The 104,244-nt window shown below is 40.6% G+C and overlaps 10 protein-coding genes across 20 annotated transcripts; 4 read left to right on the forward strand and 6 right to left on the reverse strand.

The window, feature by feature from the left end:
• The first annotated feature begins 1,725 nt into the window (after positions 1-1,725).
• LOC115051158 (ATPase inhibitor A, mitochondrial) lies at positions 1,726-3,065 on the forward strand. Its single transcript, XM_029514484.1, has 3 exons — positions 1,726-1,918; positions 2,511-2,623; positions 2,737-3,065. The coding sequence occupies exons 1-3, from the start codon at positions 1,847-1,849 to the stop codon at positions 2,876-2,878; spliced, it is 327 nt and encodes a 108-aa protein (XP_029370344.1). The 5' UTR covers positions 1,726-1,846; the 3' UTR covers positions 2,879-3,065.
• Positions 3,066-3,573: 508 nt separating this feature from the next.
• On the forward strand, positions 3,574-10,668 carry LOC115050677 (heterogeneous nuclear ribonucleoprotein R). Of its 4 annotated transcripts, none has more exons than XR_003841224.1 (12): positions 4,648-4,784; positions 4,895-5,002; positions 5,116-5,229; positions 5,391-5,567; positions 5,708-5,843; positions 5,925-6,130; positions 6,214-6,363; positions 6,490-6,611; positions 6,712-7,250; positions 9,255-9,315; positions 10,249-10,309; positions 10,588-10,668. XR_003841224.1 is itself a non-coding variant. In XM_029513635.1 (11 exons), the coding sequence occupies exons 2-11, from the start codon at positions 4,425-4,427 to the stop codon at positions 7,316-7,318; spliced, it is 1,896 nt and encodes a 631-aa protein (XP_029369495.1). In that variant the 5' UTR covers positions 3,574-3,746; positions 4,419-4,424; the 3' UTR covers positions 7,319-7,423. The 4 variants fall into 4 exon arrangements, 2 of the variants coding, with proteins under 2 accessions (XP_029369495.1, XP_029369496.1); XR_003841225.1 differs by lacking the exon at positions 10,588-10,668 and adding an exon at positions 8,470-8,562 and having other exon boundaries at positions 4,649-4,784; positions 10,249-10,297; XM_029513635.1 differs by lacking the exons at positions 9,255-9,315; positions 10,249-10,309; positions 10,588-10,668 and adding exons at positions 3,574-3,746; positions 4,419-4,581 and having other exon boundaries at positions 4,666-4,784; positions 6,712-7,423.
• A 986-nt stretch (positions 10,669-11,654) lies between these two features.
• dnajc8 (DnaJ (Hsp40) homolog, subfamily C, member 8) lies at positions 11,655-14,445 on the forward strand. The gene is made up of 9 exons (XM_029513637.1): positions 11,655-11,776; positions 12,139-12,240; positions 12,759-12,815; positions 12,945-13,011; positions 13,098-13,192; positions 13,311-13,382; positions 13,606-13,697; positions 13,868-13,943; positions 14,039-14,445. Exons 1-9 carry the CDS (start codon positions 11,708-11,710, stop codon positions 14,156-14,158), a joined length of 750 nt encoding a protein of 249 aa, XP_029369497.1. The 5' UTR covers positions 11,655-11,707; the 3' UTR covers positions 14,159-14,445.
• Positions 14,446-17,732: 3,287 nt separating this feature from the next.
• Positions 17,733-25,877, reverse strand: clk2a (CDC-like kinase 2a). 2 transcript variants are annotated; one of them, XM_029514103.1, is made up of 13 exons: positions 25,558-25,877; positions 24,327-24,526; positions 23,935-24,190; positions 22,719-22,809; positions 21,765-21,831; positions 21,300-21,416; positions 20,886-21,052; positions 20,322-20,416; positions 20,103-20,232; positions 19,838-19,920; positions 19,654-19,733; positions 19,465-19,555; positions 17,733-19,312 (listed from the first exon to the last, which is right to left on the reverse strand). In XM_029514103.1, the coding sequence occupies exons 2-13, from the start codon at positions 24,524-24,526 to the stop codon at positions 19,124-19,126; spliced, it is 1,566 nt and encodes a 521-aa protein (XP_029369963.1). In that variant the 5' UTR covers positions 25,558-25,877; the 3' UTR covers positions 17,733-19,123. The 2 variants fall into 2 exon arrangements, with proteins under 2 accessions (XP_029369963.1, XP_029369964.1); XM_029514104.1 differs by lacking the exons at positions 22,719-22,809; positions 24,327-24,526; positions 25,558-25,877 and having other exon boundaries at positions 23,935-24,061.
• Positions 25,878-26,508: 631 nt separating this feature from the next.
• LOC115051200 (histone-lysine N-methyltransferase SETDB1-A-like) lies at positions 26,509-30,792 on the reverse strand. Of its 2 annotated transcripts, XM_029514542.1 has the most exons (9): positions 30,755-30,792; positions 29,760-29,949; positions 29,550-29,653; positions 29,030-29,449; positions 28,546-28,692; positions 27,886-28,087; positions 27,653-27,726; positions 26,964-27,154; positions 26,509-26,859 (listed from the first exon to the last, which is right to left on the reverse strand). In XM_029514542.1, the coding sequence occupies exons 2-9, from the start codon at positions 29,927-29,929 to the stop codon at positions 26,752-26,754; spliced, it is 1,416 nt and encodes a 471-aa protein (XP_029370402.1). In that variant the 5' UTR covers positions 29,930-29,949; positions 30,755-30,792; the 3' UTR covers positions 26,509-26,751. The 2 variants fall into 2 exon arrangements, with proteins under 2 accessions (XP_029370402.1, XP_029370403.1); XM_029514543.1 differs by lacking the exon at positions 30,755-30,792 and having other exon boundaries at positions 28,546-28,671; positions 29,760-30,284.
• Positions 30,793-34,121: 3,329 nt separating this feature from the next.
• Positions 34,122-45,611, reverse strand: cers2a (ceramide synthase 2a). Its single transcript, XM_029514677.1, has 11 exons — positions 45,284-45,611; positions 41,890-42,063; positions 41,652-41,769; positions 41,291-41,409; positions 40,504-40,561; positions 40,053-40,103; positions 39,804-39,896; positions 37,722-37,850; positions 37,424-37,530; positions 36,659-36,812; positions 34,122-36,489 (listed from the first exon to the last, which is right to left on the reverse strand). Exons 2-11 carry the CDS (start codon positions 42,060-42,062, stop codon positions 36,343-36,345), a joined length of 1,149 nt encoding a protein of 382 aa, XP_029370537.1. The 5' UTR covers position 42,063; positions 45,284-45,611; the 3' UTR covers positions 34,122-36,342.
• A 5,344-nt stretch (positions 45,612-50,955) lies between these two features.
• Positions 50,956-86,217, reverse strand: LOC115051542 (CUGBP Elav-like family member 3). 6 transcript variants are annotated; one of them, XM_029514995.1, is made up of 15 exons: positions 76,676-77,024; positions 73,973-74,151; positions 73,793-73,848; positions 70,145-70,297; positions 68,127-68,209; positions 59,118-59,166; positions 57,100-57,225; positions 55,857-55,936; positions 55,131-55,274; positions 53,977-54,121; positions 53,579-53,728; positions 53,276-53,335; positions 52,697-52,801; positions 51,276-51,419; positions 50,956-51,089 (listed from the first exon to the last, which is right to left on the reverse strand). In XM_029514995.1, the coding sequence occupies exons 4-15, from the start codon at positions 70,287-70,289 to the stop codon at positions 50,962-50,964; spliced, it is 1,359 nt and encodes a 452-aa protein (XP_029370855.1). In that variant the 5' UTR covers positions 70,290-70,297; positions 73,793-73,848; positions 73,973-74,151; positions 76,676-77,024; the 3' UTR covers positions 50,956-50,961. The 6 variants fall into 6 exon arrangements, 3 of the variants coding, with proteins under 3 accessions (XP_029370855.1, XP_029370854.1, XP_029370853.1); XM_029514994.1 differs by having other exon boundaries at positions 57,100-57,228; XR_003841276.1 differs by lacking the exons at positions 50,956-51,089; positions 51,276-51,419; positions 52,697-52,801; ... (8 more) ...; positions 70,145-70,297; positions 76,676-77,024 and adding exons at positions 78,627-78,680; positions 78,776-78,943; positions 79,380-79,580; ... (5 more) ...; positions 81,876-82,005; positions 85,749-86,217 and having other exon boundaries at positions 73,711-73,848.
• Positions 86,218-87,064: 847 nt separating this feature from the next.
• Positions 87,065-92,019, reverse strand: ciarta (circadian associated repressor of transcription a). Its single transcript, XM_029514363.1, has 6 exons — positions 91,805-92,019; positions 90,315-90,665; positions 90,121-90,196; positions 89,944-90,022; positions 89,688-89,841; positions 87,065-89,370 (listed from the first exon to the last, which is right to left on the reverse strand). The coding sequence occupies exons 2-6, from the start codon at positions 90,663-90,665 to the stop codon at positions 88,990-88,992; spliced, it is 1,041 nt and encodes a 346-aa protein (XP_029370223.1). The 5' UTR covers positions 91,805-92,019; the 3' UTR covers positions 87,065-88,989.
• A 2,750-nt stretch (positions 92,020-94,769) lies between these two features.
• Positions 94,770-96,283, reverse strand: mrps21 (mitochondrial ribosomal protein S21). The gene is made up of 2 exons (XM_029514544.1): positions 96,183-96,283; positions 94,770-95,311 (listed from the first exon to the last, which is right to left on the reverse strand). The coding sequence occupies exons 1-2, from the start codon at positions 96,263-96,265 to the stop codon at positions 95,131-95,133; spliced, it is 264 nt and encodes an 87-aa protein (XP_029370404.1). The 5' UTR covers positions 96,266-96,283; the 3' UTR covers positions 94,770-95,130.
• Positions 96,284-98,243: 1,960 nt separating this feature from the next.
• crabp2b (cellular retinoic acid binding protein 2, b) lies at positions 98,244-102,413 on the forward strand. The gene is made up of 4 exons (XM_029514167.1): positions 98,244-98,400; positions 100,733-100,911; positions 101,263-101,379; positions 102,035-102,413. Exons 1-4 carry the CDS (start codon positions 98,319-98,321, stop codon positions 102,083-102,085), a joined length of 429 nt encoding a protein of 142 aa, XP_029370027.1. The 5' UTR covers positions 98,244-98,318; the 3' UTR covers positions 102,086-102,413.
• The last annotated feature ends 1,831 nt before the right edge of the window (positions 102,414-104,244 follow it).

A 104,244-nucleotide genomic window follows, 5' to 3' on the forward strand; every position in this document is an offset into this window, starting at 1 on the left:
ACTTTGTTATGATTTGATTTGCTTTGATTTGATTTTGAGGACTACTCTCTTGCACATCTGAGTCCCTTGTTTTCACCTAATGAAATGACATGAAATTATATAGAAGAATAAGGAATAATCCATTTTCAGCAGAATAAAGGGAGGATGGATAATAACGAATCTGTGTGTTCAAATCTAAATTTGAAAAGCAAATAACTTTATATTCAGAGAAAAACTCCGCCAAGGTCTTGTCATTGATCATTTCTTACCCTATTGCACAACCTTCAAACCTGTGTATGTTTCATTTATGTTAGCAAAGAAAAAAAGGTTGCCTTACTGAATACAGCGAGCCAACAAGTCAAGTCAAGGCATGTTTCTCATTTTAAATTGGAATTGCTGAACATCTACAGCTCTGAGGATGCAGTACACTGTCACATACAAAACTTATTTACCGTCAGCTCTGCCGAATGAAAGGGGGACGTCAGGGTTGATGAGCTCATACCACGCTGTGCTGGGATGAGCATCATCTGTCTGGGAGGGCTCTTCATCAGTGAGGCTCTATTATGATTCATCCGTTCTAAACGCCCACCAAGCCTTTTTACTGAGCAAAACTTCCCTTTGTGCTGCCTAATACTTCTCAACAGCTGAGAGGGTAGCACCGAGTCTCATCCCTTTGAGTAATAGGTGTATAGCACAGAGATGTCAGGTTGGCATAGTCTATCGACAGCATGCGCATGAAATTAATTGGAAAGGCCAGTGCAGCTTTTGAAGAATCCATCAACAGATAAAAATGACACAAAGAAGAATGATGGTGGGCACTCTGTCTGTGTTATTACTGCAAATCTTGAGTGATTTTCTGTATCAGCAGGATCCGAGTCTGGCTGTGTGTCTGTGAAATATTAATGGAATTTGTATGTTTTCCCAATGTTTGCATGATGCTCTGCTTATCTGGCATGGACTTAAGACCTCGCCAGTTCAAATTCCTCCTGTATAGTGTGTGCCACAAGGTTCAAGTCCTCAGTGATCCTAAATAGGGACTGGTTGAAGAAGTCGATGAGTTAATTAATTAATTTCCACTCCCAAACAACTGCCGGGCTTTATAAGGCATAAACTGAAAAGAACTTGACCTCCATGCAACTTGGCTCTGTGGGAATCTGAGACCATAAAAAAACTGTCTTCACATTATTGTCTGGAGTATTCATGCTTGGTTTGGTAACATAGAGCAAAAACAAGAAAACAAATTATTTTCTAAGTCAGTGATTTCCAGATTGCTTCCTCTACATTTCCTGAAATCAACTGTGATAATTAAAAAGGGGAATTTAGACAACGCACAACTTGCACACAACAAATTAATTATGCTTTTTTTTTCATGATAACCAACAGGATCTTTTAGTCAGCACATGGCAAGTCAACTAAATATCTTAAAAAAGATTAAATGTCTCTCTGGAAAATTAACTGAATGAATTTTTCACAAAGCGGATATGAAATTGCAACGAATGTCCTTGAAATAGTATTTTTGCGTGTCTTGTAACTTATGTGCGTTCATATTTCAGTGAGTCTGTTTCTATCTTCTGGAGCCGCTGTAACTCCTGTGGGTTAGTAACATATTTCTGATCTGATGGCAGATGAACTTGCTGGTTTGTCTTTTGATTGACTGATTTGTTTGTTTATTTTGTGTGCAGGCCTGATGCTGTCCTCCCTCCCTCCCTCCCCCCCCCCCTCACCACTTGGGGGCAGCACCAGGCCTGTCTCCCTTTTTCCTCCACGCCCATATGAAACCTAGAAAATTTCCGCAATTTGAGCAAAGGCAGCAAGAAGCCCGGCTAAGATCTGCTCTCCGCTGCAAAACGCCTGACATCGGCCGGAAATGTCGAGGTTTCTGCTGAGAGCCGACCTGCGGAGGTGTGTGTCCTCCCAGATCAGGACGATGTCTGATCAGGTAAACTGCTGGACGACTGGATGTTAGCATTAGCTTCTGACTCACTGCCAGACGAAGCTAACGAGGCTAGCTCGTTTTCCCTGTTTGTTAGTTTGTTTTGGTTTTTGTTTTTTTATTTTATTTTATTTTATTTCAGGAGAACTACTGTGGTCGGACTTAAATAAAGATGTTGGCATGTAAAGCATGCAGTGTGATGAATGTTATATAAAATGTATAACAGGGGAAAAGGTAGAAAAATGAAAGTATGGCTGCTCTGCAGCTGTGAGGTAATGACGCCTATGAACGATACTTTATTGAATAATGCAGACAAAGATCTGCATGGATAACTTGTATATAAGCCAATATAATCAACAGCAGACAGTCATCTGTACTGTGTAATGGAGACACTCACCATATGTTTCACAGAGCAGCTAACAAAGATTAGAAAGTTAAGAGATCAGCAGGAGAGCATATTCACCTACTTGATTTAAAACCTGCAAATTTGCTAAGTGAACCACTGTTGTGAAATTGACTTAGAAGAACCAGAAGATATCTTCTCAAATATAATGCACATGTGTGGTATTATATAATGCATTTCCTCTGCTTCTTCCAGCTCGGTGAGTTGGGTAGTGGAGCGGGCAAAGGTGGTGGAGGGGGAGGCTCTGTGAGGCAAGCAGGCGGGGCGTTTGGAAAGAGAGAGGCAGCAGAGGAGGAGCGATACTTCAGGTAAGAAGCATGTCATTGTGTTTGTAAGATTGATGCTGAAGGCTCCTGCCTTGGTCGCCGGCTGGTCCTCAAAATGTCAACCTGGTTTCTCTTCACCTTGTGTAAACCTGCAGACAAAGAGAGATGGAGCAGTTGGAGACGCTGAGGAAGCATCACAACGAGGAGATTGAGCACCACAAGAAGGAGATTGAGCGCTTAAAGAGGGAGATTGACCGTCATAAGGGAAAAATCAGGAAGCTGAAACATGATGACTGAAGCGGCGAAGCCTGTGCCATTCCTCTTGCTGTCCGTCCATCTTATTCCCAAGTCAACAGTGATCAGATAGTAATTGAGTTACTGCTGCTTAAGGCAGGTCCTGTATCAGACTTCATACTGGCAGCAATGAATACTAAAAAAAAAACCAAAAACAAACAAACAATAAAGTGTTTAATTTTTCACATTACATGAAAGCTTTTGGATTCACTGTATATCCTGATTGTTTTCTGCCTTAAAGTCGGTTATTCTGCCTTTTTAATACCCCCCCTTGGTTTTGTTTTTTTTTTTGTATAACGGGGTTGATCCTGTGTAGGGTTTGCAGAAAGGGGGCTTTCACTGGACTGAGGTCATGCCCGTCAAGGTTCAGCCTCCCTGGTTGGTTAGTGGACTGTGGGGCGTTTGTTTTGGCTCACCGGGCAGTCCTCTGATATCCAACCCCGCCCACGTCCACCACCAAAAACCCACTTAACCGGGAGCTAGCAGTCTCTCCTAGCTTTAAACTCAAGCTACTCTTGTGTTTTGTCTGAATTAAAACATATACCCATAACCCAAATCGTAAGTATCCGCGCGCCCCCTCCCCACTTTAAAAAAAATACCCGCCTGTCCCGGTGTCTGAAAACGAACCTACCCTTCCCCATTGTGCATTATTATTATTATTTTTTTTTTTCTCTCCTCCTCCACATCTCGCGATGTTTGCTAAGCGGTGGCGTTGTTCGGGCGAGCCGACGACGAGACCGTAGCTGTCTGGAAATCAGTCTTGTGGGTTAGACTGAAACGTATTTCCTCAAAATAGGCACACTCGTTTGTCCGACAGGTTGATCGCCTCACACGTTAACACGCCGCACAGTTAGCTTCCTGAATCACACCGGTAAGTCGCGCTAACTGTCTGCTTGCAGCCGCCGCGGAGCTTTGTGTGTTTGATTTGTGAGGTGTCTCTGCACGGCGAGGCCTTCGTGTGAGCTCGTTAGCTAGCTTCCCCCCCCAACCACCACCACCACCTAACCCCCCAATCCCCCCCCCCACACACACACACACAAAAAGAAAAGGCTAACCGATATCTCTGCCTACATAACTGGGGGCTATCCTCGGATATTGTTAAATGCGTCCTGATCGGTCTGAAAAACGCGGGGCCAGCAGGGTAATGTGCAAATAAAACACATGCTAGCTAGCGAAGCTGCACATGAAGGGGGCGGGACGGTGTGGTTTCTTTAAGTGACCGGGTTGTGTTACCGCACAATAGCACAATGTTTTCACCCCGAGCTTCCAAAACACACACACACACACACACACGCATCTACTGTTTCTGACACTACAGCCAGAAATACACATGGCAGTTTTAAAGTTGTATAGGCCGTGAACACATCACAGTGTCCTGTCAGTGGAGATCCATATGATCCAGTCACAGAAACAGAAACAGCTTTGGGAAAAACATTAAGTCAGTCTGGGAGAAGGACACATCAGATTTTCACCTGATCCAAGAAAAGTAATGTCATTACATGAATTTGAGTTGAATAAGTTGTTGTTGTTGTTGTTGTGTTAGAGGAGAATGGCTGCCGCTGAGGTGAACGGTAGTTCTGCCCCAGCAAAGGAGGAAGAGGAGCCCATGGATGTGACGGCACCCCACACAGAAAACTACCAGACCCTCATCGATGCTGGGCTGCCTCAGAAAGTGGCCGAAAGTCTCGACAACATTTTCCAAACAGGTGGGTGGCAGCTGCCCTCGCACCGACAGTTTAAGGTGACAACTGTAGCTGAGGCTGAAAGTGACCATAAACTTGTAACCTTAGGCTTGGTGGCATATATTGACCTTGATGAGAGAGCTATTGATGCACTGAGGGAGTTCAATGAGGAGGGAGCACTAACTGTGCTGCAGCAATTCAGAGAGAGTGATCTGTCCCACGTACAGGTAACCATGTAGATGGATTACATCTTTCTTTGTCGTACAGTGGAGCTTTGTGTTAATGTAAATTCTGTTTTGTTTCCTTTCTAATGCACTTAAATATTTATGTTTTGTAGAATAAAAGTGCTTTCCTTTGTGGGGTCATGAAAACCTACAGACAGAGAGAAAAACAAGGAAGTAAAGTTCAAGAATCCACTAAGGGCCCAGATGAGGCAAAAATAAAGGTAAACAAAGTCATGTACTGACCTTTGCTGTGTGGGAGGTCAAAATGAAACTCACATAAGTGTGCTGCTACTGCCATAGAGGTCAGTTAATGTTTTGTTTCCATACTTTCCAGGCTTTGTTGGAGCGGACCGGATACACCCTGGATGTAACAACAGGGCAGAGAAAATATGGAGGTCCCCCACCTGAAGATATTTTCAAAGGAACACAACCAGGAATCGGAACTGAGGTAAATAAAGTGATAAATACCGAAGCATATCTGTCTGTATTTCAAGGTACTAATATTTTGGGTCTCTGCTGCTTCAAATTACAAATAAAAAAATCGTTCTCACATTCTAAACTGTGATGTACAAATTGTAATTGATCTTTGCATTGCCTCCTTTACTTCAGGTGTTTGTTGGAAAAATACCCAGAGATTTATACGAAGATGAGTTGGTGCCGCTGTTTGAGTCTGCTGGTCCAATCTGGGACCTCAGATTAATGATGGACCCTCTATCTGGTCAGAACAGAGGCTATGCCTTCATCACATACTGCAATAAGGATGATGCACAAAAGGCTGTGAAGCTTGTAAGTGGTATGGCAGGGTATTGGCAAAGGTCCACAATCTAACTGGACATTTTCTGGAAATCTTCTCCTGACTGCAAATAGTTTCATTCTTTTGTTGTCGTTCGTTCATTCAGTTGTTGGCCTGTCCATTTTATTTTCAGTGTGATAACCATGAAATTCGTCCTGGCAAGTACTTGGGAGTGTGTATATCTGTTGCAAACAATCGCCTGTTTGTCGGATCAATTCCAAAGAACAAGACAAGGGAAAGTATATTGGAAGACTTTGGCAAAGTTACAGGTCAGTTTGAAATACAATCCACGAAAACAAATGCCTTTGCTATTACAGAAAAATGACGATGGTATTGCTCTGCCTTTACAGAGGGTCTGCAAGAGGTGATATTGTACCACCAGCCAGATGACAAGAAGAAGAACCGTGGCTTCTGTTTCCTGGAGTATGAGGACCACAAGTCTGCAGCACAGGCTCGCCGCCGCCTAATGAGCGGGAAGGTCAAGGTGTGGGGCAACCCAGTCACCGTTGAGTGGGCTGACCCTGTCGCTGAGCCAGACCCGGAGGTCATGGCCAAGGTCAGCAAGTTTCGTGTTTTGCATCTTGGAAAACCTCACCCACATTCTGCAGCACTCTATATTGTAGTTTTTCGTGTACATAGGTGAAGGTGCTCTTTGTCAGGAAGCTGGCCACAGCAGTGACTGAAGAACTTCTTGAAAAGACTTTTTCTCAGTTTGGAAAGCTGGAGCGAGTAAAGAAACTTAAGGACTATGCTTTTGTCCATTTTGAAGAAAGGGATGCTGCAGTGAAGGTGGGTTTTGTTTTTTGTTTTTTTTGTTTTAGGTGTGCGTGTGTGTGGGGGGGTATGATTTAGAAAAAGTCTTAGGCCATCTCATTTGTATATTTTATTGTAAAGAGTTTGTTCTGTTTTGTGAAGGCAATGGATGAGATGAATGGGAAGGAGCTAGGGGGGGAGGAAATTGAGATTGTTCTGGCAAAGCCTCCAGACAAGAAGAGAAAAGAGCGCCAAGCAGCCCGGCAGACCACCAGGAATGCAGGGTGAGTCGGACTGATAAAACACACAACTGGTTATCTGCCTGACTTAATTTCATTCTCAAGTAAGGATTCGTTAAATGTAACACTCTCCTTTCCTCTGCAGGTATGACGACTACTACTACTACCCACCACCACGCATGCCACCACCGGGCCGAGGTAGGGGCCGTGGTGGCAGAGGGGGCTATGCCTACCCACCAGATTACTATGGATATGAAGACTACTATGATGACTACTATGGCTACGACTATCATGACTACCGCGGTGGCTATGAAGATCCTTACTACGGCTATGAGGATGTGTACAGCATGAGGGGCCGTGGTACTCGTCCCAGCAGGGGAGGGCCTCCTCCACCTAGGGCTCGTGGCGCTCCACCGGCACGAGGCCGGGGTGGCTACGCCCAAAGAGGACCACCCCTTGGCGGTCCAAGGGGTGGCCGAGGAGGGCGGGGAGCCCCTTTCCAGCCGCAGAGGGGCCGTGGTCCTCGCGGGGCCAGGGGAAATCGTGGGGGAAATGTCGGCGGAAAGAGGAAGGCAGACGTGTTTAACCAGCCTGACTCCAAGCGCCGCCAGACCAACAACCAACAGAACTGGGGGTCCCAGCCCATCGCCCAGCAGCCCCTGCAGCAAGGGGCCGACTATTCCGGTAACTATGGTTACAGTAATGACACCATGGAGTTTTCACAGGATTCTTATGGGCAGCAGTGGAAGTAGATGCACCAAAAGGTATTTGGCAAAGTCACAGCAAACAAAAAAAAAAAAGAAAAACAATAAAAAGAGGAAAAAAAAAAACAAAACAGGAGATTGGCCACAATTTTTGATTGACTTTTTATTCTTCATCCCTCATGAAAAAAAAAATCTGTATATATCTCTGAAAAAATGGACAGACCCCAGAATTGGCTCAAGATGATTGGCTGGAAAGCCTTTTGGCTGAAGAAAAGAACGTAACCGTTGTGGTGAATCATTTCTTACTTCTGCGGTTACATTGGGACACGTGTCTTTAAAAAAAACACTCAAAACACTTTTATTGTTACTTTTTGTTCCTGATTCTTTTAAAGCCAACAATGAACATTTACAAAAAAGTGGACATTCGTTCTCAAAAGTCTGAGAGGACATTAAATAATGATATTGCCTTGCAGGAAGTTTTTGTCCATGCCCTTTTCCTCCCCTCTCGTTCTTGTACTCCCTTTATTTGTGGTTTCTCATAGTTGCATAGGGACTTGCTTGTAAATAAATGCATATGGTTAGAGCTTCAAACTTCATTTTTTGCAATGGTGGAGAAAAGAATCCACAGGAAGAAAGAAATCAAAGTTTTGTAATGTGTATGCCTAGCATTTCTAGAGGTAGATAAATTGTGTTTTTTTAAAACTGATACCATAACTTCCTATGTTTTCTTTGAACTTGCCCAATAGAGTTTGGTTTGGCTTACCTTAAAAGCCTTAGCAGTTTGTTCTCTGATGTTCTTTGTATTTATAACTTTTACGTTTGTTCCATTTCAATAAAACTCAGCTGAGCATCAGTCAATTGTCAGATACTCAAATTCAGTGTTGTCATTCAGTATTTGATTTGATTTTTACCTCAATTCTCACATTTGGATGAAGATCATCTAATCATAAAAGGCTGAAATTGTACAATCAGACAATGGGATAAGAGAACTTGAAAGGTGTTTGGAGGACATATTTATTGAACAGGATTTTAACCCTTTATTTTTCCAGTGCATGTTACATCAGCCTATAGTCATTTCCTGCAAAGATTAAATAGTATTAATATTGGAGCAATGCCACTAACTGCTAAAAGAGCAAAACGTGAATTTAACTCCTTGCCATTTCCCAAGGTTGTCCCTGTCTTTCAAACTTTGTGCACAGGTAAACGGTGTATGCTTTAGTGATACCAGCCTGCCCTCAGTGAACCAGGCCCTCTGCTATTCATGAAGACAATGAAAACATCCAGTGCCTTACGTAGGTGATTGTCCTTTGTCCATTTAACTGTTGGTTATTAACCACTAGGTAAAAGAATGGTTGCTTCCTGTAGATCTACCTCAGTATTCACTTAATTTCCCAGCTGACACTTTGGCCAAAGTAATAAAGGCAAAGGAAACGCATTTCTTGTGCAGGACTCTAGAAATGAGAGCTTGTAGTTCAAGTTATGTCCAAAGTTTTTCATGCTTAGTCTTCATATGTCTCAATATACTGTGCTTTGCAGCTGTAACTCCACTAGTGGCAATTAAGTTTGACCTCTGCTGAAGCATAGTCATACTGTATACAGCTGTTAACATGAACTTGAAAGATGAGGACAATCTTGGATATTGGCGAGATGTTGCTCACACTGGTTTGGTCCTGATACTGACATCATTACCACAGTTAGACCAACAGATTTGAATGGATTTGTACCTGTATGCTGAGTTGTCTCCAATTCATTTTTTTTTTTTTTTATTTACAAAATCTGCACATCATCTCATCCTTTCTCTCCCTTTCAAGACACCAAGGATCTGACCATCCAAAGGGTTAAAATTCTAATAGCGTGCCTTAGCAAGTGATCACCTGTCAGAATGTGTTTGCCATAGAGAAGTGTTTTTAGCATCTGCCTTTTAGTACCATGGTATCATTGTATTTTGTTTCATTTGTCTGTCCTCTTATTCCAACCTGCCTAGGTGGAGAAGCATTGACAGCGGCACCGGTAGAATGAGGAACTCACCTGAACGGTACTCAAGGGTGAGCTAGCCTTGCACAGAGTACTGTCTCCTCTCCTGTAGCTAATTGTAATCACTGGAGAAACACTAGTCATAATTATACTTTGCTTTTGTTATTGTCTCTTTCCAATATACTGTGCTACGAATCAAGCTTTTTAATTTAGTTGGAGTGGCACTTTTTTTCCAGGATATGAAGAATGAAAGACACTAAAGTTGACCGGAGAGCCACTGAAAATATTAAAATTAAGAGTGTAAGCAGCATCTCACTGACATTCGCACAAAGAGTGCACATTGCCCTTAGTGTATATTTTCTCCCTAAGCCAAATGGAAAATCTGACAATTTTAAGAGCCAAATGGCTGCTGCTTTAGACTTGGAGGGCAGTCAGTCAAGGATTTGGTAAGCACTACAAACCTCAGTACCCTGCAAGCACCTGTTGCCAAACTTGGCTTACTGCACCAAAATCATCTCAGCTGGCTGCACACATTCTGTGACTGGGAAGAGGGGGGGTGGAAATTTCTTTTCCTAAGCCACTAGAGGTAGCACTTCCAACACCAGCGCTGCTCCATTGTTCCTGTATCCGATGCTGCATGTTGGCAATCAAAGCCGTACAGGCGCTAAATACCAGTTAGATATTACCACAATGAGGTGTTTTTAAAAACGTTGAATTAGTAGTGGGAATAATGAGTTAAATATTGGTCAAATTAGCTGATTTTGGAACAATGGATGTCTCAAACCTGATGTCTTTACCTTTTAACACCACAAGATGGCAGTAGGAGGGCTACATTATTTATATTGCACAGGTAAGACGGGGATGCAGGAATCACATTAGCTAATTATATAATTTGATGCAATTTTTTGGGGGGGTTTGCATTGAAGTGCCATCAGCTGCTGGAGTGTCTTGAAACAGCTTCTCATATCAGAACTGTGTCTTTATATGTTGCCTCTTGTCACCAGGCAGTAAAGGAGCTGCCCCCATCCATGTGAATGAGTTCACACAAATGGAAGGGACAAATTGGTAAGACTGTTCATTATCTGAACTAGTGCTCAGAAAGTCTCAACATTCCTCTATTATGAGATTTGTTAGAGTTAAAGCATAATGTTTGATGTCCTGCTGTTCTCCTTATCTGTTTCCTTCTCAGAGTAAGTAACTGTAATTTTTGAGCATCAAGTGACTAAACACTTTTTCTGTTAAAGAGCTGTTGCATCACAATATACAGTCTAGAGTGTGTGTAATGGCACATTGGTGCTTATAAACTGATCAACTAAGGATTAACGTGTCCTTGTCTTTTGCAGTACAGACCAGGACACAAACGTGCAAACAAGATTCATCAAAGGGATTCACATCCCTGAAAAAGATGATGTCCAGCATCCACACAAACACATGCTGGTGTCCCTGTTCACAGCTCAGCAGGCAGCAGAGGTGAGACATAATAGCGGCATAGTGGCAGCTACGCTGGTATCAGAACACTTGAGTTTGTAGTATTTGTATGGCCTGAATAAGTTCTCTGTGCCACATTGATATTTTAATTGATCTGTGTTGCAGAAGTGACCCAGCTGCATCCAGCAGACTACTGCTTCCTTACCCAGCCAAGGGATTTCCCACTGTAAAGACAGATCGTCTGTTTCTCTTAATAATTCAATACATTTTACACTTCCCAACAAAATATATGTGTGTTTGTTTGATGATATTTCATTTCCAGCTTCTTAACATCTGAGAACATTATTTCTTGTTTGGAGCCTTTGGAGAAGTCAATCTGAATTTTGTGTATTATTTTTAAGCTAAGTAAAATGCACAATAAACATAATTTTGTTGTGTACTTCAGCAGTAAAACAGATTAGATATTGGGGCTGTCAGGTGTATATTGATCCACAGTCTGTCCAGAGCTGCCCCTGAAGGTGTTGAGTTACATTTAGACCTTCAGATGGCTGAAGTGAATTTCCAAGCTGATCAACAGCCTGTAAATCTTATTGTTTGTACTTAAAATCGGGCTTTTGTTTATTTTCTCTGATAAATGTGGCAGAATAGTCAGAGTCTCTGAAAATGACTCTTCAGGTTAAAGCGGAAATGTCTAATTTTACTCACTCTTTTCTTCAGTTTAATTAAACCAAGAATCCTGTTTGGTCAAAAGAAAACAGCAAGCGGCGTTTAGAATACACATTTGATGTAGACAAAATAAAATATGACTTTTTTTTATTAAATAAATAAAATTTCTGTAATTAATTTGTTGATGTAATTCAATTGCCTTAAATCCCGTTTAAATCGTTTTATTGATTAATTCTTATATTTGGATCACTTGTTTAAAAAAAAAAAAAAAAAAAAGCTGATTATTAATCATTGGTCCCTTCTGCGTTAATTTTAGCGTGAGCGCTTGGTCACGTGACACCACTACGTCACATGTAAACCAGGGGGAAGATGGCGGCCGCCGGAGGAGAACCTTCTCAGATGGTGTCGGATGAATTATTTCAGAACTTTTACACGGAGGTAGGACGGAGTCTGGGTGGTTGTGTGTGTTTCGAAGGTGTCGGTCGCTGTCCCTCCACCCTCCAGGTCTGATACCGGCCGGTGTTTGTGTTTGTCGGCGGCGAGGCCTCGCAGACGTGAACATCAGCTAACGACAGGGAGCTAACGTGAACCGAGCAGCTCCTCTCATTTCTTATTTCTTCCTTTACTGCCGTCGACAGTCGGATAAATGTTGGCCGGTCCAGCCGCTGATGGCTTCACAGGAAGCTGTGTCCTCTTTGGTCAGCCGCACCGAATGAAAAGATGCAGATCGGCTCTGCTCTGGTTGATTTCTGAGCGTGTTCCCAGGAAAGGCTGCTGATGCTGTTTGGTGTTTTCTGCAGGTGAAGCAGATTGAGAAGCGGGACTCCGTGTTGACCTCCAAGCAGCAGATAGACAGACTGCTCAGACCTGGAGCATCCTACTTCAATCTCAATCCTTTCGAGGTGAGTGTTGACTTTTCAGCGTTACAGCTTTATGACTCTGGCTGCACAGCGGATCTGGAAACTGTTCACACCTTCCTCTGATCATCAGTCAGTAAATGTTGTAAAAAGGTACAGTGAGTCTGACCACCAGGAGCTAAACCCAAAGTATGGATTCATACTGAGATGAAATGGTGGAAAAGCACGAAAGGCTGAATGTTCAAAACATATTGCAGTTATGGTGATGTATACTGCCATTTATATTGGATTATTTTTCTATTTCAAATTCATATACTTTTTAAAAATTAATTTTAATCAGAATGTGATAATAAACGTGTCCCTCACAGCTGGGAAATATGTTGCTTATCATCTGCTGACTCATCTGAGCAATCAGCAAATTAGAGCTCCCATGACATGGAGATATTTTAGTTTCTATTATAATTTGATCAATTAGAAGTGTCCGCTGTTCCATCACACCTGGATTTCAGCGTAATGCTTATCTAAATGAAGTCGAATGAATAAAATCTCAACATGGTTTTCAGGTGTTGCAAATTGACCCAGAAGCAACAGATGATGAACTGAAGAAAAGATTTCGAGCGGTAAGCAAAATAAAAGATAAAGCCGTCTGTCCTGCGGATATAGTGATGATGTTTTGATGTGATTTTATTTATTTATTTCTTTTTCTTTTTTTTTTTTATTCCTAATCTTTGGTCTTTTTAACTGCGTAGTTGTCAATTTTGGTCCATCCAGACAAAAATCAGGATGACCCAGACAGAGCACAGAAAGCCTTTGAAGGTAAATTCCTTATAATCCTGATTGATTCATATGTGCTGTTGGTACACCCTTTAAGTTTATTACACCTGAACGTGTCACTGTTGTAGCTGTGGATAAGGCGTATAAACTCCTCCTGGACCCTGAACAGAAGAAAAGGGCCTTAGATGTGATCCATGCAGGAAAGGAATATGTGGAGCATATGGTGAGTGTTCGATACATTCCCATACTTTTTTATTTGGGGCATTTTGCTCTTGTTGCTCAGCTCTCCTGTTCAGCCTTCGTTTTGGTAACATTTCTCTGCCATTTTGTGCTTCCAACAGGTAAAGGAGAAAAGGAAACAGCTGAAGAAAGATGGGAAGTCATTGGATGTGGAGGAGGACGATCCTGAAATGGTAGGTCATAGTCATAAAAATCGACAATGTTGGAAATTAAAAATATTATGACCAAACTCAAGATTATATTGAGAGAGAAAAGTTATATTAAAATGGTTGTTGTCTTTTTAAGATGTTTTGGAAATATTTTATTTTAGAGGTCTGACATTTTCTCAGCTGTTCACAGCTAATTAGAGTTAGGATGCTTGTCATTATTTCTCATACGTAACTTGTCCTCTTCCAGTTCAAACAAGCAGTGTACAAACAGACCATGAAGCTTTTTGCAGAGCTGGAAATCAAAAGGAAGGAAAGGGAAGCAAAGGAAATGCATGAAAGGTAAACGATAAACACTTAAAATCTCATCTTTTTTATAAAATACGTGCATGCCTTCCTTTTAATTGTCCATCACATTTGCCAAAAGTTTAAATGTTATGTCAGATTTTAAAATAAACAGAGCATGCATGGGATCAGAATGTCACAGACTTGTTCTCCCTGTCCATTTAAAGGAAAAGGGCAAGAGAAGAAGAAATTGAAGCAGCAGAGAAAGCAAAGCGAGAGAGAGAATGGCAGAAAAACTTTGAGGTGTGTTCCTCACTTCACCTATTGCATACGTGATCTTGTTTTTGCTGTTTTTGACCACCACCTGTTTTTTCCAACCCCTGCATCACAAAAACAAGGAAACAAGAGATGGACGCGTGGACAGCTGGAGAAACTTCCAGGCCAAAGGCAAAAGCAAGGAGAAGAAGAACAGGTCTTTCCTCAAACCCCCGAAAGTGAAGATGGAACAGAGGGAATGATGCTGTAAAATTGGACTTGATTAGATTAAAGCCCCACTGTTTAAAAACACCCTGTTTTGTGTATCCTCACCTCGTCATCTACAGTTAGCTGTAAAGTCATCAGGATACTTGTACAACAACTTCCTCGTAGTTTTGTACTTGGTTTTCTAATGTACATATTTGTGATCTGGATCCTGAGATCAATACCTGCCTCATGTAAGAAAGAATTAATGCATCTTCCCTTTCTGTAACTGACGAGAAAAGTGTGGTTTGTCCTTGTTTTTGCTGATTTTTTTTTTTTTTTTTTTAACTAAATAAAGCTTGGTATCAACAAGCCTACATTACTGTGGTCAACAAAGCTGAGCCTAAAATTTGTCTTAAGGTAAAGTGCTGGGAAAAGCTGCGCTCACAACACCGTTCTGTGAATGTGTGTTGTTTCTAAGGATCTGGTCATTACAGGTCCTTTTAAAGGCAGAACAGGAAATGTACAGAGCAGTTTTACAATACATTGAGTCTTCAACGCAAGAGTTTACAGTGTCAGGATGCCCAAATTAGCTCTGCATGTTTAAAATCTTAAGTAAAATAAGTTTAAACAAAAAACACAATCAGTATTCTTTGCACCAAATTTTTCTGATTTGAGAAAAGTAAATAAAATGCTTTTTACCTGATTAGTCTCCACTTTGGATTTCAAATGATTCCACAAAATAAAACTAGCTGAGGTGTGAACACAATAAGCCACATATCCAGTTTATATATTAATCTTTATTAAAAATAGACCAACATAGAAATTGTGTGGTCTCATTAGATACACTGTACAATAAATTGTCAAAGAATCACAAGCTCTCGAGACTCTAGTGAAGCTACGCAATTTCTAAGGAAAATAAATAACCCCCCAAAGGAGTTAACCAGTGTGTTATTTTTAAACCCAAGTCGCCCGTGAAGGAATCACAGGGCCCTTTCTCATAAATGTCTTTGAGTACAAAGGATCATTTCTTTAGCCTGACTTCCGTTAAAATGTTTTCTCACATGACTTTGCACTGATCTCCACCTGCAGCAGGAGCAGCAGTTGTGCCTCCCATCAGTTCGTCCAGACTGAGGCCCTGAAACGCTCCGAAGAAGGAATCATCCTTTACTGCCGCTGGTTTTCTAGCTGTGGTGGTCTGCTGCAGGTGGAAGAGAAGGTGATGAATGTGGGCATAAAAAGAAATCTGGATATTTCGATTTAATTTTAGTGTCCACGTACCTTTGGGAGGGAGTGGTGGCTCCTGAAGTGGGTTCTTCTGACAGTTCTCTCTGTGTTCTTCTTGGCCAGGGTGGCCTGCTGTCGTTTCCTTTGGCAAACAGCACAAGGCAACATTAGACAGCACATGGGAAAGCAGCTTATTCATGTGACAAACAGTCTTATCCTCACTAAGTCTGTCTGACTAAGAGTCTCAGCTGGATAACAAGACAGTATCTGAAAACTTGTCATGACATTGTTAAAAAAAAAAAAAAAAAAAAAAAAAGAGGTGGCCCACAAAAAGAGTCTCACGATTGCATGTTTGGAAATTGGACAGAAAATGTCTGTACCAGACTGAACCATAATATCCCTGTTAAACTATGAATTGCGATGTTTGGGAATGTAGCCATTCGGCGGCTGTACCTCTCTCTCTGCAGTTCAGCCTGGTACACTCGGAGCCAGGAGTCGGGAACATTCTGGCTGCTGCAGGGAAGGCTTCTCCTCCGACTGACGCTCTTCCTGCATGTGAAGCTGTTTCTGCGGACTGACTCACTCCTCTTGGCCCCTCTTTTCTTAGAAGCCTTTTTTCCTGACACACAGCTGGTGAACTGCTTCAGGGGAGCACCCAGCGACATGAGGGAATCCATTTTCTGAGTTGGCCCTGTGCTGTGTTTGTTGGCTTTATCTGACAAACGTCAGTGATGTTGCTCTTCTGATTTGCACCAGGAAGGCAGCTTTTATCTGCAAAAACACAGAAAAATTATGCCCACTGAGAATAGTATTAATAGTTATGCTGGCTTCATTTACATTAAAAAAAAAAAGTGAGACATAGAATTACAGCATTTCAAGTAAACCTGAGTCCAGAGTTCTTTCTACCGCTGTCACGTTTGGACATTAAAAGTCCAAATGAAGGATGTGACTTACCTCACAGTTATCTCCTTTATGCACAATCAGCTGTTGGGCTCATTTGCCAAAGCTGTAAAGTGTGAAGTTCCTCCGTAGCATGAGTAGCATTCGTGTATGACTCCTCTGCTCTGCTGCTGTCACTGTCTTCTCTTATGAGGATTTGACCGATGACCTCGCTGGTACTCAAGAAGGATTAGCTGAAGACGCAACGCTCGTTTATCTCATTAACTACGGAGCAACTCCAAAAAACCTACTCAGGAAAACACCTGTTTGTTTACACTTGACCGATGAAATAACTCATATCAGGTTGACGCTTTAACACGTGTTTAGACCTAAAATGGGTGAGCTGTAATAAGTTCACAAGTCAAAATCTTCATTTTAATATGAAGCACCTGAATAGTTTTGACTTTCAGAGACAGCAGATGTCGTCATCTGTGATTAGGGGCCAGGAAAAGTCAGACAGATGGAGCGTTGACAGACCAGAAGCTGGAATGTGACTTTTGTGACGCAGAGGAGTTCTTCCTTTCCCCCCCTCATGACAGGAGAGCCTCATTGACTGGAGACATTAAGCACCTGAGTCACAAGAGTGAATGACTCATTTCATTCATCACTTCATTCACTCAGTGAATCAGGACTGAATCCAGCTCTGAAGAGAAATAACTCCCAGTCATCCACAAATAACGTTCCTGGCTTTGATGCTTCAGGTACTCAGTATTTGGGGCACAAAAGTAAATCACCCAACAATCTACTTGGCAAAAACAAGTGTTTCTGTTTAATACCAGTATGATATGAAGAGCTACAGCTGTTGCTGTAGCCCCTTGCAGAACCATAAATTCACTGGAATGACAAGGGAAAGAATAACCACCGAGTAATGCTAATAACCAAAGCAGGCTGCAACATTACCAACAGATGGGAAGCCTGGTTGCTGAAGCAGTGAAACACCTGTTGCAGCAGATCCTGTTTCCCTCTGTTCCTGCGTGACAGGGCAACAGCTGAGCTGAGAGTTTGGAAGGAAATCAAAGAGCAGTTAGTTTTGAATAGAAATTAACTTAACAAAATGCATAACAGGAAGCAAAAAACAACCAAGTGTAAGTGACTTACCCAGCGCCAGAAGTTGTTTTTGGAGAGGTCAACAAGCGCTCGTGTCCTCACAGCTTTGGACTGAAAATTTAAATATTCTTAAAGACACTCATAACACAAGTAACATGGCATGAAGGTCTAAAGGTTAAGTCCTGCAATCTAACTCTGTTTAAAAGAACTATCAACAATAAAAGGAAATCTTTAAAGGTGAACTTACACATCCATTTTTCAAGCAATAAATACATACAAGTGATGTATTTATTATACGGTATGTCCCTTTAGACGGGTAGCATTTCGACACATTTACCTCAGCCACCACACTGATCGTTCTACCTGTCATCCAGCAGCAGCATTAGTCAGCGAGTTAAGAGATGGACTCAGACACAGAGGTGATATTTAAAGACAGGGTGCCTCCTGTTCGCTACCAGAGGCCCAAACTGATACCAAGAGCACCATAAGCCTCTGGCATGGAGGACTTAACTTTAATTCTACGCAATCATACATATGTACAGTTTTATACGCTTTAATTTCATACAAAAAAACGAGTCATTTACAGATGGGGGTGGGGAGTGTGACCTATCGAAACTCAAAATAAATACGCCAACAGAAGTTGGGTGTGGCTCATTGGCTACCACCAGGAGCTGTGTGCTTAACCTGTATGGCGAGACTTCAGCTCTGACCATATCACACATGGAAAAAGGCAGTCTGTTGTGTATGTGAGCATAATCCCATGGCTAATGCTGAAATACTAAGAGGTCTCCAAGCAAAACATCATGGACCTGTCATCCACTCCTTCCACACCTCTATACACGCACGCAAACGCGCGCACGCACACACACACACACACACACACACACACACACACACACACACACACACACACACACACACACACACACACACACACACACACACACACACACACACACACACACACACACACACACACACACACACACACACACACACACACACACACACAGGAAGCATTGCATAACATAACCAACAGACATATCTATCAATAAGAAAGGCTACAGAGGCCTGCATGTGTGGAGTGTCTATCACCATTATCATCTCATCAGCGAATAATAAACATAATGAGCAGAGATTGAGGACAGAAGTTACTTGCAGGTTCAAAGGAAAAGTTATCCAATTTTTCTCATTTGATATAAGCATAAGAAAATGTCTTTTATGTCAGTATGTTTTGAATTGTGTGGGTGAAGACTGCATATACAGCTCCATATCCTTTTTACCCTTTCCTTAGACATTGGAGTCAGCAGACATTTATTCACCAAACCTCAGTTTTCGTGACCCACTGTAGTGATGCTTATTTCCTTAGAGAGGCCTAGTCTTTTCATCACATGCTGATGAAAGTAATAGATGAGTGGACGGAGGTAGGGGACAAATGAGGTTCCGAAGTCAAAAGGAAGACAGGAGCTGCATAGAGGGCTACTTTGGGTACAAACACTCTTCCATTTATAGTTTTTATCCTCTACTGAGGCTGTAACCACGAAAGATTCCTTTTGACTCAGTTTCAGTGTTCTGTGGGTTGTTTTGGTCTCTCTGCTGCAAAAGAAAAAAAAGAAAAAACACACCTCTTCTGGCTGCAGAGGTGGATATCAGAGGGATGGGATGGAGGAGCAAGAAGTGAGTGAAAAGTGTCCATGCTCTAATGACAAACGACAGAAAATATCTGAAGCCCCAATGAAGTCAACTGTTCACCTGTCCCACATATAAAACACTTAATCTCCTCTGCCATTTAGTCTTTTGAGGCTTGTGGGTCACCGGCTGATGTCTCGGTTACCCTCCCAGTTCTTACTACCTGCTGCCTCACCAATCCCACCGCTCTCAAAAAAAGGGTGTTTAAGGGAGTCAGCCAGCACCAGCCTCTTAGAGGGTTCATACTCCAACATGCTTTCAATGAGGTCAAACAACTGGTGGTGTTCCTCCGCCTCCGACAGCAAATACCGCTGTTGGACAGAGAGGAAAACAAAGAATTAGGGGAAATCTTGACTGATCGTCGTGGTACAGAACAGTAACGCTTTTGTACTCAGTGTAATTCAGTGTTTTCATTTCAGCCATGATAATTATCATATTCTCCTTCCACTTGAACTCCACTTACCCGCAGGGGTTTACAGTTTTCTCTGACGTATTTCCCCGCTGAAGAGCTCTCATCCCAGTCCAGACGGCCACGGTAGAAATACTTCTGCTTCCTGAGAGGTAACAGACGTCAGCATGAGCAATGTTCAGCCGTGTACATGATGCCAATATAAAGCTGGTTGACATTGGTGCAGTCTGTAGGTTCTCTCACCTTGTTTTACGAATCATCCTGGAGGGGACAGGTCCCAGGATTCTCTCCATCATGGCCAAATGCTCCCTATTGTCATGTGTCTAAAAAAGGAGTTCAATAATGAGTGAGAATTATAATGAAAAGCATTATTCAACAGAAAAGACAAAGATTCAGCATTCACATGTCACGCAACAGCTTCCTGTACCTGAAACAAAGTGAAGCCCAAGTAGTACTCAAACAGGATACAGCCAATGCTCCACACATCACAGGGATGGCTCCAGCCCAGCTCTGGGGGAGGGGGGACACATAATGAATACACACAAATACGAAGAAAATTTGTCCATCTTAGGGTTGTTGCTTCCTGTTCATCTCAAAACCAGATTTGCTGGTGAATATATAATATAAAATAATTTTAGATGCTATATTAAGAAGCTGTTTTAAATGAGCTCATGTTTAAGAGTCACTCTGACCTAGTATGACCTCAGGAGCACGGTAATGCCGTGTGGACACAATGGTGCTGTGGTGTTCATGGTCAAAAGTGGCGCTGCCAAAGTCCACTACACGTATTGCCGTGCTCTTAACTGTCCGTTCCTCTCGTTTCTGCAAAATAAAAGACAAGAGATTCTCTTAATTATTACAACAATGGATATAAACAGTGTTGTCACAGTATTGTACTGTATGACTCTTACCTTTTCTACATTGTAGGACATTGTGAAGTCTGAGTTGACGAACAAGATGTTCTCCGGTTTTAAGTCTGTATGTGTCAGTTTATTGTCATGGAGAACTATGGAGGGGAAAAAAACAAAACAAAACACTTGTGAATGCAGTCTTTCTTATCTGACAGTAAATTACAACTATTTTAAATAATTTAATAACAGCTGAGTTTGTTGATTGTTTAGCATTAATAGTCTGCTTGGAGCTGTAATGCCCTCGTGTGGTTACAGAATGTTCACCACAGCTGCTCTTAATTCATCCACTCCCTCAGGCAAGTAATAGAATGAGGTGGGTGTGAAGAATAAGGGGGTGTTTGTCTGTTCTAACTTAAACCTTCATGTTTTTGCAATGAAGCATTTTGACTTAATGTCCTAAAATGCAGTTTTCAAACAGAGTGTATTCACTGAACACGCACTAAACATATGTTGACAATATGGGATTCAATATATCCTTAATTTTATTAATCATCCAAGTTTCATATTTACTAAAAGTAAGAGAAATAATAAAAAAAAATAATAATAACAAAAACAAAAACTTACATTTCACAGCAAGGCAGATTTGGTAGGCCATGTGCCTGACCTGACCAATTGAATAGGGCAGGTAGTTGTTTTCCTTTAAAAAGTCAAATGTGCTGAGGGCGAGGAGCTCAAAGGAGATGCACATGTGACCGTGGTAGTCGAACCAGTCATACATCTGTACACACAGGCTGCAAGATAAACAGGATGCAAGACGTTTATTAGTGAATTAGTGGATCCTTACTGCAGTTGAATCCAACATTTTCAAAGAGGCCAATCTAGTAAAACATTTCTTGGTAACCCTAACCCTAACCCTAACCCTAACTCTTCTCACAGTAAAAAAAAAAAAAAAAAAAAAGACATTTTGCTAGCTAAGTATTATTAGGGGAAATGGCACTTGTTCAAACACAAAACACAAAGCACTCAGTCAAAACTCACAATTTGTTGTCAGGGTCCTTTTCATTGATCTTCTCGAGAACATTGATCTCCAGACGTGCGGCTTCCTTGTACTTCTCTACATTTTTTATAATTTTCAGAGCCACATGCGCTGCTCCTCTGTAGGCATAAGGGATAATAAAAGGCAAAAACACATTAACTACATGTTGAAAAGTCACTTTGAGGAAATGCAGAAATGGCCTTGCTGATGTAAAAACATAACAGTTAATAGGCTGGCTTTACCATCATTATTTCTTATCAACACTTTAAACTACAAAGAGAAAGGAACGGTGGTAAACTATAGCAAAAGTGGATGTTGATGATTACGATCACAATCAAACACACAAAAACACTCAAGCACAATTAACAAATATTCCCCACTGGGGATCTCGAAATGGGAGCCCTGATGTTGACAGCAGTTTTTTTTAGCTTTAATTGACACACACACACACACACACACACACACACCTGCGATGGTCAATGCACTGCATCACCCTCCCAAAGGTGCCTTCTCCCAAAGTGCTGACAATCTCATCTGTAACACAACACAGAGAGAAAAAGGAGGAGAAAGGGGAGCAGGGAAAGAAAGAACAGGAGCATTAGAAATACAGACTTAGGCAGGAATACATAATGCAAAAGTGTAGACAGGCGTATCCATGCTAGCGCCCATCCTTTTTTCCAAATGGCTGCCTATTCAATCTGGCAGACTTTAAACACTTTGAGGTAAACTATGATAATCAGATGCATTGCTCAATGATAAGGGGGCAAATGCAAAGCACTCCCTAAACTTGATGACCAATTTTCAGCCATCAAAAATGAGGGTATATGCTTTCAAGATGTGGCTCTATTTATCCACAAAGAAAAGTGTAAGGGTGTGTGTGTGTGTGTGTGTATGTGTGTGTGTGTAGAAAAACTGGAAAAATAATTTACATTTCAAATAAACAATGCATGAGCCTGAAAATAACAATGTTAGTAGAATACTGTCTATATGTGTGCTGGTTGTACGGTTATGAGACTTAATTGGTGATGTGCATGTTACATGTCTACTAAAAAAAAAAAAATCCCTGAAATCCTCATAGTGGAAAATCACTATCTTAAGTTACAGTTAAACCTGTAACTGAGTTTTAATCTAAAACACAACAGAGACAAACAGCTGCAAATAGAAATCTATGTATAGGAAAGTCAAGTAACCTGTGAAACATAGAAAATGCTCCACGATTTAAAATCCTAGAACGAAAAGGAGAAAGTATCTAAAGTCCCTCCTAAAATCTTCAACATTCTTGCAATCCACCCTGCTATTTCAGCTAGAGCGAAGAGCATTCTAGCAAGGATTCATCATCAGGCACTCCCATGTCATGTAAATGCTCTATGCTTTAATATTCATATGGAGAAGGGTTACGATAGAGTAGTGGCAGTGAGTACATCTCTCTTGCAGGACGTCCCCACTCCGACAGATCAGGTGCCCTTCCTCGTCGTCCCTCACACTCAGTGCCCGCGTCCGGCTGTCGCTCCGCTGTTTTCACACCCAAACCGCCATCAGCAGGTCACGACACGACCAAAGGGTAACGAGGGTTTTCAGGGACAGCCGCAGCCATGGCGTCAGGCGGCACAGGTAGACGAGGAGGGAAGAGGAGGGTGGTGTTGGTGGTAGTTGATGTTGTTGTGGTTGTAGGTGGGTTTGGTGGTCATGGGGCGATTCACGCATGACACCACGTGAAGGAAATATATAACGATAGGGATATAGTGCAAGGGAACAAGTCAAAGATCACATGTTGTCCTCTGCTCCTTCCCCCCCTCTACCTTTAAACCACAGCTGCTTACAAAACAGGGAAGCAACTGGCAAATCCATTCATCATCGCAGAAACCAATTAAGACAGTAAAAATAACTAAATGAAAACTTATCAGGTTGACTTTTTTCAGAATGAAAAAATAAAATGAGGACCATATGTAATCAAGCAGCAACATATAACCCCTAACACTTATGCTACATCTAACCAACACTGCCCATATTTGTCAAGTTATACAACTTTAACACAGCTGTGGCTCAGTACAGCCCACACTAAAGCTGCATTTTATTAAATGTAACTAACATCTGACAAAAATTTCTTATATTTAAATCTGAATTGAACTTATTTGGTAGAACATTTTCACTTTTTTCAGACTATCTGCACATAAGTATCCAGGTGGCCAGGCAATTGTTACTACTTGTATTTAAGCCTCTTCAAAAAACAACCAACAACTTCTAAATCCATTTTTATGGCCACAGAATTAGCTTCGCTAGAGTTACAGTTAATAAAGCAATGGTAGGTGTGTACCTGATGGGCAGCAAGAATTAATGATTGATCATTAATAAAGTGACGAAAACGTGTTTGCATAAAAATGAAAATGCTCTGCCAAAAGCAAATGCCAATTTAAGCAAAACCAGTTTAAGGAAAAAAAACAGTAGTAATTAAAAAAAATTCCTCTGACAGAACAAAAACAAAATCATAAAGATTGTACTACTTACCAATTCCAGGGGCTGCGAATAAGAAATGGTTAAAGAGAGACAGTGACAGAAAGAGCTGAATCAAAGTGACAGAGATGGACAGAAAGAGGTTGAGGAGAGTTAAGACATAATCTCGGATGTGGTTGTACTCACCGAGGAGGATGGGCTATAGGACCTGGTTCTACGCCGCCTTCGTTTGTGCTTACGCCTGCTGCCTTTCCGTCTATATGACTCATCCCGCTCGCGTTCCCTGTCGCGGCCACGTCGGTAGTCGTACATATTTGGGGAGAAGTCCCGTGGATAGTAACTTTCAGCTGCTCCATGTGGCTCCCTTTCTCTGTCACGGTCTCGATCACAGTATCTTCTGTCAAATGGCCGGTGCTCCGTTGAACGATTGTCATAACTACGACTGAAACAAAGGACATTTTTGCATTAAAATCTACCCATCAACCTACCAAACCTAAAAAGGATCTGAAAAATGTGGACCTAAAAAAATACGTTCTACAGGAAAAACCAAGCATATCTCGGCATGCACCCTAACATACCTCCTTGAGCGTGCATAACTTCCCTCTTGTCTATGTCCTCGTCCCCTTCTGTCTCTGTCACTGCTAGATGAGTATGTTGGTGATCTTCTGTGTCGGTGTCTTCGCCCTCTGTCTCGGTCTCGGTCTCTGTCACGGTAACGATCCTGGTAGCTGCTTCGACTGTCTCTGTCCGAAGACGAGTACCGTCTGGTGTGAGGCATCTGGGTAAAGACGATTGGAATTTAAAATGATGTGTCCTTTTAAGGCACTTCTTGTTGAAATATTAACTACACAGAAAGATTGAAGTGAGCTTCAGGACAGCCACGCCACACATTTTCCTGAAGTGGCAAATATTCAAATCAGTAGGTTTTAGAAGTTAGGGTGGAGGAGCAGATTGAGGAGAGAAAAATAAACATTTAAAGCTAAAGACTGCTACTGCTGTCACTATTCAACTTTGAAAATATACATGACAGATGGGTATGGGTGAGGACAACAACTTCGTAAAAGCACCGTGTTTTGCAAGAAGTGTGTCTGTGTAGGAGGCCTTAACCTATATTTGAATACAGGAAACCACAGGATCAACTTTAACGTGCAGGGTCAGTCTAAATGTGCCTAAATATAGTTGCAACTACACAGACAACTGTTGAGGCGGTCTGGTAAGATGTGAGTAACCGAACAGTGATCCAATGTGGGGAAGCATTTGTTACCATCCCTGAACCGTGATCGTGTTGAACTAGTCACAACACACCACTAACGTGTAGGGGTGCCACTGTAAATAAACAAAAAGACCCCGTAACGTAACAGCAACTCCAAGACATTAGCAGCAAAGCTTTGACTAAACTAGATTCAAAACCCAACAAAACACGGGCTGGTGTTAAACATCTACAAACGTCGCAAACGCTTTTTTTTTTTTTTTTGCATACCTTCAAAAAAAAAAAAAACCGATGCGTTGGTAGCGTTGCTAATTTCACCAAACACTTAAAGCTAGAGTACAACAACTAAGCATTTCCCCCGTTTTCCAGCGCCGACATACAAACAGCGACGATGAATTTAAACTGAAAACAGCACACGAACTGGCCAACGAGCGCCGAACTGGCAGTTAGCATGCCGCTCTAGCTGCAATAGCTAATGTAAATAATTTGACCGCCATCTTAGCTTAGCTCCGTGTTAGGCGACCAGCTAGCTGGCTAGCTAGCTAGCTGAGCTGAGCGCTAACCGTTTGGTTGGAAAGTGGCCCGTAAAGGTCGATTACCGTTTTAGCAGCGAGGCCTGTACGTTTGTCCCACAAGAAATCCGTGGTGGCGATCCAGTTTTATCTTTATCTTCTTGCTAGCCCGGTGTTTCAGAGCTTCCTTGTTAGCGGAGGAGGAGGGGGGGGGGCAGCTAGTTATTTTCTCTATCAGCTCGTTCAGACCGGCGGAGCTAACGCCTCTCTGCGCCCCGAGTCCGACTGCGCTCCTCCACAAACACGCTGACAAGTTGCTCCACTCGCTCCTATAAATACATTTTAATGTCACACTGGCGTTTTATTATTATTATTATTATTCCCGGATGAGTTATTGTTAAAATGGCCCAAAAAAAATGGGTGGAGAAAATATTAGTTCCGGTTTCACAAAGTAAAGTTAAGTGACTTCATCTGATAACATATATATATATATATATATATATATATGTGTTTTCTTTCATTTATTTGTTCAGTGGTTAGTTAACCAATCAGGCAGGAAAATTATTCTATTAACTATTTCCAAAATTACCTGAAATATATATTTATATATTTTCAAGAAATTAATCTCTACAAAATCTGAACACAAATCAGTGTTCAGTTTACTAATTTTCCTTGTCAGCAAAAATAGAAAATCTGGGGCCAAATCTCAGCATGGGCGTTGACGTCTCACTACTTTTTAAATCATTTAATAATTTAGAGAAAATAATCTGATTCACAAGGGAAATAATAGTCTTTTCAGAATAGCTGGGATGGATTGCCTAATGAAAAAAAAAAAAAATAAGCATTTCATTACACAACTACATCAACAAAGGAGATGAATATTAACTAAAGCATATGATGTACAATTATGTCTAACTTAACATCCAATCTTTTGGTCTAAACTTGACCTGGTGACAGTAGGCTTCCACAGTTTGTGCTTTTTATGTTTACGTACATTTAAATATAATAATTACCAAGTGCAAATGCTTTTGTAGAAAATTAAACAATTTATTTTCATTTAAGAACACAAAAACCATGATACAATCTCAGTTGTCAACACATTCTGGCCAGATTGAACCACTGTGCTTTTTTGTGTTTTTGTGACGTGGGAACCACAAACAGATTCTCAAATATCACATATGGCAGAGAAACACATAGGGGGCGGATAAGACATTGCAGGGATATACTGAAAAGAGTATTTTGTTTAAGAGAGAAATTGACTTTACAGTTGGCTGAAGCAGGTTAAATCTTCCTGCAGTTGGCCTTGTGCGACTCCAAATGCGTCTTCATAACAATCATGTGCTCCAAGCGTAAGGAGCCTCGGTATATCCACTCCTCATGTTGACTGTCCTGCTCATGACAACACATTAACAGTATAAGCTAAATATAACTTCATAAAGATAAACATCAAGAATCCAGTTGAATTTTAAAGATTGCCGTCTAAAGGTATTCACCTGAAAAACAACCTGGATCAAGCTGCAGTCAACCACCTTAACCTCACATTCCTGCTGGACTCCGTGAAGTTCTGCATTCAGTAGCTCACCGACCTTGTATTGCATCTGACGGACGTAAGGCCAGTTCTTCAAATACTCCTTCATGAAATTCTTGTGATTGTTGTCTAAAATGTCTTCCAAAGGATGCATCACTGTCACAGAGAAAAGAAGAAAACGTCTGTCACTTTCCTTATTGGCAGTCACGTAGTATGTGCTGCTGACTCCTGGAAATACAGGAATTAGTATAAACTCCTCCTGAATGCTTAATCAGGGTGGAGACTATATGTAAGATACAGATACCCTAACCCTGGAGACTTTTCAGCAGGCACAAGTAAAAGGTAAAACGGTGGCCACATTTATACATCTTATCTGTAATCTTGCCTGGCTGTAGACCTCTAGCTCACAGTCTAAACTTTAGTTACTCAAATACTCACACAGTATTTTATAGCCTTTTTTTTTTACATTTTTAATTTCTTTAAGGTTGAAACACTTTTAATATACCACTGCAAGTCAAGAAGCATCATCCAAAAATAAGAAATAAGAGTTGAATCTACTGTGTTACCCATCAATTTCCACGCATTTAACAACGTCAACCTTGCTGACATCAATCCTCAAAAACGGTTCTGGTATCGAAAAAGAGCTGAACTTACATGGTTTGTACACCATATGAAAACATTTTAAGTCTACATAGGCTGGTGTGTGATCATCAGTAAAGACCAGGAACCTGCAAAATGGAAAGAAAAAGAGAAAACTCAAACCATAATTAAGCTACTGCAAGTATATTTGTATTGCACTTTATCATGGGTATATGATAAAAGTGCAAGATTAAAAGATTAGATGTGCTTTGTTGAGAAGCAAGGGTCACCTGAAAGTGATTTATTACCTCATTTTGTTTTTCCTGCTGGGGAGCTCTGCCAGGATACCGGGACAGAAGTGGAACTCATCAGGTTTACACTTGACTACCACACGAGCACCAACAAACAAGTGCTCCAACTGTGGCATACAGTCAATGGCGATGTGGTGACTGGACACAAGGCTCTTCCCCCTCTCTTCAAAATGAACCTTGTACTTCACTCTGCCATCATCTAAAAAAAACAAAACAACAAACAAACCACTCGTTAATTTACAGAGCCTATTAAAAGCCCTCTCTACATGTGATCATTTCTCTGTATTTAGAATTCATGGTGAAAAAATCTGGATTTAGTGTATCTCCGTCCAACTCATACTAGATTTCTGGTGAATGAAAAAAGCGCAACAAGCTTCGGACTGGGTGTGTAAACTTTATGTTACACTGCTCTGGCAAAGTTTATGCATATGATTCGGTTTTACTCACGTTTGTATCAGAAAATGTGTGAAGAGTTTGTGTTATGATATTAACCAAATTAAATCAATTCCACAGATGAAGATTTGTTACATTAAAACTCCTGATTAGACTTTTGCTAAACGTCAGAAACAACCACTTAACAGACAAACAGCAGAAAGCAAATGTGTTTCATTGTGTTCCATGTTGTGCTGCTGTACGGATTTTTTAAAAATGTCTTACCCCTTGTTAATATGTCCACAACTTTCCCACGCTGCCAGCTCATGGCCGTCCTCCTGGCGAGGACCTTCATGTTAACACTAAGTTCTCCTTGTGGCAAGCCAGGGGGGGTCTCGGTGGATGCTGATACTACGCATGGGGGGGTAACTCCTGTCAGTGCAAAAGGTACACAACATGTCCTCTCTGAGCATATAGGCATAGACCCTTAAAATTAAAATGTAAAGAAAAGTTGAAAGAATAAAACAAGCCAGAAATTTACTGAAGTTAGCACGAAAAAAGCACTCCTAATCTCAGCAGGTAGCCAACGAGCCAGCAGTTTTAATTTATTGTCTTCATTTTAACATCAATTAGCTAATATTATCAGTAGCAATGGGGTTTTCTATGACGGAGGCAGAATGAAAGCAAAAAGAAATGTTTCATAAGATCACAATTATATTAAATGATTTAGTGTCATGTTTTTGTATGGTGCTCCTGTTATGGACATTACCGTTGCTATTAGCTGCCGACGTTGATGCTTTCATGGCCTCTGTGCTGGCTTTGGCTGTTGTGTGACGCCTAGGAGGTGTTTTATTTGGCATTTTTCTCCTCTTACTTGGCACATCAGAGTCACTTGAGGTTTCATCTGGGATCCACTGTACATCAGACCCGAAGCTGCTAGAGAGTTCATCATCAGTGAGAGACTCTGGGGATGTTGGTGGACATAGAGCGTTGAACGTAGATGCGGGCAGTCTGGTCAAGACCACCACTGGTGTCCTAAAAAGCCTCACGGGAGTGTGAGAGCTTTTTTTCTCTCGCTTTCTCTTCGGATTTTCCCTGTCCAGCAGGTTTTTTTGTAACAGAGGAGAGCAACGTTGACTATCAGGAGAGTGGCCGACTGGAGTCTGACATGGGGATGGACTTTTTTGTCCTTCACAAAGAAAAGCAAAAATAAAAAAACTGAAATAAAATGACTGAGCAATCACCAACGGACACAAGCATAGAGTACGTTCACAAATGATGTGCATTACCACAGTCACTGATATCATGGTCATCGTCAGAATCTGCATCTCTATACTGTAATCCGAGCATCGAGTATTGTTTCTTCACCATCAGCTCAAATGATGCCACAGACCTGCAACAGCAAGTCGCACAAACTAACTAATGTGTCCAACTTCTCTTACTTCTCTTAAACGTGAGCCAATTCATCATTATTATTTTCCAAAAGATACAACACTCACTCGCAGAGCTTCAGGAGTTGGGCTGCCTGTCTCTCCTTCCTTTCCAGCAGCGACTGCAGCAGGTCGCATTTCTTCAGCACATCTGCAGAGACCAGCTCGTTCTCATTAACCTTCTCCCTGATCCACTTTTGGAGCTCCTCTTTGCTCATCTCTATTTCATCCCCATCCATGATCACTGCAACACATAAGGCTATAGAGAGGGACACACATCTGTAAATTCAGTACACAAAGTGGTTGGACCAGCTCTCGGTCGATGTCACATGCCATTATGCATCTGTTCTGGCCTTGAGAGGAGCCTAAAGGTCGTGTCACCACAAAAGACGCGGACTCTGTCCACACATGTCCCACTTTGACGTGTGTTTACTGAGACCTGTCCTGGGACGGTGGGGACAACAACACCAGTGATGTGAACATCAGCAGAGGATCAGAAAGTTTGGTGTCTGTAGATAAGATTACTCCAGTGTATCGAAGTTCAAACAAATGAGACAGCTTGAAAAGCCTTCAGGTGTGCATGCAACTCTTACTTTTTTCAGTGAAGTTTAAAAAAAAAAAAGAAAAAGTAAAACTATAAGCTGTGGCGAGAGAAAGGCCTTGGCATGCTGTCATGCTTAGGAGGGGAAATATCTGCTCCAAATACATAAACAGCCAACCAAGTGTCACACAACTCTGCTGCCTGTGAACTCATCCAAACACGAGTAACATCTGTTGTTATTGTGAAGCTGCAGTGTGTCTGAGGATTGAATAAACACAAGCAGACACCCTGATGGTCGGTTTGTGTTGGATATGGAGGGGGGGGGGTTGTTTTAAGGACCTGGACCGTCCATCACCAGCCGGAGACGGACAGCTGCTCCCATCTGCTGTTTAAGAGGGATATTCAACACACTCCTCTTTCCTACCGACCCGGGACTCATCTCTGCTGTGCGTTTGTTAAACAGTTTGTTAAACAGTTTGTTAAACAGTTTGTCAGACAGTCCAGAGTGCAGCTCCGGTCTTACCTCAGAGCGGACAGCCGGGTGAGCAGCGTCTTCTTCGGCTGCTGCTGCCGCTCTGAGCCGCTGCTGCCCCCTGTGGCCGGACCAGATAAAGACAAATATCCAAATGTGTTTTTCTGTATATTTGCTTTTGCTCTTTCATATTCGTATTCTACACGACTCTTCCAGATTTTGCCAGCAGCTCTTTTGGACAGTGCAGAGAAACAGCTTCACCTTTGTTCTGGGGAATATCTATGAAGGTTCCTCTTGGTTGCATGTTTATGCTCCTGGGGATTTTTCTGCAGGCATCACTGAGAATAGCAACTCAGTTTCCACATCCTTTCTCTTTGGAGGGTGTTAATACGTCTTTCATGCATGTAAGAGGGAGCTGCAGCTCTGTTTGAATTGTAAATCAGCTAACTAAGGTAAAAAGCTGAGGTGGAGCTGTGTTTGTGAATATATGGAGCTACAATTAACCAAAATATCACTGAAATTTCAATATGGGCGAGCACAATATTCACTGAGAGGATCCTCAGCCTAAAAATAATAACCCCAGACAAAAGGGAACTTCACAATATATAATATTGCATACGGAGCAGCCCCAGTACTTATTCTCATTACTTCCTGTCCCTCTCCTCATTCAAACATTTTAGTGTGGTCTCCGTCTCATCCAGCTCTGTAACTTACCCAGTTAAATCCCAGCGGGGTTGGTGCCTGATGTCACCTGACTATCTGTCTCAAATATCAAAAGGTCTAGTCACGCTGTGATGAAAGTTTATTTGTGTGGTGAGTCATTAATTCAAGCTGTTGTTCAAGTTGACAAACTCTTAGATGACGAAAGGTTTCACACAGATTAAGTCTTGAGCTTTGTTTGTTTGTTTTTTTTTTTTATTGTGAAACAAATTATGTTGCAACCTTACTGTGCTTTAAGAGTGTGACAGAAAAAGTAACATAAATCAAAGCTTCTTCCATTTTAGACTACAGTAGCTGACTTCGTCTTGGTCTCTCGCAAAATCAGAGGTTGCATCACTTCCTGACATAACAAAAGTCAATTACTATTATTCATTCCACGAGCAAAATGTTGATCTTCAAGTGCAAACTATATGAAAGTTCTGCGTAAGAGGGGAAGAACTAGTGTATGACTAAAAAAACTGTTGCTGGACTTTGGGCCCTTGCAGGAGTAGAAAAACGGATAATTGACATCACTACTTTTGGCTGGTGGTGATAAAGACAGAGGCATTGTGAGGTCTTTTCTCTCACCATTTTTAATGTCATGCTGCATATTGAAACGGCAGAGGTTGTGCTGAAGTAATATGAATTTCTTGATTTTACAATGGCTTGTGAAATTATTAGGAACTTTTGCAGCAGAAAATAGGAAAAAAAAAAGTCAAGCTACCAACAGTGACTAGTCAAAAATATTCATATTAGCTGGTGCATGTCTTGTGACCGGTGTCCATGTGATAAATGTTTAATTCTTTTGGTTAAAAGGTGGCCTAACTCTCCTGCATGGTTAGACCAGCTGTCCGAGGGTTTAAAGTCAATCTAAATTGTCTTGTAGAGTCCTGGAACAGAGACTTCACTCAGGTGATCTGTTCCTCCTGGTAGGTGGAGGTGGAGATGGAGCCGTAAGGATCCACCACAGTCTGAGCGCATCGCACCACTGTCACCAGCAGGAAGAAACACAGGAGGAAGAGGAAGAAGAGGGCGAAACCCAGGTCCACGTCCACCTCAAACTGTGGCGCAGGGTGAGAAGAACGGTCCATGTGGGTAGCAACAACTAGCAATCCTGCTCTCAGCCGTTCAGTTCACGAGTTCAGTGACAGCTGAAGTTTGTGCACATGCGGGTTGGAGATGCTGCTGACGACATATCAGACATAAAGATAGAGTTAACCCTTCAAAAACAAAACCCTCCCCACACCCTCAAAACACAGCTTCTGGATTTTAAAGCATTTGTTTCAGTGGTAGAAGGACTTTAGAGAGACAGTTATATCAGTTCACTTCCTCATAATTTCATCTGTGGAATATTAGAAATTACCATCACAAAACCCCTCAAAGCTTACTGGTGTGGTTTGTTTTGTGTGACCAATGTTTTTTAAACTCTAGGCTGTTTTGTTTAAAATAAAAAAAGACAATTTTTTTTAAGTCCTAAATCAGAGATAATTGCTTAGAACTTCCTTAGAAAGTCAAAACATTCATGGAATAAATTTGTCAGCTAATTAAAAGTTGAACTCACCATCTCTGTTTCACTCACCCTGGTGTCTGCTGCTGCTGCTGCTGCAGAGTCTTACCGCCCATCCAAAACTTTGAATCCAGCATCTCCGTCTTGGTTCCCTCGGAGGTTCCTTGTTACTCGAGTTACATAAGACGCTCATCAAGTCTTAACTGTTCTCGTAATGATCATCACAGGAAAAATGAGCTGCCCGCAAATTAACCCTCGCACAGATACATACACACATATATACACACTTGCACCTTGCAACCTCCCCCTGGCGTGTAAAGCCTTTATTAATACTTAAGCAGGAATTGAATAACAGTCTGCACAGTTCACAAGTGAATCAAACACCCCACAGCTTTTGTTCTGCTGTCGAGGGGACCTTCATTGCTGTCACCAATTAGACTTCACACCACCATAACTCAGGCACCTTAGGCAACGCTGAGCTTACTCATTACACCGACTGAATGGGCAGGAAGGAAGCAGCAGAAAATGTAATCTGAAAGGAAAGGCAAAGATTTAAAGAGGAGGGGTAAGACGGGACACACATGAGAGTGGGGGTGGCTGACGCTGGAGCAGGAGAAACAGTAGATGCATTAGCAATTAAATTGTGGAGCCAGCTGCGAGAGCAGGGTGGAAATTGACCCTGCAGCTTTAAGATGGAGATTGTTACAGTGAAGCTGCCAGTGACAGGAACAGTGTGGAGGCTGGAGGCCAGGGCACTGAAGTAAAGTGATCCCACTCCGTATGCAATTAGCCAAGGAAGCCTTTCAGGCTGCAGCCCAAAGACTGCAGGGGAGTGTGGCAGGTTTCTCTCAAGGATGGATGAAAAAGGTCTAACTGCACAGGTGGGATCAACAACTGATGGACGGCTCATGTCGGACGTTTCGCTCAGCAACAGGTCCTCTCATGAGACAAACGTTTTAGTTTGACAGAAGACAGGACCAACAGGAAGGGGAACATTTCTCAATTCCTGAATCATGACGGTACCATTTGGCTGTTTAGTCCAAAGTCCCAAAACTACACTCGCACTCAAATGAATGAATGATTAACTCTTTGAATGAGATATTTTCATCCAACACAAAGCGTACAAGTACACAAGTTAAACAAGATACACAGACATTAAGTAGATTCAAATGATTGTAAAGGACAATGAAAACTGCAGTAGATACCTTTAGTGTTTTCCTGCTCTTTATTGTGGATGAAGGTTTCGAGCTGATGATGGAAAAAAAAACAAAAAACCTTTGAGTGGATTTTGGATTAAGAATTTGTTTTTATGTTACAGTTTTATTAAGGATTCGACTCTTGTGTGAACTCATTCCACTATATTCACACATTAAATATTTTAGTGCATTAACACATTCTCTGGACAATCATTACAGTTGTAATTATTGATTCATTTCTTAGGTCATTCTTCAAACATTTAATTCACTGTGAGGATTTTCCTGCTTTCTTTTCTATATCATCTTAATGGTTTTTGCACTGTTAGACAATAATAATGTGATGGACTCCCTCTTCTAACAATTTGTATTGTTACTTTTTATCATTTAATAAGAAAACATCCACTTTACATATTCACCATTTTAAGGAAAATTTGTACAAGTTAACGGAGAGAAAAAAAAAAAAAAAAAAAAAAAAAATCATAAAAATCTATTTTGTTAATAAACATTATTGGGTTTTCTTCTTTTCGGGTCTTTGCATGGATAGCAGTTGAATTTCCACATTTTGTTCATCATAGGATTTGACTTTAACATCAGTGATTTAAAATCAATGTGACATTCCAGATTAAAATGAAAAGAACCAGAAAAGCATGCGCAGATTAGCCATCCACAGTGCTCTTTATCATCATCATCATTATTATGATTTTACATCTCAGAGACACAGAATTCAAAATAAAAGCACTTTTGTGTCAAAGCAAGGGCACTGCAGGTGATTGGTCATCATGAGCTGAGGCAAAGAGCAAATTTAGAGGCCCAGAGCGTTACAGCTCATGGAGTGTCGAACATGTCACGGCACAAAGATGACAAATAAAGACAAAGGGACAGAAAGTGTGCTTTACAATTGAAATGATGAAGGTACTTGAAAAAGATCAAACAAAATGTAAACTATACTTTGGTGTTTTATTTTTACCTCTTCACTTAAAGTTTCAATTTTTTTCTTTCGATTTTTTTTTTCCATACAAAATGAACCAATGCCTTGAGGAAGGTCTCAGGAAGATCATAATGAGAATAAATATGAAATTAAGTTGAAAATCATACCGCCTCTAAAATAAACTAAGTCATGTTTGAATTTGAAGGAACCATTTCTACTGTTTGTTTACTAGACATTTAGTCAATGCTGATCTATAGAAGAAACCATAAAGTGCATCTTTGTATAGATGGGAAAAACAACACTGAATGGAAATGCCATTGACTCTTCCAGCTCATAAAGATTTTATAAAGTCACTGATTGGCTTGGGTTACACTCAAGCAAATTGCTCCCAAATATGAACTGTTGACTGGACCGAAAAACAAAACAAAGTAAAATCAAAGACAACTAAAAAGACATAAAGCATAACCATTTAAAACTATCTCTGTGCGTTCTGCTTCCAATAAGGCAAAGAATTTTAAGACAAACTCTAGGCAAATGCCAACACATCGGGCAGATGTAGCGCCTTCTCGCACTGTCTCAGCTGTTAAAACATTTATCACCAATTATTTCATTTTAAACATTATCTGCACAAATATATTATTAGCAACACTGACTCAAAACCATTGGAGACAAACAAACAAAAACAAAACAAAAAACAATCATGGCAGGCGTAACCATGTGCAGAATTAACACTGACACTCAGTCAGTCATTTTTCAATAGATTTAAATCAGATTATGGTCCATAGAAAGGAAGGCAAGTGCTCCTCATAATATCACTGATTTCAGTGTTGTTATTAAGAGCTAAATTCTGTCAAGTTTGAGGGGAGTAATACTTAGAGTGTTAGTGACAGGAGGGGAATGACCAACCTAACCACAACATCTCTTAAAAGACTTCCAGTAACAAAAATAAAGCTACAAGCAGGCAGATTTGGCAACTTGGTCAAAAGCAAAAAATCTCAGCAAATAGCAAAATACAATGAAGGGAGGGGCAGAAAAAGAGGAGATCGTGTGTGCAATGAGAAAAACGAATCACCACCGATTCTGTATTAAACAGATCTTTGTGGTTCCTCTGTGCTGTTTTCTCTCTCCCCATTTAATTTAATGAAATTGTTCACACTGTACTAGCAGGGGTGTAGGTGTGTGTGTGTGTGTTGCCTGCTGCCTCTTTCAAGATGCCACCATCTCTTTCTTTGGCTTTTCAGGTGAGGGCCTAATGTGAAGGCCCATCATCACTCTTCAAATGGCCTCATCTCCACCATTCACTGTCCGATCAGTGCCTCTTTCTATGGTTGTTGTTGAGGGGAGTGTGGCCGTTCTGCATGTGGCCATTCTTAGACTTTTCCCTACGCTCATGGTCGTTGTCTTCATCTTCTGACTCTGTCTCCTCCTTATCGCTCCGCTCGTCCTCAACAATGTCCTATCAGGAAAAATGAGAAATTAGTTTTTTATTTGAGGTGACTGTGTTACATGATGGAAATGGGGGGGAAAAATACCCCCCCAAAAAAACAAAAACAAAAACACACGCATTAAAAAAAATAAATAAATAAATAATAATAAAAAATATATATAAAAATGTTGGTTCATACATTTCCTGGCAAGAATTTGATGACCATTCGCAAGATTAGTGCAGCCCAGAAGATATGCAGAACTTGTAACACACACATGAGCCCATTGAAGAAGTAGAACCCGAGGAAAGGGCGATAGAGGGTCAGGGGGTACACCATAGTCGTATGTATGATCCTGGAAAACAGCACAAAGACAGAACAGAGAGTCCAGTCAGAGCCACCTACGGTCACATTCAAAAGCCCATTGACAGCAGCGAGGAGTGTAAACAATGTGTCTGTTGTTTGGGTTCCAGTGAAGTGCTCCAAAACTACATTTATGAAATTTCAGCAAAATAAAATACAAATATTCAGCAAATCTTCAGCGCATACTCTGATGTCTTGAAGAGGACATGACCAAATGGCATAATTTAACTGAGTACCGGTAACTCTGAGATACACAGAACTACATTGCTTCTGAACAATATGGACCCATGTGGTATCTTGTAAAGGGTCTGAACACACCCACACCTTCATTTTGTAATATTTTTAAATTGTGGCTGTTTAGTCTCAATGGAAGTAGGAACATTGTTACAGAATAAAGCTCTTTTGAGTCAAGCATTAAAAAAAAAAAAAAAATTATATATATATATATATATATATATATATATGTTTTTAAACACAGCAACTAAAAATGACTAAATTCAAAAGAATTTGTGATGTATGGCTGCTAATAAACCCAACTCCACATTTCCCAGAAAGCACCATCAGTGACTCATCCCAGTCACAGTCTGCTATAATGTAATTTACCAGAAAGGGAGGATGACGAGGCGGGTGATGATGAAAACGGCAGCAAACAAAGTGAAGATGAAGTTGCAGGTTTTCCTCCAACCTGCATAGTTGAACATTTTGGCTGACTGGAACGAAAAGAGAGGTCATTGGCACCTTTTCATGTGTTACCCTCTAGAGGGCAGAGAGTGAGCTGCATAGGGAGAACAGTGCTGTAATCTTACTCTTATCGTGAAGCTTATCACCAATTTAGAGGTTACGGGGAATATTAATGAACGATTAACTTAAGTCTCTTAAATTCCATAGCATAATGTCATACCTCCATTAGATAGTCAGCAGCATCGTGGATCAACATGATCAAAGTCCCTGCCCGGATGTAGTTGACCAGCCAGGAGAAACTTATTAGGAGGATTGTGGCTACATGGTGAATTATCTGCTCTTTGAAATCCTGAGGGCAAAACAAAATATAGAAATATAAAATGATGGTGTAAAAAAATCCAATTATTTGGTCACAAATTGATCAAACCATAAAGACATTGTTGCTGATTTTACACAAAACAAACCACAGTGTAAATGTAGATGATGAATTTGAGCCCTTTTATTGATGCACAACAACCCTCCCAGCATCTATCACCTGTCTCATTTGCCATACATTTTAATTAGTTCAGATTTTATTTCCCTTTAATTTATAAATGTGATTAAATTCACACCTGTTATGCCACGTGTCATTGGTTATTAAGTATTAATTCAACTTTTATTTCCATAACTAGTCATTAATACAAAATGAACAGGGATCATACAAGGTGTTTTACCATTAAATATAATATGAGGGCAAATAATTAAATGACACTACTGCACTGGCATCACAGTCCTGACCACTGACTGGGTGAAAGCACTTGTTGGTGCTACATACATACAAAGATAGACAGACAGACAGGGATGGAAACTTGACTTGGACTCAACACACATATTAGCACAAAGCCCAGGCAAGCAAAAAAAAAAAAGCATGGAAGAGAGACAACACAAAATGCATTATACAATAAACAAAAGAAGCAAAAGTACTCAGGTACACACCCTAGGCTTTCTATTCATGAGTGTTTGTAATGCCATACTCCCTCTCTATCCTCCACTCATTTCAAGTTTCTTTTTAAAACACTGCCTGGCACAAAGGAATTCTTAAACCGGTTCAGTTTGCACTGCTGAGCTCAGTAAAGCTTGCCCAAAGGTAACAGCTCACACTGTCAGTTCAGGATATGGGATGGGTGATCTGCGGCTGCAGCCACAGGTGACTGTTCCTCCACTACCTGAAGTCTTACTTTAGCCACGCGGCCTTCTTAACTCTTTCTGTTTGTGGAAACCCTAATGTCCACTGCCTCAGCCTGTTAGTTACCAACAGGTGCCACCCTCTGCCCCCTCTCTTATGCTCACACAAAATGCATGCTAAGACTTAGACAGAGGACCCAAAATGTACTTGTGTTTTTCCATCAACAATATTTTGTCATTTTTAAGGCTTGTGATTCTCAATTATAACGACTAATGAACAGACCCCCCCCTTCTTCTTCTTTCGGCTTTTGTATGTTCGTGGTTGCCACAGCAGGTCAGCTCTGGATCCGGATCACTTTCCTGTTGCAACCCTCCCCAATTATCCGGGCTTGGGACCAGCACAAGGTGTGGCTGGGGTTTCAACCCAGGGCCTCTCCCTGCAAAGCATGTGCTCTACCATATATTATGATTCTTATTTTTGCTTAAAAATGTCAGATGTGGGGTTACTCAAAAAACATCCATGGTTTTGAGTTATGCCCTTGATCATACCGCTTCACAGCCCTTAAATGATAATTGAGAAAAAAAAAAAACAAAAGAGGTAAAAAAAAAAGAAACTTAAAGCAAAAACCAAATCCTTCAGTAAGAGGCAGGTTTCGACATGCTGGTTTTCAGAAATCTATTGTTTTGGTTTAAAAGATTAGTGGTGGGACCACAATAATACAACAGGCTGAAAGTCTGCCACCTTTCACAACAACATTGTGAAAATTTAGACCTTTGGGCAAATTTATCCATCTGTTCACAGCATGACTTCACACAGCCCTCTGATCACACATTAACAGGATAAGTAACATCCCCAACCTCACAGACACAGTTCAGCTTGTTCACTCACTGTGATGTTACGAAACTCAAACAGTGGAAGAAAGGAGTGGAAATGGGCATTATTGTTAATGGCAACGTGAACTGTGATGACTCTACCTAATACAATGCATAAAGTTGAGAGAAATCAATATGCAAACCTCCAAATACACTTGTTACACATCAGATCATTCTCGTTGTTAAATGCACTCACTAAGTGTTGTTGGATGTTTTCTAGTACAGAGAGATTACAAAGTTTGGGAAGCATTGCTGTATCACTTACCTTACGTTTGATATCCGATGCTACACTAAAAAGCAGCGACACATAGAAGCCTAGTTCGATCATGTAGTACCAGTACTGAGAAGGCACCAGGGGCTGGGGGGAAAAAAAAAGACAAGAGACAGCATGATGCCAATAATTTTACCAATTAGTTCAGTAATGTGGTAGACAAATGAAATGGGAGGAGATGCTGACAATATCCATATATGAGATTATCTGAGGAGATATTACACTTCATAGCACTTGGCATACCATTTTTGGGAAGTCTTCCCAAACCTGCTTCACATCATGGAACCATGGTTTCTGAGGGGAGAGATGTTCGATATTCAATGTCCAACACATGACCACAAGCACTCAAAGAAAAACAACACAGATAAAGATGAGATCTGTGTGGCATCCAAGAGTCTGTTCACTATGGCTACAATGGTTAAATCCAAGTTCCTGCATTTCTGAGGCCTTTGTTAAGCATGAGTAACATTTAGCAAACTATTTTTATTTTCCTGATAAAGACAGAAAACCAGGAAAAAAAAAAAACAAAAAAAAAAAACAAAACAAAACACAAAAAAGACTGATTTTCTTTAAGTGAGGAAGTTATGAGGAGATGGATTTCATGCTTATATGTTGTGAAATTGCACATAAATAAAATGTTGTTTATCAATGGCAACCACTAAAATTGCTGAACAGGTTCAGATGTAATACTCACATCAATAAGAACTGCCAGGCCAGCAAAGAAAGCAAGAAGGTAAAAGGTAAATCTCCAACTGTAAAAGAATGCACAGCAACCTCAGAATTCCCCTAAAATGCTTTCAAACAGCACAAATAAAACTATCCCACCTATGGATAACAAAATGATACAAATTAATTTCAGGGTTTGTGAGAACCAAGTGTCAAGAGATTAAAGTGTACACGTCAGAAGTAGAAATTATCCACTCTGAAAGTGCTGACAGACATTTATTAAATCCACATATCATATCCTAATGAGTGATTTTAAATCACTTATACACATCACTAGAATTTAAATCTCTGATGGTTACTGTCAAATTGTTTCAAAATTTTTTTTCACCAGTGAGTAACATTTCTCCTCTTGAACATACAATGAGTTTTGGTAAATGAGTTTTGTTTTACAAAAGCTTTTGAGAAACAGTTGGTCCTATTTGTAAACTAAAATGTTATACATATGAAATATATCTGTAAGCTATAAAGATCTAACCTAACCATAACCTAGATAAATAAATAAATATACTATGTTAGGTAAACAGAAGGATTGCAGCATTTTATCATTCATTCATGACATTCAAATTCAACATTGAACCAGATTAGGTGTTTTTTCCATCTCAGGATTAGTCGACTCAAGAGTTTGAGATTGGAGTTTGTTAAAGCAGCTTTCTGGCACAAGCCCCTGTTCTTTTATTTATACATGCTGGTATAAAAGACAGAAAATGGTTTGGGGTAAATCACACATCTTGTCGATTCTCAAGATGTTCACCTACCTTGCTTCCCGAAACTTCTTGAGTTTGCTTGGCCGGTCCTGGTTTCTCCGCCGCCTGAACCACCTCTGGACCTGCCGTACTGACCAGCCTGTCTGTTTACTTAAGCTCTCTATGGAGCTCTAGCAACAAAAAGCAGCACAAGAAGGAAGCATCTTTTCATGAACGGAGCCAAAATAAGACATGTTATGTCAGTAAGACGTGGCTGTGAAGGCCTGTAACATTTCTTCTATTTCTTTTTTGTCCATTTTCACAAAAAAAACAAAACAAAATAAAAAACACTCACATCTCTATGACTTATGTCATTAAGACTATCAGTCTCTATGAAGCATTGCTTGTCTCCTTAAGTATGCAGGATGATTACCTGTGGTGGATGCTTTGATGTGCTGCAGAAATGGGATTCCAGGGTGGGATTTGGAGAAGCCTGAACACGTTGCTTGTCACTCACTCCCAGCAGAACAGCCAGAGGAATCGCAACCTTTCTGGAAAGGGCAAAAATACACCAGTGAAACACTACTTGCACATCCAACATTTGTCAGCAAGGCACATGCAAATCACACGAGTAGATAGGCAGAAGACTAGGCAAATAGCAGATGACTCACCTCTCAAAAATCTGTCGGATTACCAGGAAGCAGAGGGCAATGGGTATGGTAGCCCAGAGGTCCTTTGGTTTAGGGTAGACTTTGCCATCATGGTCTGTCAGGTCCCCCCATCCATGGCCCTCAGGAAACCAAATCCAGTCTGCCCATATCAGCTCACATAGCCTGGATATCATCCTAAAAGAAGGCACAAAGGGAGAAATTGATCTCTTGTTCCATTTATTTTACCTTCTGGAAGGAAATTAAGACAGGTATTAGAAAGATATAGCTTGTTGTCTTCTCAATGAAATATGCTCCTATTTTTTCCCCATAAGATAAATATAGAAATTCACCCAGCTGTGGCAATATCCTTAGAGGAAGGAGAAGGAACAGAGCAGCCTGAGGAGTGAGTATTGATTGAGGGTGATTAATCTCACCGGACGTCAGGCAACAGGCATCATATCTGGGCACTTCCTGCTCCAGATGAAGGCAGAATTTTAATATGGTGCACACAGTTGCCATCAAAAAACGTGCGACTTGGACTACGGTCACTAAACTGGACTTCAGTTTGGCAATACTGTTCATTTCTTTAGGGGAATTTAACTTGAAATGTGTTACACATTTTATATCGGATATCTGTATATTCAGATAGCAAAAAGGGGCTAATGTGGACATTCAGAGAACTTAAGAGACAAAATGCGTATACCCAATAAAAACTTGTAATTAAATAACAATCTGGTTTCTATATTAAGGTCTTCTTTTCACTATATATTTCAATTACTTGAACTATAATGCACAATAAACAACATGGTTTGAGAATGTCTTGAGAAAGATATACCTTCCTGTTAACTTAGTGTTAATCATTTCCACTATAACCTCTATAAAACAGAACTAATCAGCTCCTCTCACAAAACTGAAAACACGTTAAAAACAATGTAGGTGACATTGATCATGCGTTATTGAGCTGGTTGTCTTTGGACCTCAATGTAATACAACCTAAGATCAGCAGATTGAGTCCAATCATCATTTTATATTGGTGCACCTTTGTATCTGCCATCAAAGCTGTGGAGTTGCAGATTTAGCCAGTCACACACTTCCTGTAAGATCCCATATCAAGGACTGCATATGTGGACTTTAACCAATTTCAAGTCAGCTGGTAAATGTACAGCAACTCCTGTGGTGGGAATTTTACTTCAGCGAGACAGCTTCTGCAGTTTAAAGATAAATCACCTAAACTTGCAACAACTGTGAAATATCAACTATCCTATTAATCAGTGTGTAGATTTCAATCATCCTGCTTTCTCCTGTCATGCCAGGAATCCTCTCATGTTCACTCCATAAAATTGAAATTAAAAGTGTCCACTATTACGCAACTAAGACACACAGGTTATTTTAAGTCTTTCAACCTCTTCAAACAGGGAATGGAAAATGTTACAGAGAGGTCCGTCTTCACTGCTGGAATGATTCATGGGATTTTTAAGAACACAGATGGTATACAGAAAGAGGTAAGTGACCTTTGGGGCTGCAGAGGCTCTGAGGTGTCCATCCTGCTTTTTTTTTTTGAATGGAAAGCACACCTTTTTTCTGAAGCTGATCTAAAAATAACATCTTATGTTCAATGTATTGGACAACAGCTGAGGCCAACTTCCCAAACTGGCAAAATTGAAAGCAACATGAAATAAAGTGCGCAAAGCTTCCTTGCAGTTAAAATCCCTGTGTATATACTAAGACAGAAGCTGCAGCAGCACCAGCCCCTCGGTAGCAAAAGGACAGATCTGTATGGTGTATTTTCTCCTGCTGCTGTGTGATTTCCACCCAACATCCAGAAAAGGTCTGGCTCCAGCTGTTTAGGCAGGCACAAATGCTGCTAGGTAAAGCAAACTTGCATTTCATTTTGTTAGCCAACTTTTGTTGACAGATCATTGAGTCTGAAGTCTAAAAAGGTAGGCATTTATCAAAAAAAAACAAAACAACCCAAAACAAACATTTTGAGTTAAAAGGGGATAAAAGTTAAATCCAAGCTTAGATGATGTTATTTCGGTTGGAAGTAGGTCATCAAGTCATCTGCTAACTCCAGTTGTCCATTATTGAACAAGCATGACCACAACCTGTTATTGCAATGGCATCCAAGCTTGCATTATTAGCACTTACACATTTCCAGTTTAAGGAGGGTTTCTGGGGAAAAAAATACAAAATAACAGGCCAATTTGGTGTTTTGGAACAGCAGTGATACTTTAAATACTGTCCTAGAAGGACAGCGATTATCCCCACTGCTGCCTGACTTCAAGCCTGCAGATCTTACACATCCCATGATGCAACTCAAAAACATCTTTCATTCGCCCACTGCTGCCTCCTAAATGATCTCTTCTCCTCTAAAGTCCAAAGTCCGTTATAAGGTACATTGCTCTACAGAGCAGATCATGAAAGTTTCAATGTCATCAATGTATTACTACAGGGAGGGCAGAGATTCAACAAGTCTGTGGACGGACGTGGCCTTTATTTGGTGAACACCCAGGGCCACCTTTGCACACTTTAAACCCCAGGCTACAGTAACCTGACTTATGGAAGCTGTGTCCAAAGCCTTGGTGGGCTTCAAACAACAGTTCTGACATCCACCTTGAAGGATGGAGGCTGTCAAGGTGGTGCTGGCTGAGTGATGTTGACTTGCTCCGAGTGTATCCGCCTGTGTCTGTCACAGCTGTCTACGCTGTTTGCGTAAGCCCGTGCAGGGAGTGGCTGAGTGCGCACGCATGGCGAAAGCGGGGAGTCTCCCGGACGTAGCGGAACAGAGCAGCCTGACTCATTAAGATGGAGCTTTGGGCAACTCTCACATTATCAAAACTCACTTCAACTGGACGTCCATCACAGCCAGCCACGTACACACGTCGGTGTAAAAATCATCCGAGCAAAGGGAGGAAGCAGAAGGAGGAAGGGGGCTTTACGGGCGACAGGCTCCCGCTTACGTTAGAAAACTTTTTTTTTTTTTTTTTTACGCACACAGGAATTGCACCATAGGCGACATTTTTTTTAAAATAACCAACTTCTGTATTTCCTCAGGAAGAGTCGTGTTGGTTTACTAGTGAGGCCCAGATTGGTTGTTTTCTTTTTTGTTTTGTTTTTTAACCAACTTCTCTTATCTCGGTGTTTCTGAGCAAACACCGCCGACATCAGGAGGCCCGTCAACTAGCTAAACTTTTCTGTGCGGCTCCTCCAACGGCTGAAACCGGCTACAGCTTCGAGTGAGTTAGCGCGGTTGGCAGCCAACCCCCCCCCCCCCCCCCCCCGTTTCTGCGTAAATAAAATATTAAATGAAAATAAAATTAAAGGTGTGTGTTTGTGGCAGAGGAGTGATTTGACTCGAGGCGGCGAAGGGAGCTCCTAAAATGCTAACGGACGAGTAACGGTGCGGAGGACTCACCTCTGTTCGCTAAATGCGGCCGGAAAACGGGCTGTAAAAACGGTTAGCTGCCTTTTCTCCGGTCCCGGTGAAGCTGTGCAGACTTCAGCTACTTCTCGCCATCAAGACACATCAACTTGTTGAGCAGCAATCCGAGTTTTTCCTCTCTCTTCCCTCCAAAGCTCAGCTTCGCCACATTCTCGGTGGTTAAAAAAAAAAGAAGAGAGAGAAAGAAATACACTTTTTTCCCTCCAGGTCCTCGCCCGGTTTGGTGATTTTCAGTGTGATTTAAAGAGGAGACGGATGGATGTGGTGTTTGTTTCCGTCCGGTAAAGACAGCCCTACTCGGCCCAGCCGGGTTTTTTATGTGATCGGATATTGTGGATATTATGGTAGTATGTCAAAAGTGGGCGGGGCCAGTGGGAGGGGGCGGGGCGGGAGCAGGCTATTTAAAGTGACCTGACCCTCTGCCGGGTATGAGGGGTCGTTAGTACCCGGATGGTGCAAGTGAAGGGTTCAGATTTTCATTCATTCATTCATTCATTCATTCATTCACTCTTCTGTACCAGCCAATCCCAGCTCAGGGAACCGATCCTGTGTTCAGATTTTCCTCTTTTTTTTAATTTATCTGTCAAAAAATGTCTATTATTCTGTTCTGGCACTGCCATGGTGAACTAATCAACTAAAATCGTAGAAATCAGTCCATATTAAAAATAAAAAACTGCATATAAATAATAAGACTAACTTTACATAATATTTCTCCTGAGTAGTATTTTCTTTTGCTTTTGTTGGCCTTCTGTTAATGCCATGCACCACAAATCGATTATCCAGCAGAGCCCAGTATGTATATACTGTATAATATGCACTTTACGAACAAATCCTGTGCTATATGGTTGGTCAAATATGATTTTCTTCTTGGACTCTCAGGTTTTCCTTGAAGTAAAGAAGAGGATACTTTGTGAATGAAATGTGTGTATCAGTCTTTACATAGCAAAAGAAGTTGGACTGAAAAACTGATTGATAAATGATTGAAATTGTTATATAGCTCACAGCTATTTCATATATATGTAATGAGTCACTGCTTATGAAGTACAGCTCAGAGTAATGGATAATTTAATGTATGTGCTGTAATGTAGGTGATAAGACAGAATGCCGTAGCCATTAGAAAGGTGCAAAGGTTAAAGATTAGTGTGTGCTCTGCATATTTGCATCAAATATTTCAGATAGGAAGCAGTAAGAACTGTGTTGTGTGCACATATGCAGCTTCTTATTCAAAATTTCATGACAAAACTATCTTGAGCCAACTTAACAAATTGTTTTTTCTTGATTTATTTGAACACATGATTTGAGGTCTTGATAGTTACGTTGAAGAAGACTGAGATATAAGGCATTATTAAGTAACTAATACATTCCGATGTGTGGGCACCCTGATGTTCATCTTTTCACTCAACCCTCTGCCTTTTCTGCCTGATGTGCCATAATTCTGCTTCCTGTCTGAGCGTTGCTCACCTGGACTTTGGTGTGTCTTCGTTTCCAAATAATGACAAGTGACAAAAAATATATGAAATACTACACACCAATATGATTTTCTCACTTTAACACAATGAATAATTTATCAATGCATAGTTTAATATAATAAAGTGTAACACTCCCATTGTTTTCTCCTCAAATTGCAGCAGCAGCAAAAGAAAACTGTGGAGAGACGTTTCCTCACTGTCAGGTTATGAGCCATTAATCACCTCTTATACACAGAGGCATTGCCAAAGACGGTCAGGCATGTTTGGACTCATCAAACCAAACCTCAATATGCTGTGATAGACAGATTTCACTGCACACCCCAGCTGTGGCTACACACACCTTAGCCTTCCTCATCGTCCTCGTGTCCTAGATGGATATTTATGCCCGCAGAACCATAAATTCACCATTTTGGGAGCTTGCTGAAGTGGGATTGACATTTCAATGTTTAATTATCAGGGCCATTGTCGACAGTTCGGTCATTCTGCTGCATACAAACACACACACACACAAAGTGCTTTTGTTGTTTGCTTTGTGTAATTTTTGGTCAGTTTGGGTCAGTTTCACAGGTAACAGGGACTCAGGTTCAGCTATGATGTTTTTTTTTCTTCAGTACCTCTGCAGGCCCATAGAGAGCAGCAAAACCCCCTACAACGAAAAGCTCCAAACAGCCTCTGTCTGTTCGAAGGAATGAAATGCAACTCCAGATATTGTTCCATCTGACATCTGGCAAAAGAAGGAAAATTTGTCATCCAATAACACAATATTAAACAGAGACTTCTCTCCTTTTTTCTAAATTGTACTTTATTTTCTTTTAAAGACATATGTTTTAAAACAGCAATTGTAGAGAATAAATAAAGAAACATTATGTTTTGTTTTTCGTTAGTTTTTTTTTTTGTTTGTTTGTTTGTTTGGTTGTCGTTTTTTTTTTACTTCCATAGTTACATTTATGTAATTAAAAACTCTATAATAAGTGTGTTCATTGTCTTGTAGACGACAGGAATCCTCTTTTTTTCCCTCTTAAATTAAAAAAGAAATGTTCACATCTTCCTCCTCATCAAATTGATTACCAAATAAATTAAACGTAAAAAATCAAGATAGAAAAATTCCCAGCCCTTCCTCCTGCTTTGTTAATTTGAAAATGTGTGGCAGCAGAGAATCTCAACTCGAGAAGTTGTTGTTTTGTGTTTTTTTTTTTTTTTTAAGTCTTTTCAACTCCATTTTTGAACTAAGGTATCCACAGTGAGAGGAAATCCATTTCTCTTTCAGTTTAATTACCCCATGTTTTTAATTTACGTATAAATAATAAACCTAACTCTACATAACAATATTACCCATGGTAATCATACAGAGTAGTATTTTCTCTTGCCTCTGACTGTGTAACTGGCCTTCTGTTAACGCCATAGACCACAAATCACACTATACAGTAGAACCCTGTTCAGTAGAATAACATCAGTGATATGCTTTTTCTTAACATGTAGATCTTGTTGCCGACAATAGAGTATGTACATAATATAAATGAATCCAGCAGTGGAATGATACAGTAGGAACTCTGGAGCACTTCTGATATTGCGGATGCGGCCTCTGAAGATTTATTTGTCGCTGACATTACTGCTGCTGCTGCTGCTGCTGTTGTTGTTGTTGTTGGTTGTTGTTGTTGTAGTTGTTGTTTTTGTAAGCGCATACACATGATACTGCTTTTTGTGAAGTGTCGCTCCTGTGCTATATGGTTGGTCAAACAACCAAACAAGGCTGGGACATCCCAAGTGGTTTTCTTGATTGAACTCTTAGGTTTTTTTTTTTTTTTTTTCCTAAGGAGGTAAAGAAGAGAGAGACAGAGAGAGAGAGAGAAAAGAGAGCACAAAGCACTTTAAATCGAATCACTTAAATAGACTAAATAAAACACACACATAAGACTTTGGAAGTGGAGTGGTGTCTGCAATACACACTGCTTGCACTGATGCCTTACGGGGAGTCTCAGAAATCAACTAGTGTCCATGCAACTTAAATAGTCACAGTCACACTGCTGCAAGTGTATGTACGTTCTTAAGAAATAGTTGGTCATATCTTTTGGCAGGCAAATTAATTCAGAACATGCACAGTAGGAATTCTGGTTTAGGTTAACCAAATGTCAGAAAACAGGAGATAGTGTCACAATTCACAATTTCACAATTTATTCCAATGATACTCAGAACTATGGCCTTCACCAGACTGTCGTTTCTCTGAGAGGTAAGCTTTCAGATTCAACATTTCAAATCACCCACCGAATACAGCACTCAGGTTATCTGCAGGTACCAAAAACAACGGGTGAATTATCAGTCTATGTTTCTAATGCTAGTTTATCTGTATTTAATATAAGAGGTCTATTGTGTGAATCATCTACCGCATATAGATACTGACGCGACTGAATAAGAACCCCTGAACAAGAAAAAATTACTCTCAAATATATCCAATATGTCCTTGTGAATTTAGGGGAAGCCGGAATGAAAATTTGCACAAATAATCTCTGATATTTTACTTCTGGTATTCAAAAGGGAAGTTGGGGCAGAATATTGTACATTTACACTAAACATACTCAAGCTGAGATATTTAATTTTCTTAGAGATTGAACATAAGGTTTGTTTTTTTTATATATATATATAGACATGACAGGTGAGTTTTATTTGTGTTAATTACCTGCAGATCCGCTGTGCAAAGAACACACTAGGAATTTCTGGTTGTTTTTTAATATGAAACAGATCTTCTGAGTTGTTTTCTTTGAATTTCATAAATATTTTTTTTTGTTTTTGGTGTTTTCCAGAATTCCTACAGAGGAATGCAGTTCCTCAGTCAGCAGCACGTTTCACAGGAACCAAACAGCTTTCTCCAAAAACCTTGTAGAGTTAGTGTCTCAGTTGGCACAACACACACACATACACTTACACACACACACGTTCACTTACACACAAATATTTTTTTCACATCTACTCAAAACAAAACACTTGCGCAGATATAAATGTACACACCTTGTCCTTGGCTCGCACTCACACAGAGTCACGCATACACAAATACTATGTTGCCAACCATATACAGGGGCACGTTTAGTACATTTCCAGTCTCACGAAAACCAAAGTTCAGGCACAAAGTCACTTGGATTTCAGTTACAACCAAACAAAAACCCCGCATCACTGAAAAACTACCACACCAACCAACTAAACAGAGGAAATATGTAAGAATGATAATCATGACAGACAACAAAAGGGAACGTAATCAAAACCAAAAAAGTCTAAAAGGAAAAAAGAAAAATCTAATATATCCATATTTTATGGACAACAGGCTAATTTAGATCTGAGCATTGAAGCTTTTAGAGGTCGTTAAAAAAAGAAAAACAGCATGTCATGATAATCAATTACTTACAGATGCTGAGGTAAAGTGACAATTATTGATCAGTGTTTGCAAGGATTAAAAACCAGGACAAAATGATAAGAGGAAACTCACAACGCACCAAACACAGTTCATGGTCGCCACAGTAACCCGCCATGCAGTTGAGCATGGTGAATCAAGGCAACGGCCCAAAATAAAAAGTAAATAAATAAATAAATTGCTAATGGCAACCATCACAGGCAATATCGCCACAGCAACCAACACAGGCCAATTAACTTACAACGCAGTGAGAAGGAAGGGGGGTAGGTTTTAGTGGTTGCTAGGCAACCGTAGCCATAGCGACGCACGTCTCCACGATTTATGTATGGACGGGACAGTCTTGAGAGTGGTGTGATGTTTTTTTCAGGAAAAATGGCATATGGCACAGCACAAAAACAATAAATGAAAAGTAAAACAAAAAATTAATGACGAACAGTTGTTGGCATTCAACCCTGTGACAGAACACTGGTTAGACAGAACATTTGAACCGAGTAAAATACTCTGGAAAATTGTCCCTACATACTGAGCAAAAAAAAAAGAAAAAAAAAGGAGTAGCCACTTTTACACACAACAGGTATCTTCTGAAACTTGAATTGAATTTCAAGTGGGTGGTTTTTAGATTGCTGCCACCTCAGTAAAGTTAATCTGCTGTATGGTCATTGACTTCTTCAGTTCAGCCCCCAGTTACATCCACTCTGTCTCTTTCACTTGTGGACACAGTTGTAGCTGCCTATCAATCCCTGCCTGAGACAAATCCATCAATATACAGGAACTCACCTCCTTTAGTAAGGCCTGTTGGCGTCCTTGGGCCTCTTCAGCTGCACCTTCAGTCTCTTCATGCCGATCTGGAAGCCGTTCATGGCCTGGATGGCAGTCTGGGCGCTGGATGGGTTGTCAAAACTCACAAAACCTGAAGAGGAAAAAGAAAGAATGAAAGACATAAGTACAAACTTAGTACTTTCATGTTGTGTCAAAAGCAGCATCATATCTGGGAAAGCAACAGAATAAAGCTAAAATCATAAGACAGGATCTCTTTTATTACATTAGGGAGAAAGTGGCAGACATTACCGGATCTATTACCACCACAGTCACTCACCGAAGCATTTGCTCTGGTTGGTGGCGCGGTCGACAAACACCTTTGCAGAGATGACGTTTCCAAAGGGCAGGAACATCTGCAGTATCTCAGAGTCGGTGAACTCCTGTGGCAGGTGGTAGATGAAAATGTTACAGCCCTCAGGACCTGTATGCAAAGACAGTAGAGAGACAAAGGACACGAAAATGACATGACAAGAAGGGACAGGTTAGTGCTTACATTTTTAAAACATTTGAGACTCAGAGATTACTTGGGAGGTTGAGTAAATAAAGGAGAAAAGAAGAAGAGGTGTGCTTGACTTTTTTTTCTTAATGGTGCTGATGCTGGTAGGTGGATTTTATATTTTTTATTTATTTTTTTTACCTTTGAGCAGACTCAGTCTAGTGGTTCAGACCATTTCCAGCCTTATTCTGAGTTCAAATAATTGCCTCAAGCCTCAAGATACACATTCACAATAAAAACATAATGGTTATACTTCTACTTTTTTATCTAAATGTTTTATCAAGATGTCAAACTACTCCTTTAAAAAATTAAAAAATTGTACCAATTGTACCATAAATTACTTTCAACAACACCGTTGAACCTTTCTGTAATACAGCTTTATTAGCAATTTTGTTTCTACAGTTCAAGATAGCAACCTGTTAAACCTGTGTTATATGGAGCAAAGATCAGTTACCAGACTGTTGTGCAATCAAATGAACATTAAGTCTGCATTTGTTTTATGTTGCATCACCATTTAAAGTTTAAGTCTAGAAGGACATCTCTGCACTTCATCAGGCCAATGTTACCACGAAAGTAACATGGAGGGATTCATATTGTTATTCTTTCATTATTTAGTCAATTGATCAGTTAAAATTATCTGCAACTATTTTGATGACTGAATGAATAATTCAAATCATTTTTCAAGAAAAAAATATAAATATATCTCCAGTTGCAGCTTATGCAGTGTGAGGATTTGGAGTTCTTTGTTTTTGGAATATTTGTCAGACAAAAAAAGATATTTAACGATAAAGAAAGGCAGCTGTGGGAATTTTTTCCTTTCCTTTTTTTTTTTTTAAATCCATTTTCAGACATTTTATAAACTGGACAATTAACCATCCTCAAGAAATACTGACAGATCTGTAATATTATTTTAAATAATTGTTTTGACATAGTTTAATGTAGACTTAATTAAAACCACTGTGACAAATTACAGAATTTAAGAAAGTCTGTTACTTTTTTCGCTTCATGTCATACAGAAATGAACGAAAACAAATAGACTTGAATGACAGAAAAGGAAAACACAGTCAACTTTGTAAAATCACAGAGCCTTCTTCACAAAACGACCGTGAATTTTTGGCAAAAGAACTAAAACATGGCAAACCACTGAAATGTCTCTCAAAGATAAGGTTGCTCCACATGTGTGTGCAGCTCTTTGAGTTTACCTTCCCGTTGCTGCAGCTGCTGCGGCTGCTGCGGCTGCTGAGCCACCAGTGTAGGCTGGTGAGCGAACGGCTGTCCCACCAGGCCGTACGCAGCAGGGTAGGTGGCTGACGGAGAGGAGAGACAGGTGAGAAGAGAGCATCAGCGAGGCAGGCACATTTTACTCAACATCTGACAGAGCTGTGTTCTCACCTGCAGATGTGATAAAACTGGACGGTGCTCTGCATGTAGTTTCTGATGCATAAAGTTTATAGACTCGTTCTCGAGAGCTGCAGGTTATTTACGTTTTTGTAAGATATGTGCATGTTTTGACTTTGTGTGTAAATGTCTGCTTAAACATGCAGCGTTGGATGGTCAGAGAGAGCAAAGGTAATATGGCTGTATTCCATTATGTTACATAAAAGTGTTTCGCATTCAGGTTTTTTCAGTTTTTTCTAGGAGTAAAAGTTCATGTGAAAAAAGTTTCCACATCTTGTTATGAATAGCAGAAGCAAAACTGGATTTTTATTCAGTTTACCATTTATGGCTGAATGCCACCCAAAAGAACTCTAACATGATAGTACTGTGACTTTGAGGCTCACCTGTATAGTGCTGCATGCCTGTATAAGCTTGCTGTAGGGGGTCCAGGACAGTACTCTGAGCTGTGACACATTAAGCATATGGCAACTGTTACATAGCCACAAAAAAAATAAATAAAATAAAATCAATAAAACCTAAATGCTTTCCAGAGCACATCAGTATGCTCCAAATAACATTTAGAGCATTACGTTTATTTCATTTCCTCTTAATTAGAGCCTCGCTGTTGGACATCAAAGCAGGAAGCCTGTGGGGGAATATTTCATGACAGAAACAGATATTCTTTACTTCTGATGCGATGGCCGTACCTTGGTAGGCATGCACCCCGTTGGTGTACAGGGTTTCAGTTGCTGACTGGCTGTTGGTTGGAGCTGGCACAGAGGAGTAGCTGTTCACTGCAATTGGTGGAGGCAGAGCGGGAACAGGCGTGGCTGCAATGGAGGGTGGAGTGCTGGTACCTGCAGACATTTTATAGTTCAATGAGAGTCGTCCGCAAGCATAAAACTAATCCTCACTGGTTTTTATAGTTTAAAAGTTAAAGATAATATTGCTACCCTCGTGACAGTTTGAAAAAAAAAACCAAAACAAAATAGATGTTTGTTGTTTTGTCCTCTTAGGTCCACCTCTCCCTGTGTATCTGTCCTCATATTTCAGGCAGAAATCTAATCAAGGCTGGCCGGAGCCAGACATCTCTGCCTCTCATTACCTGAGGAGGGGGTGATGGATGCGATCGGCGTGGCAATGATGCTGCTGGGGTTGAAGGCGGCAAGCTGCTGCATCTGAACCGCCGCCACCGTGGCAACGGGAGAGAGGTAGGCCGACTGTGCCACCAGGGCCTGCTGCTGCATCAACTGGAGGACGGGTGGAGGAAATGGAGAGGTTTTGATTGAGGTATAGAGACAAAAAGTCAGGAGAGTTCAGAGAATGTGTGTGTTTTCAGGTTGTGGTAAAGTCAAGTAAAAAAAGACATGTAGTGTGTGGATGCAAAGACAGACACACTAGGCTCAGATCTTCATTATTAACTAGCTCAAATAACACGGTCAAGTCATAAAAATACTACATGTTGAATATAATTGCAATGGCTCCAGACTGACCCTCAATCAATCAATATATCTGTAGGCCAGATCTCTGCAGGCAAAAACAACACAGACCACTTGTCCTCGGTAACCTGCTCTGTTCTCACAAACCAGCGCTTCGTAGTGTTTATAATAAGTCATTTAGATTATAATCAGATCCAGCAGCATGTTCCTGCTTTAATCTAGAAGGCCCTGCACTTTATTGATAATTCCTTTATTTGATCAGCAATTTTACTTTATCTAATGTTTATGTTTTAGTTTTAAATTAAGTGCAGCACTTTGTGAACGCTGCAGAGTGAAAACGTAGAGAACTTCTGCTAATGAACCAAATGTGAAACCATTTGCACTAAATGGTAAATGAGGAAAGACGAGAGCGGTGATATGGTTCTACTCTGCGTTGTAAATTGCAATTTTTTCCTGTTAAAATCATCTAGAATGACATTGAAACATCAATTTGAGAAGTTTAGCTTTTCCAAAAAATGCGTTTTGCATCTTTTGAAATCTATATTTCGACTTGCTTTCATTAAAATCAGTCCACATAAAGAAAACAAGTCATGCTTTTGTTAATCTTTTTTTTCCACCACCAGCCAGGCCTGATATAGTTCAGGCCAGATTGCTGTCTAATTATTTAAATGAGATTAGAGGCTAATTTAGAGTAACATTAGACATAGCGGAATAGAGGGAAAGGAGAACAGACATTTAAGAGAAGATGATAAGGATAAAAACAAAACTGAATATAAGGTTATTTGCTCTCTAAAGAAATGTGTCATTTTGTGTTGCTCACGGCCTGTGTATAGGCGTTGTATGCCCCGAGGTGCAGGGTCATGGGACTGATGACGCCCAGCTGAGAGGCCACCTGCTGCATCCGCCTGAGCCCTCGCTCTTTCTCCGAATCGGCAAACTTAACCACCAGGCTGGACGAGGCGCCCTGAGGAGACAGAGAATAAGAACTCCCATTTCTCTGACGCTTCCTACATCAATGCAAGTCTCGACTCAGTCTCGTTAAAACAGGTGTAATGCTTGAGATGTCCTGCAGGCCGAGGGGATTAAGAAGCTGATTGTGTTATCATCGGGTCCCTGGTTCAAGGGACCTTTTATTCCATCTCAAGCCTCTATTTCTTCTCATCTCTGTTCTAGTTCAACACACACAGACACACACAAAAAAAATTCTAAAGCAATTTGTTGCATCAATAATAATCTTTTAATTTAGTGAAGCTTCCCCAAAGCACCACAGTACAAATCACCTCCAGCAGAAAAAAAAGAGCAAAGCACATTTTTGACAAAGAATCTGCCCTCTGTTATATTCTGTTTCTGTGTGTGTGTGTGTGTGTGTGTGTGTGTGTGTGTGTGGAGGAGGGGACAGATAGAAGAAGTGGTTACTATTAGCTGAGTCACCATGTTGAGTGTCTAAACGACTGGATTTGAAGCATTTGAGTGTGTCTATTTGAGTTCCCATGTAACCATGTGAATGTGTTACTAGGTGTATTTGTGCGTGTGGAGGGTGACTCACAGGTAAAGTGCGACTCCCATGCAGAGCGTTGATGGCAGCCTGGGCCTCTGCGTTGCTCTGGAACTTTACAAATGCACAACCTACATGAAATGACACACCGTTAAAACGGAGCCTCACAGAAACACACACACACACACTAGAAGAAAACTACTTCCTTTAAAAATACATTAGTAGCTGTCTTACATCTAGCGCTTCATCAGCTACTAAGGCATCATTAAACATGGTCCACAAAACATTCATTGCTTCATCAATCACAGCCCGTAAACCACCAAACGCATCATTAGCTCTGACCCATAAAACCTATTGCACCATTAGTCATGCCTCATGCAACAAACGCAGAAAAATCTAGCATCTGTATTTGAACTGTCGACGGACTTTGATTTACATGGCAAATATCATTAGCGTTGTTGTTGGTGAGAGTTGTGATTTACATTCACGTGGTGATAATGTGCTACAGGTTTAATTCTCAGGGATGGATGAAAATAAAAACAGTTAAACAAAGTCAATGTCACATTTACTGTCATAATTTGGACTCCAGATATAATCGTTTCATACTAAACTGCTTTAAAAGCTGAAGGACTCCTGAAATGCAGGCTTTGGGAATGATGGAGGCTGGTGATGTTATCCAAAAACATCTCCATCATTTTAAGAACTGGGAAAAACTGCCTTGTTATTTAAAAAAGATGCGGTGTTACATTTTGTTTCGTCCTCTTATGTGTGGGGAATTTCAAATTCCAAATATGTTTGAGCATTGCTCACAGGCTTCAGATCTTAACAGCAGGTCATATGTCTACGTGCCTACACACTGGATTTGCGTACATGCATGGGTATACTACTAATTATAGCCAAAATTCAACGATATTATGAATCTACAACTTGTCAGTGTGCGTGGGCAAAAATTTGGAGTAAATCACCAGATGATGAGAGATTCTGTCTCAGTTTTTACAAGCTATTTAAATCTATTTATTTAAAAGAACGGACAGAAGACGGAAGTATCATTATTTTAGAGAAAATATACAATTTGCATTGTGAGTAACACTGTATGTGCTATGATTAAATCAGCATGCCACAATTTCTTATTTAGGTCTGCAGTGTAAGGGGGACACAGCAACATTTGTTGTTGTCATGATTTGGGGCAACTTGTTCTAACTTTTAGTGTTTTTATCCAGCGCTGTGTTTGGATATTGTGTGTAACCATCGCTCATACAGTGTTTTCTTTGTTATCTTCTGCTCGTGACAGTACCTTTGCTGGTGCCGTCAGGCCCACGGAGCACCGTGCACTCCTCTATGCTGCCAAACGGCTCAAACATCTTTCTCACGTCTGCGTCCGTCTGCTGCTTTCCCAGCATACCCACAAACAGCTTCCTGTCTTCTAAGGGGAAGGAGAACGCCAAGATGGGAGAGGAGAAAATAGGATAACGTGTGGATGACATGAGTGAGATTAGAGAGGGAGAAATGTGGGAGTGGGTGATGCAGACAGTGAAAATGGGGAGTAAAAAAAGGGAGAAGTGCCAAGTCACCATACATGCATGAATAATAGAGAGACAACAGTGTGATAAGCGGTTACAAAGCAGGGTGGACGTCAGGATGCCGTACTTTGGAGCGCCACCAGAGTGCAGTAACATGAACATCACAACAAACAAACAGCATCTGGCAGCGACTCAAATGTTTGTCACCCTCTCTGTTGTCAGAGAAGCTGCTCCGTCTGTCCCCGTCTGTGAGGGATCAGGACAGCATTTCGGCATGTTTTAACCTGTTCACTACAAATGTTACAATTTTGCAGACTATTCTCCAACATGCACCACAACACACCAAAAACCATTCATTAGAGAGTGGAGGCACAATAAGGATGTCACTCTCTGTATTGTTTTTGTTACATTTATACCGATATTACACAGGATTATATTCAAAGATGTGGCTTCCAACAAAAATGAAACGAGGAACAATAGAATTTGGTGATTCTTTTGAATAAAAAGTTGTCTATGTGCACTCTCAGAGCTTTTCCACCCAACACAGTAACAGATGGACATCTTTCAGCTGCTTTGACTGTGATTAATTATCCATTTCTAGTACGTTCAAAGTGTTGACACGTTCATTGTCATACAATCGAGATATAGATGAGAACCAATACACTGATGGCAAGATGGCCACTGATTATTAATGCACGTGTAGTGTAGTACACGATCACTCAATGACAACAAAAGTAAAATAGAATGTGTACTCAAAATGTTAATATTGGGAAGGTAAGAGGTCACAAATAGCTGCTGGATGAGCCTTTTTCACAGTAGACATTTTGACATGTTATAGTATAGAAAGTGCAGGTGTCACTCAAAACATTAACAATAGCTCCATTTGATTCAAGTGCCCGGGTTAGCTGTGACAGTGTGGCAGCAAGTCGACATGTACAATAACAGGAAAGCAAGGGAAATAGAGCCACCATTAGTTTTATTATTTGCACCCGTGCTTTTCCTACTGTGGTATGTCAAAATGTCCCCTGTTTAAAAAGACCCATTTGTAAATCAAAGATACAGTGAAAAGTAGAATTTCTAACTAGTATCAGAGCTTTTCTACTCACAAAAAAAAAAAAAAAAAAAAAAAAAAGCTGCACTGCATTTCGAAAGAAATAATGCTGGTGATTGTGTGATGGAGTGTCGACTGGATCACAAGTTTTCAGTGATTCCTGTGGCTGCAAAATCTGCCATGAAGGCTATGCTACTGATTGTAACTTGCTACCCATATGTGTGTAGAATTTATATGAACTGTAGTAAATGAACAAAGAGAGGACTGAATTGCATAATAATTAATCAAATCATTGATCGTTTATCATTAATTGTTGATTGGGTTGGAAAAAGGCACACAGCTCCAAAGATGTTGAGAAAGCGTAACGTGCAAAGTGTGTGACATTCAGGTGTAGACTGTCAGCCATGAAGCAGCCATTTGACGGGTAATTGAATCTGATAATCCCTTATGAAATTAGAAATTTGTTAAAATAGTAATGTGCAGGAGGAAAGATAAAGTATTGTTGTTTTCTATGCACGATGTAGTTTATAGTTTTGAGAAATGTCCTTCATATCAGCAGATATTGCTTTGATTCTGGCGTTATCACTGTCATTATGACAAATTGCACATTTTTAAAGGCTGAAAAATGTTCTTCTTTCATTCACTGGAGGGAAACTGTTAATGTGATAATAAAAGACTGGTTGAAGATGTATATTTCTGATTGTGTGTTTTGTATGTGGGTGGGGGACAGGCGTCTCTTACCCCCTCTGCTCTCGCTGTCTGCTGGCTTCACTTGGATTGGGCGGTTCATCTGGAAAAGTCAGAGGCCACGGGTTAAAAATAGGACACAAGAAAAACGGCAAACATAATAGATTATGGCACATGTAGCCACTATTCCTCAGTAAATGATATAAATGTTGTCATATAGCCCTTCCATTAGTGCCGTAATATGATTTAATAGTGACACATGTATAAACATATGGATGTTTGTGAATTTGATGTCTTTCCTTCCGCCCATAATGCCAACTCTTCTCCACAGCTGTGAAACTGATATGTATGGTATTACATTCACAGTGTGGTACGGTGTCTCTCTGTACCTCCTCTGTCCAAGTCTGTCTCAGAATCTGCTCAAATCCCGCCATCTATCATTCCTTCTCCCTCTATCACACAAAACCAGGAAAAGCACACACCCACGCGGGATTGTGGAAGTGATAAGATTGAGAACACTCGCCGGCTAATCTGGATTACAGGAGCACACAGCATCAGAATGGCTAGAGATTCTGTGTGTGACGGAGAGGCAGAGACAGACGAGGCCACACAGAGTTAGCGAGGCGGAAAAAACAAACACAGAAAAGGTAGAGCACACATGAAACAGAGAGGGATTAAACAAATTTTTCATAATTCATCAAAAGACATGCTGCTGAAATTGTTCTTTTTTTTTTCAGTACTTCTTCACAGGTGTCCTCGCTATTACTCGCTAAACCCCTATATAAGAATGAGCACACATCCGTTCTTCGGTCTTTGTAATGTATAGATGAGTGAGAATAAAGGGAAGAGTGAACAAGAGGCAGCTAAAAGGAATGAGGATTGAAAGGAAGGAAATGAGCATATGGAAGAAAGGATGAAGGTGGGGGATGTGTGTGAGGAGTCGAGGTGAGAGCAACACAGCGACACTCTGTTAACTGTGGCTTAATGAAGGTCTTAATTATGGAGCTGGTGACATTTTGGCCAGTCACTGATCCTGTGCCACTGATTGATCTGCTGCGATCGGTCACCAGGAGAGACACTATTGATCGGCCCCGCGGCCTTGCCCCTGCCAACAGGACCACATGCACAAACGCTGCTGTCTCCACACCACCGTGCTGAACCGACTGCTGAAATACCAACACCACCTGCTGCAGAGGGCCCCTGTGTCTCCTCAACCGGAGCATCCAATTGATCGCACCAATTAATCTGACGATGGAGTAGACGGAGAGGCAAAGTCTCGAAACCATTTTAATGTCAATCAACTAAATGGAGGTCTGCACCTGCAGTCATACTGGTTTAAATTATGATATGGCTATGTAAGTTTTGTTCTCACATTAAACTAGAAGTACTTTTTTTTTTTGACAGTGGAGAAAGCATCACCCCGACTGGAACCCACATGATGAAATTCGGGTACTTTGCATGAAAGCTCTCAGCAAATATCACTCGGGACAGAACAAAAGGGTCCATTCATTGTCCTTTGTCCAGCGTTCAGCACTATACTAAACACTACTCTATCTCTATCTCCACTTTAACACCTACAGTACATGCCGTATCAACCACAGCACGTGTTGATTTATCACAGTACTCTATATTCAACTGTGCATATATTTTTGGATTTTATTAGTTTTGAATATAAAACTGCATGTAAGTTTAACTGTCACGGTTCAGCCAGACTCTTATCTAATTACGTACATTGAATCCTGCAGGGGCAGCCCCCTTCTATTTATTTATTTATTTATTTATTTTAAGGTCTGTGGTTACTATCTGATTTCATTTCACTCTTGTTTCTCTTTGTATATAAATCATGATGCATCTTCAGCTTATAAACTTACATTACACATTTTATTAAAAAAAATGGTTTAAGCACTACATTTTTTTTATGCAAATGTTTCGTTGAGGTTTGCAGTTGGAGGCAAAGAAAGCAGCTTTAAAGAAACGTAATATGTTTTTTCTTTTAATGATAAAATATCATCAGGGGATGTGACATAGATCTAAATTTAAATAAGTGTGAGTAAATGTTTTCGCATATACCCCTCCCTGTGGGGTTTTCATAACCAGAATGGTTTGGGGAAAAAAAAAAAAGGGGGGGGAGAGATGCTAAAAAGAAAGACAAATACTGAGGACACGATATGTTTTCACCCTGTATACTGCCTGCAATATAACAGTATGTACATCTTCAATCCAGATCTAATTTAAAACCAGACTCTGATTAGATCAGGGACTTTTCTGATCCAAAGATAAAGCATAATTCATATCTGATGTTACAGCCTGATGGTGGTGTTTTAATGTGACATCTTCGACTGTTCGGATGTTTGAATGACACCTGTAAAAAATCCCATGGCCCATATTTTAGTGCAGAAAGACAAACAGAGAAGGCTGCGGTGGCGGCGGTGATAAGGAAAGGCGCAGCAGATGGCTCAGGAGATTGGAATTAGAATATACAAGAGGGAAAACAGTGAGAAGTGGAGGCATCAAGGCTGTGCCACTTCAGATCGGCACGGCAACAGGCCTTGCTGCTTTGACGAAGACCGTGCTCACATGGCCATCGTCATGACAACCCCGGTGATGAGAACCCCACCATCAGGTAAACAAGGTTGCCCTGAGCGACGTGCGGAAGAGATGGCTGAAAAACAAATGAGGAGGACAAAGGGTGCTTCTAGGTCGCAAGATAGAGGGATTAGATGGGTGGGAGGGCGAGGTGTGTGTGTAGGGAAGGTGGGGGTGCAAGGAGAGGAAGGAACAATGAGAGACAGAACAAAAAAAAGAGGATGGAGGGAGCGGTTGTGCCTGTTGCATGTTGGCGCTGCCTCGAGAGCAGATGCAGAAGCAGGGAGAAAAATATCTCCCTCTAAGCCGAAACCACTAACACACACTTTACAGTAATTTGCTCTCTTCACTCCTCCTCCTGTTGCTCCCCTCCCCTCCCCTTTCTCTCTTAGGCTTGTTTACAAAAACAGTCCCATACTGTGCAGAGACAGCACAACAGGAAAAGGGGTCTGATGAACAGCTCATTTTAGTAGTGTGTTCTTACTATTTGATTTCTTCCTCCCCCTGCCCTGAATCTCCAAGCACTGCGCAGATATTATATACAGTCAGACAACCAACCCCCCCAACACACACACACACACACACACACACACACACTCTGTCTGCTCTCGTCAGCCACAGCTACATGAGCACACATCTACACATACTTAATCTTTTAGCTCTGTGATGCCACTGGGGATTTTGCAAGGATTATGAGATATTAAATCCATAGATTATCCAATCAAATTACAGCTCGACCCCTTCGCCATTATGCATGACCCTCCCTCCCTTTTGCCATCAGCATCCATATGCACCGAGGAGTGGCATTTGCTGCGGTGCAAATGCATTTTCAATAACTAGGGGAACATAAATGTGTTTTAGAAAGACAATCGTTTACAGTCAGAGTGGGTGAAGCGTATTGATTATGATATTTTTCCCGCCTTTCTGTAGTGACCCATAGAGCAGATCTCTCAGTTCAGCTCATTGGGTGTTGTTGCGTCCATACAGCAGACTGCTGCTGCCGCTGTTGCTGCTGCTGTGTGAGGGTGACACATTTCTGTCGCCCGTTTTCTTTCCCAATTTCAAATCTATTCTGCTTGTCTTCTCAGAGAAGCAGCCACTGTGAATGGTAAGTATATCAGCAGAGACCATCTCCTCTGCTCTTTCAACAACATTTAGAGCAGGGAGGCAGAGTTGGAGGTGATGGTGCTGCTGGTGGTGTGGGTGTGGGGGTGTAGCTGGGTGGGGTGTGGGGATTGGGGGGGGGGGCACAAAGACAATTTGCCGTCTTTTCCTCCCCTCCGCTCCATCACACAGGGTTGGTCATTGCATTGTGCCGGTTGCCAAGCAACCTGGCATCCCTCGTCCCCGCCGTCTCCAGGCAACGAGACCTGCGACCGTAATCAACCTGCCACCTCCCGCCCCTCCCTCCTCCTCTTCTCTCCCTCCCTCGTCTCTCTGTTCTGTTCCTCTACCAGTGTCTGATGATTTCGCTCCCTCGCCTCCCCATCCACCTCCTTGCCGCAAGTACTTACGCAGGGACGCACTTGTGAATTCACCCAGGGGAAAGAAGGAGCACAGGTGGAAATTGGTATACACAAGCCCCCCCATAAAAAAAGACAGAAAAAAGGGAGATTAATAGAAGCAGATGATTGGGAACTCACATAAAGTGTGGAACAAAGCATCACAGGCACAGACAAAAAAACAAAACAAAACAAAAAGAAAAGCAGATATGCACAACTACGATTTGTTAATGTTCCACACATGGATGCACACACACAGATGCATGCACACACACGGGTGGGTGAGCACACAAAGCAGGACAGAAACTCTACCTTCTCCTGAATTTAACCAGTCACTAAATCAATCAAACACGAAGAGACTGACAGTACAACGCTTGTACAGCTCAATAATATTTAATCAATGATCCAGTCTTCAGTGTCAAAGCTGCTTCCCAGTGCTGTCTCCTCCTCCTACAGGGTTCACTGGTCTGTCCACTATCAGCCTTTCTGTCGCACAGTCAACAAAAAGCCCTCAAAGTGAGGAAACTCAATATCAGAGTAAATTTCTTACAACACCGGAGTTCAATTGTTTTGTCTCCTCAGACTCTTACATATTCATGTCAAATGTTTGACTCAACTCAGTGGAGCACAATGGGAAAAAACTGAATCATGGACAGATGTGTGTGTGTGTGCGTGTGTGTACTTTTTTTCTGCCTTTTTTAATTTGTTACACACCTTAACTCCACTGTGTGAATTCATGCTATGACCAGTCCTGCAGGAAGAGTTCAAAGAGCCGAATGATTTTTTGTGAAACAGCCCCTTCCCACTTTTGTGTGTGTTCAACTCTGATGTGCCTGCACACACACACACACACACTCCTGCACCCACACATCCCAACCCCCAAAAAACACACTATTACTCAGTAACAGATGTCTGTATTTAAGCTGATAAACACACTGCCTCAATGCACCACCTACCCCCTCCACCCTCACTGCCACCCACTGTTCATTATGTCAAACTTTCATTCATTTCTTCCTTCCCTCCCCCCACCCTCACTTATTGCCCCACTCCTCCTTCATTTATCCAGTGTCTCTCTAATTCAGAGCCATTTACCACCTCTGTAAATCCAATCTGCATTCATCATTACAGTTGGCTCAGAGTGACGTATAGAGAGCGGGCCCTTTCTGTGCCGTTGGTCGTCCCCACAGCGCATTGATATGCATGCACATGTAAATGAATCGATGCCAGATACGTTCATCCCGTGAGCACTTTTGCTCTGGGGCGCGCTAATTGCACTCATCATCATCCCTCTGACTCACGGAAATCAAATACAGGCTACATATGGAGGCACTGTTTTATCTGCTCATTGTCAGATACTCAAAATAGCATGTTCCCTGTGCCCCAGTGGACCAAATCTGAGCATCTACTTTGTTTTTGTCATTTTTCTCCCTCATCACACTGAAGATTCTATGTATTTATTTGTATTTATGTCAACAAAGTCCTCGATGCTAACAGGTATATAAGAGAACACCCTGTAACTGGTCACGGCCCAGAGTGTTTGCTCAGGTATTGAGGGCATAGATCACAACATTCTGGCTGTACAACTTCCCATCTCATATCCTGTGTAAAAAGCCGGGGCTATATTTAGCATATGCATTTATTTCAGACTATTGATAAAACCCCTCTGTCTGCTCCTTCTGAGTCCTTATGGCTGAGTAAATGTCAGGCTTAGTCAGATGTTCCACTCAAAGAAGGCTCTTTGCTCTCGTATGGGCAGCTTAAACACAGAAGGCCTTGCAGCACAGATTTCACACACACACGCACACACACACACACACAAACACAATGCAGATAGTGAAGAAACCTGAGCAGAACTCATAATAAACACAAGAACTTCCATCCATCCATGCATTCATCCATATCTTCGGATGTGTACTCTCCACGGAAACACATGCACACAAAAGCAAACAGACTTAACACACACACACACAAACGTGCATGAACACGCGCACAAAAGCACACACCCTTCATTAAACCCAGTTAATGTGAACACCTGCCCTCCCTTCCCCCGCTGCACATGCAAATACACACCATACACACACACACACACACAGCTACTTTCTTACTTGGCCACAGTCGCACTATTAAACAGTTATTGAATTTTAAAAACGGCGAGGCGTTGTTGCAAATATTAATTCAAGTAAGTGACTTTTGATGATGAACAATATATTATATCTCTACTGAACCAGATATGAGCTTCAGGGCTGCAGCTAAACTGTTCTCGTCCTCATTGATTACAGCAAAAGATATGACATTTTACGTACATGCATTACAACTGAAAAGTAGATGATAAAATTGACACTGCTCTCATGTCTGAACGTAGAATGTGGAGCAAATAGCTAATTTTTTAATTAGCTTAATTAGCTTTTAATTAGCTTAGCAAATGAAACAGCCGGTCTCGTCCTTAAATAAACATGTTATAGCACGTTAATCAGTGGGCTTCAGAAGTGCTGGTACCTTTGGACAATCCAATGACTGGCTCTTTCTTGCTATTCCCAGTGTTTATGCTAAGCTAATTAAGCCAGCTGCTACATACACCTTTATATTCACCTTACAGACATGACTATCACAACGAAAACCATAAGATATGTACAAAGTCAGTGCTGGACTCAGTGGATGTTGGCCACTTGTTCTTACAAAGAATTGCTTCAATGGATGGTGAAAACAGTTGAAGCTTAACTTTTTTTGCGTCAAAGTGTTTCAGCTCCGCGTGAAATCAAACTGCAAACAGCTCCAGTTTGGCTCGTTCGATGGGTATTTATTTTGAATAGCTGAAATCTCAGCTTACTTTTTGAGGTTGCTGTGTAAAATGGCTTCTATTAATGTGACATAACTGGCTGTTATTGTCTCTGTGGGCCTCACAACAGCTGACTAGGCCAGACAAACTGCCCTGAGATTGCACAGAGATAAAGTGATAAGAACAGAGGGGACAAGAGTACGAGATGTTCGCACAGGACAGAATGAGTCTATAGTTTGCTGGGTTTTTTTCCTCTCCCCAACCTCAGTTTCTGCACTCACAGTGAATGTTTTCACTGATCCTGCCTTTTTTTAGTCTGCCGTCATTCTCTCACTTTCTTTCTCCCCTTTGGGCTGAATGTGCTTTTGACACTCTTCCTCCCCCTCCGTCTAAGAGATGGACTCTCTCACCTGAAATTAAACACAGGGCCAGGTGCCACTCCAATGCAACCATCTGTTCGCCCCTGCCTGACTTCTTTCTTTTTCCCCCTCTTTCTTCTTTTCCATTGTTAGCTGAGAAATAAACATCAGTAAAATAGCAAGGAGAAAAAAAAGGCAGTAAGTCCAACTCCTGCTTCCCAAAGAGGAGAGATGCTAGAAAAAAGGGGGGTAAAAAGCAGCCCTGAGTGTTAATGACATCCTTCAGCTTTCTCTACTTTCAGGTGTGCTTTCATTTTAGCTCTCTCTTTCAGTCTTATAATTGCTTCCATGTTATTTCTTTTGTATTGCTCTGACCATGAGATGCCAAAGTTAATTATTCTTTGGCAGTGCAGGTGCAATTAGATGACAATTACACCACAGCTGGTAGCAGGGGTGGGAAACAGTTCTTGTCCATGTGGGCGTGTATGGAGCTAATAAGATGGTTTTCGTCTTTTTTTTCCCTTCCCTTTTGGCACAGGAGGGGGAGGGCAAGTAAGGATTGAGAGAACACAGGAGGGTTTAGCTTGTTCCATACGGCTTAGAGGTAAGAGGTGGTGAGGAGGAGAACCGCTGGGGTAGAAACACAGGGGGAAGAGGGCTTTAGACATGGGGCATTGGATCCTGCTGATCCCCTACGTGAGGTCAGGAAGGTCACGCTACTGTCAAGCTAGCAATAGGATTTCTTTTGTTGCCACCCTAATAACAGTCTGCTCCTTCAGACTGCCTCTGCCTCCCTCAGTAAACCCCTGCCTGCCATTACAACACCACCCTGCTACCGAAATAATTAGTCGATTGACAAAAGATTAAGCATCAATGATTTAAATAATCAAGCAAGCAGTTTTCCTGGTCTTATGTGATGTTAAATTAAAAACCTTTGTGGTCTGGACTCTTGCAAGGACAACAAAAGAATCACGATGACAACATTGTCTTTGGTTCTGAGAACTTATGAGCTTATTTTTTAAATTATACAACTAGGAAAAAAAGATTGATTGATAGTTTTTTCCAGCCATATGTTGTTTACCTGTTTCCTCAATCTTCTCCTAAAAACTATGGCCAACTTCTTCAGGAGAGGGGAAAAAAAAAAAGAAGTGAATGATGTAGATTTCAACAAAAATAACCAAAAGGAAACAGGGTTACAGCCTTGTTAGTAAAAGAGGAAGCACTAGCAAGTCTGGGAGCACACTCTGTCTCAGTAATTCCTTGCCTTGTCGCCTTGTCTCTCATATAGCCGGTTATTATAGAGACGCGGCTGTCATGTCATATTTAGCTCTGGAAATGTCATTTGGCAGCACACCTGCTGCCTGGCTATGCTAATAAAGCTAGGTTTAACTTTGATTAGAATTCAGAGAGAGAGATGGATAGACAGAGAGGAGAGGAGAGGGGGTGTGAGCGAGGGAGACAGACAGAAACAGAAAGACAGACAGAAAGAGAAACATCAGAGAGAATAAGAACTGGCAAAGTCACTCCAGCAGCGAGCCTCATAGCTGTCTCTTTCGACCCATGACATGTAGCAAGATGACTCATTCCTTGACTGGATGGATATGTCTGGATGCATCACATATGAAACATAAGAGGGAGTGCAGCCTCTGACCTTTATTGGAGCATATCAGCTGAAGGGGGAAGTCGGACCAACACGTCAAACTTGGTTAATTTTCCTGTGTCACCGTGTGTCCATGTGTGTCTGTGTGGTGGGTTCAGATAGCCAAGCATGCCAGTTATTCTGCCCCTTTTTATGTACATGCAGGCTGCCAAGGACCCAAAAAGACAGCGCCACACTCACCCCTGGTAGTGTCTTCTGCTCGTGCAGTGCATTCTGGGCTTTGACGGCGGACTCACGTGCACAGTATGTCAGGAAGGCACATCCTGGAGACAAAGATAAATGGTAGAAGATCAGCAAACTATTAGCATATGTATTTTTAATGTCAGGCTCACACGCTATATATAACATCATTGTTAGCGGAGCCATGTTATTGTGACTTAATCTCAATTGGCTGTTTTCCCTGAAGGGCTGTAGGCAGAAACATTACTGTGACTGATCATGCCATTTGATATATGTGCTCAGTTTTTTTTTTTTTTTTTTAGCTTTGGGTCAGCATGTGTCTAAATGTTCTAAAAATGCTTTACCCTTGAACTGGGCCATCATTATTAATGTGTATTTAAAGCTGCTTGAATAAACGGTCCAAAAAAAAAAAAGAGATAAAAACAACGAACAACTGTCATTTAGAGCGATTGGATTATTAAATCATAATACCTGGAGACGATTCAGAGACAAGCAGTCTGAATGAGTATTTAATATCACGCTGTTAAAGCAAAATGTATGCAGTCCCACATAATAGAAAAGGGCCTTCATTAACCTTTAGGGCTTCCACAAATCATGAATATGTAAATATATGCAGAATAGGTGTTATAGGTGTTAGAAGACTGATACCACCTGGCCCTATACGTCTCCCAAATGACTGAGGGTTGATGTGGATTTCTAAAAGCCTTTGTTTTCTGGGCTTACATTTGCATTAGAAATGACAGTTAGGATCATTGTTTTGCTTAGATCACCTTGCCACCTTAAGTCCGTCAGTCAAAAGGGATTTTATCTGCGGAGAGTTTTGCTTTGCTTTTTTCCCAAAACATGACAAGCCTGTTCACCATGAGATGTAAAATTACGACTGACACCAACACTTTCAAACTGACTGATATCCCCACGTGAAACCAATTACTGACTGACAAAATACATTTTCTTAGATTGACCCTAGACAACTACATCTCTGGTAATTAACTCTCTGGAGAGCACTGTGCAACACTGTACACTGTAAAAACCATAGAAGTACTGATCATTCTGGATATTTCCTCAATGCTAAAAGGCCAATAAAGGTTTAATCGTTTTTGTGGTCTATGATTTTTCATTTTAGAGACTCAATGTTGGCTGTTCGATTTAATCAAATTGTGTGTGATTGGTGGTGAAGAACAGCTATTGTAAAATTTTAGAAAAGACAAACTAAAAACAGGGTTAGGGTAGGATTAAGGTTAGTGTGTCTCTAACCCTAACCCTCTATTGAGGCATCAGAAGGTGGATGTCAAGGAAAACATCTCAGCGTGCACTGTGACGCACCAATTGAAGTCATTGTGCGTGTGTTCATTTGTGTTTTACACAACTGCACTATCTCCACATCTCCATTGCTATAATATAGTTAGTTAGTTCCCTTGTGGCAGTCTTCCTGCTGTCCAAAGTCACCACACTAAACTAAACTACACTCTACTTGCTCTTAATGAGTAGACCATATCTTGTAAAGCATGAGAGCGTAAAAATACACTGCACTTATGTATATAGCCATAGCTAAACAAAAGAAAGGGAAAAAAACTTTAATCTGTTGTTGCCTTCCTTAACTTTTTCATGGAGATTAATGGGATTTTGTTGATTCAACTTAAAAATAGTATGATTCATTACCTCAATTTTTTTAAAGATGAGTCAATGCTATTTTTTCTGTGTAATCAAAAACAGAAACCATGACTAAAATATTTTGAGGATACAAACTTTCCACCAACTGTGCATTAAACGCCGAGGTCTCACGGGGACCCTTAAAGAGGCTCCAGGAGGACATGGCTAAATTAAGAAATAACTCAACAATACTGAACAGGAAGTTATAACGCGATGGTATATGAAAGCAACTACTATTACTGCATGTTTTGCACTTTTAAAAATCTTGCCGCAACACAAAATACTACATTGGCACAATTTAGCCCCCATACTGGCCTCTCTGAGACAAAATATATATATTTTTTTAAATGGGAGTTCTTGGTCCTTACCTTTATGCATCCCTGTATATTTGTCCTTTATCACCGTCAACTCGTAGATCTTGCCAAACTGCTCGAAGATGGGCTTTAGGTCCTTCTCCTCCAGGTTTCGGGGTATCTGCCCGATGAAGAGCTTGATTGCGTCAGGCTCCTTCATTGGGAAGTCTGGGGAGGAATAATAACAAACACGCACATAGACAGAGTGGAGGCGGTCAGGAGGAGCAGACAGGAGCCTGCAGGCTTAAATTCACACTGCACAGGAGGTGCAAACAGGAGGTCTGGGATGGAGGTGCAGATGGGAGCATTCAGTGGGAATTGGAAGCTGAAATAATAGTTTCTATTCCCTCAGAGACAGGGCGGACTTGATCCTCTGCTAGATTTTAGGAGTAAATAACAGATACCTCACTAGAATGCAAATGTAATCCCAGTAAAGCACATACATTCTACTACTATACGGAATATTAAAGGGATATATTAGGACATGAAACTATGAATTCATTATTGCCTGTCACAGAATGAAAGAGCTTCCATTGTAAGTGCCAAATGAACTATACAGACTATACTATAGGAGTAGTGATGTAATTTTATCTTAGAATGGTTTAAAAACAATTATATTCATATTTGTTGCACCATTTTCAGCAATTTATGCCACTGCTGGGAAATGATTGCATTAAAATCTTTCTGAAATAAAGATTAATAGCAATAAATGACATTATGCTCTCATAACTTTCATATTCCTGGTTTTATATTAACATGTGTAATTAATATTCATGATGCTCAGCTACAGAGCTAAGATATATTCTCTTTGCTGAAAAAAAAAAAGATAATAATGTAGCGACATCATAGTAAATGGTAGTAAACACAATGTTTCAGGCACTTCATTTGGTTTAGGCCGCCCCCAACAGAAACATGCCAGTGTCTGTCAACACAGCTGGAGATCTGCGCTCTCTTTGTCAAGACGTGGATGACAACAACAATGACCTGCACATAATGTTACACATCTCACCCAAAACACAAACCCATGCAGTTTATTCTTTCCTACGGGGAAAAACCAAAGGATCATACCTGTGGTGCCGCTCGTGGCAAAGAATCGGCGGAATCAGTGGATGTCTTTCTTCGTCCCCCCGCTGTTTTGTAGTTACTGAGGCTCAATTATTCAGTTCATTTGTCTCTGAGAGCGTCTTTGAATCCTGTAACAAGTTAGGCCTTCACCCCCACTATAATAACACAACTAACATCCAGCGACGGTCCTTTCTTCGGCATGAGAGTCTTTTTTTTTTTCTGGATCAGCTTGTTGTTTTTTTTTTTTTTTTTTTCCTCGCGCTCTTTCCTGACAGATGCTTCGTTTGTTTTTGTTTTTTTTCCCCTCTCCAAATAAATATGATATATATATGTATATAAAAAAATAAAATAAAGAAATCTCTCAGTGGCTTGTCTAAAAGGAGTGTGGAGATAAACGGATATGTCGGTTTCCTTTCAGCGGACCGTGGGGAATTGGCAGTCTGGTTGGCTGTCCTCTCCCTCTCCTCCTGTGTGTGTGTCTGCGCTCCTTTGACGTCGTAAGCCGGTGTCTCCCTCCCTGTCCATCTCCTCTCCATCCCTCCCCTGGGCTGTACGAGCCGTGATGTCTGTCGCCGGGGACCGTCGCGAAACTACCGGCCATGTGGCGGCCGAGGGAAGAGATGGAGGAAATACGGTGGCAGTGTTTAAAAAAAAAAAAGAGTCATGGTTGTGAGGCGTGATGATAAAGGGTGGAATATGCATTATTTTTAAACTTTTGTGTACACCCCCCCCTCCACCCACACACATTGGACCTGGAGATTGTTTTATTTATATTCTAATCAGACAAATGTTCTCCAATTGAAATGGGCAGTTATTAATCTACTGCACGACTCTTACACAGACTGCCTTCCTTTTTCTTTCATTATTAGTTAGTCCGCTGATAAATCAGCTCTTCTATGAAAAAATGATTGAAATGTCTGTCCTAAGATCCCAAAGTGCCGCAAATCTCCAAATGCAAAACCCAAAGGTACAGACAGCAAGTACTGACTACTTGTTATTAAGCTTGTAGCAAAAAAAAAAAAAAAAAGATTAATAAGTAAAAATCTTTAACCTTAATATCTGGATGGACTGCTGAATACACTAAATGTCAGGGGCAGGTAGGGGTGATATTTTTCGTTTGATGTGTGGCCGTTAAGTTGCAGACGGTCCCTGACATCAACAGACGTAAATCCGCCTTTTGTTCTCGCCGTGGAGCTGGCCGTGGTCCTGAAATGGCTTTAGTCAAGCCGTGACTCGGTGACGGTAACGGACGGCAGGTCCTGAATGACGGGGCCGTGATTTTTAGCCTGCCACACAGACACGTACACACCCTCTGTGAAAACCTCGGCAGCATGTAAACAATGAGCCCACATGACAGCGGGCTGCACACACCCGACATGCGCACCACGGCGACGCTTCAAAGGAGTCACGATCTGGACCCTGCTCGGCGTGAGCAATGACAGCAGCATTATTAACCCAGGGCACAGATCCCACTAAGGCCACCACTCTAATTCCTTTATTTCCACCAGCAGAGTATCTCATCAGCTTGTCTCCTACGTTAAGACTGCCATCTGCCATCAGTCGCTAATTCCTATCTGCCATCCTCTCTCCTGGCCTCGGTATAAGCCTGTACACTCTGCAGGCGTGGCAGACGCTGACTTCTGATCAGGGAGAAATAGATGATGTACGTCACTGAGCTCAGAAAACGTGATGTGTGTCATTTTCACAATGGATGGCATTTTGATTTCAACTCTGAGTGGAACCAACAACGACATCTGGTGACAATCTGCAAAAACATATGTTGCCAGCAATGATGTGTGGCTATGATGCAGCTTTGCAAAAGACACTGTGTCTGGGGAATTAAATTTGATGATACAACAATGGTAAAATACTTCAAACTTAATCATTGACTTTTTTTGTAGTTTATCTCGGGTCGCTCAGTCTCTAGTTTTGCAAAAACACCAGTCCTGTCTTTACGTGGGTGCTAAAAGTCAGGATAATACGGTATGTCTGGGTAACAAAAGTATTTCAACCTGCATCTAAAAATAAGGGAGAATAAAGTGTCTTTGGTGTACATGAATAATGAAAACTGTGAACTACATTTTAAGAAATACTTCAGAAAAATTGGTGAGCAACAAAAACTGCTGAGCTATGATATTCCCTCCATATGCTTAAAACAAGGGCTGAGTTATTGACTAAACAGGTTGGAGTTTTCAAAGGAATAAATGAAGCATAATTTAAAAAGTGGTCATAAGTTCTGGCAATTTTGAATTTTTCATATAAACTGAGGGAAAAATATTTATGAGTAATAGTCCTCAAACCAAAAGGGCTTTCCATTTATGTGCGAGGAAAATTCCCTGAATTTTTAGAACAAGAAATTTTTTTTTTTAAATCCTGCTACTATAGAGCAAATATTTCTTAGCTTCATGAAAAACTGACCTCCAGGTTTTTACAAGTTAGCGTAAATAATCAGGCAACACCACCTTGCTTTGATTTTAGATGAACAATAATACTTTATTTCACTTTATTGGGCATTTTCACATCTAGTATTGACCTAAGTAATTGTATGCGTGAGTGAGTGAACATATTTAAGTATTTAATTCTCTTGGCTGTACTTACTTCACACAGGCCTCAGTCCAACCCCTTTGTTCTCCAGTGACTCCTCGCAAACACAACTAAACAAAGACAAAGACAGAAACAGAAACAACTTCAGCATTTTACTTCATCCCTGCCTGTACGGCTTGTTTGGATTTCCTGCTGGTGACAGTCAACATCTGATGTAGTAAACTATAGCCTTACTCTACTGACTGCACTCATGTCAGACCAGAGGAGCCATCACTGGAGGCGGCTCAGGACTCAAGCAGGAGAGCCACCGCAGCATCAAGCACCGGCTCAGCCCCCCTCCACCCCCTCCCACTTCCAGGCCTCCATCCGTTAACATGTGGGGAAGGCTTGCCTTCACATCTGGCTCTGTATCCCTGAGGAAGAAAACAGAGGGAAGGGGATGAAACAAGAAATAAATTAAAATTCAAAAGATAGTGCATGAGGGAGCATGTGCAACATTCAAGAACACTACAACCCAGATAGCTTTGTTTTATTTTTTTGTTGGGGGGGGGGGGGTGTCATTTAATAATGCAAAGTCAGTAGATCTAGAAAGATCTACTGACATCTGCTTTCCCTAGTTTCCCTAGTTGAGTTTTTTTTTTCTTTTCTTTTTTAAAAAGACTGACTTTCTGCCTCCTTCACCTGTCCATCCGTAATCAGCAAAAAACGCCAACAATGAACTTTTTGTTCATGTAATCATGTTTTTTAAAGTGTAACATGAGCCAGAAGGTTCCACGCGTGTTAAAAATCGATTCCTATTTCCTGAAACGAAAGCTTTACAAAATAAAAGCAGGTCTCAATTAACCCCCGAGGCATTCATTGGCAGCTCGTTTGGATCGACGTGTCGATCGTTTAAATAATAAAGAAAATTCAAAGAAGGAATCAATAGTTTATTGTTTGTTTCTTTACTATATTTGCTAATCAATTAAAATTCGGAAGTTTAATTTTCGGGTCGTATAAAGGACTTAATTTGTCGCTTTAATTCATATGATGACTAACAGTGACCTAACTTTTAGTGACTTAACAACAAAAAGTAACTATAATTAATTATACTTTATTTTTATAATTAATCACGTTGGAGCTTTCTTCCTTGTTTAGTAATATCCTCATCAATCTTACTGATTATCACTTTGGCAAACTTTCCCATTGAAACTGAGTGTGGAGACAGTCTGGCCTAAAAATAAAAAGCCTCTGACATTCTCGCCTCACACTGATGAAGCAGCAAAATTTGTGGAGCCACAGGGGAACCAAGCTGTTTTTCTCTAAGGGGAGACATATCAACCCACTACTGGAAATATGGAGGGGTGAAAATAAAAGGCATCAACGTTCAATGTTTGCTGAGGCGGTACCGCTTCACATAAACAAGTCTGGATTTGCTGATGCAGAGCTTAAAGAAGTTAAACTACGGTAAATATTTCCACAGCTCTACAGGTTCAGATAGAACACGATTACTTCATTTGCTTACTTGAATTTTACAGATTTCACTGAAAATATCAGCGTTGGGCAAACTGAACAATACTGATGTTCTCTCAAGGCCCATTTCAGATCTGGTGTTGGACAGTAACAACAAAAGACTACTCAGTCTGATAGTTACCAACGCTGAGAAATGTAAACCGACTTGAAAATTCTTAAACTTGAAAAGTATAAGCTTATTATTTCATTACGTGATCGTAGTTAGAAGATAAAGTTACAGTTAATGTCTGATTTGAAACATTTCACAGAATGGACATTTGACCATGTAGACACAATTGCAATTATTTAAAATCCAAGGACATACAGTCTGAGACTTTGAGACATCATTCTTCTTTTTAGAAGTTGATGCATCAATAGCAGCTAACTAAAAACTCAGATTTTGAGTGAAATATTATTTTAATTTCTCCTTCTACAGTTTTACTTTGTAAGAGCAGTCTAACGTCAGAAAACTGAACCTTTGACTTTCTACAAAGCTATTATTTGCATTATCAAAATAATGAATGCATCTAACATTAACAAGTATAATCCTGTAAATTAATTTGAAATAATGGTCTCAGAAACATTAAGATGATTTCTTTGGTGATCACCTAAATGAGAGTGCTCCAGCTGAGGCAGCTCACGTTAGATATAGATGGTGGGTAGGAGTTTCGGGCAGTTGTCCAACAGTCAGAGGGAACAAAGAAACAACACATTGTTTTAAACTCAGATTTTTATTAGTCAGTACAAGTAAAACGAAAATGAAGACGAGGATCTTCACTCCACCCAAAAATGTACTTCTTCTGCGTCGATGTTGGAGGGTGAAAAAAAATAACACAGCTCTCTGCCATTTGGACAAGACCTGTGTCGCTCTCCTGCCATTTGGACAAGACCTGTGTCGCTCTCCTTCACGGGATTCTACGAAACGTGAAACTATCGCCGAAAAGATCTTTCGCACTAGTCAAGAAAGCATGATTTCACAAATATGACATTTGGAGTCGAAACAATGAGGAATCAGTTTACCCCAATATGCAAGAGTTAACAGGAATTCTATAGCATACACTGAGGTTACAATACCCAAAGCGATATTCAAATTGATGTTTTACCAAAAGCTACTGGGATACTGCTGATTTGGAAAAGGAGCAATCAGAACTGCTCACTGAAAAACTAATTAACAGCAGGAACATTGCACCAACTACTTTCTGTTCTTATTGTCTTAGCAAAAATAACTATGTTTGGATTTAACTTGGAAGAAAATGAGGAACGTCCTCCGACTAGGTGACTTACACATGACCGCACGCACACGCTCATACCATGCACACACTGTGATCTATGTGGTAACTGATGCTCAATTACATATTAATGGCAATACTTTATAACTGGAGCAAATAAAACAAAAAGTGAATCATATATATACACATATAGATATATATATATATATATATCCACCTCTTATCTTCTTTAATCTTCTGCCTTCCCTCTTCAGCCCAGCAGCCCCCTCAGAGCCTCCGATTTCTTTCGCTTCTCTCAGCATTGTCACTGCTTAACCTCTTCTACATCCTTTATTTGGAATCATGTTTTCTTCCAGTAGATGCAGAATTTTGTTCTTCATTATGATCTTGTCTTCTGATAACCACCTCAGCATTTGCACTTTGATCCACTGACCTTTGTGGATTCAGATTTTCAGAGGTGTTTCATGGCAGAATGTGCACCTCAAAACTGAGTGACGTGCAAGGTAGCACGCAGTCCTGCATCTGCTTTCATGACATCCACAGTGATTTGATGAGAGCTCAAAGCAGCATCTTTAGTCAGTATCTTGGGGGTGGAAAGGGTCTTTTAGGGAGGAACATTGGACCAGTAATTCCCCCTCCTCTTGGACCTGGACGTTTGCCTCTTAACCTTGGATTGGGGCCATGAAATGGAGGAAAGGGTGCACGTGGGGGTCCTCTGGGGTGGTGTGCTGGGTGGGGAGGTCGATGTAGAGGTCGTACACCTGGGTGACGGATGTCAAGATGAGGTGGTGGGGGTCTTCTAGGAGCGTAATGCTGAGGAGGGGGGCTGTGTCGCTGGTAGTCATGGGCGTAGAAAGGGTCTTCTGAGGGTGAGAGGGGGGGAGTCATGCCTCGACCTCTGGGGTACTGGTGTGGAGGGCTGCCAGGCCTGTAATATGGATCATCTGGGGGGTGGTAAGTGTCATCCTGAAAGTTTAGTGCATCACGGTGGCGGAACTCATCATGGTACCGATCAAGGTCCTCTCGATATCGCAGGCTGTCTGGGTGAGGATGTAAGTCCTCGGGGTGATGAGGGCGAGGTGGGTCATATTCATACCGCGGCTCATCTGAGTGAAACATGGACTTGTGCTGATGGTCATGCACCACCATCCCACTGATGGCGCTCACTCTGGCCCCAGTCAACTCTCCTGCATGGTTAACCACTTGCTGATCTGGAGGAATGATTGCACCACTGGTCACAGAAGGAGGGGCATCAAAGGTTTGGGGAGGAGGTGGTAATTTTGGGACAGGGGGGAGGTTGCTTCTAAAGAAACCAGGCGTTGTGGTGGTGCTTTGCTGGGCGGTGAGGTCTTGCTGAGCTTGCTCTGCTTGGTATGGATAAAGTCCTGTGTTGTTCTCTCCAGGCAAATTGTAGCCTCTGGGTTGCTGATTGCTCCCTTCTGTGTAGGTGTCACTAAACCAACCCATTTCAGTCACCCCTTGAAAGCCTTCAAGTGCTTGTGTGCCAGTGGTGCTGCCCGGGGCTCTTGGCAATGGCCCTCCTGTTTGTGCGGAAATCTGCTGGTAATGTGCAGCAGCAACCCCAACCTCTGATTGCAACTGATAGACCTGCCCATTCTGAGGGACACCTGGCTGCAAGTGAGCTCGCTGTTGGGAGCTGACGAGGTTCTTCTGAGTGCTATTCTGGTATGCAGTGGGAGCTGTTTGATTATTAGATGACTGGCTTGTTTTGGAAGTGAACTGTACCCCTGTAGGCTTGTCCATGATCTCATCTTGAGTTGGTGTGCCTCCACCTTCGTCTCGCACTGGGGTCCCTCCCAGGTTCTCTGTACTTGTTACTGGGGCAAGATTTTCCCCTCCGGCAGGGTTTGTAGAAAAACCTGAATCAAACGCACTAAAAGCTGGGTGCCCTTGCAGAAAGCTGTGGATTTTAGATTCTAAACTCTTGGAGGTCAGGGGTGGTCCCGGGTCTGTTGTTAAATCCATGTCTCTGTGGAGAGCCTGGACCAGGGCAGAGGCTGGGGTGGAAGTCTGAGGGGAGACCTGGGAACTTGTGCTCTGCCTGACAGTAGAGGTTTGTGAAGAAGGCAACAAAGGTGCAACAGAAGAGAGAGAGGGGCTCTGAGAGGGTACTGCTGATGCAGATGTGGATGACAGAGGAATCTTGCCTGTACTGGAGGAGGTGGAGGAGACATTTGGGCTGCTCAGAATAGATGTGATACCTAAGTGAAAAAAGAACAACAAAATGTATTTTAAGAAAGCTTCATACACATAAAATAGACAGTTTTAAACTTAATGGACGACAAATTGCTCTCACCCTCAAGGCTGCTTTGCCCCTGGACTTTGGACAAAGCACTGAGGAGGTCTGCTGGACGAACATCAACCTTGGATAAGATGTTTACCAGTGAACTAGCATCCTGCGAGGCCACAGAGAGAGCAGGTGTGCTCCTTACCACGGAGCTAGTTGCAGGACTTACTAATGGCCCTGCAAAACAGGCAGCACTCATTTCAGATGTAAATTAGCAGAACTTATCACAGTGTCATGTGTTATTAAAAAAACAAAAACAACAAATAACAACTCATTTTGATGAGCGCTATTACAGGGGACCACTTAAGTTTGGTGTAGCAAGTACATTCTGGGCCCAGGACATACTACATATCCGAACTTTGTTTTTGAGACCTTATGCAATCATTGGTGCAAAAATGGTTTTACACAACAGAAAAATATATTACTAATCTATTACTATTTTAATCTTACACCTTTTTACAATTTACTTTATTTTGAAAGGGTGAAACATTAGAAGCGCATTGTAGATGTGTGTGTTAGGTCAAAGCAAAGAAAGACTTCAGACCTTTATTCACTTTTATTTTGATCTCAGAATTTTAGCAGTTTTCACAGTCACATAGTCACAAGCACTAACCTGTGTTCTTCATGACTGAGTTTAAACTATTGAGGATGGAGCCAATTTTACTCAGGTCAACACTTTCCCCAACTGCTGCAGGAGCTTCTACAGGGGGCGTGGCCTGTGTGACAGCCTGCTCTGTTGCTACTGACGACTCCTTTTTTACAGGGACTGGAGTAGACAGTTCTGGCTGGGTGGGGCGTTCAGTCTGATCTCCAACTGAAAAGATGAAAGTATATCAGAGGGCTGAGAGGGATTGGATCCTATCAGATATGTATGCAACAAATAGGTGTAATTATTAAGTATTTGTTTTTGGAACGTTCAAATATGTTACAAGTGAAGATTTCTAGGTCAGAAGGGGCAACAATATTACTGATTTAATTTATTCATTAATATGCAGAAAAAAATACTGATACGGTTTATATTAAGAGGAGCTACATCAAAAAATGATTAAATGAAAAGTGGAATTAAAAATGCTAATGTGGAGACTATAACTGAAAATAGACATTTGCTATTGCTTGCACTGTCTCAAATAAATTTCATTTGGCTCGGGCTTTATGTCTCGCAATAAATGATTCAGAGAAACTGTCTCAGATCCAAATGAAGAGAAAAGGTATTTTGTCCCTATTTCAACATATTTTCAACAGAACTGGGGGATAATCAAAAATCTTTCAATATTGCATATTTCAACGTGCAGACAGCCAGACAGTCCCTGATAATAAGCCCATTCCTCACCAATAATGCCACCGCTGTCAATTTCCTCCTCAGAGAGATCCATGTCTTCCACTTCGCGATTGTCATTCTGTCCCAGAGACTGCGTGTGTGGGGGGGATCCGCCCAGTGAGGATAGAGGGCTCGGGGCCGGTGGCTCTGCCTCATCATCCATGGCAGACCCATCGAGATCTGGATCGGGATGGGCAAGTTCCAGGCCATGGAAAGGCGACTCTGACCCTGTTGGAGATGGCGCGTCTGCGGAGGGGGAGGGGATCGGAGAGTCGTCCAGGTCTGGTAAGGTTGCCTTCAGGGAGTCCAGTTTACGCTTAAGGTGGGAAACCCGGTTGGCAAATGTTTGGTATGCCTTGCGAGAAAAACAAATTATGCATCAATAAATGAAAAGTAATGCAAAGGCTAACGTTTGCTGCAAAGCATGCTATTCAATCCACAACTATCAAGAAGAGGATTTACTTTATCTTTTCACTTTTCACAATATGAAATGTAACAATTTAACTTAAAGCGCTCCATTTACACAGTAGTATTTATCAAATCTGTACCACTTACATTAGCAACAATCTTGACCTCCTTGTACTGCATCTCATAGAAGATATCAGCATTGCTGAGGACCTCCAGGAGAGGAGGTCCTATTTTGTTTTGTCTGTCAAGAAACTTGACAAAATCCTGCAGTTGTGCACTTCCTTCCTCAAAATCCTTGGAGAACTTCTTTCCTCCAGCCTTATCTGTAGCAGGTTTTAGGGAATGCAAGAAACCAGAACAGTTGTTGATCTTGACTCATGCAATAGCTACTACAGCATTAGAGGATGACTTATTCAGGTACCTTTGAGCTTCCTGAGGGCATCAGAACTGCAGATGTCAACCCTCATAGCTGCCAGCTGTTTTTCCCTTAGGTCCACCTCTGCCAGAGATCTCTTGTACTTGGACAGTTGGTCTATTAGTGCCTGGGGCTAAAACAAAACAAAGCAACATATATGAGCAATATGATATTTGTGTAATTGGGGAAAGAACAAAGGATGACTATGAGCATATTAACCTTTTGTTGGCAAAATTGGAAAAAACAACAACCCACTTTTGTTAGTGAGCTCAAAACTGTGATTTCTTCTTACCACAAACTCAGCAACAATCTTGGATTGTAGATCTGCTTTGGATTCAACAGGAGCTTTAAAAAAAAAAAATAAGAAAAAATTCTAAATTTTTTTATTACAAAAATTATACACAATTATACATAATAATTTGTCCAATAAAATGTCAGATAGCAAAATACAAAGAAATACCCAAAGTGTTTGCTACCGAACAGTATTACAAGAATTACAATTGCAAATCAAAACACAAAAAATTGGTGTCAAGTTGTAACGTTGATGGTCATGTCATAAGAAAGTGACAACCCACTTACTTTTTTGTTCCACAGGTGTCTCAGGAGGGGACTCATCTTTAACTAGGCTCCCCCGAAGCTCAGAAATGAGTGTCCCTGAATACACACTCCTCTCCTCCCAGATGGACAGTATCCTTTCCACTGATTTAATCACCTTAGGGTCACTTTCATGGCTGGAGGGAGGAGATTATATGGCAGAATAAGAACAAGGAAGGGGAAGATTTATGTTGTTTTAATGACATTTGTTTTATCTATGTGTAGATAATTTCTCTGCATGAACAAAATAGGCAAGGGTAGGGTGACATCTAGCACTATACAAAAAAATGACCACTGCATGTAATAATTTATATCAAGACTATCTGGAATGCCTCCTCCCCAATTTAAAAATCACATTACCATGAATTACTTACTTGACCAGCATGAAGGCTTCGGGAAGCACCTCAGCAAATGCTGTACGATAAACGATGGCATTTTTCCTTTTGCAGTTCTGAATGACATCGTTGGCAAGATAAAACAGGTTGAGCCTGTGTGGGGCGTCAGCTGTTGGAGGAGAGAGAGGGTGCAATTAGTATGGCTAGGACGACAGATATTCTGCTGAGGGAAGCATTGACTCCAGATAATCTGAAAACAAACGTTCAACTCCTGAGAGTTTTCAAATATTTGTAGACTTCAGCAAAGTAGTGATTATTTTTTTATTATCACCTAATTAATAATCCACTCAGTGCCAAAATGATAAGTATCTGCTTTTGCTCTCCTATTCTCTGTGCTCACATATTGGATACTGTTATATGGCTGAAGTTGCAGTTAAGATGTTCACATTGAAATGTTTTTCCATTTCTGTTTTCAGAAAACCAAAAAAAATAAAAAGTGTGAAACAGACAGAAACGGGGAAGATAAGACTACATGTTATCTTCCAAGCTGCTGCTAAAATCCTAATTTTATGACTGTGAGGCTTTGTAACAAAATGGCCACACACTGGCTTTGCAGTAATTTTGGCTACATTTAAATATAAAATGATTACTGAGAGGAAGTTAGAAGCAGGAAAGACATTTCCTTTTCCCTCCATTTTTGCAGTATGACTTAATTTGAAAGAGGTCTTTTTATAGTCTATGTCAACACTGATGAAGTCTCAGTCCTTTGTCTGGTCAAACTTCAGTGTGGGTAGCTTTCACTTGCTGTTATAGTTGTCTTATTCACATTATATTGTATATGTACGTGTGCGCGCGCACACACACACACACACACACACACACACACACACACACACACACACACACACACACACACACACACACACACACACACACACACACACACACAAAGTCAAGCAGGTCAGTGACATTTTAAATTACAGGATCAACATTTACTGTACGAAGTTAAGAACTTTAAATATTTGGTGCTTACTCAAAGTCAAATGAACAAATTAATCAGTCCAACCAGAATGAACGGCAGCTAGACCTCTGACTGTCATCACTGATGAATTTCTGACATTGTCAGTCCATACACTTGCTTCATTAGAGATGTAAATTGATCAAAAGCACAAGAGAGAATCGTGAAAGCGAGCACACAATCAATAACTGAATGACATTTAACCAACAGCAAACTATGCAACATAACATTACACGTGATCATAGCCTTTTCTAGCTCTTTATGTTTTGGTGCTACATTTTAGAGAGCTGTAGAAGGGATATGAAATAACATCCATCTTAGTTTACACACTGAGCTAAGTATCATTTCACCTATTTTCATACCCATGACTTGGTACAGACACAACATTTTATAAAATAAGCCTTCTTGCCAACTCAAGTTACCCCACAGTTGTAGAAGCTGTGCTTTCAAGATGATTTCATCTGTGCTTTAAATGCTCTCGTGCAAATACAATGCAACTGTGAATACATCAAATTTGACACGAAATTTCACACGGGGAAAAAAAAAATCTACAGAAAAGTGATTCTAAGAAAATCTGAATGTAAAGCACTTTCAACACAACACTCTAAAAACAACAGATTTCAAAGTTTTCAACAACCAATAAATATAAACACAATAGGGTTAATTGCTTCAGTTACAAACAGGTGATTTCTTCAACAGAGCAATGGATTACAATTATAAGTAATACAAAAATCTATTAGAGAATAATTTTTCAGCAGAGTGAAACACACATTACTATAAAAACAAAGGCAAGCTGAGAGGAAAGACAATACCGAGACATGTTCACCTCTAATGTCGCCACTTTAGGGAACAAGGGAATAAAACCAAGGTCTACCATCAAACCTTAACATCTGGTCCATAATAAAATTCCTTCCTTATCTCCAGACAGCAGAATCAAAACAGCAAGACACCATGAACACAAATGAATTTCACAAAGAAAAAGAAAGTTTCCCTCAAATGTAAAAATAAATGCAAGTGAGAATTTAGAGGAGGGAAAAAAATTCTGTTGTCCATTCACTTTTTTTTTTTTTAAACATAAAACCAAGTGAGAAACCAGACAGGCATCCATTATTAAATTAACCTCCACCAACCAAGTTGAAAAGAACAGACTGAGGACAACCCAAAAACATAACATCTCCAGCCACAGCAGAGGCAGAAAATGATCACAAGTGGAACCATGAGCTAAAATCCTATTTAATCCAAATGAACGTTCCATCAAGTAGTAGATAGAAAATGAAAAAGTAGCAAAGGAAAATATTATTTATGAAGGCCATAACTAGAAGGTCATTGAACCCATTAAAAAAATGTGTAGCTATATGTGATTATTATTTTTTTGTGAACTGTCTGGTCAGTTCAGCAACACAGTGATTTGCATATCTAAGTGTTCATACTTGAATAAAATTAAAATTTATGCAGCTCTATGCTTGCCATGATGTGCTGTTTGTTTACTAAATCTACTGATTTTTTTTTTATCGTAATTATTGTTTCAGTGCTAACGACTTTAATGTTCACCAATTTTAATGATCTTTTGGCTTCAGTTTACAGAATAGATGAGGATTGGATCTCTTTAGTGCAGGCATTAGAGATGACCTTTAAAATACATCCACAGAAAACTCAGTTGTACTTGTACTCGAGCTATTGTAGAAATGACTTGTGCATGATATTTAAACTGCGAAGTCACTCTTTAAGAAAGCCCCACATCAGAAGCAGGAATTTTGGATTGCAACAATCTCACACACACACACACAAAATCTCTGGATCCCGAAGGGACTGCTTGGGATCGTCTCTTACTCTTTACTCACATTAAGATGTGTACACACAATAACTTATACAATGCTAGACATAAAAAAAGAAAAGCAAAAACCAAGATCATCGGTTGAAGAGACAGCTCATGTGAATTTCAAATAAAGTGTAAAGCTAGGATTAGCTGTATAAGGATAATTTGACATGAAACATGTACCCATATTTTGCGGATATTTCTCAATTTAGTGCTAATGTTTACATTTTCAATACATTCATTCAAGTAAATTTGTTTGTTCAATTTTCTTATTCTATTAAATAAAAAAATGCACTTCTGCGCTAACTAGTTTAATTAACACGGTGAATTTAACCAGCCCACCTGCAATACCTGTGCCAATCCACTTCGTTGCATACTGAAAATACTGAAAAGAAACCTTCTCTGAATTCCTCATACAATCATTCTTAGCTGTAACAGTAACCTGCCAACATTTGAAACTTTGCAGCTTGTTGTAGATTGCTAAGAGTCAATTGACGTAAATGAAATACAACTATGCGTGACAGCAAGATTCAGAAGTACCTCCATATGGGAGTATTGAACAAAGTCTTCATGTTAATTTTTCAATTTTAATATCACTAAAAAACAATAAAAACTTATGATTGTGTCATTTTTATTAGCTCTTATACCAAGCAATTGTGTTCCTATCTGCAGAGAAACTGTGAGGCAACTGTGAGGCATCTATTTAAGTGGTAACCCTAGTTCCCTCTGAATGAAGGCAAACATGGGGATTAAGAAGTGCAGGAGATGGGGCTCCTGCAGGAAATCTGACAGCTACAATCAATGAAGACCTTAAATTGATATGGTTTCTGCCGTTTGTTTACCTTTGCGTAATAATGGATGTTTCTATCAAGCGAGAAATAATGACATTTAATATCAACTCAGCATTGGCTGCACTCAGAAGAGCGCACGATTTGAACCTCGGGGCTCCCCGGTATCTGAGTTAGTGGAACCAAAACGACCAATGTTATGTCTAATTACACCGATCATCGGGACAGACTTCTTTTCCTTCGCTCTCTTTTCGCTCCAGCCGGAGTCGGAATTAGAAAAGGACACTTACATTTCCTCAAACATTTGATCCAGTGCCGCACGATCAGGCTGTGGTACTTCTTGTTGTCGATGCACCACGTTGACAGTCCTTGGATTGAATCCATCGTGTTGGTGACACTTTGAAACTTCCTGGATAAAGTGGACTCCAGGGAACCGCCGGAAGCGGCACCTGCTCCCGCTGCCATGACCGCTGGAGCTCGCGCTGCTCTCTACCATTCCAACCACCAACTGACGTTAGCCTGGGCTAGCACTTAGCTTAGCTTAGCATACTAGCTCGGCGCAAGCTACCAGACTCCCGCGCCCAGCAGCCTCCCAGCGGGCATTGTAACCTTACAGAGCCCTGATGGGTTTTGTTTTGTCGGACTGCTGTTTCCCTTTAGAAAGTACCTATCGTGAGCGTTTCTGCCGCCGTATGCTTTATCACTTTACATTCAAAGCTAGAAGTTTGCGCCGCACGACATCCTGGAGCTCTGTTTACTCGTTGCTGATGGAGAGATGAAGGGCACTTCCGCAAACGGGATGCGGTTATAGCGCCACCCAGCGTCACGGAAAGTGACTCCTGTCAGCGCCGCCTGCTGTGTGTCTCCAGCAAGGACTGCTGTCATTGTGCAGAAAGTCCCGTTTATTTTGACATTAAAGTGCAAATATTTGGGCATTACAATAAATTGAGGATGATTTCAGAAATATGGCCATGATTAGTTTTCATTTATTTGCGTGCACACACTTAAAACAGTACTACCTTAAATTCACTTTTTGTTGCCCAAACTTGGCCCCTCAGTTTTCTGTCTTTTGCTTCTTCATATAATCTCAGAGTAACTGCATTATGTGGAGAACAGAGCTCTGTGGGGGTCAGACCATCTGCTGCAGGACTCTTTGTTCTTCCTGTCTGCCATTGTTCTTCATAACTACAGCTGTCGGATTAGAGTCATTTTATGCTCCTGAATTAGAGACCAATCAGAAACCTTCCCAATAGTTTTGAATGCTGGATAAGAATTGTTTCAACAACACTTAAAGTGCATATGATTTATACACAGTACTTTATACCCATGGATTCAGGGGTGATACGTGAATATAGAACCAATTCAGTTGACTGCATTAGCCTCAGTTTACTTTAATTTAAATGCACAGGTTCATTTGGTTAAATTATTTATAATGAAACTAACAGCAATAGCTGTGTGGAGTAAAAGTTAGTTTCTTTTGAAACACCTGGATGAGAAGTAGCTTGGACTATTACACATAAATAAGAAGGAAACAGCGTGACGCAAAAAAAAACAAAAAAAAACAAAAAACCTCCAAATAAATGAACAAACCCAGTGTGTACTGAACATCATCCATTTAATATATAAAATATGTGCAGTTATCAATAACAAGTAATGATATTTCATTATAAGAATCTATGAAATGGCCAAACAAAAGATGCTTTGCAAATGAACAAAACTGAATTCAAATTGAATTTTTAAATCAAATTTCTGGGTTCTTTTATTTTACAAATTAAACCCAGCACAGCAAAACCTGTACCAAAGGCTGCTATGATAGTATTTTATGAACCAAAACAATACCAAACTATACTGTTCTTTACCACTTTGTAATCTTAAACAGACCCTCACCCTGGCCCAATGAGTGTAACTAATGGTGAAGCTTGAGGGACATCTACACAGCAGTACATTTGGTTTGCAATGACACAAGTGGTATGATGGTTATTGTACTATTCTCTGTAAATTTATACATTTTCAACTTGACTGTTGATGTAATTTAAGGCAAGTTTATCATTACCTTTAAGGCTGACTGGTGAGAAACTACCAGAGAAGAAATGTCATTCAACATGAATGATATTTAATTTAAAATATAGTGGAACAATACCTAAACCCCCCCCCCCCAAAAAAAATAGCTGATGTGTTCAGGAATGGAGTTATGTTTATGATACCTTAACGAATATTCTTTAATACATAATCAATAGTAAAACATTTTCAATGAGACAAATTTAACAACAATTTAGATATACAAAAATCCATTTCACATGTCAGAAACTGTTCTGTACAATCATAATGGCACATTGCTTATGGGGCATTTTGCATAAACAACAAAATTTATTTACTTTTTATGCCTTTCAACTCCACAGAGATATATTTATAAAAAAAAAAAAAAAAAATTGAAAAGTGCAGCTGCATCGATCTAACTCAAACCGGATCAAACATATTATGCCTGGTTACGCTTCTATAATGAATTCACGCAAAAGTCACAAGTGTAATAAATTACATTTTAAAGTCTTTCAAATCAATACGAGCTTACCAACTGGTCACCTAAAGCAGCAATTAAAACAATAATTCAGCTAAGCATCTTCCATTTTCTCAATAAACTCCTTTCCAGTTTAATCACAAGTGCAACTATTTACATAGAAACAAAGATGTTTGCGCATGTGTATTAACTAGATAAAGATGTAGCAAATGTGCAGTAAAATGTGTTTGGCATGATAATGGAGGATTGTTTTGTTCAAGTCATTATAAGAAGTTACAATTAAGCAGCTGACAAAGGATATTTTAAGATTCTTAAATTCCAGTTATAATTACCTTCTTTCAAAATACTTGTCTGAGTGCGTCAGTGCTGCTAAAAACTAGTTCCACTACAATTTAAGCTGCCAATTATTCTCTGCATTCATTGCTACATTGTTTGATCTGCAAGTTGCGAGCACAACATAAAACAAATAATCATTTCACTAGCTGTGAAAAAAAAAAAAAGATCAGATGTTAAAGGCTGAGGCATGCTCATTTATTATTGTATGGAAAATCAGGCTTAGACTATTGACTAATTGTTTCAGCATTAAAATACTCACTTTGAAAAAGTGATGCCTGACCTTTACCATAAATGTCTGGTCTGCTACCAATGTGTGGTATGAAAAAATACAAAATAAACCAGACTGTTTTAATGCTTTACACATGAAAAGTATCTGTCATCTTAAAAGATAGTTAGTAAAGTCAATTTAGACAACAGTTGTACTCTTAGAAACAAAAAATATATAATTCCTATAGTGCAATATCTGTGGCATTACCAAAAAAAAAATAAAATAAAATAAACAACACACTGGATAGTTGAAGGTAAAACAAGTGCTATCTGCATTGGATTTCCCCTCTTGTTTATATTGGCTTTTAGCCATCAGAACTGGCTCTGCATCTAACTTTATGCTTATGTAATCGAGACTGCCCTCTGCCTTCACTCTGGCACCTCCATGTGGTAGCAAGGTCAGTTAAGGCCAGCTAAGGTGAGTCATTTGTTGTATTGGGGTTGCTTGAGGACACTAAACTGTCTTGTGTGGCTGGGCTGCCACAAGCGGTGGGCAGGGAAATCTCAGGCTGCTTACAATACTCATTTGGTCTCTTGCTATTTGAATATGCAAGCCTGCTTAAAGTGCCAGTGCTGGCTGAAAACTCACGTCCAGCTTTACAGCTGCTCCCAGCTGGTTCAACTGTTTCGCCCTCTGTAGTTCTGCGTTTTTTAGGTGATCCACACAGACATGTGGAAACATCGTCAAGTGAAGTAGAAGGATGGCGGCTCAAATGTTTTTCATGCTGATGGTGATTATGCTCGGAAAGATCTTTGCCAGCATGGTGAAGGTTTGACCAGCTCAGTTTTCTCTTCTGGAATAACAACAATATGAAAAACAACAACTCGAATAAGACAAGGTCTTAAAGGAAGACTACAGTATTACAAAAAAAAAAAAAAAAAAACAAGCTGTAGAGCAGAGATTTGTCTTGATCCTTAGCTCATCTCATTGTGCCTTCTTTTGGCTGACTGTATTAATGCACTTGACATGGATGTTTGATTGTTAGAAAAAAAAAAAAAAAAAAGGTAGTTAATTTTAATGTAACATCCCTGGGCAATGAGATGAGGCCCATACCTTGATTGATGCACACCTATGGTAACCCTAACCCTACCCTTCCAGTTTGAGACTCACCTTAACTGGCATGTGGAGCTGATTTTGGCACCAATGTAGTTGAAGTTGCGGAGTGATGGCTTGGTTTGGTGTGACTATGGACTGAAATGCCACCTGAGGGAACCACATTTTCAGCATAATTTCTATCTGTAGCAGATTTCGAAGGTATTTCTCCCTGCAGAAAAAGAAATTCAAGGAACATGTGTTATTGACAATGGTGGGTATGACTATGGATATTACTACTGGTATGATAGGCTACTTCTTGTGATTGTCTTACCCCATTTCAGGCTTCTGTATAATTCCAAGGATCCTCTGCAATCTATCGACAGCAACACTCTGTTGGAAACTAGTTAAACCTGCCACCATCCAAACACAGAGTAGATTTTTAGGGCAATAATTAAAGGCTAGCTGCTTGAGAAGAGATAATTATATTTCATTTTGCTCAATCACATACCTTTGTCAAATCGCCCTGTCTTTAGTCCATGTAGAAGCTCAAGTAAAGGATGGATAAACCTGTGCAAATCTGCACACTGAAAAAATAAAAAAACAAATCAAAAATCAAATATTACTACTATGACTGATTTGCACTTTAGTTTTAATGGCAAAATAAATAAGGAACTAGGAATTCATTAATTTGAGAGTGCTTACTTTCTTCGCAAAGGCAAGGTCCCCTGATGTCACCGATGATGAGCTCAGTGTGGTAGCTCCAGGAGAAAAGGCTGAGTCAGGATGCTTGGTTTCATCAGGGCAGTGCTTAGACTGCTCACTCTTGGACCTTGAACTTGCCTGATCTGAATGAGCTTGAAAATCCAGGTAATTTTCAGAAAATGCAAATCCTTCATCAGCTGAGATGGACTTTCTTTCTCCATTGTCCCTCTCCCCCTCTGAGAGAATGTCTGCTTCATCCTCAGTCTGTTCATTCTCACTAAGGACAAAGCTTGAAGTGGAGGGTATCGAGTCATAAGATGGCCATTTGGAAGAACTACCCAAAGAATTCATCTTTGGAAAGAAAAAGACATGGGTAGAGAAAAAAGGAGATTAAAATTACACTATTACACTAGTATTATACAGAAAAGTAATTATCTCCAAACACAACTTCAGCCACAAAAAAAAAAAAAAAAAAAAAAAAATCAAACAGGTTGTACAATTAAGGAGATATTGTAGGCAATGATCGTCTAAGAAAAGTTTAATAAGGGGCAACTAGACTGCTGTGTATATACGTGGTGATGTTTCAACTCTCATTCTACAGGTTTAATCAGTTCTGGTTTGTGAGGTAACAACATTTAAAAACAGGTAGTGCTAGTTGAGTAGTTGCATAACCATACTACAATTACACAAATCAAAGTATTTCCTGCTTTAGATACAATGATTTTCTTCATTTAGTGAATTATGATACCAGAATGGTTAACTGGATAGCATTTTAATGTACATCTACTTCCACATGAGATTATTTTGAAGTAAAAGACTAGTTAAGATCATCAATAATATGAATGTCAGAGAAGTAGAGACATTCAACATTGCATAGTTCGTATGATAGCAATGTATCATGTTGCATAGTTACGTAATTTTTGCTTTAAAAATAAGGAAGCCCTAGATATCTTACTCCCAAACATCAATGCCAACCAACCCTTTCTCTGAAAAATAATGAGTATACACAGACTTAGGAGGTTTTTTGAATCACAATTTCAATATACAGCAAAAGGACACAACAAGCCCTTCATGTACAGAGAAATGAACTGCTGCCAAGAGCTCGGAGTGATTCCTCCCCATATTCAGCAGGCTACACGATCTATATGAAGGAAAGGCAACTTTGATGTGTTGTCATATTGTTGACAAAAGCCACAAAGAGCCTGCAGCTTTTTGAAAATACAAACAACACGTGTGTGTGTGTGTGTGTGTGTGTGTGTGTGTGTGTGTGTGTGTGTGTGTGTGTCTGGGATCATTTAAGGTCAGTTGCTCTCGTCAGTTGACAAACTGACTGAAGTGAAGCTGCAGGCTTCACAGGACATTAACATTAAAACTTATGACAGGAAGTGGCCGCCAACATACCATCCACAACTGAACAGTTTACAAGCTGAGTATGAAAACCAAACATTATAACCTGAAAGCTGAAAAATGTCAAGAGAGGAGCGTTTTACCTTCAACCCGGAGCAGAGTTGGCGTCACAAAAAAACAACAACAAACGAACAAACAAAAAGAGGCCGAGGCTTGAAGCTCGTAGTCTCCCCACGTTTTACAGCAGCGGCTCGGACAAAGCTAATGGCCGCCTTTGTTGGCATAGGTGTGTGTGCGAACGGCGGCTCCGCGCGCTCCTTCCCTTCTGTCTGTTTGGGCTCGCGCCTCTTCCCCTCCGACCTGCATTAAAGAGTGCCAGCGGAGCGCGGCGGCAGCGGCGGCCGCACGTGCTCGGAAGACACGAAGCGGCGATTGGCTAACCACGGGGGGTTCAGCTGTTCCCCATTGGCTCGCAAGCTCGACCAATCGGCGACGTTCGCGGCGCCCATTGGCCGGCGTGCGCTCCGAGGCCCGCAGCCATCTGACCGGCGGCACGTGGAGGTGGTGTGGCTGCAGAACGAGGGGAACAGCACGCGGCAGTTGGCGTCTGACGAAAAAAAAAAAAAAAAAATTCGTTTGCAAATCAGAGCCGGTTTTTGTGGAGCTGCTGCAGCTGTTACCGTGTTTACGGTGACACACTGAGCATCACTGAGCAGCCTGCTCGGATTTCTTTGTTTTTGAAAACTCTTTTTGGACATACTTTTAAAGGCCAGGGTTTTTGAGGATTTAGATCTTATGAGGTTAACAAACAAACAAACAAAAATAAACAAAAAAACTGTTGCAGCTGCGTGACACTTCACATACATGACACATTTAAAGGGTACTAACCCTAACCTAACTTCCGTGGGCAGATTAATCTGTCAAAGGGCCCCCCAGGGCAAAGATTTGGTGTCAGGCCCCCAGTGAATGCCTCCAGTATAGGAAACAAGCTAGAATACAACGTTGGCAATAGAGCTGAACTCATTAGTTCAATTGATTCCAAAAATTGGGGGCTGGGAATAGTAACATGCTTGATTAGTGAATATTTCGTTTTTAAGCAAAATGGGGACCCCCTCTCCAAAAAAAAAAAAAAAAGAGGCAGCAGCTTTTCACATATGCACATTTAGGATACTAATCGTCAGCTGGTTAGAGAAGTAAGACACCAAAACTAAAAGTATGATTATTTTGAGTTTCAGGTGTGTATTTCTCACACAAAAATTAAGAGTACTCATATACGCAAATATGAATTCAATGATATGCACATAGTATGTATTTCTGTGACCGTTCAAAATATTCCCTTTATAACCATTTGGCTGCTGCCTGCCAATGATATACAATGTACCAGTGAAGGAGAGTGAGATCAGGAAGCTGTCAGAAATCTCATATCTGCATCTTTTTGCCCAGTATTGACATTTCTCATGACATGTTTTAGGACTGACAAAGGAACTGGAAGGAATAAATATTTTGAGATGACCCAGTTGATTTAAAAAGCAAGATTTTGCCTATGGGAAATGAATGCCTAATATAGTTTTTGCAAACAAATAAAATGTTGATAGAAACATTTTTTGTTGTTGTTTTGAAAACTAAAAGCTCCAATTTCGTTGTTGCTTACGCTGAAGCAATTGTAGATAAGACAAGCTTACAAGATGTGGCATCATAGGCCTATTAGAGCCAGCAACACTAAGCTTAGAATGCATGTCTTATATTGTTACATAATGAGATTGCTATATGCTAAGAGGGTGAATCACTTCTTTTGTCACAAGTAAAAATAGGATGCTGTAATCTACCTGAACATGAAACAACTGTCTCAGTTGCTCAAATACCTTCTAATCATGATTGTGTTTATAAGTTTGAGAAAAGGGAATAAAGCTTGAAGGTCTAGCAAAATGAATAGAAAGGGTGTGTCTGTGGATGTGTGACAAGGACAAAAAGTTCTGAGTGTGCGTGCACTTGTTTCAGTATCTGACAGGCAGACAAAAGGGCTTGATCAAAGTAGAATGAAGCTCCAAACAGGCCATTGAATTGTTGAGTACAAATGTATCACAAGATTTAGGTATATGGCCAATAAAAACATTTGCTCATTTCACAATCATGTTACCAAATACTGGCACCGAAGCACTGGTTGCATGATGGCTGTTACTTATACTTTTTCTAGTGTAATTACAAAATAATAGCATTATTATTATCATTGTTGTTGTTATTCTTGTCCTATCATTGTTGTCATACTATACTGTTCCTGGTCTGCAGTGGTCAACACCTACCGAAAGTGGTCCTAGCAAATTGGTAAGGTGGTCATTAACACGCATGGAGGCTGAATGGTCAGTTCAAATGGACAGTCTACTGTTGCACAAATGCTGTTAATGCTGTCGTCACACAGTCACATCAGTTTGTTGTGTACGGGGCTAGACTGGTCAGGGTGCCCACATCATCCCTGTCAATATTCAAAAGAGGCACGTGGCATCAAATCGGACTAGTGAGCAGACAAAAAGCACGAAGAAGGTGGCTTGGTCCAATGAATCATGTTTCTTCTTACGGCTTAATGTCAACAGAAAGAAATTAAACAGAGTCATTGACAATGCTCAATTTCTTTGAGTGTAAAATATAGGTAATCTCCTTCAACCTTCAAATTGCCACACAGTGACTGAGAACACAGGACAAAAAAAAATCAACATGACCTGGTAACCTCAAAGAGAGCCTAGTGTAAATGTTTACATTTCCCTGTGTGAAGGAGGTGAGAGCAAGTGAGCACATTAGGAACTCATGTGGTGAGAGCTTGGTTCAGACAGATGTGCATGGCTGATGTGTCTCACTTGTGGGAGTTTGCTGACATCAGTGGACATCAACACCACACTGTGTAGTAGTGATCTTGAATTGATGTCACAGATCAATGTCACAAAACATCTCCTGTATTTGAATCTCCTCCGGCAAATAAGGTCATGTTTGACCACCTAAAGCTTTTAAGAAAGCTATGTATCACTGTATAATGTGGACACATATGCATGTATTTCAAAATTATATATTTCTGTAATTTTTAAACATAGATTTTACTGTGATAAATACTATATTTAACCAAGTTAGGTTTAAAAAAAACCTTATTTATTAGCATTGTTTCATTAACAAGATCATTTCAGAAGATTCAAAACATCCAATATTATCACCCAGGTGTTAAGTGCTCACTACAACCATGGATGGGCACAAAGATTTATCCCTCAAATTTTAAGGGTTGGAGTCGGAATTTAAGGAGAAAAAAGAGGAACAGAACTAATTGTTCACTTGATAATGAACACACATCTTCCTTTCACCGTTATATAGTGTGACCTCACAGAAGTGGTTATTTTCTGTATTTCCCAAGTTCATTTGCCTTTTCCACTTTGCTGGGCCCATCTCAACCAGTCCATTGATAGTGTCCAGTTTCACCGTTCCATTTTCTCTAACAGCCAACCCAGGGATCGTCTCTGTTCGTCTTGGAGATAAAAGCTATTTTCCTGGCCATTTCCATGTGGTAGATCCTCCTACAGCTCTCGAAGTTCTTCCGTTGTCGCTCTCGGCAGGGCTTCTCAAAGTAACGCTTGCGCTTCACTGTATCAATAATCCCCTCCTGAGTTAGGAGCCTGGAGTATGTAGAAACAGGACAATTTTTGAATACCACAATGAAGATGGTCACCTGTATGTAGTATTCATCTAGCTAAATCAAATTTAAAACACATTAAGTTAAACCTGTCCTGAGAAGTGAAAGGCCTGGTTCGTGACAGACCCTTCTGACACAGAAGTCTTCATCAAAATATGATAAAACAGTCAACAAAATAAATTGCACTTCCTGCAGAAAATGCCTGGGAAGAGTACATTTGTTCAAAAGACCCTTTACTTCACTTTCCTGTTCCAGTTGCTTTTTATTTTGTCAACTGTATAATTTAGTTAATGATGTGAGAAACAATACCTAATGGTGATGACCACAGCACAGGTCAACACTGCCACTTAATGCCAAGCCTCATAAACAGATCATTAAAGTCAATATTAACGTTACATAGCAAAACCAAGGTGATGGTAAAGACAGCTGTGTGTTTCATGCACTGGGAACGTGAACGCATCACTCAACAACAACAAGAGGGGAAACCTCATCAGATGTATTTAAAGCAAATGGAAGACAAACATGTTGGCGGATTTATTCAGTTTTAGTTTCTTCTTAACTAATTTCTTGGCATGCATGATATTAAAAAGGAAGTGGAGGCTAATATGGCCACAACAAATTACATGGCTGGAGGGGACTTATTACTAAATACAGACTTACACACTTGACAACTGTTGACATTATTTCAGCACTAAACCCATAAAAAGATTCACACACGAGCAGCGACCTACTGCGCAGCCGCAGCTCCGTGACATTGAGCGGAAGGCGAATGCTAATTCAGCTAACATTAGCTTGTCCACCTCTGGATAACAACACGTTTTATCTCGTGTTTTATCTTTCATACAATTTTTTACCTGTTTAATGTCTTGTACGCTCCATCGACGTTGCCGTTTTCAACCATCACTGTCCGCGCAACGAAGCGGAGGTGCCTCGCCATGATCAGCTCAGTGCTTCGTCAAACTACGTCCGACCGGAAATATCTAACTTTAAAACGTTCCGGATAGAAACGGATACAAAAAAAAACAAAAAATCCCTTCATGAAACAACACTAGATGACGCTTTACTCAACCTTTCTCGTGTCTTATGACTGGCCCTGTGTTTTAAATATAATTTGTGAGTTGAGCTGTGAAAATAAAAAAACAACATTGTCTTATTCTTTCTGACATTTCTTAAAGATCAACACTCATAAGATTAATTAAAATCTGAACTGCTTTATTTCTAGCTCCTTATATATCTTAATATATTTTAAAGTAATCTAAATATTATCAAATACATCAATGTGTGAAATTAAGTAAACAAACTTAATTTCCTCTCCAAATACTTACACTTCACAGCCTTTATCACTTTCCCCCCAACTGTTAAACATCTTATCTACAATGCTGCATGTGAATGATTGAAAAAGACAAACAAACATCCAGTTGTCTTCAACACAGACCCAAACAGCAATTATTGTAATCTGGATAAATGGCATTATGATAGTCATTGTCACAGCAGAAAGGGACAGTGGTATCCAGTGTTGTCCTTTCATCTGGGCCTTTCTCGTCTTCTCCCTCACATCCCCAATTCAGCTAAGGTCAGCCAGCGGTGAAAGCTGGACTGGATCATAACTTCTAATGTGCAATCAAAAGCGCTTTTGAATGTCCTTTCACGATATAAAATAACGAGCAAGGCTAATCCCCATGTTACTGTAACTTGATATTTTATTGTATCTGGATTGCGCCACAGGGTGGAATCTTGAGATAACTTGCACACAAAACATCATGATGCTTGAATACACCGCCTCATGTTTCCAGAGGCGAGTATTCTGATCCAAACCTGATGAAATTTTCTTGGCAGAAAGTGGGGATGTGTGTGAAAGAGTGTGAGAAAGAAAGAAGAAAGCTAGCATAAAACAAGGTATGCATTGACAGGTTTTATGTTACAATTATCAGATACATTTCCATATTTGTATGATATATAAAATATATTTAATTTAATCTTGATTCAAAGGTGTATCTTGTATATGATTGTCAACCATGTATAAATACATGTATATCCTTCCAGCTATCCTTAAACTGTAGCACTTATTTGTCAGGGCTGTGGGGCGGCTGGAACCAATCCCAGGTCAACCAAATTAACTTGTGATTGAGCTAGCTGAGGCCTGAAGCAAAGGTGCTACTAACTTTATAAGGATTTGCATTCAGAGTGACTCAGGCTGCCTGGCTGCAGAGATAAAGGTGTCTCTGTTTGTTTCCAAACATCACATCGACCCTAATGACATGTAACCTGCCCCCTTCCAGTTCAGATAAACACAGGCTAAGATGACACTTTCAGTCTGTATTGTCCAGTAAACTGAGACCCTTTTGTGCCATTTGAAGAAAATGATCAAATCGGCTTTGTATTTCCTTTCACTTAAATTTAAACTGTTGAGTCAAAATGCTGATGGCCCTTTTCTGGATGGCGCCTTCTAGCTGGATATTTTATCTTCTGCTCTTTTATCACCAGCTATCTCCACCCCCACCCCCTGATATCTGATTTCAGCTCAAAACACACTCTTTGAAATGTGTTTATTTATTTATTTTTCAGTGCTGACTTTTTTTTTTTTAACTCACTTTATCATTTTCTCGACTGCTTGTCAAATAACTGGGACTAATATGGCACCAAGCTATAAAACAATTATCACCTTTACTTATTGTCAGAGCTGGCGATCATCAACATCAAAGTACTTACTGGAAGTCCACTTTCCAGCTCATATCCAAATATTTCACCATGCTGACAGAGGTGGAGGGTACAGGAGGGAAAGGGGGAAAGTCCCTCTCTGGCTCTGGCTCTGGCTGGAACAGCATCAGATCCGAGGCGACCTGTCAGCCAATGAATGGAGGCGCAGATGGAGGCAAAGGAGGCGGCTTGGCTCTCCATGTAGCAGGAGGGACGGACATCCACTGGAGAGTCTGTGGTCAGAGTCGGCTCCTTATCTGCTGAGGATCATTTCTACAGCTGTTTGTGTTGAAATGGAGAACCAAGTCACAGATTTCTCGGGAAAATGGAAAATGAAGTCTTCGGAAAATTTCGAGGAACTTCTGAAAGCACTGGGTGAGTAATGGATCAGTGGGATTTCATGTATCCTACCTGCACAAATGCATATAAGCCTACTTTTAGTTTGCTTGCTGAAAAAGCTAAATAAAGCTGTCTCTTGGATTTTAAATCTTTATTTCACACCAGAAGGGGTTGCATTTAATTTTTTCCTCATAAAACATTCCATTTAAAACTTCTCAAACTTTGATGAAAGTTAAGAGTCAAGCTGTTTATTGTTTCTCTGGTTTATCATCAACCAGTTAGCTCCATTCTTAAGATGCGAAACAGATAAAGGAAGGAAAGGGATGCATCTCCCTTACAAAGACCTGTCAATCATTTTGTCAGCGGCATTATCAGCTGGAAATCCACTGGGCTTAGAGGTTAGCTGGTTCTCCAGCTAACCTCTGTGGTCTGAAGTAACTCCTCTGTGGTTAAATTGATCCGCTCCGGCCCTGCTAACCCAGATTCCTTGGTATGTACCTTATTAAGGTGCATGAAGCTGAACACGCTCGAGTCATAAGTCCTCTTTGGAGGAAGGAGGTCAGACGAGGGCCAGCCAGTGGCATCCATTAAAAATCTGAGGACAAATAGCCTGTGGAGGAATGTTCGATTTTGACTCATCTAAAGCAGGGTCCTCCTCATGCGGTTGTAATTAGAGCCAGTATAAACGGAACTAAGCCTTGACATGGGCCCCTGCAGCCAGCCGGCTCTGAGAAAGACTTTCCTTCACCGCCCTGGCACTCCATGACTCAGTCTGGGATGTATTTGTGTTAATGTTTGTTGCCTCTCTTGGTTTTCGCTGCATGAACAAATATGGTCTGAACTAAATCAGACTTGTCAGATAGTCTCCTAATTCCTCTGAAACTTGTCCAGATCACATAAACAATCCCAAAAAGTAAATGTTCAAAAGAAAGTTTCATTTTATTTCATATTTATTAAACATCGCATCACATTTCTGCTGGCCTAGATATTGATATAAAACTCTTGCTGGGATTTTGAATCTAGCCAATTTGAAAAAGCCAGTTTTTCTTTCCTGTTCTACTTCACTTTTGGTTTTTCCCTCTTGCTGCAAAAATCTAAAGATGAATTTTAGAATGGGCTTTTCTGTACAGGCTAGGTTGATGGGCCCCCTGAACTCTTGGGACAAGGAACCCCTGAGGCACAGGCCCATTTGACCAAGGGGTCATGGGGCCCCAGATCCGGAGCCTCTTTCAAGTGACTTAACATTAATTGTTAGAAAGTCAATAAAACAACTACAGCGAGAGAGAGAAACAACCATAGAGAGAATTACAACACATGATAAAACACAAAGTTTCACCACAAGGATATGCAAGAAGACCTCAAATCAACACAAACTTAAAATGCTAACAAAGAGAAGCACATGAAGAGTGACTGCAAAGATGCAAAACCACTACAAAATGTCCACAAACTGACCAAAAATAGCTGCAAACAAACACAAAATACAGGCAGAGAAAGGTGCAAAACAACCACAAGAAAGGGTTAGGTTTTCCTAAAATAAGATTACAGCTGGATGCATGAAATCAGTCTATCCCGTTGAAGGAATTTCAATAACCATGTTTTCACCTCCATGTGAGGCAGAAAGAGCTTTACGCCGTCCATCTCAAACAATCAAGAATGTGTTTCTTCTGTTACTTTAAAAAGCATGATTTAAGAGTGTCGCGCTAATTGGTGACTTAAAGTGGTTTTGCATGCTGTAGCTCATCCATCCATCAGTCCATTAGCTACACTGCTTGTTCTTTGAGGGTCGGGGGGGGACTGGAGCCAATGCCAGCTGACATTAAGCCATTTAGCAAATCACATATGTTCTTCATTACTGGCAAATGGTTTACTGAAGCATACCATGAATTCTGACTTGAATCAAGAAATAAATCAATGCATTTCTTATTTTATGTTTTTTGGCTACAAAGGCCATGTTCGTATTGTGGGGCAATGCAGCAGCGCAGTCTGCCAAAAAAGCACAATGTTCATAACTTTTAATGCATGAAAACCAGACAAAGGAGACAAGTGATGTAAAATGTATATGGTTATTGTGAAAAGGTGGAATGGATTTGACTGTGACTTGTGTTCTAAAGGCTGCTCTGTGCCTGTTGACTCTAAAATGCATATCAGATGACATAGTTATTGAACAGCAGGCCAAAGAAAAGAAAAAGGGAAAAAGAAATTCCCATCTTGTAGGTGCATTATACCACAAAGTGTTTGTTTAACGTTATCAAAAAACCAAAAGTGCTGAAAGATTCACTTTCACAGATTAAGTACCAAATGCAAAGATTGACTCATTTACACTAATAATCGGGAGCATTAAATAGTTGTCCTGTTGATGTGTGGTCAGGCGTGAATATACTCCTGAGGAAGATTGCAGTGACAGCCGCCTCCAGCCCAGCAGTGGAGATCACCCAGCAGGGGGAGAGTCTGTCCATCAAGACATCCACAAGTGTCCGCACCACTCACGTCTCCTTCACTGTGGGTCAGTCCTTCAATGAGACAACAGTGGATGGACGTCCCTGCACGGTACTTCCCATGAAAAACATTCCTGGATAATGTCAATATATGCATACCAGGTTTTCGCCAAGGACAGCACAAGTAGCCACAATTCTGCTCAGACTAAACATATGGAAACAATTTCAGTGCAACTTCAGAGTCAGTTCTGGTGATAGTGCATGGATCTGTTCTTCATTTCTTCATCTTGTGTTGAAGTTGGTGGTGAAGGACAGACAATAAAAATGTCCTGACATGCACTTACTGGCATTCGGAGTGCAAGTTATGATGAAAACCAAACTGTGCAATAAATCCATCGTGTCCAAAGCACCCAAGTGGAGTTATTAATAGTTATTAATATTGTTTTTCCATGAATCCCTGCAGAGTTTTCCCAAGTGGGAAACAGATAGCAAGATCAGCTGTGAACAGACCTTACAGAAAGGCGATGGGCCCAAGACGGCATGGACCCGAGAGCTGACCAACGATGGAGAACTGATACTGGTAATTATTTGTATATAGCAGACATTAAATTTAATGTCTGTCTTTGATTTAATATAACATGGAGTGAGACTAGAGTCCTTCCAGTAGGTCTGTGATGGTTTACTGAAGGGCAGCAGTGCTATGACCACAAAGTGTTCCAAATGTGCAAGTCATTAACCGGGCTATTTAAATAATACTATGTGGCTTGTAATTCAGGAGGCCATCTTGGTATCATGCAAGAGTAAAAGTCAAATGAATGGTTAGTTTTTTTTCTGTTGCATGAAATATGCATCATCACAATTTACAAATAAAAGTTCATTGTTCTTCTGCATGATTTTGTGCTGGAGCGCACTGTAAAAACCTCTCCAACTCATCATTTCACAAGAAAAAAGCCAAGGAATCTGTGCAAAAAACTTTTTTTTTTCTCATTTCCATGATCATGTTGGAGGTTCTTTTTCAAGAATCTAATCAAAAAAACATGGGATGTTGGAAGAGGAATTTACACAACCAAATAAATAATATTCCCAATCATGTTTAATGAATAACAAAACACTGTGCATTATTCATTGTGATTCATCATTTATTAACTGACATTTAAACCCAGTATAAAGGAGGGCCAATTTTAACTGGGTACCAAAAGTTTAAACTCTGTCCTTTCGGTGCTGTTTTCCTTCAGACAATGACCGCCGGCGATGTTGTCTGCACCAGAGTCTACGAGAGGGAATGAAGACATTTTTTCCAAGATTGTTATACAATCCTCCTGTTTTGTGTCTCATGCATGGTTTACATTTAGTCGTTTTCTTCTTTATCCTCATCCCTGCAGCCGGTCAGGCGTCGGTCAGAAACCAGTCCACTGTGTAAGGCTTCAGTTTACATGAATGTATGTTGGCACAATTACTTTTGTAACACCAAAGTTGAATTTCCTTTTTTTTTCTAAATATATCATATAGAAACGTCACACATTCCTTTTTTAAAAAAAAACAGACAAACAAAAAAGCTATGTTGCTGTGTGTAAATCCCCTTTCAAGTTGTTAATAAACTGTTTTATATGAATTGATGTTTTCTTCTCCAAACACTCCGTCTTTGTACTGTGTCCTCCCTGCACCTCCTATTCCCATGTCATCCATCTGCATATCACGTTACATCACTGTCTGCCGTTCACTGATTATCCCACACCCTTTCTCCCCAACATCTTTTCATTTGCAGTCCAATACTTTGTCCTTTGTGTGCTCTCTGTCAACATAGCTCACATCAATATGTACTCAATTAGTTTAAAATCCCCACAGACAATTCATGTTTTACAAAATCTGCTTTGAAAGACACTTTGGCAAAGAAAAGGAGGGAAATAGGGAGTGGAAAGGGGAAATGACAGCTGGAGACACAGAGGGCAGCCATGAGAAATGTGTTTCATAGCATCGGGAGAAGGTTACTTCTTATTCTCCCCTTTCCAGCTGTGCTTACTTACAGAATGAGCTCAATAAAAATCCCCCCACCCTTTTTACTTTGGTCTTGCACAAAGTGTGAGGTGACTTCCTCTGACACGGTGCAGGCAGACTTCCAGCTGTCCTCTCTCTAAACCCATGACTGATGCAACCAAAAGAGAAAAACACAAAGTGAGATGTGAAGAGAGAGTGCCACCAGCTAAAAATGATAGATTTACCCATAAGCACAGTCCCCAAAGTCAGTCCTTCAATCAACTAAGACTCAACACCCACCGAGGTTCAGTCTAAGACAAACTTCGCCTTGCTGTGAAAAATGGGCGCAGAGGGATGGAGGTCTCTCAGACACTTCCTGAGGAGAGTGGTGCTTTGCTTCACAGGCAGTGATGGTTTTTCCAGGTTTTCAAACAGTGTGCGGACAAGCGCCCCTGTGAGGTGTTTCACAGTTTATGGAGTGCTGAGCAAGCAGTGTGACCACGCGGCCTCCTCCAGGATAAACCTTCTCAATAACTTCACTTGGCAAATATGTGTGTGAGTGTGTGTGTGTGTCTGTGTGTACAGCATTGTAAAAATAAAAGTCCTGCATTCAGCATTTTTTGGAAGCAAAAGTGTTGAAATGTATAAAAACACTTGATCTGGCTAACGTGTTATTGTACTGTGTCATCCGTTGATTTTCAGCACTGATGGGTAAGGCGATACATGCAAGCTAATGCATCATCTTTGATAAAGGGGGAAAGTCCTCATACAAAAATTGACGTATTTGCTCATAAATTTGGGATTTTTACAAATGTTTAGCAATGTGAAATTATTTGGTAACTGACAATTGAACTTTTAAGTTTAAATGAAATCCTGAAATTTTAATCATGTAAAATCTGAATCTATAAGTAGTACAATTTTTTTCACATTAAATTTGTTCAGTGTTTCTCTTCAGCCGTGCTTTTTCAGTCACTACTCAAATGACAGAAATTAACAAAATGAACGAATTACTTGAAAAAAGACTCATTTTACTGAACGAGATTAAAAGAGATGACTGAGTCAGTAAAAAGATCTGAACTTGCCATTACTGTTCTGAAGTGCTGTATTTGAATAAAAGTGCCACAGTCCACTGGTTGACACTTTGAGTCTGCATGTAAGATGGAGATTGAAAAGATTATGTGTGACCAAGTATGCATGGGCTACACAACTTTACCCATCATGAAGCCTATATGCTTTCATGACTCCCAGGCAGAAAGTATGTTTTCAGTGGTCTCAGAGAATTTATTGTGTAATCAGTCATCAAAACCACAGCGCTTTCACTGCGCTCCAGAGAGGACAGAAAGTTCCTTTCCACTTGCACAATAAGAAAAGTGGAATTGCACACACGCACACGAATATACAGGAGAAGGCTAAACCACCCAGTCCCTCCTTAGCTGGGCCACTTTCCACACATTACTGTTATGCCAGTTCA

The sequence above is a fragment of the Echeneis naucrates genome, chromosome 11 (assembly GCF_900963305.1).
Source record: "Echeneis naucrates chromosome 11, fEcheNa1.1, whole genome shotgun sequence".
NCBI lineage: Eukaryota > Metazoa > Chordata > Actinopteri > Carangiformes > Echeneidae > Echeneis > Echeneis naucrates.

Coding starts and splice junctions, on each gene's coding strand:
- LOC115051200 (XM_029514542.1), bottom strand. CDS start 29,929: ATGGATGGGGATGAAATAGAGATGAGCAAAGAGGAGCTCCAAAAGTGG. Junction 28,693..29,029: donor GTCGGCAGCTAATAGCAACG/GTAATGTCCATA, acceptor TTGCACTGACAG/GAGTTACCCCCCCATGCGTA. Junction 26,860..26,963: donor TGATCCAGGTTGTTTTTCAG/GTGAATACCTTT, acceptor TGTCATGAGCAG/GACAGTCAACATGAGGAGTG.
- clk2a (XM_029514103.1), bottom strand. CDS start 24,526: ATGCCTCACACCAGACGGTACTCGTCTTCGGACAGAGACAGTCGAAGC. Junction 19,556..19,653: donor AGGATGATTCGTAAAACAAG/GTGAGAGAACCT, acceptor GTTACCTCTCAG/GAAGCAGAAGTATTTCTACC. Junction 19,313..19,464: donor AAAACTGTAAACCCCTGCGG/GTAAGTGGAGTT, acceptor TCTGTCCAACAG/CGGTATTTGCTGTCGGAGGC.
- ciarta (XM_029514363.1), bottom strand. CDS start 90,665: ATGAATTCTTTGGGTAGTTCTTCCAAATGGCCATCTTATGACTCGATA. Junction 90,197..90,314: donor ACCTTGCCTTTGCGAAGAAA/GTAAGCACTCTC, acceptor TTATTTTTTCAG/TGTGCAGATTTGCACAGGTT. Junction 89,371..89,687: donor AGCTCCACATGCCAGTTAAG/GTGAGTCTCAAA, acceptor TTGTTATTCCAG/AAGAGAAAACTGAGCTGGTC.
- LOC115050677 (XM_029513635.1), top strand. CDS start 4,425: ATGGCTGCCGCTGAGGTGAACGGTAGTTCTGCCCCAGCAAAGGAGGAA. Junction 4,582..4,665: donor CGACAACATTTTCCAAACAG/GTGGGTGGCAGC, acceptor TTGTAACCTTAG/GCTTGGTGGCATATATTGAC. Junction 5,568..5,707: donor CACAAAAGGCTGTGAAGCTT/GTAAGTGGTATG, acceptor TTTTATTTTCAG/TGTGATAACCATGAAATTCG.
- LOC115051158 (XM_029514484.1), top strand. CDS start 1,847: ATGTCGAGGTTTCTGCTGAGAGCCGACCTGCGGAGGTGTGTGTCCTCC. Junction 1,919..2,510: donor TCAGGACGATGTCTGATCAG/GTAAACTGCTGG, acceptor TGCTTCTTCCAG/CTCGGTGAGTTGGGTAGTGG. Junction 2,624..2,736: donor GAGGAGGAGCGATACTTCAG/GTAAGAAGCATG, acceptor GTAAACCTGCAG/ACAAAGAGAGATGGAGCAGT.
- crabp2b (XM_029514167.1), top strand. CDS start 98,319: ATGGAGAACCAAGTCACAGATTTCTCGGGAAAATGGAAAATGAAGTCT. Junction 98,401..100,732: donor GGAACTTCTGAAAGCACTGG/GTGAGTAATGGA, acceptor ATGTGTGGTCAG/GCGTGAATATACTCCTGAGG. Junction 101,380..102,034: donor ACGATGGAGAACTGATACTG/GTAATTATTTGT, acceptor GTTTTCCTTCAG/ACAATGACCGCCGGCGATGT.
- cers2a (XM_029514677.1), bottom strand. CDS start 42,062: ATGATATCCAGGCTATGTGAGCTGATATGGGCAGACTGGATTTGGTTT. Junction 41,410..41,651: donor CATCAAAGCATCCACCACAG/GTAATCATCCTG, acceptor TTTTGTTGCTAG/AGCTCCATAGAGAGCTTAAG. Junction 40,104..40,503: donor GCCTGGCAGTTCTTATTGAT/GTGAGTATTACA, acceptor CTCTCCCCTCAG/AAACCATGGTTCCATGATGT.
- dnajc8 (XM_029513637.1), top strand. CDS start 11,708: ATGGCGGCCGCCGGAGGAGAACCTTCTCAGATGGTGTCGGATGAATTA. Junction 13,383..13,605: donor AGGAGGACGATCCTGAAATG/GTAGGTCATAGT, acceptor GTCCTCTTCCAG/TTCAAACAAGCAGTGTACAA. Junction 13,944..14,038: donor AATGGCAGAAAAACTTTGAG/GTGTGTTCCTCA, acceptor CACAAAAACAAG/GAAACAAGAGATGGACGCGT.
- LOC115051542 (XM_029514993.1), bottom strand. CDS start 85,923: ATGGCAGCGGGAGCAGGTGCCGCTTCCGGCGGTTCCCTGGAGTCCACT. Junction 81,253..81,486: donor GACACCTGTGGAACAAAAAA/GTAAGTGGGTTG, acceptor TTTTTTTTAAAG/CTCCTGTTGAATCCAAAGCA. Junction 80,440..80,639: donor AGGTCAAGATTGTTGCTAAT/GTAAGTGGTACA, acceptor TTTTCTCGCAAG/GCATACCAAACATTTGCCAA.
- mrps21 (XM_029514544.1), bottom strand. CDS start 96,265: ATGGCGAGGCACCTCCGCTTCGTTGCGCGGACAGTGATGGTTGAAAAC. Junction 95,312..96,182: donor GCGTACAAGACATTAAACAG/GTAAAAAATTGT, acceptor TACATACTCCAG/GCTCCTAACTCAGGAGGGGA.